A 140504-nucleotide genomic window follows, 5' to 3' on the forward strand; every position below is an offset into this window, starting at 1 on the left:
GGGGGCATTCTATTTCTGAGCTATACCCCCAACCCAACTTTCTTCTTCTTCTTCTTCTTCTTCTTATTATTATTATTATTATTATTTCTTTTGCGGGTCTGGGGGTGGAACCCAGAGGCATTTGACCTCCAAGCTACACCCCCTGCCCAAATTTTTATTCTTCATTTTGAAACAGGGTCTCACTGAGTTGCAAAGGGCCTCACTAAGTAGCTGAGGCTGTCTGCGAACCAGGATCCTCCTGTCTCAGCCTCCCAAATGCTGGGATGACAAGCGTGCGCCACCACGTCCGGCTTTTTATTCTTATTTTGAAACAGGGTCTCACTAGGTTGCTAAGTCTCACTGCCTGCTGAGGCCGTCCTTGAACCTGCGATCTTCTTGTTTTAGCCTCCCCGGTACCAGGATCACAAGCGGGCACCACCACGCCCAGCATGGCTAGAAAGTCTCCAAGAATCACAGCCTTGGGTCTTTCAGTCCCTAGCTGTCTGCCACCCCGTGGGAGGCGAGCTCTGTGTGCCCGGGGCGGCGAGGACTCAGCCCGACACACTGCTGCCGAGCCCCACATACTGTGACCCAAGGACTCGCCCGCACACCTGGGTAGATACTGTGACCCAAGGACTCGCCCGCACACCTGGGTAGCTCATTTTGCCTGTTTTCCCTTCAGGTCAACTGGCCACTGAGGAGTGAGGAGGCAGGATGCCCCCAGGGGTTGACTGCCCCATGGAATTCTGGACCAAGGAGGAGAATCAGAACGTGGTGGTCGACTTCCTGCTGCCCACAGGCGTCTACCTGAACTTCCCTGTGTCCCGCAATGCCAACCTCAGCACCATCAAGCAGGTATCTCCGAAGCCTGGTCCTCCGGCCTGGGGGCTCAGAAAGTCAGAAAGACAGAACGACACATTGTTTCTCAGACTTGAGATCCTCACATACAAATTTTAAAAGACCAGTGGCAGCCGGATATGGTGAAGCAGGCTTGTCATCCCAGCATTCGGGAGGCTGAGACAGGAAGATGGCGGTTCGCGGACAGCCTCAGCTACTTAGTGAAGCCCTGTGCAACTCAGTGAGACCCTGTTTCAAAATAAAGAATAAAAAATAGGACTGGGGGTGTAGCTTGGAGGTAGAATGCCCCTGGGTTCCATCCCCAGGATCACAAATATAAATAAATAAATACATAAATACAAAATACATAAAATAGACCTGGGGTTATGTATAGCTCAGAGGTAGAATGTTACTGCGTTCATTCCCCAGTGTAAAAAAAAAAAAGGATATAATCCCCTCGCTTGGGAGGCAGATATAGGAGGATCACGCAGGTTCGAAGCCAGCCGTGCGCGCTGGCTTAGGAGGCCCTGTTTCCAAATAAAAATGTAAAAATAGGTCTGGGAGTGTAGCCCGGAGATAGAAGGGCTTCCAGGAACCCCAGTACCACCAAAAAAAAAAAAAAAAAAAAAAAAGAATGTCCAAGAAATGTTTAAAACTTGCGGTTACACTCCACTTACTATCCTAAAGTGAGCTGCCGCGGTAGCAGGGTCTGTCTCTCCTCAAGATGGCGGCTGGAGTGGTTACCGATGGCCCCAGGGTGAGCTCTGAGCGGCTCCAGCGCTGGCCGCCATCGGACCTGTGACCACAGTGTCATTTTGGGGAGCCTTCCACAGCCACCGAAAAGCCATCTAGGTGCTCACCTTTACAGATGTTGCCACCAGAGTGAGCCTCAGCCTTGGAAAAGGTTTTGGTCTTTCTGCGAGTAAGTTTCAGAATGAATTACTGAGTCAAAGCCTTAAACATGCCGGGCGTGGTGGCGCATGCTTGTAATCCCTGAGCTTGGGAGGCGGAGGCAGGAGGATCCTGCAGGTTCGAAGCCAGCCTCTGCTACTTAGTGAGACCCTGTTTCCAAATAAATTATAAAATAGGGCTGGAGGTGTAGCCCAGAGGCAGAATGCCTCTGGGTTCCATCCCCAGTACCACAAAAAAAAAAAAAAAAAAAAAAAGTCTTAAACATCTGGATAGATAGTCTTTGGTAGATACTGTCTTGTGACTTTTGGAGGCTTTGAGCCACTTATGAAATCTAGAATCTAACGGTCATGCCTTGGGCTGCCAGAGGGTGAGACTGTATTGCAAAAAATTTAAAACTATAATTGGAGCCAGGCATACTGGCGCACGTTTGTCATCCCCGCGCTTGGGAGGCTGAGACAGGAGGATCGCGCAGGTTCGAAGCCAGCCTCAGCTGCTTAGTGAGGCTCTCGGCAACTTAGTGAGTTGCTGAGACCCTGTTTCAAAAAAAAAAAAAAAAAATACAAAATGGGTCTGGGAGTATAGCTCAGAGGTAGAAAGCCTCTGGGTGCCACCCCAGTACCACCAAAATAAATAAATAAATAAAACTATAATTGGGAACAGAAAAACAAAAATGATAGACCAGTGAACCAGCCTTGAGAGGTTTCTTTTCTTTTCTTTTCTTTTTTATGGTGGTGGTGCTGGGGATTGACCCAGGGACATTCTGTTACTGAGCTTCATCCGCAGCTCTTTTTTATTTTTATTTTTATTTATTTATTTATTTATTTTGGTGGTACTGGGGTTCCTGGAAACCCTTCTACCTCCGGGCTATGCTCCTAGACCTATTTTTATACTTTTTTAAAATTTGGAAACAGGGTCTCCTAAGCCAGCGCGCGCGGCTGGCTTCGAACCTGTGCGATCCTCCTGTCTCCGCGGGGATGACAGGCGTGGCCACCACGCCCGGCGTTCCCCAGCTCTTTTAATTATTTTTTGTTGTTGTTGTTGTTTTGGTCTTGCTAAATTGCTCGCTCCGATTGTACTTGCAATCCTCCTGCCTCAGCCTCCCAAGTACCAGGATTACAGGCGTGTGCCAACACAATCTGCTCTGGTCTGTATTAGTTATTATGTTTATTAGGGTTGTTTTTATGGAATGAGCTTGGCTTATATCTTCTGGCATTATGATTGTAAGCATGTGTAACTATGCCCAGTCCTGAGAGATTTCTTTAAAGATTAAATGTCAGCTAGGTGCATTTTTGTAATTCCAGTGCCACAAACATAAATAAATACATAGGGCGAGGGATGTGGCTCGGTGGTAGCATACCACTAGATTTGATCCTCAGTGCCCCCCCAAAAAAAAGAAAGAAAAGAAAGAGAAGAAAGATATTTAGGAAAAGAAAGAAAAAAATTACCAGCCACGTCATGGCCAGCCTCAGAAATTTAGTGAAGTCCTCCACAAATTAGTAAGACCCTGTTTCAAAAATAAAAAATAAAAAAGGGCTGGGGGTATAGCTCAGAGGTAACATGCCCCTAGGTTCAATCCCCAGTACCAAAAAAAAAATGTATTTTTCCCCTACTATAAAAGTAAATATGGACACATTAAAATTTATAAAAACAGCCAGAAGCCAGGCGTGGTGGCACACTCCTGTAATCCCAGCACTTGGGAGGCTGAGACAGGAGGATCGCGCAGGTTGGAAGCCAGCCTCAGCTACTTAGGCTCTCAGCAACTTAGTGAGACCCTGTTTCCAAATAAAGTATAAAATAGGTCTGGGAGTGTAACCTAGAGGTTTCAGAAAGCCCCTGGGTCCCCCCCCCCAATACTCCACACACACACACACACAAAAAAAAAAAAAAAAAAAAAAAAAAAAAAAAAAAACCAGCCAGGCTGAGTGACACATGCCTATAATCCCAGCAACTCAGGAGGCTGAAACAGAGGGATCGTTAGTTCAAGGCCAGCCCAGGCAATTTAGCAAGACTCTATTATCAAAATAAAAAATAAAAGGGCTGGGAGCTGGGCATGATGGCACACACATGGAATCCCAGTACTTGGTAGGCAGAGCAGGAGGATCACAGGTTTGAGGACAGCCTCAGCACGCAGTGAGATTGTCATTAACCTAGTGAGACGCTGTTTCAAAAATAAAAATTTAAAAAAAGGGCTGGGGTGTAGTTTGGTGGTAGAATGCCCCTGGCATTCAATCCTCAGTGCCACAAACATAAATAAATAGGGCTAAACATAAATAAATAGTGGCCGCTGGCCCCGGCATCGGCCTAACCCCTCGGCAGGCTCTGATCCAGGCCTCGGAGGCCTCAGTAGCAGCCTTGCCTCACGGAAGGCTCCGATGCCGGCTGCTGGTCCCAGCACCAGCCTAACCCCTTGGAAGACTCCAATCCTGGCCTCGGAGGCCCCGGCACCAGCCTTGCCTCGCAGCAGGCTCCAATGCAGGCCGGAACCCAGGGGCATTCTAACTCCGAGCTTCACCCCAGCCTATTTATATTTTATTCTTTTTTTTTTTTTTTTTTTTTTTTTTTTTGCGGGTCTGTGGATAGAACCCAGGAACATTCGACCTTCAAGCTACACCGCCTGCCCTATTTTTTATTCTTTATTTTGAGACAGGGTCTCACTAAGTTGCCGAGGGCCTCACTAAGTAGCTGAGGCTGCCTGCAAACCGCGATCCTCCAGTCTCAGCCTCCCGAATGCTGGGATTACAAGCGTGCGCCACCATGCCCGGCATATTTTATTCTGATTTGGGTCTCCCTACAGTGTAGAGGCTGGCCTTGGACCTGTGATCCTCCCGTCTCAGCCTCCTAAGTACTGGGATTACAGACCAGCACTACCATGCCCTGCTCCGGTCTGTATTCATTATTATGCTCGTTGCGGTTGTTTTTATGAATGGACTTGAATCTGTTGTCTTACAGCGTGAGGCCTGCCCCTCAGTCTCACACCTGGACTGAGCTCCCTGTTTAAAGCCGGATGCTAGACTCCACCAGGATACCTCACCCAGAGGGCGTGAGACATTGACAGCCCTCGCCCAGCACTGCCCATTTATTTATCCTTTCTGTACGGAGATTGAACGTAGAGAGGCTCTACCATTGAGGTACAGCCCCAGTGACAGTCTCACTAATAACCCAGGCTGGCCATGAACCTGTAATCCTCCTGCCTCAGACTCCTGAGGGGCTGGGATTACAGGCATTCACCACCACGCCTGGGGGGGGTGTAACTCAGAGGTAGAATGTCCAGGGTTCATTCCCTCGTCCCAAAAAATAAAATAATAAAAACCAGCTGGGCGTGGTGGCGCATGCCTGCAGTCCCAGTACTTGGGAGACTGACATGGGACTTTAGTGAGACTCTCAACAACCTAGGAAGACCCTGTTTAAAAAAAAAAAAAAAATTGCCAGGCATGGTGGCACACGCTTGTAATCCTAGTACTTGGGAGGCTGAGACAGGAGGATCGTGGTTTGTGGACAACCTCAGCTACTACTTAGTGAGGCTTTTTGTAACGCAGTGAGACCCTGTTTAAAAAAAAAAGACTAGAAAATACGGCTGGCGGTGTTGCTCAGAGGTGAATGCCCCTGGGTTCCATCCCCAGTGCTGCAAAAAATAAATTAATTAATAAAATAAAATAAAATATTTTTAAAGGGCTGGGGGTGGAGCTTAGAGGTAGAATGCCCCTGGGTTCAGTCTCCAGTACCATGCACACACAAAAAAACTCCAACAAGAGCCGGGCGCGGTGGCGCACACTTGTCATCCCCGCGCTTGGGAGGCCGAGACAGGAGGATCGCGCAGGTTCGAAGCCAGCCTCGCTGGCGTAAGAGACCCTGTTTCCAAATAAAATATAAAATAGGTCTGGGAGTGTAGCCCGGAGGTAGAAGGGTTCCATCCCCAGTACCACCAACGAAAAAAGAAAAAAGAAAAAAAGAAACCCAAGGTGGGTGATGATTGGCTGGCGCGCCTGAAGGTCATGTCCACCCGTCCCTCTGGGCAGCCTGGGCGGTCCACGGCCCGCGGGGGAGAGGAGGGACAGTGAGCCCGTGTGCCACATGGCCGGTCCCGGGGTCTGAGCGGCCGGCTCTTTGGGGCTCCTCCGCCTCCCGTGCAGGCCGTGCGGGGGTCCGCGGGCTGGCGGCCGCCCTGCACCTGCATCCCGGCAGCTGAGCGCCACTGTCCCCCAGGTGCTGTGGCACCGCGCGCAGTACGAGCCGCTCTTCCACATGCTCAGCGACCCCGAGGCCTACGTGTTCACCTGCGTCAACCAGACGGCGGAGCAGCAGGAGCTGGAGGACGAGCAGCGGCGGCTCTGCGACGTGCAGCCCTTCCTGCCCGTGCTGCGCCTGGTGGCCCGCGAGGGCGACCGTGTCAAGAAGCTCGTCAACTCGCAGATCAGCCTCCTCATCGGCAAAGGTACCTCTGCCGGGCGGCCGGGCCCGCACCTGGCCGCGCCCCGTGATGACCCCGCTCCTCCCGCCCGCCCGACCTCCAGGCCTGCACGAGTTTGACTCCCTGCGGGACCCCGAGGTGAACGACTTCCGAGCCAAGATGCGCCAGTTCTGCGAGGAGGCGGCCGCGCGCCGGCAGCAGCTGGGCTGGGAGGCCTGGCTGGAGTACAGCTTTCCCCTGCAGCTGGAGCCGGCCGCCAGGAGCCGGGGGGCCGGCGCGCTGCGGGTGCCCAGCAGGGCGCTGCTGGTCAACGTCAAGTTCGAGGGCAGCGAGGTGAGTCTGCGGTCGCAGGTCCACAAGGGACCTTCTACTGTCAAACGCGCCAGTCATCCGCGACCCCCAGGACCCCCCCTCAGTAGCACCCGATGAGATCTCAGTGCCTGGGAGACAGGCGGGGGAGCACTGCAGGTTTGAGGACGGTCTCAGCAATTTAGCGAGAGCCTCTGCAACTCAGTGAGACCTGTTTCACAATTTTAAAAAGGGCAGCCAGGTGTGGTACTACACGCTTGTAATCCCAGTTACTTGGGAGGCTGAGATAAGAGGATCACAGGTTTGTGCCAGCCTCAGCAATTTAGTGAGGCCCTCGGCAACTCAGTGAGACCCTGTTTCACAGTTTTAAAAGGGGCAGCCAGGCGTGGTGGCACATGGTTGTAATCCCAGTTACTTGGGAGGCTGAGATAAGAGGATCACAGGTTCGTGCCAGCCTCAGCAACTTAGTGAGGCCCTCGGCAACTCAGTGAGACCCTGTTTCAAAATAAAATAATAAAAGGGCTGGAGATATAGCTCAGAGGTAGAATGCCCCTGAGTTCTATCCCCAGTACCACAAAAAATGCATAAAAAAAAAAAAGAGCCAGGCGTGGTGGCGCACGCTTGTAACCCCAGCATTTGGGAGGCGGAGACTGAAGGATGAGGGTTCGCAAACAGCCTCATCTACTTAGTGAGGGTCCTTGCAACTCAGTGAGACCCTGTTTCAAAAATAAAGAAAAAAAATAGGATTGGGGGTGTTGCTCAGAGGTAGAATGCCCCTGGGTTCCGTCCCCAATACCACAACACACACACACACACACACACACACACACACACACACATACTTTAAAAAAGAAAGCTGAGTGTCGCAGCACATGCTTGGAGTCCCAGCATTTGGGAGGCTGAGACAGGAGGACCACTGTTTGCGGACAGTCTCAGTACTCAGTGAGGTCCTTTGCCACTCAGTGAGACCCTGTTTCAAAATAAAGAATAAAAAATAGGGCTGGAGGTGTCGTTTGGAGGTAAAAAGCCCCTGGGTTCCACCCCATAAAATAATAAATAAAAGAAGGCCTTTGGGTTCAGTCCCTGGTACCACCCCCCCACACGCACGCACGCACGCACGCACACACGCACGCACGCACACGGCTGGGTGGAGCTCAAGGTTCCATCTTCACTACAGAAAATAACTGAGTAGCATCTGGCACACGAGGGGCTTAGCTGAACTTCTCGCCACAAGATCAGCGAGACCGACGAGCCAGAGTGTGGATCCCCGGCCCACTCGTTCATTAAACAAGTTTTCCTCGTGTCAGGTGGATGTCTCCACCCATCACTTCCCTACACCCTGTCCCCACGGGGCTCCCATTCGGGGGCCAGAGCTACCTAAGAAAGGCACACGCAGCCACCCCTGCAGCCCGGAGCCCTTGGGCCTGCAGGGCAGCGCTGACCTCCCCTTCCCGCAGGAGAGCTTCACCTTCCAGGTGTCCACCAGGGACATGCCCCTGGCCCTGATGGCCTGCGCCCTGCGCAAGAAGGCCACAGTGTTCCGGCAGCCCCTGGTGGAGCAGCCCGAGGCCTACACGCTGCAGGTGAACGGGAGGCAGGAGTACCTGTACGGCAGCTACCCCCTCTGCCAGTTCCAGGTGAGGCCGCGGGCCCTCCACGCTCCAGCTGGGGGCGGGGTGGGGCTGGCGGGCTGGACATTGTCCTCTCAAGTCTGGTAGCCAGGCCTTGGGGGTCGCTGCGAGAGCACCCCCTGGCTGGGCTGGCTGGAGGGGCTCCCTCTTCAGCTCGCAGAAAGAATCGGCGGGAGGCCTGGCAGTGCCTGGGGAAGTCCCTGGGTAGCCATCTGCCCAGGGGTTGGGCGGGCCAGCTCAGCACCTCACCGTGCACCCCCACCCAGTACATCTGCAGCTGCCTGCACAGCGGACTCACGCCCCATCTGACCATGGTACACTGCTCCTCCATCCTCGCCATGCGGGACGAGCAGAGCAACCCCGCGCCCCAGGCCCAGAAGCCCCGCACCAAGCCGCCCCCCATTCCCGTGAAGAAGGTTAGGCGGCCCCCGTCCCCCACCACCTGTCCTCCAACCCTAGGCCAGCACCCTGGGGCCAGCTGCGGATCCAAGGGGACCTTGGTGGGTCTGGACCCTGGGGAGCCAGAATGGCCGACGCCTGGGCCCCAGTCCAAGCTGCTTGGGCCCCCCGGGGCCACGCCCCAGGGCCGCTGACTTCTCTCCTGCAGACCTCAGGAGTACTGGGACCCCTGGGTACCTGGGTGCTGGGTTTTCCAGCAAGGGATAGTGTTGGGGACGAGTGTCTGAGCCTCGCTGCACCCCGTGGCCCTCTGTCTAAGCGTCCCGATGTGGCCCAGCCCGGCCATCAGCAGTGAGCCTGCGCCCTCCTCCCCAGCCCTCCTCCGTGTCCCTCTGGTCCCTGGAGCAGCCGTTCTGCGTCCAGCTGATCCAGGGCAGCAAAGTGAACGCTGATGAGCGGATGAAGGTAGGCCCCCCACCAGGTGAGGGAGCGGAGTGTTTTTTGCACAAGCAAGGTGTCTGTGGCCTAAGGGGTGGCGGAGGAAGAGAGTGGGAGGTGTCACGCGAAAGCCACCTGACCACATTACCCGGCCTCCCTGCCCGGAGCGGCTGTGAGCCTCTTCAAAACAGGAAGAGGGGAGGGAGCCGGCCGGCCAGGGAGGCCGATTCGTGGAAGTCTGGGCCTGGCGGCTTCTGGGTACTGGGCTCTGGTGGAGGTGGGGGTGGTGGCCCAGGCTCCGAGGAAGCATAGTCAGGAGGTGTTGGGGGAGGAGGAGCTGGCCCGGAGTGCGTGCTCCCTGGGAGCACCTGGTGGTGCCCACAGCCAGGGAGGAGCGCTCGCTCGGGGCTCTTGCTGCCCTGTTTTTTTTGTTTTTTGTTTTTTGTTTGGTGGTACTGCAGGTGGAACCCAGGGGCTTTTCTACCTCTGGGCTATACTCCCAGACCTATTTTCTATTTTATTTGGAAACGGTCTCACTAAGTTGCCGAGAGGCCTCGCTAAGTAGCTGAGGCTGGCTTCGAACCTGTGTGATCCTCCTGTCTCAGCCTCCCAAGCGCGGGGATTACAAGTGTGCGCCACCACGTCCGGCATTGCTGCCCTGTTTTCTGCGAAGCACTTCACACCCCCGTCCCCTCCCTCCATCCCAGAACCACCTGCCAGGTAGAGGGTCAGTCTGTTGGCCCATTGCTGGGACGTGGCGTCTCGCTCCATAGTCTGGGTGTCCTGCTCACTTTCTCGTGGCTTCCTCATACATGTGAGCAGGGCTGGGTGCTGGGGGGACTGTGGAGGATGGGATGCGAGGGGCAGGTTGGCAGGGTGGACCTGGAGGAGCTAGGGCAGGGACCTGTTTGGTGACAGTGAAAACCCTTCCCCACCTGGGGGTCATTAGACCTCAGTAGCAAATTGAGCCAGAGCGGGTTAAAGCCAGGAAGGCTGCCGGGCATGGTGGCTCACACCTGTAATTTCAGTACTTGGGAGGCTGAGACAGGAGGCTCTCAACAATTTAGGGAGATCCTGTTTTAATTGTGTGTGTGTGTGTGTGTGTGTGTGTGTGTGTGTGTGTGTGTTACTGGGATGGAACCCAGAGGCATTCTACCTCCAAGTGACACCCCCAGCCCAATTTTTTTTTTTTTTTTTTGGTGGTACTGGGGTTCCTGGAAGCCCTTCTACCTCTGGGCTACACTCCCAGACCTATTTTATTTTTGGAAACAGGGTCTCTTAAGCCAGTGCGGCTGACTTCGAACCTGCGCGATCCTCCTGTCTCCGCCTCCCAAGCGCGGGGATTACAAGCGTGCGCCACCACGCCCGGCGCCCAATTTTTTTTATTCTTTATTTTGAAGCAGGGTCTCACTGAATTGCAAAGGGCCTAAGTAGCTGAGGCTGTCCCTGAACCGCAAACCTCCTGTCTCAGCCTCCTGAATGCTGAGATTACAAACGTGCACCACCTTGCCTGGCTCTTTTTCAAATTTTAAAATAGAAGTTGGGCGTGATGGCACATGCTTGTAATCCTAATACTTGGGAGGCTGAGACAGGAGGATTGGGGGTGACCAGCCTCAGCTACTTAGGCCCTCTGCAACTTAGACCTTGTTTTAAAATGAAGAATAAAAAAATTGGGCTGAGGGTGTTGCTCAGAGGTCGAATGGCCCTGGGTTCCATCCCCAGCACCTCAAGAAAGTGGCTTGAGACCCACAGGAGGATGCGTGCCTGGGGGACGGGCCCTCAGCCTGCGCCTGGTGCCCCCCTCCCAGCTGGTGGTGCAGGCCGGGCTCTTCCACGGCAACGAGATGCTGTGCAAGACGGTGTCCAGCGCCGAGGTGAGCGTGTGCTCGGAGCCGGTGTGGGAGCAGCTGCTGGAGTTCGACATCAGCGTGTGCGACCTCCCGCGCATGGCCCGGCTCTGCTTCGCTCTCTACGCTGTGGTCGAGAAGGCGAAGAAGGCGCGCTCCACCAAGAAGAAGTCGAAGAAGGCGGTGGGTGGGCCTCAGCTGGCCAGCGCAGCCCGAGGAGGGGGCTCGGGAGGCCTGGGGACATCAGCCCTGCCCTGCCTGGTTTGGTCCATCCGGCCCAAGCCTGTGGTCCTGCAGCTCCCTGGGCGGAAGGACAGAAAGAAAGGCCCGAGTCCATGGCCACCCAGGAAGGGTGTGGCTTGGCCCCAAGCCCCTAGGATGTGATGGGCCCTCCCTGCCAGCTCCTGCGGAGTGCGCTCCAGGCGTGGCTGTCCAGGGGCTGCTCTGGAAGCTGGGAGTCAGGGTGCAGGCAGCAGTGGAGGGGGTCTAGCCGGCTTCATCATGCGACCCCCCACAAGAAAGAGGCAGTGAGTGGGTCCACCCCATCAGGCAGGGTCTCCTGGGTGTAGTTGGGAGACCCCCAGTGGGGTGTGAGACCACCTCAGCAGGCCTGGAAACCGGGCCCCCCTTTCGTGAACAAGTGATATGTGTGTGTGCCCGCGTGTGAGTGTGTGCACACATCCCTGACCTGCTGCTGGCCCCCCCAGGACTGCCCCATTGCCTGGGCCAACCTCATGCTGTTCGACTACAAGGACCAGCTCAAGACCGGAGAGCGCTGCCTCTGCATGTGGCCCTCTGTCCCAGGTGGGCCCAGCTCAGGGGCGGGGAGGTCCCGGGGAGGGGTCCCGGAGCTGCGGTGGTGGTCCCGGCGCAACTATCTGTCCCCACCTGCAGATGAGAAAGGCGAGCTGCTGAACCCCACGGGCACCGTGCGCAGCAACCCCAATACGGAGAGCGCCGCCGCCCTGGTCATCTGCCTGCCCGAGGTGGCCCCCCACCCCGTGTACTACCCCGCCCTGGAGAAGGTCAGTGGGGGCTCCCGGGCTCCCGGGCCTCGCTCCCGGCTGGCGGCCGCTCACCCGGCCGGTTTGGGGCTTTCTCGAGCCATGTGGCCGGCCAGGGGACGCGGGTGATGGCTGATGGCATCTCCGTCGCACGGCTGGTGGGCGGGACGCTCGCGGCACGGGGCGGGTAGGAGCCAGACGCCGCTGTGCCCAGGTGCCGCGAACATGGTTGGCATAGCGGCGGGGCGCGCTCGCTGGCCGGGGAGCCCCCCAGGCTGGCCAGGCCGGGGCACTGAGGGCGGCCGCTCATTGCAGATCCTGGAGCTGGGCAGGCACGGGGAGCGCGAGCCCGCCACGGAGGAGGAGGTGAGCCGGGCGGGGGCGGGGCGTGTGGGCGGGGCGTGGTGGTGGGCGGGGCGCGTGGCGGCGGGCGGGGTTTTGTGGGCGGGGCGCGGGCGGCGGGCGGGGTTTTGTGGGCGGGGCGCGTGGCGGTGGGCGTGGTTTTGTGGGAGGGGCGTGTTCGGTGGGCGGGGCGCGTGGCGGTGGGCGGGGTTTTGTGGGCGGGGCGTGTTCGGTGGGCGGGGCGCGTGGCGGCGGGCGGGGCGTGTTTGGTGGGCGTGGCGGCGTGGCGGCGGGCGGGGTTTTGTGGGCGGGGCGTGTTCGGCGGGCGGGGTTTTGTGGGCGGGGCGTGTTCGGCGGGCGGGGCTGGAGCCCACGGCTGCCGGCGCCCCTCAGCTGCTGCAGCTGCGGGAGGTCCTGGAGCGGCGGGGCTCGGGGGAGCTGTACGAGCACGAGAAGGACCTGGTGTGGAAGATGCGGCACGAGGTGCAGGAGCGCTTCCCAGAGGCGCTGGCCCGCCTGCTGCTCGTCACCAAGTGGAACAAACACGAGGACGTGGCGCAGGTGGGTGGGAGGGCGCGGGCCGCCGGCCCCCTGCCTCCCGCCACCGCCTGACTCCCAGCACCCCCAGATGCTGTACCTGCTGTGCTCCTGGCCCGAGCTGCCCGTCCTGAGCGCCCTGGAGCTGCTGGACTTCAGCTTCCCCGACTGCCACGTGGGCTCCTTCGCCATCAGGTCCCTGCGGAAGCTGACGTGAGTCCCGGCTCCTCGCCGAGGCGGCGCTGCCTGAGCCCTGGGAGTGGGCACCGGCGGGGACGAGCCCGGCCCGCTCCGGCCTCGCCGGCCCCTCTCCTCCCCACCCCAGCCAGCCTCCCGCCCCTGCAGGGACGACGAGCTTTTCCAGTATCTGCTGCAGCTGGTGCAGGTCCTCAAGTATGAGTCCTACCTGGACTGCGAGCTGACCAAATTCTTGCTGGACCGGGCCCTGGCCAACCGCAAGATCGGCCACTTCCTCTTCTGGCACCTGCGGTAGTGGATGCCCCTGGCCGGCTCCCGGGAACCCTAGGCAGTCCATGGGGGGAGAAGGGCTCGGGTCGGGGGACCTCCTCTTCCCAGCAGGTCCCGGTGTCCTGGCTGCCCTGGGTCTCACCGGGGCTACGGAGGGCCCCTGCAGCCCTGCCCAGCAACGCCCAGCCCCATCTGCCCCTCCAGATCCGAGATGCACGTGCCGTCGGTGGCCCTGCGCTTCGGCCTCATCATGGAGGCCTACTGCAGAGGCAGCACCCACCACATGAAGGTGCTGATGAAGCAGGTGAGGCCAGGGCGCCCCAGCTCCAGCCTGGCTCTGCTTTCTGGGATCCTTTAGGATCGCCAGGCCCCGGGCTGCTGCCCTTCCGCTCTGTCCACCAGGGGGAGGCACTGAGCAAGCTGAAGGCGCTGAACGACTTCGTGAAGGTGAGCTCGCAGAAGACCACCAAGCCCCAGACCAAGGAGCTGATGCACCTGTGCATGCGCCAGGAGACCTACCTCGAGGCCCTCTCCCACCTGCAGTCGCCGCTCGACCCCAGCACTGTACTGGCGGAAGTCTGGTGAGCCCCAGCCCAGCCCCGCGCCCGCCCCTCCCCGATGGGCCCCCGGGAGCCCCGCCGACACCCTGCTGTCTGGCCGGCAGCGTGGAGCAGTGCACCTTTATGGACTCCAAGATGAAGCCCCTGTGGATCATGTACAGCAGCGAGGAGGCGGGCAGCGCCGGCAGCGTGGGCATCATCTTTAAGAACGGGGATGGTAAGCTGGGGCGGGGGGGCGCACGCCTGTGATCCCAGTCCTTGGGAGACTGAGACGGGAGGATGATGGGTTCAAAGACAGCCTCAACAACTTAGTAAGAGCCTGTTTCAAAAAAAAAAAAAAAAAAAGGACTAGGGATGTAGCTCAAAGGTAGAATGCCAGCCGGGCGTGGGGGCGCACGCTTGTCATCCCAGCATTCGGGAGGCTGAGACAGGAGGATTGAGGTTCACAGACAGCCTCAGCTACTTAGTGAGGCCCTGTGCAACTCAGACCCTGTTTCAAAATAAAGAGTAAAAAATAGGGCTGGGGGTGTCCCTTGGAGGTAGAATGCCCCTGGATTCCATCCCCAGTACTGAAAAAAAAGGGGGGGGGCTGGTGAGCCAGGCGGGCCAGAACCCGCCCTGCCCGCCGTGGGTGTCTGAGGAGCCCTGGAGGTGAGTGAACCACAAGACAGAATGCAGAGACTCAGGAGCGGTTCCTTCTGGCCTCTGCAGATCTCCGCCAGGACATGCTGACCCTGCAGATGATCCAGCTCATGGATGTCCTGTGGAAGCAGGAGGGCCTGGACCTACGGTAGGCCCCTGGTCACCTCTCCGGGTGACAGATGACGGAGGCGCGAGGGATGGAACCCAGGGGCATGCTTCCTCCGAGCTACACCTCCAGCCCTATTTTAGTTTTGTTTTGAGACAGGGTCTTGCTAGGTTGATGAGAGTCTCACTGCATGCTGAGGCTGTCCTCAAACCGCGGTCCTCCTGTCTCAGACTCCCAAGTACCAGCCGAGCATGGTGGCGCACGCTTGTAATCCCAGCACTTGGGAGGCTGAGACAGGAGGATTGCACAGGTTCGAAGCCAGCCTCGGCTACTTAGTGAGGCTCTCAGCAACTCAGTGAGACCCTGTTTCCAATAAAATATAAAATAGGTCTGGGAGTGTAGCCCGGAGGTAAAAAGCTTCTGGGTTCCACCCCCAGTAACACCAAAAAAAAAAAAAAAACCCAAAACAAAAGACTCCCGAGTACTGGGATGACAGGTGTGCGCCTGGCTGAGCCTGTGCCTTTCGGGGAGTCCTGGGGCAAAGCCATCACAGTGTGGCGCCTGGGAAAAGGGCCGATCTCAGAAGAGCAGGGAGGCCATGGGGCAGCTGGAGGAGGGTGGGGAAGGAGGTCCTGGCACTCAGGACAGGTGTCAGTCCTATCTGGAGAAGTAGCGACATCTTCCTAGCTAACACGAACTTGGCCAAGATGTGCTCATCAGGTGCCAATGTCTCAGGCACCTTCCCTCGGGCCCAGCATCTTCCCCTCCTCTCAGCATCAGCACCGGCAGCATCTCTGTGGCTCTTGGGGGCCCGGCAGCCCCAGAGCCCCCTTGATGGTGGCATTTGCTGTCCCTCCCCCTGCCCGCCTAGGATGACCCCCTACGGCTGCCTTCCCACCGGCGACCGCACGGGCCTCATCGAGGTGGTCCTCCACTCGGACACCATCGCCAACATCCAGCTGAACAAGAGCAATATGGCCGCCACGGCCGCCTTCAACAAGGACGCCCTGCTGAACTGGCTCAAGTCCAAGAACCCCGGGTAGGTCTCGGCCAGGCGGATGCCTGTGGAAAGAGGTGTTTAGCTGGGCGTGGTGGCGCACGCTCATAATCCTAGTACTTGGGAGGCTGAGACAGGAGGATCGCAGGTTGGAGAGCAGCCTCAGCAAATAGTGAGACTCATCAACCTAGCAAGACCCTGTTTCAAAATAATAAAAAATAGGGCTGGGGATGTAGCTCAGAGATAGGTGTAGCTGGGTTTAATCCCCAGGAAAGAAAAAAAGAAAAGAAAGAGCGGCCAGGTAGGCAGCGGCTGCCCTGCGGCCCACCAGCCCCGGCCCACGGCCCCTCCCTGCGCAGCGCCAGCTCCGTCTCCACCTTCCCTCTCCCAGCTGTTCCACATTGACTATGGTCACTTCCTAGTGGCACATATTTGTAATCCCAGCATCTGGGAGGCTAAGACAGGAGGGTCAAGGTTCGCGGACAGCCTCAGCTACTTAGGGAGGACCTTTGCAACTCAGTGAGACCCTGTTTTGAAATAAAGAATAAAAAATAGGGCTGGAGGTATACCTCAAAGCTAGAATGCCCCTGGATCTCATCCTCAGTACTGGAAAAAAAAAATCCCACAAAGAATAAAATAAAATAAAATAGGAGCCGGACGTGGTGGCGCACGCTTGTAATCCCAGCGCTTGGGAGGCTGACAGGAGGATCACACAGGTTCGAAGCCAGCCTCAGCTACTTAGTGAGGCTTTCAGCAACTTAGTGAGACCCTGGTTCCAAATAAAGTATAAAATAGGTCTAGGAGTGTAGCCTGGAGGTAGAAAAGCCCCTGGGTTCCATCACACACACAAAAAAAATAGGGCTGGGAGTGTATCTTGGAGGTAGAATACCCCTGGGTTCAGTCCCCAGTAGTGCAAGAAATAAAATAAAATAGGGTTAGAGGTACAGAGATAGAACACCTGGATTCAATTTCCAGCACCAAAAAAAAAAAAAAAAAGGAAAGGAAAAAGAAAGCATAAGGTCTTAAAAGAAGCACAAGCCAGGCGTGGTGGCGCACGCTTGTAATCCCCGCGCTTGGGAGGCTGAAACAGGAGGATCACACGGGTTCGAAGCCAGCCTCAGCTACTTAGTGAGGTTCTCAGCAACTTAGTGAGACCCTGTTTCCAAATAAAATATAAAATAGATCTGGAGTATAGCCCGGAGGTAGAAAGCCCCTGGGTTCCACTCCCAGTGCCACCCAAAAAAAAAAAAAAAAAAAAATTAAAAGCACCATTTGCCGGGTGTGGTGGCACACACTTGTAATCTGAGTACTTAGGAGGCTGAGACAGGAGGACTGCAGGTCCGTGGCCAACCTCTGCAACTAGTGAGGCCCTTTGCAACTTAGTGAGACTGTTTCAAAATAAAAAGAATAAAAAAATAGGGCTGGGGGGTGGAACTCAGAGGTAGAATGCCCCTGGCTTCGATCCCCAGTTCTTAAAAAAAAAAAAAAAAAAAAAAAACAAGCACCATTTACTCCGGGCCTGTGAACCGGCAGCTCGAGTGGGCTCTGTTGAGTTCTGCTGCGCTTGCCTGGAACCCCTTACGCACAGCTATCATCCGGGGCTTTGCCCAGCCAGGCAGGGGTAGGGGGCCTCAGGCGCGTGCGCGGGCCCTGGCCGCAGCTGTGCCTCTGCACGGGCGGCTCCTCTGCAGTGGACCCGCCTCAGCGTCCCTCCAGGGCGTGTGCTCGAGCCCTCCAAGTGTCCAGGGCCCGGGCCCTGGAAGAGTGGCCTCCGCCTTCTGTTGATGAAAGCGCGTCCCGTCCCAAGGCCGACTGGAGCGGAGGGGCAGCAGACGGCCTCCTGGCAGAAGGGGCCGACCAGGTGCAGCCTGGCTTCCATCTTCCCACCCAGGGAGGCCCTGGACCGAGCCATCGAGGAGTTCACCCTGTCCTGTGCCGGCTACTGCGTGGCCACCTACGTGCTGGGCATCGGCGACCGACACAGCGACAACATCATGGTCCGCGAGAGCGGCCAGGTAGGCAGCGCTGCCCCGCCCGCCCGCCCCGGCCCGCCCGCGCGCCAGCTCCCGCTCCACCTTCCCTCTCCCAGCTGTTCCACATCGACTTTGGTCACTTCCTGGGGAATTTCAAGACCAAGTTTGGAATTAACCGCGAGCGGGTCCCCTTCATCCTCACCTACGACTTCGTCCACGTCATCCAGCAAGGCAGGACGAACAACAGCGAGAAATTTGAAAGGTGAGGGGGCCAGGTCCGGCCTAGCCTCAGCCCGCGGCCTCCCTTCCTGACCCACCCTGGGATTGCCGCTGGGTTTGGGGCATGTCTCTGCCGTCTCGGCAGGAGCACCCCAATCCTGGATGCCGTTTGGGGGCAGTGTGGGAGAGGTGGGCTTGGGCCCGGGGATCAGCTGGAGGAATCGGCGGCCTTGTTCACAATCGCTACCCAGGCGAGGCAGACCCAGGGCTTGGGGGTGCCAGGACTTGGGAGCCCCGCCCCCACTGCCCTGCCTCGGCCTCGCAGGTTCCGGGGCTACTGTGAGCGGGCCTACACCATCCTGCGGCGCCACGGGCTCCTCTTCCTCCACCTCTTCGCCCTGATGAGGGCGGCAGGCCTGCCTGAGCTCAGCTGCTCCAAAGACATCCAGTACCTTAAGGTAGGGGTCAGTGCCACGCCAGGCAGGAGGCTGGGCCGCGGGCACCCCCTCCCGGGGCCTGTCCTGGCAGCACGGGGACGCTGCTGGCGTGGCCTTTGTGCAGTTCCGGGCTGCGCAGTGGGGGCAGGCGGGAAGTGGCCCCACAGCGGCAGGTGTGGTCAGTAGTGTCTTCAGTGTTTTCCGGGTGCACCAGGGCGGCATGGGATAGGGTTCCTTCTATGTGTTACAAGACGCCTTTCTTTTGAAGATGGTTCGTGGACGGTGAGGGCCGGGGCTGCAGGCCCTGTCGGGCATTTTCTAGAGCTGCTGCCCCCTCCTCTGGCCTCCCGCCAGCCCCCAGGGCTCCGGGGCCAAGACTCCTCTGGCATGTTGACCTGAGGGTGGACCAGGGCACCTGTCTGGGTTTGGGGTCACATGAGTTTTGCGGGGGGAGATGTGGGTGGCCCTCTAACTCTCTGAGTATACTTGGGATTGAACCTCGGGGCATTCTACCTCCAAGCTACACCCTCAGTCCTGGTTCCTATTCTTTCTTTTGAAACAGGGTCTCACTAAGTTGCAAAGGGGTTCACTAGGTAGCTGAGGCTGTCTGCGAACCCTGATCCTTCTAAGCCTCCCAAATGCCGGGATCACGAGCGTGCGCCACCACGCCGGCTCGTGCACTTCTTATTCAGGGTTTCGAGTACACGGAGGCGCAGGAATCCGGGGAAGCAGGGCGGCCGTGGACACGGCAGGGACGGGGCCCTTGTGTTGATGCCGCTGTGGGTGGTTCTCCGTCCCAGGACTCCCTGGCGCTGGGGAAGACGGAGGAAGAGGCGCTGAAGCACTTCCGCGTGAAATTCAACGAAGCCCTGCGGGAAAGCTGGAAGACCAAAGTGAACTGGCTGGCGCACAACGTGTCTAAGGACAACCGGCAGTAGCGGCCGCCGGCCTGCTCCCGGCCTCAGAGAAGCAGGCGCTGAGGAGCAGGCACCCTCCGTGTCCTAGCAAGGGCCTCGGGGCCTGCACTGCACCTCGTGGGGAAGAACCACACGATTGCCTTCTGTTTACACTGGTTATTTATTTGACTTGAAATGTTTAAGGAACGAAACAGCCATAAATGGAAAGGTGCCCTTGCGCGGGCGCCGAGTCCCCGACTGGATCCTGAGCGGCGGCACCTCGCGGCCGGGCCTCGCTCTCACCGTGGACGGTCACCCCTCGTCTTCCGTGGCGGGCCGGCCTGGCACAGGCTGCTCTCCTTCCCGGAGCCTCTCTCCCGGCTCCCACCGACTGCCCGGGTCTCAGTGCCCAGCGGTCCAGGCAGGACCCTCGGTCTCAGCTCACCTTCCGCCACCTCGGGAGGCCCACCCCGCGCGTCCTCCGCTGACCACGTCCGCGGCGGCTCCCAGGAAGCCGGGGTGCCCTCCAGACTCAGGGACACTTGCTCTCCACTGCTGAAGTGACTCGCGGGTACGGCACGTCCTCACCTCTTTTATTTGCGGGTAAGATAGTCACAGCTTAACTATTTCCTGAACCTCCGGCCGGGGAAGAGCCAGCCTCCACGTGTGACATATGCCGGGCCTCAGATGTGCTGAGAGCTTCATTCAGTGCGCCCTGGCCCCAGATCAAGGTCAGAGGGGTCAGAGTGGAGCCTCTGCGCAGTGATCTGTTAGAGGCCTTCAAAGCAGCTTTAATGAAGGGATGGGACTCCATCTCCCCCAGAGCTTCCATCTTTAAGAACCTGGGTGGAGCTGGGCGTGGTGGCACATGCCTATAATCTTAGTTAGTACTTGGGAGGCTGAGACAGGAGGATTGCAGGTTCAAGATCAGTCTCAGCAACTTAGCAGGACTCTCAGCAACGTAGTGAGACCCCCGTTTCAAAATTAAAATAATAATAATTAAAAAGGGCTGGGAGTATCGCCTGGCTAGAACGGCCCTGGGTTTAAAGAACCTGCTTGGAGTGGTAACAGACTGTGGGCGCGAGGAGCAGGTAGAGCTGTCTGCTCTGACAGCGCTTAGTTTGATGTGGTGCGGGCTTAGTCTTGGGCCTCCCAAATAAGAGCAGCTTCTAACAGTGCAGGTTCCTGGTGCCCCGGCAGCCTTCCGAAGCCCACTCTGGCTTTTAAAAGTGGGCAGGGACAGAGCTCAGCAGTAGAGTGCATGCTTAGCACGCATGATAGACTAGCAGCTGACGGGGACATGGGGCCCACCGTAGCCCTCTTGGGAGTCTCCTGCGACGCCGCAGGGCCAGCAGCCATGCCCCCTCCGCAGCCCAGGGCACGCTGACAAGGGAGAGTGGGTGGCAGCCTCTGCGGACTGGCAGGGGCAAGCAGCGCGGAGGCTGCCGCAGCGTGCTGCCTCGTCTGCGGGAGCCGGCAGCCACATTCTTCTTCCCAACCAAGTGCTGACACTCGCGGCCCCTCCCGCTCTGTGATTGGAAAAGCCACGTGTGCGTATGTGTGTCGTTATTTATCGCCGCAGAGGCCGCACGCCCTCGGCAGCCTCTGGTTTGGGCATCTGGTCTGTGGGCCTGGCGAGAATATTTTCTATTTTTTTAAGTCATTTCATGTTTGTGTACGGGGAAGGGCGAGTTCAGTATCACTGATGTGGGCTGAAACGGCAACCTTGACGGTAAAGGCAGGTGGAAAAAATAAAAGCCTCAGTGTGTTCTTATGTTCTCGGCTCCGAAACGCGGGGAGGAAGGGCTCGAGGAAGGACGGACAGAACACAGACCCCCTCCGGCTGGAGTTAGACCAGAGCTTTATTGTAGTGTATACACTTTCCGACCTAGCATCTATATACACATCTGAAAGGGGCGGCGACAGACGGTGAGGACGCGGCCCTCTGTGGCAGCAACTACCCGTCTACACAGCAGCTCGGGGTGGGGGGGGGTGGAGAGCGGCCACGAGACAGCCCCGCTGTGAAGTCCAGGGAGAAGCCGATGGAAGCCAAGTGCGGGCCGGTGCTGGTGGGACGTGGGGCACCCAGGGCTCCGGGGAGGCCAGAGGAGAGCGCAGCCATCTTGGGACACGGCACCCTGCCTCGGGGCCTCGGCACAGCCCTTCCCTCCCTCGAGCGCCACTCCGCAGGCGGCCGCTTCTGCTGCCAAGGGCTCCCGTGGCTTGCCCAGTCACTATCCCATGCGCCGTACAGACTTTACCAGCAGCAAACGCACATTGATCAAGCATAAACTACGAGGCTGAACAGGGAGCTGCGGGTCACGGGAAGCGTGTATAAAAGAGGCCAGGACCCCACGCCCACCCAACACCAACTAGAAACGGGTACAGTCCTGAAGAAGAGCTGGCTATTTCCAGAGGGCCCTGATCTGGTCCCCTGAGCAGCACCCCACGGGGCCCACCCTGGCTGCCCAGGGAGCCAGGGCCAGCTCCTGGGCCTCTCTCCTGACTTCGTGAGAGAGGGAGGTTGGGGGGGGCAGGCCCCGCACCCCGTGTTCTGAACTTGCTGTTCCAGTCTTGGTCTACACTAGCACAAATTACACAGAGAATCCCAATTTATTTACAAAATATTAAAAAGTCAGTTGATCATCTACATATTAACCCCCATTCTGCCATTTTATACATGCACTAATTTGGAAAAAAATAAAAACTTTAAAAACAAAGAGATTACGGGTTGGAGTGAGCGATTTTACCCTTCGTCGGAGTCCAGTCGCTGCGGCGTCTCTGGAGATGCCGGGCGGCCTGCCGGCGGGCGGCCCATGCTAGCGTGGCCAGGAGGAGGGGCGGCCACTGGCGCAGCTGGAGCGCGAGCCGGCGGGGACGGGAGCCTGGGGTCCTATCACCAAGCACGGAGGGCGAGGCGCGGGGAGGGCTGCAGACCTGCTGGCCGGAATGACTGACTGTACACGGCCCGGGCGGGCAGCAGTCCGGGGTGGGCGCTGAGGGCGGTCAGTAGCTGAGCGTGGAGTCGTCCCACTCTAGCTGCTGCTGCCGCGTGGCGTTCTGGCCGTCCCCGGGGCCGCCCTCCTCCTCCTCGCTGCTCTCGGACTCTGCGCTGGTGATGTCCTCCTCCTCCTCTCCGTCCTCACTCTCCTCCTCTTCCTCCTCCTCCTCCTCCCCCTCGCTGCTGTGCTGGTCCTCGTAGGTCTGGCAAAGGCAGGCAGCATGTATCCCTGGGGCCCATCACCAGTGTGCCCTCCCAGGAGCCCGGCCAGGTGGTGCGCACCCCCGAAGCAGACAAGGGTCTCCGGGGGTGAAGCAGGAGAGGGCTGAGCCCGTCTCTACGCTTACTGGCCGGTGCGACCTTCGGCCCGGCCTTGCGAGCCTCGTCAACCATGGGAAATCGAGGCCCGGAGCCCCATGGTTAGTGACAGGCGGGGACCCACCTCCATGGGGTTCACGGTGATGGTCAAGGCAGAGTCGTCCCAGTCCATCTCGTTCTCCTTCCCCGTGTCCTGGTCCCGCAGGCTCCGCTGGTGCGCGGCCCGGATCCGGAACACGCCCAGGACGATCATGAACACCAGGAAGCTGACGCACACCACGATGACCACGGTGGCAGTGCTGGGGACCACTGCGTGCGGAGGGGCGCGGGTCAGGGCTGGCGGGGCCCGAGGAGGGCGGGGCGCTCTGCTCCCACTGCGCTGAGCCGGCTCGAGCAGGGCGCCCCGGGCCTCAGCCCGTGCTCCCGCCCCTCCTACCTGCGAAGGGCTGAGGACTGGCCAGGTTGTGGCCCGACAGGTCCACGAAGGAGTGGTGCTCGGGGTGGACGAACTGTGGCTGGGCGGCCATGTGGTTAGCGTGCTCCACGGGGTCGGCTGTGTGGATCACGTTTACCTGTAACGGAAGACAGAGGAGCCAAGGGAAGAGAGAGGAAGAGGACCACCACTGGGAGGCCAAGGGTGTGTCCAAGGGTGGCAGGAGAAGGGCCGCTCCGGGAGATCTCTGGACAGTGCTGGACGCAAACAGTGCTACTAGCCGGGCGTGGGGCGCACGCCTGGCATCCCAGTGCTTGGGAGGCTGGGACAGGAGGATCGCGGGTTCGCGGCCAGCCTTGGCTACTTAGGCCTCCACAACTTAGTGAGACCCTGTTTCAAAATTAAGAATAAAAATTAGGGCTGGGAGCCAGGCGTGGTGGCGCACGCTTGTAATCCCCGTGCTTGGGAGGCTGAGACAAGAGGATCGCACAGGTTCGAAGCCAGCCTCAGCTACTTAGTGAGGCTCTCAGCAACTTAGTAAGACCCTGTTTCCAAATAAAATATAAAATGGGTCTGGGATTATAGCCCGGATGTAGAAAGCCTCTAGGTTCCACCCCCGTACCACCAAAAAAAAAAAAAAAAAAACAAAACCAGGGCTGGGGTAGGCTAGCTCAGAGGTAGAATGCCCCTGGGTTTTACCTCAACCCCTAGTACTAAAAACACAAAAAACAAACAAACAAAGAAAAAAAACAGTGCTACTGTCACAGCCAGAAAACAAAATCAGGAGTACATGCTTAAAAACTGCCAGGACAATGTTAACACCATCCAGTGTCCAAGAAACACAGTACTTTTCTAAACTTTACTGCTAGTGCATTTTGTGAAAAAAATCTGCTCACCACCAAGAGAACACAGACCACTAATCCTCTGCCCGGGTCCCCTGGGAAGCGCTTGGTGTCGGCCATTTTCCTCCTTTACCCAAAGCCCGGCCCTGGGGGAGGCAGCACAAATCATAAGCATCTACATCCCCTCTAACCAGCTGCTCTTTGCACAAATAAAATGCTCATGAGCAGTGTGAGCCGAGCCTCCCGCTGCCTGAGGTCACGGCGGACATGGCGACTGCTAAGAACCGCAGGGCCCTTTCCTCCAGCCCACGAGCCTAGGCCGCGGCTGCTCCAGCCTGAGAGTAAGCTCGGCAGCCGCGGCGTCGGCCTGCCGGTGCCGGGCCCTGCATCAGCCCAGGGCCAGCATCAACCAGAGCAGGGGCCTGGCACAGCTACAAGACACGCTGGATTCCCAGGGGCTGTTTCTTTCTCTCTTTTATTTTTGGTACTGGAGATTAAATCCAGGGGAGTTCCACCTCCGAGCTATACACCCAGCCCTTTTTATTTTGAAACAGGGTCTTGCTAAATTGCTGAGGGCCTCACTAAGTGGCTGAGGATGGCCTCGACCCTGCACTCCTCCTCTTTCAGCCTCCTGACAACTGGACAGAGGCGTGTGCCATACAACTGGCTCTGCACGCTGTTCTTTCTAGAGAGGTATCCTCATGTCTCTCTCACACGCTAAACCTCAAGGAATAACCCTGTTCCTCCCGCTGCGGCCTTCCCTGTCCCGTGCTCTCTGCCAGCTCCCTCCAAGGACCCTTAGGCTGCGACCTGGGCTTCCGAGCCGGCGAAAGAGGAGCAGCTGGTGCGCTCGGCCACCTCCAGCACAACTGGTCACTGCAAGCCTGCGGCAGAGCCAGGCTGGAAAGGCTGCCACCCCGGGATGAGCCTGGACGGGTGTCACCACGAGCAAGCGAAAAGCACTTAAGCTGGGCATGGCGGCGTGCGTCTGTAATCCCAGTCCTTGGGAGGCTGAGTCAGGAGGATCGCAGGTTCACAGCCAGCAACTTGGGTGGTCAGCAACTTAGTGAGACCCTATTTAAAAAAAAAAAGGAAGCTGGGCATGGCGGCGCACGCTTATTCGGGAGGCTGAGACCAGAGGATTGTGGTTCACGGACAGCCTCAGCTACTTAGGCCCTTTGCAAATCAGTGAGACCCTGTTTCAAAATAAAGAATAAAAAATAGAACAGGGGTGTAGCTTGGAGGTTGAATGCCCCTGGGTTCCATCCCCAGAACCACCAAAAAAGAAAGAAAAAAAACAAAGAACGAGAAAAGAAAGGAAAACTTGGCGCTTGCAAACGTTAGGGCCGAGAGTCACGGGCCAGGTCAGCACCACTGGGCCGCTGCGGTGGAAGCCGGTACTCACCTCCACCTTAAACTCGTTGCTGAGGTAGCGGCCATTGAGCTCGGAGCAGGTGAGCTTAAACCTCCGGTCAAGCAGGGACCTGGTGTGCCAGTTCCGATAGCGCAGGAGGTGCAAGGCCTCCTCATAGCTGGCCATGGTGTCCACACCTGCGGGTCAGAGGTGAGGCAGGCGTCAGGTGGCTCAGCCGAGGGCCTGCGGTGGGGCCAGAGCCAGGCACCCAGCCTGCGGAGCCAGCGGGCCCCACACCTGCGGCTTCCCCGCCAGGGTAAAAGGCAGGGCCCAGGGGCACCTCCCCCAGGGCTTGCGATGCTGCCGCGGCCCCGCCCCACCCTGTGCAAGCTATCACGGTGGCCTCCGTGCAGAGGGTCAGCCTGCAGCCACCCGCCAGCCCGAGTCCGCAGGAGGCAGGCCGCGGCTTCACCTGTGAGGACCACGCCCAGGTCGGAGCGGCTCACTTCGATGCCCTTCTGCTGCAGGCGGGCCTCGTCCACCTCCAGGCTCTCCTGCTCCGCGTTCAGCTCCTCACCCTCCACCGCGACCTCGCAGCTGTCTAGGTCATGCACGATCTCCTCGGACACCAGGGACTCTTGAACTGCAGAACAGCCCAGCCGTGTCAGAGGCCGTGGGGCCCAACCAGGGTGGGCACGGCCCCAGGCAGAGGCTCAGGCTCGAGGAGGAGCAGCGACGGAGGCAGGAAAGCCGCCCCCGAGCGCTGGCGTGGCTGGGCTCAGCGTGTGCCGGCCCTGGGTGCGCCCGGTGTGAACTCCATAACTAGGGCTGCTCTGCGTCCTGAGCGAGGACGGTGAGGATACTGTCCCCCCACCCGGGCTGACCCTCAAGCTCAACCTCAGAGCTGATGTCAGCCAGAGAAGGAGGAAATGACCCCCAAGCTGGTTTCCAAAGACCTCGAAGACCCCAGCTGCAAGTCAGGCTCCAGAAGCCGACCCACCCACAGTGCTAAAACAGGAAAACCTCCCAAAACCCCCAGAGAAAAGGAGCCCCGTGCTGAGGGGCCGCCGGCGAGCCGCCCTTACCTGTGGGGTCCTCGGCCCCGTCGCCCTCGGGCTCCACCTCTCTGGTGATGGTGCTGATGATGCGGAGCTCAGGGAAGAGGAAAACCCCTTCCGAGCTCTCAAACTCAGCTGCCGCCCGGGCGAAATGGTGGATGCCGCTCAGGCTGATCTTGGGCTCTTCTGGCTGCAAGACCATCACGCCGCCTTCGACGGGGGGGACCTCGATACAGGCGGCCTCGTTAAAACACCTGCCAGCAAGAAACGGGAGGCAGAGGCAGGGCTCGGAAAGCTGCCCTGGGACTCCCAGGATTCCACACAGCCTGGAGGGTCGGGAGACAGCGGGCCCCAGGAACCACCGCCCGCCGTGACCGGGACCTCGTCGAGTGTCTCGCGCCCACTGTGGGGAGCCAGCGATGGTGCACCGTGCTCACAGGAGGGAGGACGGCATGCCCTAGAAACCTAAATGCACACTGGGTGTGCATTTAGAAAGAAATTTAGGCCGGGCGTGGTGGGCACGCTTGTAATCCCCGTGCTTGGGAGGCGGAGACAGGAGGATCGCGCTGGTTCGATGCCAGCCGCGCTGGCTTAAGAGACCCTGTTTCCAAATAAAATAGGTCTGGGAGTGAAGCCCAGAGAAGGGTTTCCAGGAACCCCAGTACCACCAAAAAATAAAAAATAAGTAAATAATAGAAAGGAATTTAGAAACCTAAATTTCTTCTCACTGGGTCAGTGGGTGAAAGCGGGTTTGTTTTGGGGCAGTGCCAGGGAAGGACCCCTGGGCGGCACGCGTGCTAGGCAAGCACACTACCAATGAGCTACACCCCAGGCCCCACACAAGTGCACCGCTAAGAAAAATAAGGACCTACTTGACGGTGGTGGTGAGTTGGAGTCTGCGGATGCCAGGCGTGGGGAACTGGCGTGAGTTCAGGTAGGAGACGCGCTGCATGGCCTTGTCCAGCTCCCCGACATCATCTCCCTCCAAGGTCAGCACCGCCTGGCTGGGGCCTGCCCGGATCTGAAATCACACAGGGGGTGGGGGGCTCTGCTGTGAGAGCTGGAGCTGTGGGGGCTCCGCAGAGGACGTGGAAAAGGGAAGCTCGTGTGATTCCAGCCAATGGCCCTCCTTCACACGAAGGCAACATCTCGGGCGCAAACGTCATCCCCCTCTGGTGTCTGCTCTCCCCGATCTGTGCTCCAGGGCCCAGGAGCGCGCAGGCGGCCAGCCAGGTTACCTGCACGCCTCTGCCGCCGTCTTCCGGGGCCTGCGGGTCTAGCCCCTCCTTGCAGGTGTACAGACAGTCAATCGCCTTCTTATCTGTGAGTCTCCCAGAACGAACCGTTAGGCCAGCCAGGTTACCTCGGAAAAACTGGGCCATGTGCAGGTCGCCACCTTGGGGACAGGGGAGAAGCAGTCAGGCTGTGGCCCGACCTCCCGCTGACCTGTCAACGCGGGGTTACCGGAGTGGCAGCCAGATGGATGGATGGACATGCAGGTTAGTTCAGACCAAACCCTGTTAGCCTTGCGGTCTAAATGGAAGCGCCATGAAGAAATTAAACCATTTATGATCATGCATATGTGCTCGGAGGGAAGGAGCAGGGGTCCCTCACCCGCAGCCGGGAAGCCGAGCGGTCCCACCAGAGTCCCACACAGCCACCCGCTCCCGGGGCCTCGCCTCGCCGCGCAGTGACGCCCGCCCCCTCGGCCCCGCGTCCTGCCGGGGAGCACGCTGGGGGCTGCCTTCCCTAGCGCAGGGGACACACTCTTTTTGCTGTTGCTGTTACTACGGGTTGAGCCCAGGGGCATTCTCTCTCCAAACTTTACTCCTGGCCCTCTTTATTATTTATTTATTTATTTATTTATTTATTTATTTACGGGTCTGGGGATGGAACCCAGGGGCATTGACCTCTGAAGCTACAACCCCTGCCTATTTTCTTATTCTTATTTTGAAACAGGTTTCACTAAGTTGCAGAGGGCCTCACTAAGTAGCTGAGGCTGTCCGTGAACCGCGATCCTCCAGTCTCAGCCTCCCGCATGCTGGGATTACAAGCGTGCGCCACCACGCCCGGCTTTTATTTTTTATTTTGACACGGGGCCTTGCTAAGTTGCTAACTGTCGCGCCTGGAACTAGCGATCCTGCTGTCTCAGCCTCCCAAGTACTGGGCTTACGGTTGTGCGCCAGCGCACCCAGTGATGGAGACCGCTAAGACGAAGCCGCACGGCCATGGCACGAGCAGGGCGCTCCGGGCCGCCCGGCGCTGCGTCCCAGGGGCCTTTCTGGGTGACACTGCTTTGTTGAGCCCCTTCGTTCCTGTCTCCTACTCCTGAAGGACTGGGAAAGGGAGGTGGGTCGAGGAAAACGAAACCCCTCAGGCAGATGACCGGGGAGCCAGGCTAGACCTGCCTTAACCTGACAACGGAGGAGAGCTAGGCCGCCGGCCACGCGCCTCGCTCTGGGGAGGGCACTGCTGGGGTGGAGACTTCTACGAAACGCCTGCTTCAAGTTTACTCTCCATCAGGACAGAACACCTAGGGTGAGCCCCTCCCTGCCTGAAGCACCACGAGGCGCCCCCCGCCCGGGGAGCCGGGACCCCCAGCCTGGCTGCGGTGGGGGGAGTCACGATGCAGAGAAACCGGCCGGCCCAGAGGCGCCCCGTGCGCGTCATGCGACATGTGGAATGAGTCAATGTCTCAGCTTTAAAATGAAACAAAGTGAGCTGTAGGGAAAAGAGAGATCCAGCAACCTGCCGCGGCCACCGTCACGGGCTCGGTCTCATTGTCACCGTCCACGCCTGGATACTCTGCGGGAAGCAAGACGGAGACAACAGAGAGACCGGGAGGTTAGGGTGTGCGGCCGGCCCAGCGCGCCTCAGGCCGCCCGGTACAAAGCCCCAGAAGCCCCCGCGGCCCGGCCGGTGCGCGCTGGACCCCGCTTCCCAGGGGGCATCCGCCCTGGCGCCTTTCGTGTCTTCTTGGATTCCATCTTCTCATGTCCTCCTTGCCAGAAGACAAATCAGACCCAAAATAAGACGCATAGAGGCAGGTGTGCTGGACTCTGGCCCCTCGACCTGGGCCCCGGCCAGAGCTTTCCAAGGACGTCCCGCTCTGACCGCAGCCTGCGCCCAACACACACAAGCCGGGCCGGCAGCGCCCCTCTCCAGCGCGGATACGCTGGTTCAGAGGCAACGGGAGAGCACGCGCAGGTCCAGCGCCTGGCTCACGCACACACAAAAGCCTGTCTGTCTGGAAGTTCAGAACAAGTCTGCAGCTGCCTGGGCTTTAAAGCGACAGAGAAAAGAAGATACTTTTGTGTGTGTGTGTGGAATTGGGGATGGAGCCCAGGGGCGTTCTACCTCTGAGCTACACTCCAGCCCTATTTTTTGTTTGTTTGCAGTACTAGGGATTGAACCCAGGGCTATTCTACCTCTGAGCTATAACCCCAGCCCTATTTTATTTTTTTGCTTGAAACAGAGTCTCACTAAGTTGCTGAGGCTGTCTTTGACCCTGCCATCCTCCTATCTCAGCTTCCCCAGTACTGGGATTATAGGCATGAGCCACCACACCACACACACTCCCTTTTTTTTCTGCAGTACTAGGGATGGAACCCAGGGGCATTCTACCTCCAAGCGACACTTCCAGCCCTATTTTTTATTCTTTATTTTGAAACAAGGTCTCACTAACTTGCGTAGGACTTCATTAAGTAGCTGAGGCTGTCCCTGAACCTTCAATCCTCCTGTTTCAGGCTCCCAAGTATTGGGATTACAAGGGTGTGCCACCACACCCAGCTCTCTCTCGCGCGCTCTCTCTCTCTGTCTCTCTCTCTTTTTGTTATGTTGTTCAGAGTCTCAATAAATTGCTAAGGCTGGTCTTGAACCTGTGATCCTCCTGTCTCAGCCACCCAAGTACTAGGATTACAGGTGTGCACCACCATGCCTGGCTAAGAAGTTACTTTTTTTTTTTTGGTAGTACTGGGGTTCCTGGAAACCCTTCTACCTCTGGGCTACACTCCCAGACACCTAATTTTTATATTTTTATTTGGAAACAGGGTCTTTTACTTAAGCCAGCGACGCTGGCTTCGAACCTGCGTGATCCTCCTGTCTCCGCCTCCCAAGCGCAGGAATTACAATCACGCGCCGCCACGCCTGGCCTTTTTTTTCTTTTTTTGTGGTACCGGGGGTGAAACCCAGGGGCTTTTGTACCTCCGGGCTACACCCCTAGACCTATTTTTATACTTTATTCGGAAACAAGGCATCACTAAGTAGATGAGGCTGTCTTTGAACTTGTGTGACACTCCTGTCTCAGCCTCCCAAGTACTGGGATTACAAGTGTGCGCCACCACGCTCGGCTTTAAGAAGACATTTTTAAGTGCTTTCTCCGACCAGAAAAGGAGGCTACGAGGTGAAGTCACTCAGAGAAACATAATCCACAGTGGGTCCCGGGCCCTCACTGGCCACCGCCCTGTGGCCAAGTCCAGCATTGTCACGGTCTGGGCCTCGATGCATGGCAATGCCTCCCTCTTGTGGCCGCCCCGCAGCCCTGGTCGCGAGTCGGCCGAGAAGCCTGCAGCGGGGCTAGTGTGAGGCCTGGGCCTGCGCCAGGAAAGCTGGCCGCCGCGTCTGCAAACACACACTGCGCCACGGCGTTGCAGATGCCAGAGCACTGGCTCAAAGCCCGCTACTACTTTGAAATGACAGAGTTCAGCCGGGCGTGGTGGTGCACACTTGTAATCCCAGCATTCGGGAGGCTGAGACCGGAGGGCCGTGGTTCATGGACAGCCTTAGCTACTGAGGCCCTCCGCAACTTTTCAAAAAAAAAAAAAAAAAAATCACAGAGTTCACGGAGCCAGTGTGTAGCTCACAGAACGATTCTGCAGCGCAGCTCCCTGGCCACTACTCCAGTTTAACTGCCTCTCGGTTTCACAGGGAACCAGCGCGTCGAATGCTAGAGATGAAGGGGTGCACAGCTTCTCAAGGCCAGCAGGAGGCTCTGCGTCACGGGAGGCGAGCCTGGGGCTGGCGGTTCAGCCTGGCCCTGGAGCGCTGGCTTTCTGGGTTCTGATCTTGGCTCCAGGATTAGTCTCCCTGGTGATCTAGGCTCTCGACTTCTCTGAGTCTCCGTTTCGTGGCTATAATACAAGACCCTAAGGAGGAGCCTGCCACTTGGTAAGCACGAGGAGTCGTGCTGTGGCTAGGGGCGATGATCACAACCCCACTCTAGTCTGCTGGGAACTCACGCGGAACCCCCGCCAAACTGGCTGAGCCCTTGCCGAGGTCCCCCTGGCTCGCCGCGCACCCGGCGGGGTCCCACAGGTCTAGACACTTCCGGGCCCTGGGCCTCACTGCTGTCTGCTGCTTCCTCGTTCTCGTAAGTGTCAGGGAGCAGATGGATTTATTTATTTGTTTATTTATTTTTTTTGTGGGTCTGGAGATGGAATCCAGGGGCATTCGACCTGTGAGCTATACCCCTTGCCCTATTTTTTATTCTTCCTTCCTTCCTTTATTTTTGTGTGTGTGGTACTGAGGGTGGAACCCAGGGTCTTTGCTAGCTCTGGGCTATACTCCCAGACCTATTTTTATACTTTAAATGTTTTTTTTTTGTTTTGTTTTTGGTCCTAGGATTGAACCCAGCAGTGTTGTAACTCCAGGCTACACACCCCTAGACCTTCTTATTTTTTATATTGAAACAGGGTCTCACTAAGTTGCTGAGAGCCTCACTCAGTAGCTGAGGCTGGCTTCGAACCTGCGCGATCCTCCTGTCTCAGCCTCCCAAGAACTGGGATAACAAGCACGCACCACCATGCCCGGTTCTTTTATTTTTCATTTTGAAACAGGGTCTAAGTTGCGGAGGGCCTCACTAAGTAGCTGAGGCTGTCCGCGAACCGCGATCCTCCTGACTCAGCCTCTCAAATGCTGGGATTCCAAGCGTGCGCCCCCACGCCCGGCCTGGGCAGATGAATTTATAAGCGAGTTCCTCTATTACACTCTCCCTCCGCGCACGGCCCTGAGAGGTCACGGAGCGCTCTGGCCCCTAGCACCTGTACTGAGCACCCACAGATGGACCACACCGAGGAGGATCATCAACAATGGCCCCAAAAGGCTACGCACAGGAAAAGAGGGTGAAGGGAAAATAATGAGAAGAGCCTGTTTCCACCAGTACAGTACAGAGGCGTCATTTAGTTCCTGAGACGGCGGAGGGGCACAACGGCGGTTACCTTGCCAGCAAGCCCCGACCACGAGCTGGGTGTCTAGCTTGGATGGGTGCAGCGGGTAGTCCTCGGTCACCGAGAAGGGCTCGTGCGCGACGCCGTCCACGTAGAGGGTTACGCTGGGGAGCTCCACGTTGAGGACAAAGTGGTGCCACTCCTCATCGCAGACCTACCGAGGGCAAGCAAGCAGGAAACGTCAGCCTCCCATCCGGAGGCACGAGACGCAGCACCGCCGGACCCGAGCGCCGTCAGTCTAACAGGAAACAGCCGGGCGCGGTGGCGCACGCTGGTCATCCCAGCACTCGGGAGGCTGAGACAGGAGGATCGCGGTTCGCGGACAGCCTCGGCTACTTAGTGCGGCCCTCTGCAACTCAGTGAGACCCTGTTTCAAAATAAAGAATAAAAAACAGGGCTGGAGGTGTCCCTTGGAGGTAGAATGACGCTGGGTTCCATCCCCAGTACCACACACACAAAAAAAGGTAGCCGGGCGTGGTGGCGCACGCTTGTAATCCCAGCATTAGGGAGGCTGAAACAGGAGGATGGCGGTTCGCGGACAGCCTCAGCTACTTAGTGAGGCCCTCTGCAACTCAATGAGACCCTGTTTCAAAATAAAGAATAAAAAATAGGCAGGTGGTGTAGCTCAGAGGTCGAATGCCCCTGGGTTCCATCCCCAGACTCAAAAAAAAAAAAAAAAGTTAGTTGGTTTGTTTTGTTTTTGGTCCTGATATTGAACCCAGGGGTGTTTTAACTCCAGGCTACACACCCCTAGACCTTATTTTTTATATTGAAATAGGTCTCACTACATTGCTGAGGTTGTCTTTGAATCTGAGATCTTCCTGTCTCAGCCTTCCAAGTACTTGGATTGTAGGTGTGTAACACCAAGCTCTGCTTAAGGAAAGAGTTTTTTAAAATCTAGCAACAAGCCGGGCGTGGTGGCGCACGCTTGTAATCCCTGCGCTTGGGAGGCTGAGACAGGAGGATCGCGCAGGTTCGAAGCCAGCCTCAGCTACTTAATGAGGCTCTCAGCAACTTAGTGAGACCCTGTTTCCAAAAATAGGTCTGGGAGTATAGCCCAGAGGTAGAAAGCCTCTGGGTTCCACCCCCAGTACCACCAAAAAATAAAAAAATAAAAAAACAAAAATCTAGCAACAATGTATTTTGCAAACACACCTCACCAAAAGGAACAGGATGACCCAGTCACCTCTAGTGTCGGATGGGGTCTCACTGTCACTGTCTCCAATCCGGTGGCACGATTCCTACCCATCACAGCGCAGGGCCCCAAACCCGGAGCTGCTCAGGTCCCCTCAGCTGATGCCAACAGGCCTTTGCTTTTCTTTTTTTCTTTTCTTTTGGTGGCACTGGAGATGGACCCCATGGGCATTCACTTCTAAGCTACACCCCCAGCCCTATTTTTACACTTCTTCCTTTTCTTGCCACGAGGAGGCACCGACCACACACCGCAGGCTCGTGCCAGGCCCCTTGCCTAGCTGATTTCTCTTAGAAGACCGCGCCCGGGCCGCGTTCGCGGTGCTCACCTGATTCAGCTTCCAGTGGAATTCTGCAGGCTTGTATTTCTTTTCCTCTGAAGGATTCTGACGGAGGAGGAAGATGAGCCTGCACCCATGGACATACAGGGAGTAATGGTGGCGGTTCATATCTGAAAAGACAGCGTCTGGGGTAAATTGTCAGCTCGAGGCCCCAGGGAGAATAAGAGCTTTTCTTTATTGGATTTCGAAGACACAACTTTATCTGCGTAAATGAACCCTCAGCTGGGCCAAGGCAGACTCAGGAACAAATACGCTTGGGTTTGGCTGATGGTCATCTGGGCCCAGGACGACTGCTGGAATCCACTGAGCAGAGTGAAGACATTTCTGAGTGTTGATGCCGTCTCTCTGGGGGACAAAGAGCCCCCAGCACAAACCAGAGAACACTGCACACAGACCCGCTCGCTTCCCAGGAGGCTCTGCGGAAGGGGTGGGGGCCCGCATGGGGACACTGCCCCCCTGGCCACTGAGGAAATTCACTTACAGAACCATAACCGACCTGTTTTGTCTGAACTGCAAAGAATCGTCTCCTTCTTCCTGCCGAAAGGCCCGTGGCGCATCCACACGGAGATGGTGAAGGGCTCCTTGGGGTTGATGGAGACCACGCCCTCCGGGACCCGCACCGCCTGAGTGCCGTTGAACTCGAACACCTGGTCGCTGTCGTGGCCGTTGTCGGTGGGGAGGCCGGCCGTCCAGTTCAAGGAGCTGCTGGGGGAGGGGAGCAGCTCGGCCGTGCCGGCAGCCGCCCCTGAAACCAGAGCCAGGCGCATGTCAGTCCCGGGAAGACCCCGGGCCTCCACCTGAACCCACTCTGCCTGACCGTCCGCATTTCATAGCTAGATGACGAGCTGGCTGTACTTTACCTTTCCTCAAAAATAAGGGGTTTTAAAGGCAAAAATAGAGCCGGGCACGGAGGTGCATGCTGTGATGCCAGTACTTGAGACAGGAGGATCACTGGATCGAAGCCAGTCTCGGCAACCTAGGCTCCAAGTTTTCTTTTAAATTTGCTCCCTCAGCTGGGCGTGGTGGCGCACGCTTGTCATCCCCGCGCTTGGGAGGCTGAGACAGGAGGATCTCACAAGTTCGAAGCCAGCCTCAGCTACTTAGTGAGGCTCTTAGTGAGACCCTGTTTCCACATAAAATATAAAATAGGTCTGGGAGTATAGCCCGGAGGTAGAAAAGCCTCTGGGTTCCACCCCCAGGACCACAAAAAAAAAAAAAAAAATTTGCTCCCTGAGGCCGGGCGTGGTGGCGCACGCTTGTAATCCCTGCGCTTGGGAGGCGGAGACAGGAGTATCGCACAGGTTCGAAGCCAGCCGCGCTGGCTTAAGAGACCCTGCTTCCAAATTAAAAAAAAAAAAAAAATATATATATATATATATATATATATATATATATATATATAAAATAGGTCTGGGAGTGTAGCCTGGAGGTAGAAGGGCTTCCAGGAACCCCAGTACCACCAAAAATAAATAAATAAATAAATAAATAAATAAATTTGCTCCCTGAAAAAGATTTCCCAGCTCCCTCAGCTGCCTGGTCGTTGACTTCTTCAATCTTAGGAGCGCCATGACTCGGCTGGACCATCCTGCTCTTTTGAGTAACGTAAGACCTCAGTCTACGCCCGAGCTCTGCCGCTTCCTAACATACGTTGCCGGGCGAGCTGCTTAATCTCCTTCCGTTTCAAAGTAATGCGCTCCTCTATAAAACAGGGTCAATACCACCTGCACTCGGGCCTGCTGGGAAGGTTAAGTTGTAACACATGTGGAAGTAGCCGGCTAGAAGCAGATCACGGGCCAGAATTTAAATCCAACTCTGCGTGTTGCACCAATTCGCAGCGGCACCTACAATCCGAGCTACTGAGGAGGGCTAGGCAGGAGGACTGTAGGTTTACGGCTAGCCTGAGCAACTTAGCCAGGCCCTGCTTAAAAAAAAAAAAACTGGGCTTGGTGGCACACGTCTGCAATCCTCGTACTTGGGAGGCTGAGACGGGGGAGTACAGATGCAAAGACAGCTTCAACAAGTAGGGAGACTCTCAAGCAACCCAGTGAGACCCTGTTTACAATAAAAATAAAATAGGGTTTCAAGTATAGCGTGGAGGTTGAATGCCTCTGGGTTCAACACCCAGTACACAACAAAAAGGGGGGGGGATAGTTCAGTGGAGGGGCACCCCTAGGTTCCTCCCCCAGTGTGTGTGTGGGGGGCATGTTCCTAGCCTCTTCAAGCTACACATATATTTTATTTTTATTCAGAAACAGTGTTTTACTAAGTTGCTAAGGCTAAGGCTGACTGTGAATTTGAGATCCTCCTGTCTCAGCCTCCCAAGTATGGGATTACTGGTGTACACCACTAAACCTGGCTTCCTTTATTTTTACAGTTACATCTAGTTGACAAGTATTTTTTACTATTTTATTTTTGATACTAGAGATTGAAATCAGGGCATTTCACCTCTGAAGTACACCTGCAGCCTTTTCTTTTTTATAGTTATTAGTTATTGCAGGTCTGGGGATTGAACTGAGGGGCATTCTACCTCCAAGCTATACCCCTAGCCCTATTTTTTATTCTTTATTTTGAAACAGGGTCTCACTAATTTGCACAGGGTTTTACTAAGTAGCTGAGGCTGGCTGCAAACCTGCAATCCTGTCTCAGCCTTCCAGGTACTGGGATTACAAGCGTGCACCACCATGCCCAGCCCAGTTTAACAACTTTCAACCATTATATATAAAAAACAGAGCCGGGCATGGTGGCACATGCTCGTAATCTCAGCATTCGGGAGGCTGAGACAGGAGGATAGTAGTTTGTGGCCAGCCTCAGCTACTTAGTGAGGCCCTTTAAAACTCAGTGAGATCCTGTTTTCAAATAAAGAATGAAAAGTAGGGCTGAGGGTATAGATCGGAGGTAGGATGCCCCTGGGTTCCATCCCCAGCATCGCAAAAACAAAACAGTTGCCTGCCAGGTGTGAGGGGGTGTAGCTGTAATTTCAGTACTTGGAAGGCTGACACAGGAGGATTGGAGGTTCAAAGCCAGCCTCAGCAATTTAGCAATAACTTAGCAAGACCCAGTTTTATAATATAAAATAAAATAACGAGATCTAGGAGTGTAGCTTGGGTCTAGTTCCCCCCCAGCCCCCTGTTCCAATTCCCATTAGGAGAAGCAAAAGAAAGTCAGTTGGCTAATAGTGGTTTTCAGGCTGGTGGAAAGATAGATCCCTTTAGGAAAATGCTCCCTGCAAAGCTGTTTCCAAGAGCTTCTGAAACACAAAAGACATGAGCAGCTATGGAGAAGACAGCGAAGTCGGTGGGTTTTTATCAGTCGTCCCTCCCACCTCCTAGAGAAAGGCCTCACCTCCCCCTCAGTGAGCCAGCCCCCAGATATCCACAACTGGGGGCAGAAATGCAGACCCTGCCCTGGGGTTCACTCCCCAAAAGTCAGCTGGGACTCTAGGTTGGAGACGGGACACCACGCTTGGGCCCCATTTCCTGCTTCGTGTTAGCCAAAAGCTAATGTGTTGCCTGTAACTTTCCCATCGGTCCTTAAATAAACATCTCACTTCACATAAAACTCGCCCTACTTATTTTGTTGTTTTGGGAACGAGTCTCTCTGTGGCCCAGGCTGGCAGCGGATTCCTGGGCTCCAGGGACACGCCTGCCTCGTCAGCCTCCCAGGTAGCAGGGCCTCCAGGGAAACCATCGTCAGAACCCAGCTTCTGGTTTCTGTATCACCCTGGTTCTCAATGTATGTTGCTATCTTCAAATCAGTGGTTCTTCAAATGTGCACAAGCCGGGCGTGGTGGCGCACACTTGTAATCCCAGCACTAAGGAGGCTGAGACTGGAGGATCATGGTTCACAGCCAGCCTCAGCTACTTAGCGAGGCCCTCTGCAACTTAGACCCTGTTTCAAAATAAAGAATCAAAAATAGGGCAGGGAGTATAGCTTGGAGGTCGAATGCCCCTGGGTTTCATCTCCAGTACTGCAAAAAAAAAAAAAAAAAGTGTACACACACACACACACACACACTGTATTAGGGTTTTATGTGGACTTCAGGGCCTTTTATCCCTGAAGCTGCCCCAGGATGAAACTTAGCCACTAAGGCCGCCAAAGACACATGCGATGCGGGTCTGCTCCGCTAACCACCCGGCACCCAACACACAGGTTCCGGCAGGGGCCGGCAGAGCCTCCTTACCACAGAGCTGGTGCAGGGACTTCTCCGAGTAGGTGTCTCGGTCGCAGCCTTTGCCGATGTGGCTGGTCTCCAGCTCCACGGTGGCCTGCACGGAGGCCACCGGCGCGTCACACGTCTCCAGGCGGATGCTGGGGAAGACGGCCAAAGGCCCCGTGCCCGGCTCGTACTCGATCCGACTGCTCCAGCCTGGCGGGCCCGCGGGGAAGGAGAGAGCTCAGGAGTTAGACGCCTTGGCTCTAGGCGCGCACGGGGGGCAGAGGGCGCGGCCGCTCACCTTGCCACCCGGGCGTGCAGGCGGGCTCCACGCTGATCTTCACCAGCACGTCCTCCGCGGCCCTCTTATTCCCGCAGTCGTAGGCGGTGACGGTCAGCTTGTACTGGCGCTCCTTCGCAGAGTTCAGCTTCTCTGTGCTTTTTATGTAACCTGGCAGGGGAGGAAAAGCAGCAGTGAGAACCACCCTCACCTGCCGCCCCCACGGTGCAATAGAGCCGCGCTTGGAGGGATGGCTGGGGAGTGGGCTCGGGGCGGAGACCTGTCGGTGACCGTCCTCCCGAGCACGGACCGCAGGAGTCCACCCCGGACCCAGAAATGGGGGAAGCCGCGCGTGGTGGCGCACGCTTGTCATCCCGGCATCTGGGAGGCTGAGACGGGAGGATCGCGGTTCGAGGACAGCCTCAGCTACTTAGTGAGGCCCTCTGCAACTCCGTGAGACCCTGTTTCCAAAAATAAAAATAGGGCTGGGGGTGTAGCTCGGAGGTCGAATGCCCCCGGGTTCCACCCCCAGGCCTTCGGTTCACCTTGACATTCAGCAGTTTGTGTACAAGAGAATTGGAAAACAAAATACCTCAAATACATGGTCAAGCTACATTAAGTACTGCTGGCCAAAATGTTTACTTTAACCACCAAAGATAAAAGAGGGCCTGGCGCCAGAAGCGGTGGCGCACGCTTGTAATCCCCGCGCTGGGGAGGCGGAGACAGGAGGATGGCCGCGCGCTGGCTTAGGAGACCCTGTTTCCAAATAAAAATGTAAAAATAGGTCTGGGAGTGTAGCCCGGAGGTAGAAGGGCTTCCAGGAACCCCAGTACCACCAAAAAAAAAAAAAAAAAGAGGGCCTGGCAAAGGTAGCAAGATAGAAACCCTGTCTTCAGATAAGCAGAAGGACCCGGGGATATAGCCCAGCACTCACAAGGCCCTGGAAGACGGAGGAAGGAAGGAAGGGAGGGAGGGAGGTGAGAGGGGGGGGAGGGGGAGGGGGGAGGCGAGAGCCGGCAGCTGACGGCCAGGTCCCGGCCCACGCTCACCATCTTTGTCCACGGTGAAGGGCACGTCGGGGGTGACGATCTCGTAGCTGCAGATCTGGCTGAACTGGGGGGAGCAGTCGGCGTCCACGGCCTCCACCCGCAGGATGCGGTCGTGCTGCCTGCCCTCGGTGGCCGTGGCCTTGTAGGACTTCTCCCTGAACACCGGCGCGAACTCGTTCACGTCGTTCACCTGGATGTGCACAGCGGCTCTGGACAAAAGGAGGCGGACGGCTGCGCTGGGGCTGTGTTCTGTGTTCTGTGGCTTTTGTGTGTGTTTTTTGCAGTAGTGAGGTTGGAGCCCAGGGGCATTCCACCTCAGAGCTACACCCTCGGCCCTATTTTTTATTCTTTATTTTGAAACAGGGTCTCACTGAGTTGCAAGGGGCCTCACTGAGTAGCTGAGGCTGGCCATGAACCGCGATCCTCCCGTCTCAGCCTCCCAAACGCTGGGACTGCAAGCATGTGCCACCACGCCCAGCTCGCTCGCTAGCGCGCGCTCTCTCTCTCTCTCTCTCTCTCTCTCTCTCTCTCTCTCTCTCTCTCTCTCTCTCTCTCTCTCTTTTGGACGTACTAGGGATGGAACCCTTCAATCCCAGACCTATTTTATGTTTTATTTGGAAACAGGGTGTCTTAAGCCAGTGGGGCTGGCTTTGAACCTGCGCGATCCTGTCTCCGCTTCCCAAGCGCAGGGATTACAAGCATGCGCCACCATGCCCGGCCAGCTCTATATTTTTTGAGACAGGGTCTTGTTATGTTACCCAGGCTGGCCTCGAACTTGTGGTATTCCTGCCTCAGCCTTCTGGGTACCTCAGCACCAATTCTGCCCTACTTTTAAATATCCTTTTTGTGGTACCTTGATTCATAAAATTCATGATGAAGACAAAATAAACCACACTCTGTGTGTGTGTGTGTGCGTGCGCGCGTGTGTGTGTGCGTGTGCATGTGGTGCTGGGGATGGAACTCAGACCTATTTTATACTTTTTATTTGGAAACAGGGTCTCACTAAGTTGCAGACAGCCTCACTCAGTAGCTGAGGCTGGCTTTGAACCTACGCGATCCTCCAGTCTCAGCCTCCCAAGTCTGGGATTACAGGCGTGCGCCACCACACGTGACAACACACTTCATTATTTTTAAATTAGCATGGAGAAGACAGAAAGTTAAAATAGGGTTGAATCGATTCTCTCATGTCCTAAAAATAAGACAGCTGATTTAAAAAAAAAAATCAGTAATATAAAACAAGAGACTTGAGCCGGGCGTGGTGGCGCACACTTGTAATCCCAGTACTTGGGAGGCTGAGAGAGGAGGATCACATTTGCGGACAGCCTCAGCTACTTAGTGAGGCCCTCTGCAACTTAGTGAGACCCTGTTTCAAAATAAAAAACAAAAAATTTGGCTGGGGGTGTAGCTTGGAGGTAGAATGCCCCTAGGCTCAGTCCCCAGTACTGCAAATAATAATAATAATAATAATAATAATAATAATAAATTAAAAAATAAGAGACATGAGATTTTCATCAACGATCTGGGACAAGACATGAAGACAGGAGATACACCATATCAGACATCTGTTTGCTAATTATAAAGAAGGCATTTTAGCCGGGCACAGAAGTTAAATCCAAGTACTTCAGGCGGGGACAGGAGGATCCCAGGCGGGAGGCCAGCCTCAGCAACCCAGTAAGGTCCCTCAGCAACTCGGTGAGACCATGTTTTGAAATAAAAAATTAGCCGGGCGTGGTGGCGCACGCTTGTCATCCCCGCGCTCGGGAGGCGGAGACAGGAGGATCGCGCAGGTTCGAAGCCAGTCGTGCTGGCTTAAGAGACCCTGTTTCTAAATAAAAATATAAAATAGGTCTGGGAGTGTAGCCCGGAGGTAGAAGGGCTTCCAGGAACCCCAGTACCACCAAAAAAAATAATAATAAAAATAGAAATAAAAAATTAAAATAGGCCTGGAGGGGGCGGCTCGGAGGTAGAAGCCCCTGGGTTCAAGCTCTAGGACCAGCACAAAAAAAGAAAACTAAAACCCCCACGCACGCTTATGTCACTTGGGAGCCTTGGTTTCCTTATTTGGTGAGAGAAAGTCACTCATTCGCTTTTTGCCGAGCCTGCTATGAGCAGGGCTCTTGCCAGGAGCTGCCTACAAGAGTAGACACAGAGACCCTAGGCACCCAACTGCGGACCCTCGGGGACTCTTTGCCTTGGTCGTCTCAGCTCAGGGGGCAACAGCCACGTGTTTCACGCGCGCACACACCCCCCGGGGCAGGCTGTCCCACTCTGCCCGCCTGCTTACTTGTGAGACTTCTTGGCGCCGGCGCCGTCGGGGCCCTTGCCGCAGTCGTGGGCCTGGATGGTGAACGTGTAGTCTTTCTGCAGCTCGCAGTCCAGCTTCTCTTTTGAGCGAATCAGTCCCTCCCCGGTGGACTTGTCCACCACTACTGTGTCGAAGGGGACATTCTGTCCATGAATTTTAAAGCCACAAATCTCACCTGGGGAGTCAAGGCAGAACGGGTAAGAACTTCAGCCCCACGCTGTCCGCCCAGCGCTGCCCTCCCCCAGAGAGTCCCCTCAAGAACAGTCCGGCAGCCAGGGGGTCGCGGGGTCCGTGGACAAAGCGGGCACTGTGCTCGGACACGGGTGAGTTCTGGGGCTTTAGTAAAGAGAAGCAGAGTCTGGCTCTCCAAGCAGCTGGTTTACTTTGCATCCATTCATGCAGGAATACAAAAGAGAGAGGACACAGGCAGGCATTCCACAGGAGCACTTAGGGCGGCTCGAGGGTCAGGGCGTCTCGGGAGCAAACGGCCGGGCCGAGCGCCAGGCGGCCCGGCAGCTCTTTGGATTTGGACCAGAGAGAGGATAAAACGCACAGTTAAGTGTCGAGAGAGGAAGGAGCCTGAGATATAGGACCAGCACCATAATTACAGAAATTCTGTCAAGAAAAAAACCAAAATATCCCAAGAATCAAGTCTTCCTGTGTAATGAGCCTGGCTAAAATTAGGGAATCAACTGGCACATGAGAAAGGTAGAAATACCAACTTTTCAGGCATCCATTTCAACAGCGGTCATCCAGTTGCCACCGTGGGGAGGGGGCTGCTAGGACTCCCTTCACGTGAGCTTTAGCCTGTCGAGCCTAGAAAAAGACCCTCGCCCGGGGAACTTAACTACAGCTACGTGAAGAGTTTTAAAAATCCACGTTTCCATTCTTGCCCACAGGAGAACAAGCAGAAATGTTTTGATGCACGTAGGAAACTTCACAAAACATTATTTCACGTAAAAATAAGACTGAACTCTTGTACAATTCCAACGAATAGGAAATTGTTATGCAGTTCGATTCAACGAGCCAGCGACGACAACAAAAAAAATGTGTGGTTCTATCCATGGAGTTCAAATGGATGTCTGATTTCCAGATATTTCTAACCAAGGGTCTGGTTACATACAATTCCCATCCATTTTAAAACAGCAACATGGTAGGAGAATATATGGGCCAGAGGGCCTGACAGTTGCTTCTGTTTAAGGGCTGATTCCCAATTTTATAAACAGAGTTAGTGGGTTAATATTATAAGAGGGAGACAAAAGAGCCCCTGATCACCTTCTTTGGTGACGGTCACCTCAAAACTTTCTAAAGGGGAGAAAAGATAAACCCGTGTCAGTAATTCAGGACAGAGCGAAGACGGAATAAGGAAATATAGTCAAAGGTGCACAAAATACACAGAGAGCTAGACACACACTAACAATATGCTCAGTGGCCGGCTATCAGGAGAGCCGCGGGGAACCCCGTCCTCAGTAGCGAGATGCCACGCTGCACCCACTTACCAAGGGCCGCGGGCGCTGCCGACAGGGCACTGCCGCTCGTGGGGATGACACTGCCACGGGTCCCCTAGCGCCCCGCTGCCATCAGGAGGTGTCCTTCACCGCCTCGATGGCACCAATGAGTAAGCAAGCCTTGTGGTTTCTTTTTCAAGCTAAGTTCTCGTAGCTAGACCCTGGTGACATTCAACTCATCCTTAGAGTTAATCGAACAGAACTTTGGAGCAGAAGGTTTACACCTTTTGTTCTCACTGATAACACTGTTTTCTACCCCACCAGGGCCAGGAGCTTAAATGTGAACAGAAACAAGGTCAAAAGTAACTGCGGACCGCTACTTAATTAACTGTGGAGACCCGGCTACCAAGTCGACATAAAGCCAGCTGGCCGCCGTCCCCATGGACCACGGGCCCACCGCCGGGGACATGGCTTGAATCCTCTCTCTCTCTCTCTCTCTCTCTCTCTCTCTCTCCTTTCTGCAGTGCTAGGATTGAACCTGGGAGCATTCTATATCTGAGCTACATCCCCAGCCCAATTTTATTTTTTATTTGAAACAGTCTTGCTAGGTTGCCGAGATCTCGCTAAGCTGCCGAGGCTGGCTTTATTAAACCTGCCATTCTCCTGTCCCAGCCCCCAGGAGCTGCTGGCCGCCCAGCTGAATTCCCTTGCTTTGAAAGGACTTTACCATCTATCTCCCCTGAATGACACCGTTTTGTTTTGTTGTTTTTGTTTTACGTTTGTCTATTCGTGTGTGTGTGTGCGCATGCTGGGGACTAAATCCAGGGGCATTCAGCCTCTGACCTATACCCCATCCTTTGCATCTTTCTTTCTTCCTTCCTTTCTTTCCTTTGTTTTTGCAGTACTAGGGATGGAACCCAGGGGCACTCTACCTCCGACTACACCCCCAGCCCAGGGCTTTCAGACAGTGGGGCCAGCTGGTGCAAAGGCCCTGAGGCAGGATCCAGGGCCTGTGATGCTGCTGGCTGGGCTAAGGGAAAAACAAGAGAGGAGGTCTGACACCGAGGCTACACCGTGTTGGCCTCTGCGGCTCCTCTGAGATCGACTGCTTTTCCTCCAAGTGGAGAGAAAACACTGGAGGGCTTTGAGCAGAAAGAACTGGATGGCTATGTCTTCTATTCTGGAGGAAGCCACATGGCTGCTGTGCTGAACGGGAGCGGAGTCCCGGCAGAGAGGCTGAAGGCCAGACCAGCACAAGCGGGGTGGAGAGGTGCTCGGGTCCAGGAGGGTCTGAAGCAGGCAATCCTGCTGTGTTCTAAGCGAGAAACCTCCCCGTGGCCTGGGAAGCCCGGAGGACGAAGGGGGCGGGCTGGGAACCAGTGCCTCAGCTGTGGACGTGGATCTGTGTTACGCTGTGTTGGGAGGAGGCTTAGAATAGTGTCTCAAAGGTATAATTATCAAATAGAGGAATATAAATTGCTTGAAAGCACATTATGTATTTTCAGGCTGCTCTCCAAAAGACTGGATCCCATCCATTTATAATGAAACTGGCAAACTGTGGAACTATATCCTTTCCACATTTCCCCGCTGATTTTGACTCTAAGCTGGCTGTTTTCATGGTCTCCGCCAGCAGGATCCAGTGCTCAAATCCACTGGTGCTCGTTAAGCCGCTAGCCGGGCCGGCTCCCTCACCTCTGATGACTTAAGAATGGCGGGCAGCTGGCTGCTGGGGCGGGGGCGGCCTGGGCTCTGCCCTCGGGCAGACCCCGGGTTTGCATGGCTGACCGCACATCACCGCTGGGCTGCAGAGTCTGGCTCTGGTTTTAATGAGGGAGACAGAGCAGAGGGGAGAGAACTGGCTGGGCCTAGGTGGCGTTGCAGAGGCGGCCTGCAGAGGCGGCCGTCCAGGCCTGAACAGAGGCAGCTCCGCAGGAAGCCGAAGTGTCCCTGGGTGGGGCGTTTGGAAAAAGATTCGATCGATCGGAAGTCTGGGTCTGCCCGGCTTTGGGTTGATCAGTCATTTCTAGAAAACAGAGGCACGGAGAGAGGAAGGCGGGTGCCATGCTCCGGGCCGGCCATCTTTCCCCACCAACTGCTGGCTTGCTCGGAGTGTTTTAAAGCGGATCCCAGGCACCCTATGGCTTCGTCCAGAGACTTTAACGCAACCACAATAACACCATTGGGCCAAGCAAATGAACAGTCATCCCGTAGATGGTTTTGTAGTGAGAATCTCGCTGCTTCTGAACTTGCGGTCATTTAGGACCACCTTCTCCTTCTCCCCCAGCGGGGACCAACTTCTGTCAACCACACGCCACGCTCCCAGGAGCTCATTTACTTATTTATTTTATTGTATGTGGTACTGGGGGTGGAACCCAGGGGCTTTTCTACCTCCGGGCTACACTCCCAGACCTATTTTATATTTTATTTGGAAACAGGGTCTCACTGAGTTGCTGAGAGCCTCACTAAGTAGCTGAGGCCGGCTTCGAACCCGTGCGATCCTCCTGTCTCAGCCTCCCAAGCGCGGGGATTACAAGCGTGCGCCACCACGCCTGGCAATTTTCAACTTTAAAGTTGTCACTGACTCCTCCTCCTCTTGGCTTCCCAGTCATCAAAGTTATACCACACTAAGAGGTCCCACAGCACCTGGACGGACGAAATGGAACCACTACTTTTTTTTTTGGTGGGTCTGTGGATGACCTCCAAGCTACACCCCAGCCCTATTTTTTGTTCTTTATTTTTGAAACAGGGTCTCACTGGGTTGTAAAGAGCCTCACTAAATAGCTGAGGTTGTGCGCGAACCACGAGCCTCCTGTCTCAGCCTCCAGAATGCTGGGACTACAAGCGTGCGCCACCACGCCCGGCTTATGTTCGCTGCTCTGCTCAGGGCTCAGGCAGGAGGGAGGGAATGCGCAGATGCTGGGCTGTGCGCACACACCCAGGGGAGGGGACGCGCTGCGGACCGACTGCACCTGCAGGGAAGGGGCCGGGCTGCTGCCTTCCCTGACCCCCTTCACAGCTCTGCTTGGCCTTGGTGTCCACATTCACCAACGGGGGCCCAGGCTGCCCCTTAATTTGGGCGACTTTCAGCTTTCTTGCTTCAGCCCGTTTGGTTCTAATGGGGCTGTATGCCCAAGTTCCACAAATATACAGAAATAATGACCACACCCGAAGGTCACACTGTCCCAGCTAGACGCCAATGGCAGCAGCTCCTCAGACCTGAGTGTGCCGAGAATGGGAGCCCCGTCCCCAGATACTCAGCGGTTCAAGGGACAGAGTTCAGTAATACTTTTTTTTTTTTTTTTTTTTGGTGGTACTGGGGTTCCTGGAAGCCCTTCTACCTCCAAGCTACACTCCCAGACCTATTATTTACATTTTTATTTGGAAACAGGGTCTCCTAAGCTAGCGTGCATGGCTGGCTTCGAACCTGCGCGATCCTCCTGTCTCCGCCTCCCAAGCGCGGGGATTACAAGCGTGCGCCACCACGCCCGGCCAGTAATACTTTTAAAACAGGGTCCCACTAAGTTGCTAAGGCTGGCCTCAAACCTACGATGCACGGAGTCCTTAGAACAGCCTCCAGCACCCTGTGGTCCTGAGTGTGGGCTGCGCCGCCACCCCTGATAGCCACTCTCCTCCTCATGGACCCCGGCTGCGCTCAGTGTCACTAAAACCCACCGAAGCTCAAAGTGAAGCGGCAGATCTGGCCTCTGTCTAACACAAAAAGCATTTTATTTTTAGTTATTTGTTATTCTTTTTTTGTGTGTGGTACTGGGGGTGGAACCCAGGGGCTTTTCTACCTCTGGGCTACACTCCCAGACCTATTTTATATTTTATTTGGAAACAGGGTCTCACTAAGTTGCTGAGAGCCTCACTCAGTAGCTGAGGCTGGCTTGAACCTGCGCGATCCTCCTGTCTCAGCCTCCCAAGCGCTGGGATTACAAACTGCGCCACCACACCCAGCTCCACAAAAAGCATTTTATAAAACTAAGAAAATGTAATATTACTGGTCACAGTGGCACACACCTGCCATCCTAGCACTGGAGAGGCTGAGATGGGAGGACAGCAGGCTTGAGGCCAGTCCCAGCAACTCAGTAAGACGCTGTTGCAAAACTGAAAATAAAAGTGCTGGAGGTGTGGCTCAGAGGTAGAATGCTCTGGGTTCAATCCCCAGTAGCTGCCCCACCTCCAAAAAAAACTGAAAAAATAAGTGATTGGTTTTTTTCTCCTTCTTTCTTGGTGGTACTGGGATGGACCCAGGGGCTTTCTACCTCTGGGCTACACTCCCAGACCTATTTTTTTTTTACATTTTATTTAGAAACAGGGTCTCACTAAGTTCCTGAGAGCCTCACGAAGTAGCTGAGGTTGGCTTCGAACCTGTGCGATCCTCCTGTCTCAGCCTCCCAAATACTGGGATTACAGGTGTGCGCCACCACACGCACCCTCAGCATCCTCTCTTTAAAATGGGACTGGCAGCCGATGTGGTGGCGCACGCTTGTAATCCCCGCACTTGGGAGGCGGAGACAGGAGGATCGCGCAGGTTCGAAGCCAGCCGCGCTGGCTTAAGAGACCCTGTTTCTAAATTAAATATAAAATAGGTCTGGGAGTGTAGCCCGGAGGTAGAAGGGTTCCATCCCCAGCACCACCAAAAAAATTAATTAATTAAATTATATTAAATGGGACTGGCCAGAAGAAAAAGCGCTCAACTCATAAGGTTGTAGAGGATTCAATACAAGCTCTTATTTGTAAAGCTTTGGGACATGCCTGGAGCGCTGTTATCAGCGCTCTATGAGCCAAGGTATTATTAACAATGTGGCAGGACCGTGTTCCACAAACAAGGGGGCTGTATACAGCTGGCGCTTCATAAAGAAAGGGCTGAGGGGCAAATGCAGACACTTCAGTCACAATGAAAAGCAGATAAATCCCCTCAAAACCACATTCCGGACAGCCCCACGGAGGTCACCCACAAACGTCACCCTCCTGAGGAGGAGCTGTGTCTAGTGACCAAATGCAGTGTGCACGGGCGTGCAAGCACGTGTGTGTACCCACGGCACTCAGGATCCTGAGACCCACAGGCAGTGCTGCCAACCCCAAAAGACCACCTGAGCCGCCGGATGGGGCCTGCGCTCGCTCCCGCGCCCCCTCCCTCCCTCCCTCCCTCCGTCTCAACCAGTAAGCAGGTGCAGAAGTGAGAAGCGTCCCGCACCCACCAAGTCCTCAGGAGCTGCCCGGCAGGTGATAGTCCGGAAATGGGATGGAGCGCTGGACCACAATGACGTGCGCGCTTGTTTTATTTACTTGTTTACTTGTTTTGTGGTGCTGAGAACTGAACCCAGGGCATCTCTCTCTAGGCTATCATCCCTGCTTGCTTGCTCGCGCGCGCTCCCTCTCTCTCTTTCTCTCTCTCTCATTTATTTATTTATTCTATTTATTTATTATTGTGAAACAGGGTCTTGCTGAGTTCCTGAGGGCCTTGCTAAATTGCTGAGGCTGGCCTCAAACCTGCCATCCTCCTTTCTCAGACTACCTACCGCATACTGGGATTACAGGCATGTGTCACCACGTCCAGCTTACAATTTTACCCCCCATTTTTTTTCAGTACTGGGAATGGAACTCGGGGCGCTCTACCTCCGAGGCACATCCCCAGCCTAATTATTTTATTCTTTATTTTTTTATTTTTTATATAATTTTGGGTTTATTATGCTGAGCTTATTTTTTTAATTCTTATTTTTTTTGGTGGTGGTATTGGAGGTGGAACCCAGGAGCTTTCTACCTCCCAGCCATACTCCCAGAACTATTTTTTTTAATATATTTTATTTGGAAACAGGGTCTCACTGAGTTGCTGAGAGCCTCGCTAAGTTGCTGAAGCTGCCTTTGAACCTCGCAATCCTCCTGTCTCCGCCTTCCAAGTGCGGGGGGTGGGGGGGGTGGGGGGGTGGGATTACAAGCATGCGCCTCCACGCCCGGCTTTATTCTTTATTTTGAAACGGTCTAAGTTGCGGAGCACCTCACTAAGTAGCTGAGGCTGGCTGCGAACCTGCTCCACCTGTCTCAGCCTTAAAATACTGGGATTACAAGCGTGCGCCACCACGCCCGGCTACAATTTCATTGTTTAAACAGATTTTCAGAAACAACTCCATGCTTATTTCCCTCAATTAAATTTTAACCATGTTTTACTATGTCCCTCAATTTGAGGGACTATGTTTACTATGTCCCTCAATTTTACTATGGTAAAATTATTGTGCAACATGTTTTATACATGTTCATCCAATTGGTCTTTTTGTGTGTGGGGGGGTGCTGGGGATGGAACCCAGGGGCATTAGGCCTCTGAACTACATACACCCCCTGCCCTATTTTTTTTTTTTAATTCTTTATTTTGAAACAGGGTCTCGCTGAGTTGCAGAGGGCCTCACTGAGTAGTTGAGGCTGGCCGCGAACCGCGATCCTCTAGTCTCAGCCTCCCTCCCGAGTGCTGGGATTATTACAAGCGTGTGCCACCACGCCCGGCTTATTCTTTTATTTGGAACAGGGTCTCACTAAGTTGCTGAGGCTGGCTGCAAACCTGCGATCCTCCGTCTCGGCCGTCTAAGTCCTGGGATTACAAATGTGCACCACCGTGCCGGCTACAGGAGTTTGGATCTGGAAGAACTCATGTCAAAACTGATCTTTTTGTGTTTTTTTTCCAGCCCCTCCCAAAACTGACCTTTAAAATCTGTTCTGACTCGCCGGGCGTGGTGGCTCACGCTTGTAATCCCCGTGCTTGGGAGGCGGAGACAGGAGGATGGCGCGGGTTCGGAGCCAGCCACGCTGGCTTAAGAGACCCTGTTTCCAAATAAAAATATAAAATAGGTCTGGGAGTGTAGCCCGGAGGTAGAAGGGCTTCCAGGAACCCCAGTACCACCAAAAATAAAAAAATAAATAAATAAAATAAAATAAAATCTGTTCTGACTCTGCAGCCAGGAAAGGTGACGCAGCAGCCCACTCCGATGCGGACGCTCGCTCGCTGAGTAGCTGTGATCTGGAAGACGCCATTAAACCTCAGCAACGCAGAAAGCTAGCCCACGAGTCTCCAGAGCCACCCAGAGGTGGCTGCTATCAAGACGCGCGTTACCACCTCAGAAGTAACCCAGGCCAAGAATGTATTAGAAATTTATTGAGTGTGAATCTAGGGCTGGGTGTTTTGGCACGCCTGTAGCTCCAGGGCTTGGGAGGCTGAGCTAGGATCACAGCTTCAAAGCCAGCCTCAGCAATTTAGTAAGGCCCGCTGCAACTTAGTGAGACCCCGTTTCCACATTAAAAACTAGAATAGGGCTGAGGATGTAGCTCAGAAGTAGAATGCCCAGCACCACACAAAAAAAGTAAATCTAAACCAGGCATGGTGGTACAAACCCTCAAGCTTAGTACTTGGGAGGCTGAGACAGGAGGACCGCAGGTTTGAGGACGGACTCAGCAACCCAGGGAGAGTCTCAGTAACCTAGTGAGTCCTTGTTTCAAAACGAAAAGTAAAAAGTGCTGGGGCTGTAGCATGGAGGCAGGATGATCCTGGATCAATCCCTAACACCACACACACACACACACACAAAAGTGAATCGATGTCAAAAGCTTTTCTCCATAAACTGCTCAACTTTTCCCCAGGAGTCTTTACAAGTAGTGGAAATGTAAGATGCAAGAAGACTGTGGGGCAGGGCGCTCTGGGCCCGGGCGGCCCCGGGCGGGCGCGTGAACAGGACGGTGGGGCTCGGTGGGGCTCGGTGGGGCTCGGGCTGCTGGAGCCGCGCCCGGGAGGCTACAGCAAGACGAGGCCCTGGTGACAAAAACAGCATTTGCTTTTCAACTCCCAGAACAGGTTTTTATCGATTACCCTGACTCCTAAAAGCAAACTAGGCGGAGCCTAGGAGCCACAAGCCAGCTTCTGCCATGGCGCCGTCCCCGAGAGGCGCCGAGTGACCCAGAGGGGCGGGCGGCTCCCTGTCCGGTCCGAATTTCCCAAGAGGAAACGCTCCACGTGGTACCTGCGAAGCGCAGCGGCGCGTCCTTGTCCAGGGCGATCAGGGGAGGGTCGAGCAGCACCGTGTTGTCGTTCTCGGTGACGATCCCGTGGTAGGTGGGCTCAAGCCACGGCTTGTGCTTGTTGACTGCATTCGAAACAAAGGACGAAGGGAAGAGACGAGGTCACAATCACCGTCTACTGCCTTTGAAGGCATACATTTATTTTGGGCAGCACTGGGAAGGGGACCCAGGGCCTTGGGCATTCCCTAACACCTAACCCCGTCGGACCCCGTATCTATTGTCAAATAATAGAGCTCTTATTGGGTTAGAAGGCAATATTTGCATTGTTGTTCTGAGGATCGAAACCAGGGGAGTCCTATCTCTGGGCTACACCCCAGCCATTTTTTTAATTTTTATTTTTTAATTTTTTATTGGTGTATTATATTCATACATCATATCGGGGTAAGAAACTTGTGTGGACATGCATGTACACATCACTGATTTAATGCCCCTAGGTTCCACCCCCTAGTACCACAAAAACTAAAAATAAATAAAACCTGAAGATTATTCCAATTCTAAGTCCATTAATCTCTTGACTGAAACTAAATGAATTCGTTGCCTTTAGCCCGATGGGATTGTACAAACACTGGGCAGAGCGCACTGCAGAAGTCCGGGACGGGCGACGGCGCGGCATGAGCGGCCTGCTGCCTGCACGCAGAGCCTGCAGCTCCGAGTGGTCAGTGGTTGGGGTGGGGGCAACTTCATAGCTACAGTCCCCGCTCTTTTATTTTTCCTCCCCAGTATTCTAATTTTAAAATTCAGAATTTCTAAATTGCTTTTTTAAACTAGTAGAGGAATAGAGCGATCCGGCCAGTTCCAGAGACTGAACTTTTCAATATTTAATGGATGGCATTTTTAATATTTCATCACATTCAATTTGCATTATAAAACATTCATAAAACAAGTGACTGATATTTCTGTAACGCCCCCCCCCAGTCACCAAGGCACGAGACTGCCGGCCACAAGTGCAGACGTGTGGTCTGCCCGGCCTCAGCTCACCAGGTTCTAGATCATTAAAAACCATCGTGGCGCACGCTTGTCATCCCAGCATTCGGGAGGCTGAGACCTGGAGGATCGCGGTTCGCGGACAGCCTCAGCTACTTAGTGAGGCCTCTGTAACTCGGTGAGACCCGGTTTCAAAATAAAGAATAAAAAATAGGGCAGGAGGTATAGCTCAGAGGTTGAATGCCCCTGGGTTCCATCCTCAGACCCACACACACACACAAAAAAAAAAAAAAAAACACCAACTGCCCTGGACATGGTGGTGCACACCTGCAATCCAGGCTGGCAGCCCGAGACAGGAGGACTGCAGGCCCAAGGTCAGCCTCAGCAACTGAGCAAGATCTTGTGGGTTTTTTTTTTTTGTTGTTTTTGTTTTTTGGTACTAGGGATTGATCTACCTCCAAGTTATAACCCCAACCCGATTTTATTTCTTATTTGCAAACAGGGTCTCGCTAAGTCGTGGAGGGCCTCCCTAAGTTGCTACGGCTGGCTTTGAACCTACAATCCTCCTGTCTCAGCCTCCCAAGTACTGGGAGAACACATGTGCACCACCATGCCCAGCTAAGACCTTATTTAAAAATAAAAATAGGAGCCAGGTGTTGTGGCCCACCCCTATAATCCCAGAACTTGGGAGGCTGAGATAGGAGGATCGTAGGTTTGCGTGCTCAGCCTCCCAAGCAGGGATTATAGCGGTGTGCCACAACACCTGCCTAAGGTTAACTTTAAACATAAGTTATGCCTCCTGGGCCTGGGGGTGTGCTTTGGTGGTCAAGCACCTGCCTAGCATGCAAAATGCCCCGGGTTCCATCCTCAACACACACACACACACACACACACACACACGTCAAGAATCCTAGCATATCCCTCACCCCTGCTCTGTGGGCTAATGAGGCTGGTCCCCTTGCCCAAGTCACAAGCACGCAACCCCAGCGGCTGCTCCCAGTGCCGCATGCTAGCCACGACAGGCTTCGGCACCGATGCCACCCCTTTGAAGGTACTCGTTTCTCAGCAGAAATCCACCATCTCCAAATAAAAACTGGGTGGGTGCCTCTTCTTTCAGAACACCTAGATTGGTCCTAGGGTCCCTAAAGTAACGGCTGAGTGTTTCGAGAGAGTGTAGGCATTCTACCTGTGAATCCTAGACTGTTCTACTGAAGATCCTTTTAACCTTGAGCCATCGGAAGAGCCTGCAATTAAGGACTACAGCCACCAGGGGGCAGCAGGTGCCTTTGCCCGCACACCCCATCCGCGCTGACCAAAACAGCTAGCTACTTACTGAAGGCGTATTATCAGGCCCTCTCTTAAGAGGATATGCCCAGGAAGGTGGCTTAAACAGAGCGTTTAAAATCTCCAGCTGCTACTCAAAATACATTTGAAATAGATAGGATATTTACAAGAGTTACAAAATCAAAATAAAATTAGACATCATTCTCTCAGTACTGTTCCCACTCATACTTTTTCTTTTGTTCTTTATTTTTCTTTTCTTTTTTGCCACACTGGGGATGGAACCCAGGGGCATTCTACCTCCGAGCTCCACCACCCCGCCCCAGCCCTATTTTTCATTCTTTATTTTGAAACAGGGTCTCACTAAGTAGCTGAGGCTGTCCATGAGCCTGCGATCCTCCTGTCTCAGCCTCCCAAGTACTGGGCACACATGCGCCACCATACCTGGCTAATTTTTTTTTTTTTTTTTAATTTGGAGACAAGGTCTCACTAAGTTGCTAAGGCTGGTTTTGAACCTGAGATCCAGCAGGTCTCGCAGCTCAGTCTTCCATCCAGGACACCGCTGCTGCTCACAACCTGTGGGTCACACAGTCACAGGCCCCCCCCAAAAGCCGCGAGGGTGGGGAAGCGCGATTCCACCAGGTACGTGGGCAGCAGAGCCAGCAAGGCCCTGCACACACGCAGGACCGACCAGGGCTGGGACCGGCAAGATGTCCTCAGAGGGACCGCTGGGGTTCCTTGGGCGTGAGGAAACGTCTGAAACTGAACTATAGCACTTATAAGTTAAAGGTGAGAGCGTGAGCCCAGCTCTGGGCTGAGCAAGACCGAGACAAATGCCCAGCTCTAAGGGTGTGAGACCACTTAGCTACCCCATACCTAGGTAAGCACCGTGAGCCAGGGAGAGGCACCTGCCTCCTTCCAGGCCTTGAGAGGGCCCCTAGGCACCTGCCGGAGGCCCAGCAAGCATTTCATGGCAAGTTAATCACAAGCGAGAGCTAAGTTTTAGCAGTAACTGTGAAGGCCGACGGGCCAGGGCCGAGGGAACCTGCAGGGGCAGGGTCGTTCCGAGACCACCTCCCAGTCAGCGGCTCCTACGTACACGACTTCCACTGAAGTAACTTCCCAGCCTCCAACAGTTACAGGCCTTATTTTGGCTTTTTATTCAACAAAGGAAAAAAAGAGAAGCAGTATTCTACCACGATACTGTCAAGTATAAAGCAAACAAAACACCTGGCATTTTGGTTTAACCAAAAAGGAGACTTTTTTCTTTTTGGGCAGTACTGGGGATGGAAGATGGAACCCAGGGACATTCTACCTCCAAGCTGCACCCCCAGCCCTATTTTTTTCTTTATTTGGAAACAGGGTCTCACTGAGTCGTAAAGGGCCTAAGTGGCCGAGGCTGTCTGCAAACTGCTGTCTGCAAACCGTGGTCCTCCTGTCTCAGCCTCCCAAATGCTGGGATTACAAGTGTGCACCACCACGCCCAGCTAACCAAAAAGGAAACTTTAATCAACCAAAGTGGTGCCCTAGGCACATGCTATTTACATATAATTATTCCAGGTCATTCCCAGTAATAAGTTTGGCTAATACAGCATCGGTTTCTTCTGATTGCAAATATATTTTAAAATTATCCGATTTTGTTTCTAAAACTGAACCCTTCCAAAGGATCTCCAAATTCTGTTAAGCACAGGTTTAAGGGTTTCTATTCACAATCCTAAATAAACTGGTACTAGGAATGGAACCCAGGGGGTTTCTACCTCCAAGCCACACCCCACCCCCATTTTACTTTTTATTTTGAAACAGGGTCTTACAGCTGGGCATGGTGTCTCTGTACTTGGCAGGCTGAGACAGCAGGATCGCAGGTTTGCAGCCAGCCTCAGCTTAGTGAGGCCCTCTGCAACTTAGGGAGGCCCTGTTTCAAAATAAGGAATAAGCCGGGCATGGTGGTGCACACTTGTAATCCCAGCATTTGGGAGGCTGAGACTGGAGGATCGCAGTTTGCAGACAGCCTCAGCTACTTAGTGAGGCCCTCTGCAGCTCAGTGAGACCCGGTTTCAAAATAAGGAATAAAAAGCCAGGCGTGGTGGCGCACACTTGTAATCCCAGCATTCGGGAGGCTGAAACCAGGAGGATCGCTGTTCGCAGACAGCCTCAGCTACTTAGTGAGGCCCTCTGCAACTCAGTGAGACCTGGTTTCAAAATAAAGAAAAAATAGGGCAGGGGTTGTAGCTCAGAGGTCAAATGCCCGTGGGTTCCATCCCCAGACCCGCAAAAAAAAAAAAAACCTAAATAAAATAAAATAAAAAATAGGGCAGGGGATGTACCTCGGAGGTCAAATGTCCCTGGGTTCCATCCCAAACCCACACACACACACAAAAAAAAAGAAATAAAAAATAAGACTGGGAGTGTAGCTCGGAGGTAGAATGCCCCTGGGTTTAATCTCCAGTTCTGGGGGGGAAAAAATAGAAGCAGAATCTTGCTAAATTGTTGAGGCTGGCCTTGAACCGTGGTCCTCCTGTCTCAGCCTCCCAAGTACTGGGATTACAGGCAGATGCCATCAATCCTGGATTCAATTTTAAAGAGTTCTGTGTATCAGACACCGATTAGACCAGGGCTTTTCAGTCCCAGCACTACAGTACTCGGAGCCAGATCATTTCTGGCTGGGGCTCCTGGTGCCTTGTGGGGTATTTTGCAGCAACCTTGTCTCCAACCACGAGGTGCTGCCACACACACTCCCCGCCCCTCCCCGCCCACCCTTACCCCAACAACCTCAACTAGACATTGTCAGAAATACCCTGGGGCGCACCCTGCTCTCTGGAAACCACTGCCTTGTATCAACCTCATAAGGGAATCCAATTCTGCATCAGAATCACCCGTACACTTCTTGTGCACGGTACTGGGGATGGAGCGGAGCTACACTCCCAGGCCTCTCTTTTTATTTTTTATTTTTGTGGTACTGAGGAGGGAACCTCTGAGCTAAACCCCCGGCCTTATTTATTTTTAAGTTTGAAACAGGGTCCCACTAAGTTGCAGAGGGCCTCGTTAAGATGCTGAGGCTGGTTTGGAACCTGTGATCCTCCTGTCTCAGCCTCCCAAGTACTGAGATTACAGATGTGCAGCCCCACGCCTGGCCAACAAAGCAACTCACCGTTTTACTAGTAGGAGATGCCCTTCTCGTGTTTGTCAATTTGCCCGTGAAAGGCTAGCATGTGAAAGGCTAGGCAGAGGCAGAGGCAGAGTCGTTTTCTAAAGGTGACAACGGGTTCAAGGAAGGCAGGTGTGGACCCCGCCCTCTGGGGCTCCCGCGTGGAAACCATCGCCAAAATAAAGAATAAAAAATAGGGTGGGGGTGTAGCTCAGAGGTCAAATGCCCCTGGGTTCCATCCCCAGACCCCGCAAAATAAATACATAAATAAACAAATAAATAGGCTGGGGGATGTAGCTTGGAGATAGAATGTCCCTGGATCCAATCCCCAGCAACACACACACACACACACACACACACACACACCCTGCCCAGGGTGTGATTCTTTGTCACCTGGGTTCTGGAACACTAAGAGTGTTCCCACCACTCCCCCAGGCGGATAGAGGGGCGGGAAGAGCCTAGCCCCTACTCTGCAGCTGGGGAAGACTGCCTGCTGCCGGGGCGGGGCAGGAGCTCCAGGACAGGGCTCCCAGCTCCTAAGATGCTAACTTGAGTCCTGTGTTGCTGGTGATAGTGATGAAGGTATCCACCCCTGCACTGGCAAAGAACTTCAGCGATTTCACACAAAAGTAAAAGTCATGGCAGGAAAGGCAGGCACCGCCGGGCATGGTGGAGCACAGCTGTAATCCCAGGACTTGGGAGGCTGGGGAGGAGGATCGCAGGGTGGAGGCCAGGCTCAGCGGGTACCAAGACTCTCAGCAACCTAGCAAGACCTTGTTTCAGAATAAAAAATAAATCGGGCGTGGTGGTGCACGCTTGTCATCCCAGCATCTGGGAGGCTGAGACAGGAGGATCGCGGTTCGCAGACAGCCTCAGCTACTTAGCGAGGCCCTTTGCAACTCAGTGAGATCCTGTTTCAAATAAAGAATAAAAAATAGGGCTGGGGGTGTAGCTCGGAGGTCAAATGCTTCTGGGTTCCATGCCCAGACCCACAAAAAATAAAATAAAATAAAATAATAAAATAAAATAGGACTGGGGGGTGCAGCTCAGAGATGGAACTCCTCTGGGTTCAGTCCCCAGTAAAACACACACACACACACACACACACACACACACACACACACAAACACACACACACACACAGAAGCAATTACCCTGCAAAGTGGTGGAGAATAGTAATTGGAGAACACCCCTCCGTTCACATCTTACACGAGTCTGGTCACCTCCGCCGTAAGCCCAGCCACACAATCTCCAGGATGCCGTATGCGCGCGCACTTTTCTACAGAGCTAAATATGTAACGACAGGAACGACCACCACAGCCGACCACCATCTGAAAGCCTCAAGGGCTGGTATTCACGCGTTCACTATCAACGGGCTCTCCCAACGCCCATCAGAAACCGAGCCGTACCGCAAAGGGCCCCGGTTTGCCGAAGTTTCCCACTTTGCAATGTTATCGGAAAACGCAGGCCACACTTGCCCTTTTCTGTCTTCTCTGTCGTCATCACATTTGTCTTGAATTTAAATAGGACAGGGCACCGTCCTGAATCGAACAGAATAGCCGGTGGCCATTTCCAAGCCGGCGTTTTCAGTCCCCTGACCTTCACACACAATGGAAAACTTTCTTCACATACAGTTCAAAAGGAGCCACGAGTGTCCCAGCCCCGCTGACATTCATTATCAAGGCAACCGGTGCTGAAATGATTATCATAAATCCGTAAAAGCTGGTCACAATCAGGGTCTGTCCCTACTGCCCAGTTTTTTCCTCCTTTGTTATTTAAGTTCCTACAATAGGAAACATAGCAAGATGAATGCTTTCACATGGAGTCCTTACAAGTTCTTATCATTGTAACATTCTTAGATAAACGGGAAATGAAACCCCTCAGTCATATTTTGCCACTGAAATACTCAAGAAGCACTTTAATTTTTTTTGCAGCGAAGGGGAGGGAACCCAGGGGCATTCTACCTCTGAGCTATACCCCCAGCCCGAGTTTTTAAAATTTTTTTTCACGCTTGTAATCCCCGCGCTTGGGAAGCTGAGACGGGAGGATCGCACAGGTTCGAAGCCAGCCTCAGCTACTTAGTAAGGCTCTCGGCAACTTAGTGAGACGCTGTTTCCAAATAAAATATAAAATAGGTCTGAAAGTATAGTCCGGAGGTAGAAAGCCTCTGGGTTCCACCCCAGAACCACCACCAAAAAAAAAAAAAAAAAAAAAAAAAAAGATAAAAATAAATAAATAAAATTCTTTTTACATCTATTTTTTTTTTTTTTTTGGTGGTACTGGAGTTTCTGGAAACCCTTCTACCTCCGGGCTACACTCCCAGACCTATTTTATATTTTTATTTCGAAACAGGGTCTCTTAAACCAGGGAGTCTGGCTTTGAACCAGCGCGATCCTCCTGTCTCACCACGCCCGGCTCTTTTTAAGTGTTTTGAACCAGGGTCTCACTGAGTTGCAAAGGGCCTCGCTAAGTAGTTGAGGCTATCGGTGAACTGTAATCCTCCAGTCTCTACCTCCCAATTCCTGGGATTACAAAGGTGAGCCAGCACGCCCAGCTTTTCAAAAAGCACATGTACTGATGCACACTTCTAATCCAGTACTTGGGGGACTGAAATAGGAGTGAGGCTCTCTGCAACTTAGCAAGACCCTGTTTCAAAATAAAATAAAAAATAGGTCTGGAGGTGTAGCTTGGAGGTAGGTAGAGTGCCCCTAGATTTAATCTCTAGTTCTGCAAAAAACAGAAAGCTGAGCATAGTGGCACACACTTTTAATCCCAGCATTTGGGAGGCTGAAAAAGGAGGACCGCAGTTCGATGACAGCTTCAGCTAGTTAGTGAGGCCCTTCGCAACTCAGTGAGACCCTGTTTCAAAATAAAAAATAAGAATAGGGCTGGGGGTGTCGATCAGAGGTAGAGTGCCCCTGGGTTCCATCCCCTCCAGTATCGCAGAGAGAGAGAGAGAGAGAGAGAGAGAGAGAGAGAGAGAGAGAGAGAGAGAGACTGACTTGTACATTTGTAACCCCAAGACTTGGGAGGCTGAGACAGGAGGCTGACAGACTAGAGAACAGCATTAGCATTAGTAAGACTGTCAGCAACCTAGCAAGACCCTGTTTCCAAACAGAGTATTGTTTGTTACAAACAAACAACAAAAAAGGGCTATGGGTGTAGCTATGTAGCTAGAAGGTACAACACCCCTGAGTTCAATTCCCAGTAACCTCCCCCTACCCCCCTCCAAAAAAGGAGAAAAGAATGAAGAGTCCAAGATGGGGGAAATATCCTACATCCCAGGCCACTGAGAAAGCTTACAGACAGTGCCGCCAACCTCCGTGGAGGGTGTCTTACAGGAACGTGTAAGGTGTACAGACTTACGTAGCCAGCTGTAGTGGCGCACACTGGTTGCCCCAGAATCTGGGCGACTGAGACGGGGTACCACAGGTTCCGGGCCTGCCTCCAAAATTTAGTAAGACCCTCAGAAACTCAGTGAGATCATTCAAAACAAAAAAAGAGTTGGGTGGGGGTGTGGCTCAGACGGCCCTGGGTTAAATCCCCAGGACCAAAACAAAACAAACTTGGAATTGCAAAATGGGAAGAAGCCAACGAGGTCAGCCGTGGCTCTGAGGCGCTGAGGGACAAAATTGGAGGTTCATCTTTTTGTCTTTAGAGGATGGTGAAAAATTGTGAGAGCTGCTGACATCATTCACAAGAACAGATTATCTAAAATGTTTCTTTTTTTTTTTGTAGTAGTAGTGATGGAACTCAGAGACATTCTACCTCCCAGGTACATCCCCAACCCTTTTTATTTATTTTTTATCTTATTTTATTTTATTTTTATTTTTTGCGGTACTGGGGATAGAACCCAGGGGCATTCTACCTCTGAGCAACACCCCCAGCCTTATTTTTTAATTCTTTATTTTCAAACAGGGTTTCACTGAGTTGCAAAGGGCCTAAGTAGCTGAGGGGCTGGCTTCGAACCTACGCAATCATCCTGCTCAGCCTCCAAAATGCTGGGATAACAAGCATACACCACAATGCCCTGCTTATGTATGTATGTATGTATGTATGTATGTATGTATGTATTGCAGTGCTGGGGATGGAACCCAGGGGCATTCTACCTTTGAGCTACACTCCCAGCCCTATTTTATATTTTATTTGGAAACAGGGTCTAAGTTGCTGAAAGCATCACTAAGCAACTGAGGCTGGCTTCAAACCTGTGCAATCCTCCTGTCTCAGCCTCCCAACTGCTGGGATTACAAGCACGTGCCCACCATGCCCAGCTCCCTCTTAATTTTTTTTAATTTATTTTGTGTGTGTGTGGTACTAGGCATAGAACCCAGAGGCATTCTACCTCCAAGCTATATCCCAACTTTATTTTTTATTTGGAAACAGAGTCTCATTACGTTGCTAAGAGCCTAAACTGCTGAGGCTGACCTCAAATCTGGGCTCCTCCTGTCTCAACCTCCCAAGTGCTGGGATTACAGGCGTGCACCAACACGCCCAGCTCTCTGGTCACCTTTTGAAGGGTCTGTCCTTACCTGGCTCCCTACAATGTCAAATTCAAGGATGACATGAAACTAAAAAACATTTGAAATATGGAGTAAGGATTCAAAATTAACCAACAAAATGGAGCTGAAAGTCACATGGAATGTGCTGGTTGGCCTCGCATCTCCATGACCAAATAGCTAACAAAGCCGGCTTAGGGGAGCCAGGTTTCCTCGGCTCACACGTGTAGCGGCCCGATCCAGGGACGGCCGGCTCCAGGCCAGATCATCAGGGTGGACAGAAGCTGCTCACCTCAAGGCAGCCAAAATGAGGGGGAGGGAGGGGGGACCAGGGACAGCAGAGTCCCCAAGGCCACCCACACCTGCAGGAAGCCGTCCTCCAGCCTGACTCGGCTCAAGCCATCGGTGGGATTCTCCCACCGATGAAGTCAGAGCCCTCGAGAGCCGTGACTTCACCTGGGCTGCCGCCGCACTGCCAGCGTGGGAGCCCGCCGGGGACGGGCCACGTCTAAACCATCACACGCGGCGAGGCAGAAGGTGGTGCAGAAAATGCAAAGACTTGCACGAGAGCAAAACAGCAAGCTTAGAGAAGAGAAGAACCGTCGAACACTAACAGGGCGGGCGGCCCGGAGCGGCGGGGGCAATAAAGGCCCCGAGACAAGGCTGCTGAGAAGCTGCAACCCGGGGCGCCCCACAGCCTGCCCTGGTGTGGGGCTCTGCCCACCCCCGGCCCGGCCCAAAGTCCAACCCCACACCGGAGGCGCCCACGGAGCCAGGCCGCTGGCGGGCCGGGGAAACAAAGTCACGTGGAGACAGCTGGGGACAGGGGCGGCCTGGTTTAGAAATGCAGAAAGTGGTAGGGAGTGGAATTATGGAATTGCAAAATGTTTCTGCTGCTGGTTGGCGATTCCTCCATAACTACACCCAATGCCACGTGACCCAGTAACTCCACCCTAGTGTGCGTCCCAAAGAACTGAAAAGAGGTACTCAAATCAAAAATAGTCTTTGCTTTTCTTATTTTTGGTGCTGGGGGTTGAACTCAGGGACATTCTACCTCTCAGCCCTATTTTTTAGTCAAAATAAATAATAAAAAATATAAGCCAGGCGTGGCGGCGCGCGCTGGTAATCCCAGCATTCGAGAGGCTGAGACCTGAGGATCGCGGTTCGCGGACAGCTTCAGCTACTTGGTGAGGCCCTCTGCAACTCAGTGAGACCCGGTTTCAAAATAAAGAATAAAAACTAGGGCAGGGGGTGTAGCTCGGAGGTCAAACGCCCCTGGTTCCATCCCCAGACCCGGAAAAAAAAATAAAATAAAATATATAGCTTGGAAGTACAATGCCACTGAGTTCCATTCACAGTTCTGCGAAAGAAAGGAATAAAGAGAGAGAGAGAGAGAGAGAGAGACAGAGAGAGAGACAGAGAGAGAGAGGGGAAGCAAGCCAGTTTGCCAAGTTGCTGACAATCTCTAAATTGCTGGGGCTGAGCAGGGTGTGATGGCTCGTGATCTCAGCATTCGGGAGGCTGAGACAGGAGGATCCCGGTTCGCGGCCAGCCTCAGCTGCTTAGTGAGGCCCTTTGCAACTCAGTGAGCCCGGTTTCAAAATAAAGAATAAAAAGGGGGGGCTTGGGCTGTAGCTCAGAAGTAGAATGCCCCCTGGGTTCCATCCCCAGTACCACAAAAAATAAATAAATAAATTGCTGAAGCTGGGCTCAGAACCTTTGATCCTCCCACCTCGTACCTCCCGACTACTAGTATTACAGGTGTGAGCCGTCATACTCTGCTTCCATTCTGACCTAACTGTACATGAAAGCTAGCATTAACAAATCACTCCGATTCATGCTTTCTTTTTTTTATATTTTTTATTTTTGGTGGTACTGGGGTTCCTGGAAGCCCTTCTACCTCCGGGCCACACTCCCAGACCTATTTTTACATTTTTATTTGGAAACAGGGTCTCCTAAGCCAGCGCGCGCGGCTGGCTTCGAACCTGCGCGATCCTCCTGTCTCCGCCTCCCGAGCGTGGGGATGACAAGCGTGCGCCACCACGCCCGGCCCCGATTTATGCTTTCTTGAAAAAAAAAATATATATATACATGGTCTGAGGGTTTTATACGTGTGCTTCTTGTTTCTGATACTAGGTATTGAACCCAGGGCATTTTACCTCCAAGCTACATATTCAGTCCTTTGTTTTTTCTTTTTTTTAACTACCGTGATAAAAGAATCCCACACTGCCGTTTGCTCTGTCTTCCTGACGAGCCTCTTGGGGTTTCCTTGGAATCTGGCTTCCCTGGCAGTGCGGCTGGGGTGCGCCCGGCTGGGGCCGGGCGGATGGGTCGGGAGCTGTGGCTCGGGCACAGCTTGTTTGTTTCGGCATTATCTTCAGTATCTTTTGTTACTGGTGATTCCGTTTTTGCCCCTACTTTTCATAAATGTGGTTTCCTCTTCTGGTAGATAATCTAATCCTTTCTACTCTTTCATGTAAGAATCCTTTAACCTAGAGTGTCTTTAATTCTGTTTTTTGATAATAAAGACTATTCAGAAAGGAGCCAGGTGTGGTGGAACACACTTGTAACCCCAGTACTTGGGAGGCTGAGACAGGATGATTGCAGCTTACAGGCCAGCCTCAGCAATTTAGAACCCTCAGCAACTTAGCCAGAGACTGTTTCAAAATAAATAAAAATAAAAAGGGCTGAATGTATAGCTGGAGGCGTAGGATGGAGGTAGAAGGCCCCTGGGTTCCATCCCCAGTACCACACACACAGAAAAATGTATTTCTAAACCAGGCATGGTAGCATGACTGTAATCCCAATAGATGGGAGGCTGAGACAGGATAATTCAAAAATAAAAAATTAAAAGGCAAGCCGGGCGTGGTGGCGCACGCTTGTCATCCCCGCGCTCGGGAGGCGGAGACAGGAGGATCGTGCAGGTTGGAAGTCAGCCTCCCTGGCTTAAGAGACCCTGTTTCCAAATAAAAATGTTAAAATAGGTCTGGGAGTGTAGCCCGGAAGTAGAAGGGTTTCCAGGAACCCCAGTACCACCAATAAATAAATAAGTAAATCGGCTATAGTTTAGAGGTAGATGTCTATGGGCTCAATCCCTAGTACCAAAACAAAACAAAAAAGTACCTCTAAAAAATAAGTCAGTCTCTAGTCTACTAAGGAGGCTGAAGTAGGAGGACCACATGAGCCCAGGAGTTTGAGGCCAGCCTGGGCAACACTGGGAGACCCCATCACAGACAAGAAAGAAGGGGAAGAGCCGGCGTGATGGCGCACGCTTGTAATCCCAGCATTCGGGAGGCAGCGATGGGAGGATCGCGGTTTGTAGACAGCCTCTGCTACTTAGTGAGGCCCTGCGCAACTCAGTGAGACCCCGTTTCAAAATAAAGAGTAAAAAATAGGGCTGAGGGTGTAGCTTGGAGGTCGAATGCCCCTGGGTTCCATCCCCAGTACCACAAAAAAAAAAAAAAAAAAGGGAAGGAAAGAAAGAAAGGAGGGAGGGAGGGAGGGTCAGATGGTTGCTCTCAAGTGAGAACTTCTGCCCCAAATCCTCACCCCGAATCCTCACCTGGCCTCCCACCCCACTGAGCTGAGTTCCCAGAGAAGACAGAAACCGAGGGCGCCTCTGTGCTCCCCCCAGGCCTGCTCAGCCGTCCCGGTTTCCTTTCGGCCGCCCTGGCTTCCTCAGCCCACCATGGTGAGAACCCCTTAAGCCGAGGCAGCGGGGACCCAAGCAGAGGGCGCACTGGCCCACGCTCACGGTGCCCCGGCTGCCTCCTGGCACCTTCCCTGAGAAGGCTCAGGAAGTGACCCAGGCCACAGGGCGTGCCCACCCAGCCCGCTGCCATTCTGGGCGGGGCGGGCACCAGAATCCTGCACTGGCGGGTGTTCCGCCACGCTCCCGGGGAGGTCACTGGGACCTCTGAGTCACCCGCTGCCGAGTGCCCTGCAGTGAAACCCAGACTGCAGACCACATGCGGCAGGGACGTTCATCCCACGCGCGTCCTTGACCGTCCTCCGGTCACCTCTCTGGCTCCTGCGACCCTGATGACAACCTAAGGCACGCCTCAGGTGACAGAAAAACACCGAGATCATTTGCCCAGAACCACCTGCCACAGGTGTTACTTTTCTAAAGGGATAAAAAGTTCAAGCTTGCTGGGCATGGTGGCACAGGCCTGTAATCCCAGTATTTGAGAGGCTGAGACAGGAGGATCGAAGGTTTGAGGCCAACTTCAGCAAATTAGGGAGGCTCTCCACAAATTTGTGACAACCTGTTTCAAAATAAAAGTAATCTGGGGGCCGGGCGTGGTGGCACAAGCTTGTAATTGGGGAGGCAGAGACCGGAGGATCGTGGTTTGCGGACAGCATCAGCTACTTAGTGAGGCCCTTCGCAACTCTGTGAGACGCTGTTTCAAAAAAAAAAAAAAAAAAAAAAGACTAAAAAATAGGGCTGGGGGTGTATCTTGGAGGTACAATGCCCCTGCACTCCATCCCCAGTTCCACAAAAAAAAAAAAAAAAAAAAAAAAAAGCTGGGAATGGTGGCTACACTGTAATACCAGCACTTGGGAGACTGAGACAGGAGGATCACAGGTTTGAAATCGGCCTCAGAAACTCAGTGAGGCCCTCTGCAACTCAGCGAAACCCTGTTTCCAAACAAAAACTAGGAAGCCGGGCGTGGCGGTGCAAGCGTATAATCCTAGAACTTGGGAGGCTGAGACAGAAAGATGGCAGCTTCGAAGCCAGCCTCAGCAGCTTGGCGAGGCTGTTGGCATCTTAGCGAGACCCTGTTTCCAAATAAAGAATAGGGCTGGGGGTGTAGCTTAGAGGTAGAATGGCCCCGAGTTCAATCCCCAGCACCACGGGGAAGGGAAAAAAAAAAAAAAGGCTCAAGCTTTTTAAGAAAGGTCAGAACAACTGAAGAAAAACTGGGTCAACAAATTCAACCAGCTGAATAAGCAAGTATCTATTAATCGGTGGCATGAATAATCTCTAACATTTCATTCAAACTAATATTAATGCTGTCGTTATTACTAAAGTTGCCAGCCAGGCGTGATAGCATATGCTTGTAATCGCAATAATTGGGAGGCTGAGACAGGAGGATCGCAGGTTCGAAGCCAGCCTCAGCTACTTAGTGAGGCCCCCCCCTGCAACTTAGTGAGACCCTGTTTCTAAATAAAAATAAAACCGGACTGGGGGTTGTGTAGCTCAGAGGTAGAACGCCCCTGGGTTCAATCCCTAGTGCCAAGAGAGGGAGAGAGGGAGGAAGGAGGAAGGAGGAGGGCCAGGCAGTCACCAGGAGGGCCAGGGAGGTCACGCTGTGAAATCATCCAGGGGCGAGGGCGTCGCTCAGGGGTAGAGCGCTTGCCTAGCATGGTGAAGCCTTCAGTTCAATCCCCAGCACCCTACAAAAAATAAAGACAGCCCAGTAGTACATGTTTTAGCTTACAGGAGATTTAAACATGGCAGATTTCATATAAAAAATAATTCAGGAGGTGCTGGAGACCGACCCCAAAGTAGCAGGTACTCTACCACTCAGCCCCAGCCCCCACAGAGTGCGTGTGGGATTGGGGACTGAATCCAGGGGTACTCTATCCCCAAGCTACACCCCCAGCCCCAGTTTGTGTGTGGAAGGGTACTGGGATTGGATCCAGGGGCACTCTACCCCTGAGCTACACCCCCAGCCCTTTTTCTAATTTCTTTGTTTTGAAACAGGGTCTGGCTAAGTTACGACATCCTGGCCCTACGTGCCGAGCTTCCGGGCGTGCACCATCATGCCTGTCTCCCAGTACTTATTTTATCTCCGAGGCTTTGAACGTTTATGACGTGCTCAGCTAAGTGGAAGCAGGCTCTCACACACTCGGGCATGGCCTTTTGAATACCCTTGCCAAATGAAAATTCTTTGTCCTAGAACCCTGAGCAGGTATTAACGGATATTCGCAAAAAGCTCGGAAGCAAGATTTGCCCTTGCCACGTGAGGCTTGATGGTGCGGCCTGAGGACCCCAGAGGACCCCGCCGCTGGCCGGGCGCCGCGCCCACCTGACCCCCACGCCAGCCTCCGCCAGCCTCCTTCGGCAGCGATTTGAGCCCAGCGGCGCCCAGGAGGGAAGTGAACTCAAGCCGGTGCTTTCTGCTACTTCCTATTTGAAAATGTTTGAAATGCATGGCAGGAAAAAAAGATTAGGGATTATCCAAGAATTTTAATTACCTCTCCCTTATCCTTGTTACTAATTCCATATGTAATAGGAAACTGACATGAATTAGTCAAGGTATTTTAAAAGTAAACAAAATCTGTTTGACACAAGGGCTTTAATCCCCCAAATCATAAGCAACCCTATTTCTCGGCCTCTACCTCCCCGTTCGTTCTCATGGTCTCTCGGCAAGTTACTATAACCTGTCCCTTGCAACATGGGGGAGAGAGGGGCGACACGCCGAGGCTACTGCCAAAGAAATGGCTCCCGGGGCCGGGAGGAGCTCAGTGCAGACCTCATCCTCAGCACGCGAGGCCCTGGGTTCAAGCCCCAGCACTGCAGAAAAGGAGGAGGGGCCAGAGAGAGAGAGGGGGAAGAAACGTTCTCTAAAAGGAGAGGCTGGCCGGGCGTGGTGGTGCACACTTGTAATCCCCGCGCTTGGGAGGCTGAGACAGGAGGATCGCGCAGGTTCGATGCCAGCCTCCGCTACTTAGTGAGGCTCTCGGCAACTTAGTGAGACCCTGTTTCCAAATAAAATATAGAATGGGTCTGGGAGTATAGCCCGGAGGTAGAAAGCCTCTGGGTTCCACCCCCAGTACCACCAAAAAATAAAAAAAAATAAAATAAAAGGAGAGGCTGTGCATATTAGGAAGAGCTCAGCATGTCTTTGTTACATTTTATACACCAAACAAAGGTGCGTTCATCTCTCTGAGTTTTAAAATATATTTTGAGTCTAAAGACATATTGCTAAGTGTTTTATACTGTGATTGAAAACTGGATAAATAAGTAGTTAGTTAAAGAATAAAATCAAAGATCCAGACAAAATAATTTGCTTTTTCACAAACCATACTTATCAGTGAATTAGCATAACAAAAAATGTAATGAATGAAGAAATGTCATTTTTTAAACAAGTTGCAGTTCAGGAATTCTGGTGTTTTTCCCAGCTCTGTGGAGTTTGAGCTGTTCCTGGCGGCGTCCTGGGATCAGGGCAGGATTTCAGGGCCTGGGGGGTCTGGGCCACAAACACTCCAGGCCTCTCCCAGGGAGAGGTGGCAAAATCAGAGGCGTAGGGCGGGTGCCACCCAGAGGGCAGAGGGCTAAACCCAGCCCTGGGGAGCGCAGCCAGACATCTAAGCACTTTTTAAGGACCTCGTCTCTTCGTCAGCCAGCACTGAGCCATCCGCAGGAACGCGTTTTCCCGGGAAGGCTACAAAAGTAGGGAGGACCTCTCGAAGTCCCCTCCAACTTAGTCCAAAGTCCTGGGTAGTGAGGACTTGGGCGAGAACAAGGGAGGGACAGTGGACGGGATGCCACTTGGCCCCAGAGTGCGAAAAAACCAGCAACTTAAAACTCTAAAGAAACTCTCAAGATGCGGCTCTGTAGGTGGGAGTCTGAGAGAGGAGGGTCATCACAGGTTCGAGGACAGCCTCAGCAAGCAATGGAACTTGCATCTAGAGACCCTGTTTCCAAATAAGAAATAAAACACAGTGAAGGGTGTAGCTCAGAGGTAGAATGGCACTGGGTTCAATCCCAGAGGCACAAAAGAAAAAAGAAAAGAAAGAAAACCCTAAAACAAAGGCTGGGACGTGGCTCAGTGGTAGACTGCTTGTCTAGCATGCCGAGGTCCTGGTTCAGATGCCCGCACCCTCCAAAAAAAAGAAAGAGAAGAGGGAAAGGAGGGAAAGAGGACGCTCTTACACAACTGGGCAAAGGCTCCTGGGAGCGGTCACAGAGGTTACGAGATGTGGGTTGGCTTAGCCACTCTGGGGGCGGTCTGAAGTTAGACACAAGAATTTCCCTACCGCCCACTAATTCTAGGCATCTGCTCCTAGTGTCGTCCTTACTTTTTATTCTGAGACAGGGTCCTGCGAAGTTGCCAAAGCTGGCCTCACACCTGCGATCCTCCTGCCTCAGCCTCCCGTGGGTCTTGGGTTACAGGCGTGCACCAACACGCCCGGCAAGTTCCGATCCGCGCTCTGACATGAATGAGCCTTGAAAACATCGCAGTTAAGTGGAAGTAGAGTGGCGAAAGGTCACGTGTCATGTGATCACACTGGCATGAAATGTCCAGAATAAGAAATCTAGAAAGAAACACACTTTGCGGTTGCCAGAGACTAGGAGAGGGCAGTGGCTGTCAGCAGCGTAGGATTTTTTTTTCTGGGGTGACGAAAATATTCTGAAATTATCGACAGTGATCATGATGGTCGCACAACTTTGTGACTACACCAACATCATGAATTGTACAATTGTGTGTGTGTGTGTGTGGACACGCACGCGCGTGATACTGGGGACTGAACCCGGGGGCATTCTACCTCTCTGTGCCGTATCCCCAGCCCTATTTTTATGTTTTATTTTGAAGCAGGGTCTGAGTTATAGTGGGTGTAAGTTGCTGAGGCTGGCCACCACCACAAGATCCTCCTGTCTCAGCCTCCCAAGTACTGAGATTACAGGCGTGTGCCACCATGCCCAGCTCTGCCCTTTTATTTTGAGGGCCTCATTAAGCCGCTGAGGCTGGCCTGGAAGCTGGGATCCTCCCATCTCGGCCTCCCAAGTACTGAGATCACAGGTGTACATCACCACGCCCAGCGCTAACATACTCTTCTCCCTGGGGTTCTGGAATGGAAGGAAATTAACCTTCAGATATATGTTACAGGTTTTAAAGATGTTCTCAATTCAGTTCCTTTGAAGTAATTGACTCTCTGCCGAGAACCTTTAAAAATAAAATAAAAAACTTAGCAACAGATCTTGTGAAAGTTTTTAATCTAATAATATCCTAAAGCTAAATGAGAAAGTGGGCAAAAATATGTCTAAAACATAGGGGAGAAATCCTAAGAAATCCAGGACGACTGACTGCGGCAGTCTAGTTCTGAGATGGCGGCCGCTCTGCAAGGGACGCGCAAGCAGGAGACCGCCTCTGCTCCTGTCAAAACTTCTACCTCCGAGCCACACCCCCGGCCCTATTTCTTTTTTTTTTTTTTTTGGTGGTACTGGGGTTCCTGGAAGCCCTTCTACCTCCGGGCTACACTCCCAGACCTATTTTTACATTTTTATTTGGAAACAGGGTCTCCTAAGCCAGCGCGCGTGGCTGGCTTCGAACCTGCGCGATCCTCCTGTCTCCGCCTCCCAAGCGCGGGGATGACAAGCGTGCGCCACCACGCCCGACATTATGACCGTATTCTTAATGCACTATTTAAATCTGTATTTTGTAGCAAATCAACATTTTACATTTTCATTTATAAAGACAAGTTGGCCGGGCGTGGTGGCCACGCTTGTCATCCCCGCGCTTGGGAGGCGGAGACAGGAGGATCGCGATGATTTAGAGCCAGCCTCGCTGGCTTAAGAGACCCTGTTTCCAAATAAAAAGATATATATATAAAATAGGTCTGGGAGTGTAGCCTGGATGTAGAAGGGCTTCCAGGAACCCCAGTACCACCAAAAAAAAAAAAAAAAAGAGAAGTTGGAGGCCAGGCATGGTGGCACACGCTTATAATCCCAATACTTGGGAGGCTGAGACAGGAGAATTGCAGGTTCACTGCCAACCTAAGCAGGCTCTCTGCAACTTAGTGAGACTCTATTTCAAAATAAAGAATAACACTCTTGGGAGGCTGAGACAGGAGGATCGCACGGGTTCGAGGCCAGCCTCAGCTACTTAGTGAGGCTTAGTGAGTACCACCAAAAAACACACAAAAAAAAAAGAAAGAAAGAAAGAATAAAAAATAGGTCTGGGGGTGTAGTTCAGAGCTAGAATGCCCCTGGGTTCAATCTTCAGTATCACAAAAAAAAAGAAAAAAAGAAAAGTGGATTTTTATTTTGTTTTGAAGCAACTCTGCCCCTGCCAAATCAAAGCCACAGAAGCAGCAAGTTGTAATGGTCGGAAACCTCAACCAGAAGGCAAGAGTAACAGACTCTTGGTGGATTTCAGGATAATTTGATGTTCTATGTTTGTTCAACTCTTATGAATGAAAACTTCGTCTAAAAAATTATATTTTCCTATCCTAGAAAGCAATAATAACAGTGATCCAGTCTTTCTGTGTATGGCCTAAAGTATTTTGTGTTCCTGGGGATTGAGCCCAAAGGCATTCCTCCTCTCAGCTACAGCCCAGCCCTATTTTATGTTTTATTTTGAAAGAGAGTATAATCCCAGTACTTGGGAGGCAGAGGCAGGAAGATCCGAATTCACACACAGCCTCAGCTACTTAGTGAGGCTCTCAGCAACTTAGTGAGACCCTGTTTCCAAATAAAAAGTATAAAATAGGTCTGGGAGTATAGCCTAAGAAAGAAAGAAAGAAAGAAAGAAAGAAAGAGAGAAAGAGAGAAAGAAAGAAAGAAAGAAAGAGGGCTGGGGGTGTAGCTCAGAGGTAGAATGCCCCTGGGTTCCATTCCCAGTACCAAAAAAATATATATATATATAAATATATATATATATGTATGTATGTGTATATATATATATATATATATATATATATATATATATATATATAGTGGGAGTGCAGCCCAGAGGTACACTCTCAGTGCCACACCAAAAAAAACCAAAACACCAGACTCAACATGGCAGCTATAGCTCTCAAGATTTAGCCAAATTTTTTATGGTCTGATAAACCCAACGAGGCAATCGGCAGACCGGCAGACCGGGCCCTTGAAATATTGTCTAGCGAATCCCACGTCCACGCTGCGGGACTGAAGTCTGCTTTAACTCTGCTGATTACCTGTGATGTTTTTCAGTAAACAACGATGATCTGTCAAGTGAAAATCAAGAAGTAGAACGCTCTGCTATCTGAACAACTCTAGTTACCCCCCCACTCACCCCATCACAGTAAATGCCCCTGCTGACCGGTACTGGGATGGATGCCGCGGAGCCACGCTTCTACCTCTGCACGTATGTTCTACTGACAGGAAGCAGACAACACACGCGTAAATAAGTAAGTACCCAAGGGAGCCAGAAAGGGCTAGATGCCGCAAAAACAAAAGGTGAAGTAGGAAAAAGAGGTTTCAGGAGTTTACTTATTTATTTATTGTGGTACTGGGAGTGGAACCCAGAGGCTTTCTGCCTCCGGGCTATCCTCCCAGACCTATTTTTTATACTTTATTTGGAAACAGGGTCTCACTAAGTTGCTGAGGCTGGCTTCGAACCTGTGCCATCCTCCTGTCTCAGCCTCCCAAGCGCTGGGATTACAAGCGTGCGCCACCACGCCAGGCCTAGTTTCAGGGGTTTAGAAAGAGAAAATTTCAAATAGGATAGTGAGAAGTCTGTGTGTAAACTGGATAATAATAACAGTGGATATTAATAATTTGGCTTTGAAATAAACTACATGATTACATTTATCTTAAAATATTCACATAGGCCAGGCAGGGTAGCACTGGCCTGTGATCCAAGTAATTAGGAGGCTGACAGGAGGATCAGAGGTTCAAGGCCAGCCTCAACAACTTAAGGTGAGGCTCTCAGCAACTTAATGAGACCCTGTTTCCAAGTAAAAAATAAAACAGGACGCCGGGCGTGGTGGCGCACGCTTGGGAGGCAGAGACAGGAGGATCGCGCAGGTTCGAAGCCAGCCGCGGGCCCTGGCTTAGGAGACCCTGTTTCCAAATAAAAATGTAAAAATAGGTCTGGGAGTGTAGCCTGGAGGTAGAAAGGCTTCCGGGAACCCCAGTACCACCAAAAAATAAAAAAAATAAAAATAAAAATAAAAAATAAAACAGGACTGGGGGTGTTGCTTGGAGGTAGAGCACCCCTGGGTTCAATACCCAGCACTACGGGGGAAAAAATATCACATAGCTTTCTCTTTTCTCTATCTCGATTTCTACTTCCTAGCCCGGCATGACAGTGCACACCCCCAATTCCAATACTTGGGAAGCTGAGACAGGAGAATCACAGGTTCAAGGCCAGCCTCAGGAAGCAGTGACACCCTCATCAAACTAGCAAGAGCAGTCAGGCGTGGTGGCAAGCTTGTCATCCCAGCATTTGGGAGGCTGAGAAAGGAGGATCAAGGCCAGCCTCAGCTACTTAGTGAGGCCCTCTGCAACTGAATGAGACCCTGTTTAAAGATAAAGAATTAAAAAAAAAAATAGGGCTGGGGGTATAGCTCGGAGGTAGAATGTCCCTGGGTTCAATCCCCAATAGTGCAAAAAATGAAAAAAAAAAGACTAACAAGACCCAGTTTAAAAAAAAAAAAAAAAAAAAAAAGGCCTAGGGGTAGCTGGAAAATAGAATGTCCCAGGGTTCAATCCCCAGTACCACAAAAAAAAAAACAAAAAAAAAAAACCACAATCTCCTTATCTCCTTGACTATAGAGAGGGCAGACTGCCTGCACACCTGTAGATACTCTGGCAGGCATGACAAGGACATCTCCTTAACATTGTGATTTGCGAAGATACCTACAAGCAAAGTGAAATTTGGGGGTTCTACACAAAGCAACTAGTTAGTAGTCAATTGCAATTTATGAGAACACTGATCATTCCAGGAGTTTGTATGTGATCTTTATCCCATTCATAATTATTCAAGGCAGCTGGAATACACACAGCTGCTCGCTTATGATTCGGCCTTAAAATTTAAAAAACCCAGAGCATGGGGCTGAGGGTCGAACACAACGGTAGGGTTCCAGCCCCAGCACTACAAGGAAGAAACCTCAGACATTCGTGGAAATGACGATCTTCTCAACCGAGCCCCGCAGAAAGTGCCTCCAATATTCATTTGCAATATTTCAAACAAAATCGTTTCATTAGTATTTCGTGCAATATTCATAAGGCATTTTCTAACATACACGCTGAAAACTGACAAATGCAACAGAACAAATGATGTTTTTCTCTTTTTTTTTGTAGACATGAATCCCAAAGTACCACAACCGCATCAAGAAAAGCTCAGAGAGAACGAGCAGATCACGAATGACTCCGGTAGTCAACACGCTTTTCCCGTAGGATTCCCGTCAGTCCGCCATAATGCAGGGATTCCAGGGCTGCAAGTTACGCCGTGTAGCCAAGGCAGTTAAGTAATGGAGGGCAAACGTCGGTGCGTGGACAGACTTTAAAGCCGTGGATTTTTAACAAGAAATGTTATCTCTGGCTGAACTGTCCTAAAATACCCATTCCAAGCACATATATATTTTTTAATGTGTGAGATTTTTCTCAAGACTTTCTTTTTACCCAGGCGTGGTGGCGCACTCTTGTCATCCCAGCATTCGGGAGGCTGAGACAGGAGGATCGCGGTTCGCGGACAGCCTCAGCTACTAAGTGAGGCCCTCTGCAACTCAGTGAGACCCTGTTTCACAATAGAGAATAAAAAATAGGGCTGGGGGTGCAGCTCAGGTAGAATGCCCCTGGGTTCCATCCCCAGTACTGCATAAAACAACAAAAAAAACCAACAACAACACTTTTTTTCTCCCCTTGGCCATTCATTTCACATCTGGAACAAACATTTTAAACCTAGCTTGATGTAACTTTTAAATCAAATCAAGGGCATTTCGATTCTTCATGACTAAGCTCTGGACTCAGCAGAGTGGGCAGAATGTTAGAAATGAAATAAAAGAAGTATTCAAAGTTTATCATCCTCACACGAAGATGTCAGAACAAAAGAACACTTCCTCCCGTGCCCTTTAATCAGTAAACACCAGACTCCTCTCCGTGTGTCGTGTGGAGGAGAGAGGTGGTTGCAAAGCTCCAGGAACTGGAACAGGACGATTTCATCTCAACTTCTAACAACCTCCCTCCCTCCCTCCCTAAAATTTCTTTTGATTTAAAAATATATCCGAAGAACAGGTTCCAGTACTCAATAGAAGACACCTAAGATTACTTTGCTCCGAGGCCAAGGGAAATGTTTACCATTTCTGGAGCCTGTATCTGCAATGCGTAAGCTTTTCGTTGGCAAGACCAGGCAGAATGAGAAAGCATAGAAGGCTGGAAAGGTTAAGAGGATGAAGGTTAAAAAGGCAGCAAATACTATCTGCCTCCCAGCCATGAAGTCATCTCGGTCCTACAATCCTAGTCGAGGCCAAACAAGCAAGCCTCGCAAGACCAGAAGCCCCGCGGATGCGCGACCCGCCGCCGGGTCACAGCTCTCATCGGGCTCTCTCCTTGGGGAAGAAAGTGGGAGGGAAACGAGAAGTCGGGGCGCTGAGCGAGGAGGCGGAAAGGGGCGCAGTCGTGGTGTCCGCGGTGCAGCCGCAGAAGCCGGATCTCGGGAGAGGTGCGGAGGAGTGGGCTCTTATGTAAGCACGCGCCAAAAACTGCCTGCACCCCCGCTGGATGCGACGCGCACACCGCACACGTACACAGCCCCCCACCCGGGCCGACCCTCGGCTGGCCCACAGGCTTCCCTTCAAGTCCCCCCAAACCAGCCCTCCAGGGGGAAGTGGGACTGACCCTCGGCCGGTGCACAGGTCCCCTCTACATCGGCCTGCAACGGAGAAGGAGGGCTGACCCTCGGCCTGTCCACACGTCCCCCAAATAAGCCTGCGATGAGCGGGCTGACCCTCGGCCAGGGCAAACATTGCCCCCCAAATCAGCCTGCAATGGAGAAGGCGGGCTGACCCTCGGCCTGTCCACACGTCCCCCAAATAAGCCTGCCATGAGGCGGGCTGACCCTCGGCCAGGGCAAACATTGCCCCCCAAATCAGCCTGCAATGGAGAAGGCGGGCTGACCCTCGGCCTGTCCACACGTCCCCCAAATAAGCCTGCCATGAGGCGGGCTGACCCTCGGCCAGGGCAAACATTGCCCCCCAAATCAGCCTGCAATGGAGAAGGCGTGCTGACCCTCGGCCTGTCCACACGTCCCCCAAATAAGCCTGCAATGGAGAAGGCGGGCTGACCCTCGGGGGGCTGCAAATATCTCCCCCCAAATAAGCCTGCAATGGAGAAGGCGGGCTGAGCTCTTGGCCGGTGCACACGTCCCCCCTCTATCAGCCTGCAATGGAGAAGGCGGCTGACCCTCGGCCGGCCCACACGTCCCCCCAAATCAACCTGCAATGGAGAAGGCGGCTGACCCTCGGCCGGCCCACACGTCCCCCCAAATCAACCTGCAATGGAGAAGGCGGCTGACCCTCGGCCTGTCCACACGTCCCCCAAATAAGCCTGCAATGGAGAAGGCGGGCTGACCCTCGGCCGGCCCACACGTCCCCCCAAGTCAACCTGCAATGGAGAAGGCAGGCTGAGCTCTCGGCCGGCCCCCAGGCACCCCAAAATCATCCCGCTCTGGGGAAGAAGGACTGAGCTCCCGGTCCCTAGGTCCCCCAGCCTCCCGCGCCGGGGGGGGGAGGACTGCGCTCCCGGCCCCCCGTCGCCCGCTCTGGGGCAGGGCTGAGCTCCCGGCCCCCCGTCTCCGCGCAGCCCAGGGGCGCAGCCCCGCGGCTCACCTCGCGCGGCCCGGCCCCCGCCCAGCAGCAGCGCGGCCAGCAGCAGCCGGGCGGCCGGGGCGGGCGCGGCGCGGCCTCGCGGCATCGCGGCTCGGGCGGCCCGGGCGGCAGCGGTGGCGGAGCAGCCGGCCGCGGGCGCTCCCTCCTCCGACCGCGCGGGCTGGAGGCGGCGGCGGCAGCTAAGATGGCGGCGCGCGCTCCGGCCGCGAGGGGACCCGGCCGGGCGGGCGGGGACGCGGGCGCGCGCACGCGGGCGGGGGCGCGCGCGGGCGGGCGGGGGGAGGCGGGGGCGCGCGCGGGCGGGCGGGGGGAGGCGGGGGCGCGCGCGGCCGGGGCGGGGACGCGCGGGGGGGCGCGCGCGGCCGGGACCGCCGAGCCCAAAGAGCGACCCCCGCGCGGCCCGCCCAGCCCGCGGCCCCCGGGACCCCGGGGTCCTTTCTACCCCATGGAGGGGGTGGCTGGGGTCGCGAGAGGTGAGGTGGGACGCCCCTCGGTTCAATCCCCAGTGGAGAAAGAGAGAAAGAGCGAAAGAAAGAAAGAGCGAAAGAAAGAAAGAAAGAAAGAAAGAAAGAAAGAAGAAAGAAGAAAGAAAGAAAGAAAGAAAGAAAAGCAGAGGTCCAAATGGTTAAAGAAGGACCCCGGTGGGGTGTATTCATTTCGAGTCACACCCCCCACCATGCCAGTCTGGTATGGAGCTGTATTTCTATTTTCTATATTTCTATCTTTCTAATAAACTTCTTTAAATCTTTTTTTTCTTTTTTCTTTTTTTTTATTTTTTATTTTTATTTTTTTTTTTTTTTGCGGGTCTGGAGATGGAACCCAGGGGCATTTGACCTCCAAGCTACACCCGCTGCCCTATTTTTTATTCTTTATTTTGAAACCGGGTCTCACTGAGTTGCAGAGGGCCTCACTAAGTAGCTGAGGCTGTCCGCGAACCGCGATCCTCCAGGCCCGGCAAACTTCTTTAAATCTTAAAAAAAAAAAAAAAAGAAGGACCCGCGGGGCTCCCTTCAGGGCTCTGGGGGCCCTCCCCTTTCTTAGAGCTGCCCTGCTCGTCCCAGCTGGACCCCTGGGGCAGCCCCACACTGGAGAAAGGCGCAGGAACCCACAGGATGGCCCCTGAGCCAGGAACTGTGTCCTAGGAGTCCTCTCGGCTCCATTTGCCAGTGAGGAAAATTAAGTCCAAAAGATGAAATGACCCCCCAGTCTAACTCGTGAGGTAGCGGGGTTTGCCGTGGCGGGCGGGCTGGCCACCGAGTGAGAGGCCTAGGTGTCAGCTGCGGTAAACCTTTGGGGCTGCTGGGACAGCGCCAGCTGGTGCCAGAGCCATGTTCGGGGAGGGCCCTGCTGCTGCTGGGCTTGGGGGAGCCAGCGGGGGCTGGGGTGCAGGACAGGGGCTGGGGTGGAGCGCGCTGGGAGAGTTTGGGTGAGGAGCCCAAAAGGTAGGTTGAGGCCAGGTTGAGAGGTGCCTAAGGATAAGAGATTCCGACTCGCTCCTGCAGGCCAACGGGAAGCCCTGGAGCAGGCGTGAGCAGAGGCTGGTGGCTGAGGGGAGTTTCCGAGCGGCTTCTGGCCAGTGTTCCCCTCCGGCACCCTCCACCAAAGCCTAAAGACTCCATCTTGGTTTGGTTTGTTTGGGCACCAAGGAATGAACCCAGCGCTACACCCAGCCTTATTTTTTATTTTATTTTGAAACAGGATCTCACTAAGTTACTGAGGACCTTACTAAGTAGCTGAGGCTGGCTGTGAACCTGTGACCCTCCTGTCTCAGCCTCCCAAGTACTGGGATTACAAGTGTGGGGCACCACACCCAGCTGTGTGTGTGTGTGTGGGTAACCCAGGGGCATTTGACCTCCAAGCCACATCCCCTGCCCTATTTTTTTTATCCTTTATTTTGAAACAGGGTCTCACTGAGTTGCAAAGGGCCTCACTAAGTAGCTGAGGCTGTCCGCGAACCCAGTCCTCCCATCTCAGCCTCCCGAATGCTGGGATTACAAGTGTGCACCACCATGCCCGGCTGCTCCGGCCCTATTTTGAAATGTTTTATTTGAAAGCATTCGATTTGCTGATGCTGGCCTTGAACCTGCCATCCTCCTGTCTCAGCCTCCAAAGTCCTGAGAATACAGGTTTCCACCACCTCGCCCAGCCCAGCGCTGTTCCCTTAGTCAGTCCTTCCCCTGCCAGCCCTTCCCAGGAGTTACGGAAGACTCGACCCCCTCAGCCGGACCCCTCCCCAGACACAGGCCTAGCTGTACCCACCAGGCCCTCCAGCCAAGGCCAGCATCCGCTCTCCTATCTGGTCGGCCCCTAGAAGCTTGCTGTAGATCCTGTCTATACCCCCACCCCAAACTCTGGGCCAGTAGCATCCTACCATTTCCTCCACAGGTCTAGACAGCTCCAGCCCTAGGCCCAGGCCCGCCCAGCTGACGTCTGGGCACCTTGTCTGCTGCCAGCTGTCTTTGCTCTGGTTCATTCCTGCCCGAGGCCAACATCACCCCCCCACCCCACCCCATCCCCCGTGGCCCTGTCCTGAGTCCCCTGGCTGCTTCTCAGGAAGTCCTCCTGGCGGGCCCGCCCTGCCCAGCCCCACCTGCTCCACTGTGCAGGCGGTTTCTAATCAGCTTTCCCCCCACTGTATCTGAGAGGGAAGGACCCAGACCGTAAGGCCAGAGGGGACTAGGCTGGGATTCTAGCCCCCACTGCTTCTCCTGGCCTTGGACAAGGACGGAGCTTCCTGAGTCTTTTTCCTCACCTGTGAGATGGAATCACCGTTCCCCCTTCCAGGAGATGGGAGCGGGCCTAGTCTCCACTGCTAGATAGAGGGCAGTTCCTCTTTTGCCCTTGGGCAGGAGCCTTCTACGCTCCCAGCATCCTGCGGAACGCAGAGCAGGCACTCAGTTGACCTGGTGATGAGCTAAGTGAACGGCCACGTGGGTTTTATGATGAAGAAGCGCGCGCCTGGGAAGGTTAAAGATGCGCTGCACCTTCCCAGGGGCCGCCGAGGTTTCAGAATGCGAAATCAGAGAGGTCTACCCTCAAGCCGGCTGCAGTGACTCACGCTGGTTATCCAGGGACTTGGGAGACTGAGACAAGAGAATCAGCAACTTAGCAAGACCTTGTTCCAAAATAAAAAAACAAGCCGGGCGTGGTGGTGCACACTTGTAGTCCCCGCGCTTGGGAGGCGGAGACAGGAGGATTGCACGGGTTCAAAGCCAGCCGTGCTGGCTTAAGACCCTGTTTAAAAAAAAAAAAAAAAAAAAATATATATATATATATATATAATAAAATAGGTATAATGTGTGTGTGTGTGTATATATATATATATATATATATATTAGGTATTAGGTCTGGGAGTGTAGCCCGGAGGTAGAAGGGTTTCCAGGAGCCCCAGTAGCACAAATAAATAAATATAAATACATAAATAAATAAATAGGACAGGGTGTGGTGGCACACGCTTGTAATCCCAGTACTTGGGAGGCTGAGACAGGAGATTCACAGCCAGCCTCATCTACTTAGTTAGACCTCTGCAACTTAACGAGACCCTGTTTCAAAATAAAGAAAAAATAGGAGTCAGATGTGGTGGCGCACACTTGTAATCCCAGTACTTGGGAAGCTGAGACAAGAGGATCGCAGTTCAAGGACAGCCTCAGCTACTTAGGGAGGCCCTTTGCAAATCAGTGGGACCCTGTTTCAAGATAAAGAATAAAAAATAGGGCAGAGGGTGTAGGTCAGAGGTAGATGCCTCTGGGTTCAATCCCTGCTAGCCCCCCCCCCCCCCACACACACACACACGGAAAATGGAGGGTGGGGAGAAAGTTCTAACCTCAGAACTATGTTTGGGATCAACAGGCTGATGCCAGCAGAAAATTTAATGTATTCAACTCTATTAAAAACCCAAACAAAAGCTCCTCGGGGTCTGGAATCCTGATCCTTTATCTTCTGGCCCTCACTGTCCCTTAGAGAAACAAAGGAGTCTGATGAAAAGGCCCCACAGCTGGTGGGGCGGACAGAGGGTGGGGAGCTCCTTGGACCAGCCCAAGCTGAGCTCTCTCTCACGGGAGACTTCTTCCAGCTGCAGAGCTCTGCTGGAAAGTCTCGAAAGCCAGGAAGACCAGTAAACTCAGTGTCTGGCCCGCCTGAGAATAGCCTCGGCCATATTGGCACTTTCCCCGGTGATGGATTATTAGTCTTCAAAAGGGCCCTAAGACAGGGATCGATCTGGCAGAGAAAGGGGCCTTGTCTGAGCTGAGCCAGCGGCTGACAGCTGCAGCATCCGGGCTGGTCCTTGAAGGATGGAGGCACGGGGCTTGGGGTTAAGGAGGTGGCTTGCTGAGCTGCTCCAAGCAGGCTGGGCTTCCAAACAGGGCAGCGAGTGGAGAGGACGCTGCAGGTTTCCCAAGCTGCCGCAGCCTGGAAGATTACTCTTGCTAATAACAACAGTCTTTGCGCTAAGCTCTTTACCTGCCGATGACAGATGCTTTATGCCTCCAGCAACCTTTTCCAGAAGGCACTTTATTGTTCCTGTTTCACAGAGGAGGAAAATGTCAGATATGCTCAAGAGAGAAGGCTAGAAAGGAGGACTCCAGGGGTCCGATTTCAGATCAGACCGAGCCGCAAACAGTGTCTCAGCCCATGTGAGAAATTGTCTCACTGGTACCCAAAAAGGACGGGGCAGGACCCCAGAGCTGGAACCAGCACGCAGCGCCAGAGGCCCCTCGGGTTCTGGCTCTCCACCCTCCAGCTGCAGGAGGGCCAGAGAGGCTGAACTGCTGGCCGAGCTGCGGGGCTGGAAGGCTGGTGCGTGCGTGTGGGGAAGCTCCGGGCGCTGCCGGCGCTGGCTTGGGTCCTGCGTTATTAGGGTTCTGCGGGTGTGCAGCTGTGTGTGGAACCGGGGCTCAGGCAGGTAAGGGGTTATTACAGGCGCGCTCCTAGTGATGTGCTTGGCAATGAACACGGTTGGGAGCTGCAGCCTGGAGAGTTAGGAGAATCTCAGTGGAAACAGCTGACTACAGCTCCTGAGGTACTAAAGTACCTCCCCACCCCCAGCCAGCAGCGGGGTCCCCGAGCCCCAAAGTGGGAGGTCTGCCTGCTGGTGGCCTAGCCAGGTTACTCTTCAAAGGGATTGTGGTTTATTTTATTGCCTTTTTTTTTCTTTTGCTTTGGTTTTGCTAATTTTGGTGGTGCATGCCTGTAATCCCAGTATTTGGGAAGCTGAGACAGGAGGATTGCAGGTTCACAGCCAGCCACAACATCTTAGGCCCTAGGCAGCTTAGTGAGACCCTTGTTTTATTTATTTATTTATTTGTTTATTTATTTTTGGTGGTACTGGGGTTCCTGGAAGCCCTTCTACCTCCGGACTACACTCCCAGACCTATTTTATATATATATATATTTTTTTAATTTGGAAACAGGGTCTTTTTTTTTTTTTTTTTTGATGGTACTGGGGTTCCTGGAAGCCCTTCTACCTCCGGGCCACATTCCCAGACCTATTTTTACATTTTTATTTGGAAACAGGGTCTCCTAAGCCAGCGCGCGCGGCTGGCTTTGAACCTGTGCGATCCTCCTGTCTCCGCCTCCCACACGTGGGGATTACAAGCGTGCCCACCACGCCCGGCCTGAATCTTCCTTCTTCATTTAACAAAATATTCTCAGGCTAGAGCTGTAACTCAGTGGTAGAGCACTTGCCTAGCATGTATGAGGCCCTGGGCTCCTGCTCTAACAGCCAAAAGAAAAGAAAACATCCTAGAGATGACTCCAACACAGTACACAGACATCACCATTCCTTTTTCATATCTGTATGATCCCTTGTGTGGACATACCAAAGCTTACTTAATCCAGTCCTTATTGAAAAGTAGTTCTGCAGGGCGTGGTGGCGCACGCTTGTCATCCCCGCGCTCGGGAGGCTGAGACCGGAGGATCGCACGGGTTCGAAGCCAGCCTCAGCTACTTAGTGAGACTCTCGGCAACTTAGTGAGACCCTGTTTCCAAATAAAATATACAAAAGGTCTGGGAGTATAGCCCGGAAGTAGAAAGCCTCTGGGTTCCACCCCCAGTACCACCCAAAAAAAAAAAAAGAAAAGAAAAGTAGTTCTCTCCTGAGACTAGATTGTTTCCAGCCCTTTGCTTTTACAACGAGTGCTACACTTCACCTCTAGTGGCTTGCTTAGTTTGCTTTTTTCCTTGTGTGCAGCTTGCCACCTCTGACCTCAGGGGAGTCCCTACCCTCTCCAGTGTCAGTACCCCCATCTGTAAAATGAAGAGGAGTCAGCTCCCCCTCACCGGGCGGTTTTCGCGACCAAGCCCGAAGCCTAGGGCCTAAGGCAAGCGCTGAAGGGCATCCGCTCCCTGACTCTGGGAAGGGCATTGTGGTGGCCTCTGGAATATCAGGTTGGCACCTGTGAGCTTGTTTCACACTCTTTCTAGAACTTGTGTGGATGAAGGGTACAGGGAATTGAGCCCATGTGCATTCTGCCTCTGAGTTATACTCCCCAGCCCCATTTTTGTTATTATTATTTGTGTGTGTGTGTGTATGTGGGTCTGAGGATAGAACCCAGGGGCATTCGACCTCCAAGCTACACCCCCTGCCCTATTTTTTATTCTTTATTTGGAAACAGTCTCATTGAGTCGCAAAGGGCCTTTTACTAAGTAGCTGAGGCTGTCCGCGAACGGCAATCCTCCTGTCTCAGCCTCCTGAATGCTGGGATTACAAGCGTGAGCCACCATGCCTGGCTATTTATTATTATTATTATTATTATTATTATTAATTTTTATTATTAATAATTATTATTTTGCAGTACTGGGGATAGAACCCAAGGGCATTCTACCTCCGAACTACACCCCCAGCTCTATTTTTTACTCTTTAATTTGAAACCGGGTCTCACTGAGTTGCAAAGGGCCTCGCTAAGTAGCTGAGGCTGTCCACGAACTGCGATCTGGTCCCAGCCTTCCGAGTGCTGGGATTACAAGTGCGCGCCACCACGCCCGGCTTTTATTTATTTATTTATTTATTTTATTTATTTATTTTTTTTTTTTCAGTACTAGGGATGGAACCCAGGGACATTCTACCTCCAAGGTACATCCCCCCAGCCCTAGTTTTTCTTCTTCTTTTTTTTTTTTTTTTTTTTTTTTTTTTTGGTGGTGCTAGGGGTGGAACCCAGAGGCTTTCTACCTCCGGGCTATACTACCAGACCTTTTCATATTTCATTTGGAAACAGGGTCTCGCTAAGTTGCTGAGAGCCTCACTAAGTAGCTGAGGCTGGCTTTGAAACTGCGCCATCCTCCTGTCTCCGCCTCCCAAGCGCGGGGATGACAAGCGTGCGCCACCACGCCCAGCTTTATTCTTTATTTTGAAACAGGGTCTCACCGAGTTGCAAAAGGCGTCACTAAGTAGCTGAGGCTGTCTGCGAACCGTGATCCCCCATCTCAGTCTCCAAGTACTAGGATTACAGGCGTGCGCCACCACGCCCAGTTATTTTTTATTTTGAAACAGCCTCTCGCTAAGTTGCTGAGGCTGGCCTCAAAACTGTGACTCTCCCGTCTCAGCCTCCCACGTGCCGAGTCTTTCTAGCACTTTCTATGGCTCTCTGTATGCAAAGGGACTTAGAACTCCCAAGCCTGAACCATCATCTCTCATTGGCTAGTGAATATTTCCAAGGAAGGAAAACAAGCCCTTCGCACAGAGGCCGGGGCGCTCACTGCTGTACCCCAAAGGCAGGCCGAGGATTCGGGTCTCCTGACTGTGCTCACTCCTTCCTTCTCACTAAACACTAAAGGCAAACACGGCGCACTGCCTCTCCTCTTTGGATGGGCAGCTGGGGAAGAGACAAGGTGTGCGGTGGAAGGTTGGGGGCAGCGCTTTTATTCTTTATAGAATATTTAATTGTATATATTATATTCTTTTTTGGTACTAGGGATGAAACCCAGGGACATTCTATCGCCGAGCTATGCCCCCAGCAATATATATTTTTTTCTTTTTTTTTTTTTTCGCTGTACTGGGGATGAACCCCAGGGGCTTTCTACCTCTGAGCTACACTCCCAGCCCTATTTTTTATTCTTTATTTAGAAACAGGGTCTCACTAAGCTGCTGAGAGCCTCACTAAGTAGCTGAGGCTGGCTTCGAACCTGTGTGATCCTCCTGTCTCAGCCTCCCAAGTGCGGGGATTACAAGCGTGCGCCACCACACCCGGCTCTAAAAATAACTTAAAAATTTTTGTTTTGTATTGGGGGGGAGGGGAACCCAGGGGCTTTCTACATCCACGCTACACTCCCAGACCTTTTTTATATTTTATTTGGAAACAGGGTCTCACTAAGCTGCTGAGAGCCTCACTAAGTAGCTGAGGCTGGCTTCGAACCCGTGCGATCCTCCTGTCTCAGCCTCCCAAGCGCTGGAAGACAAGCGTGCGCCACCGTGCCCAGCTGGAGGGATGTTTGTTTGTTTGTTTGTTTGTTTGTTTGTTTGTTTGTTTTTTGGTACTGGGGATTGACCCCAGGGGTATCCTACCTCTAAGCTATACCCCCATCCCAATTTTATTTCTTGTTTGGAAACAGAGTCTCACTGGGTTGCCAAGAGCCTCACCAAATTGCCATTCCTGGCTTTAAATTTACAATCATTTCAGCCTCCCGAGGCCTGGGATTCCAGGCGTGCGGCACCACCCCCGGCTACAGGATTTTATTCCTTCTCATTTAACTGATGGCTACTTCCAAGTAACCGCTTGGAAGTAGCAGAGGCCAGGCTCAGGAGAGGCTTCTCTGGCCCTTTCTTCCCCCTGCTGCCTTTTCTTGGCTGTCAAACCCCTGGGCCCACAGACTCCAATAAAAATCAAGAGCCGTCAATCCCCAGCGCCAGAGATAAATAAATACGAATCAAGAGCCGGGCTCTGGCTCTCTCAGGCCTCCCCTCGCTGTGCTGCCTGGGGACGCCTCGTTTCCCCTCCTTCCTCATCTGTGTAGCAGGGATTAATAACCCTCTGGAGATCAAGAAATAACAAGCCCAGCTCCCACCCCGTTTGCTGCGGCCAGCCCCAGACGGAGCGCCGCCTGCGCGGTCTGCGCGCTCGCTGGCAGCCATCTCACGCGATGAGGATCATTAGTGCCCGCACGTGTGCGTGTGTGTGCGCGTGTGTGTGTGTGTGTGTGTGTGTGTGTGTGTGTGTGTAGCTGGGGGTGGAACCCAGGAGCATTCTACCTCTGAGCTATAACCCCAGCCCTAGTTTTTTTATTCTTCTGTTTGTGTGTGTGTTTTTTGGGGGTTGGAACCCAGGAGGATTTGACCTCCAAGCTACACGCCCTGTCCTATTTTTCTTTCTTTCTCTCTCTCTCTCTTTCTCTCTCTTTCTCTTTCTCTTTCTTTCCAAGTCTGGGGATGGGACCCAGGGGCATTCAACCTCTGAGCTACATGCCCTGTCCTGTTTTTTATCCTTTATTTTGAAACAGGGTCTCACTGAGTTGCGAATAGCCTCACTAAAGCTGAGGCTGTCCGGGAACCGTGATCCTCTATTCTCAGCCTCCCAAATGCTGGGATTACAAGCGTGCACCGCCATGCCTGGCTATTCTTTTATTTTGAAACAAAATCTTGCTAAGTTGCCAAGATACTCTCCATGTTGCTGAGGCTGGCCTCAAACCTGCGACCCTCCTCCCTCAGCCTCCCGGGTTCTGGGATTACAGGCAGGGGCCACTGCGCCAGGCTCTTACCCTTCTTTTGCAGAGAAGGGCACTGCAACTCACTGAAGTCACATGGTCTGCCCTGAGCCACAGAGCTAAGTGGTAAAGCTGAGATTCAAACCTTAGATGTGCCCTAGAGCCGAGTTTCTTACCTGTGACATCACCGCTCTAGGGGCGTGAGTTCCTGCAGGCCCAGGAGAGGTGGAGCCGGCCTGGCTCATCTGAATTGTCTTGACCCCCTTGCCAGTTCCAGAGCTCCTGTTATGATGGCGGGATGGAGCCAAGACCCTGGGGCGGCCCAGCCGGAGAAGGGGTGCCAGGCCAAGGGCTGGCGGGAGCTCTCCTGTGCGTAAAGACAGCACCTGTCCTGACACACACACATGCACACACACACGCACGCACACGCAGACGCAGAGGCCCGGCCCGCTGGCACGGGGCACATTCCAGGCTCCCCAGCCCTTCCCGGCGGGGGAGCGGCCGCGTGACGCATGGCAAGCGCGCTGCACCGTCTGGCCCGTGGTGAGCAGTCACTGGCGGCTGTCATTCCAGTGGGGACTCAGCTCATCCCTCTACCCCAGGGTGTGGATGGGGTGGGGTGACCGACACCTCCCTCTCTACCTGGCCAAATCCTGCTGCTATTTTTCTTCTCTCTCTCTCTTTCCTTTTTTCCTATTAATTTGTGGTCCTAGGAATTGAACCCAGGGGCATTCTACCTCCAGCTATACCTCCAGCCCTTGTTATTGTTTTATTTGGAAACAGGGTCTTGCTTCGTTCCTGAAGCTGGTCTTGAACCTGCGATCCTCCTCCTCATCTCCCAAGCCCTGGGATTACAAGTGTTAACTACTATGCTGGGTGCATTGCTCATTCTTTACAAGCACTGAGAATGGCTCAGGTCTGTGCTAGGGAGGCCCGCCTAGGTGCTCCTCCTCTGAGACCCTCCAGACCCCATGGCCCTGACACCTGGCGCTGGGGCCAAAGCCACGGGGCATCCTGGAAGGCCTCAGCCTCGTAGACAGGGCTTGGCACAAGTGGCCGGGAGGGGACAGAAGGGGCACCATAGAGGAGTGTGTATACCCCCATGTGCTATATTTTTCTGCTGGGGGAAAAGCTGGGCGTGGTGGCGCACACTTGTAATCCCAGCATTCGGGAGGCTGAGACAGGAGGATCACGGTTCCCGGACAGCCTCAGCCACTACTTACTGAGGCCCTTTGCAACTCAGTGAGACCCTGTTTCAAAATAAAGAATAAAAAATAAGGCAGGGGGTGTAGCTCAAAGGTCGAATGCCCCTGGGTTCCATCCCCAGACCCACGGAAAAAAATAAATAAATAAAAATAGGGCTGAAGGTGTAGCTCAGAGGTAAAAGGCCCTGGGTTCCATCCCCAGTACCACAAAAAAATAAATAAAGAAAGAAAGAAAGAAAGAAAGGAATAAATAAAAGAAAGGAAGGAAGGAAGAAAGAAAAGCTGGAGGAAGGGAGCACTTCCCTGGGGAGGACTCTGCTCCTGCTGCTCTGGGCCCACTCCAGCTCTAGCTCCACCTCCATCGCGCCTGCCAAGGGCGTCCCTTGGGCTCAGAGAGCAGCAGGAAGGAAGGATGGCTCCTCTCTCCTCTCCTCGCCCTTTTGCTAAGAAGCTGGCCTCATTGAAGTTGCAGTGTGGGGCTTTGATGGCAGAGTGCACTGATTTAGGGGATGCACATGAGAGGCGCCTGTGTGGTCCGCAGAGCGCTGTTTTCTCTGACCGCCCTCAGAGCTGACCCTAGGGCTTGGAGAATTCTCAGTGAGCCCGTAGCGGGAGCCAGAGGAGGCCCAGTAAGACCTGGAAAAGGCAAGGAGGCCCTGGAGCAGGACGGGCGCCCCCTCGCCCTGCACCCGGGCCAGGGAGGCAGGGCGTGGTCCAGACTAGTGGTCCAGAGGGAAGAGAAGGGGCGGCGGAGGAGACGAATCCCAGCACAGAACACCTGAGCCGCAGGCTGGAGGCTCTGCGTGTCCCTGGTCTGCTGCGGGGCAGCCAGGAGATCTGGAGGAAGCAGATGGTTTGGCCAAGGGCAAGGAGCCCCGGACGCTGGGATGCGGGAGGCGCTGTGCGGAGCGTGCTGCTGCGTGTCCGGCTGGGCGCGCGTGCCAGCCCCGGGCCTGAGCAGGGCACCTTCTGCGGAGCAGGGCGGGCAAGCGTGGGCAGCACAGACCCAGACAGCCTGCGCCTGGGGCTACGGAGACTTAGCAGCCAGGCGGGTGTGCGCCAGGGCAGAGGGAGGAGGGTGGGAGCCCTGGGCAGACCAGATGGGCTTGGCGGCCACTCAGTGATGGGGCTTCAAGTCTCTAAAGGTGACCCAACCTTGCCGCAGGGCCCCAGTGGTGTCCACCTGGCTACGAGACACACCACGCTGCCTGCCAAGGACACAGGCTCTGTGTCCCCGAGCTCTGCCTCCCTGTGACGGGTTTACCGAGGCCCCAGTCCATTGCTGGGGCTTGTGAGGGCGCATGGAAAGTTCTGGATACGTCACCCCTGCAGCTGAAAGCTGAAAGGGCCTTCAACGCCCTCGGGGATGTGTGTGTGTGTGTGTGTGTGTGTGTGTGTTGGTGCTGAGGATTGAACCCAGAGAATTGTACCTTTGAGCCACACCTCCATCCCTATTTCATTTATTTATTTATTTTTTGGCAGTGCTAGGGATGGAACTTAGGGGCATTCTACCTTTGAGCTATACCACCAGCCCTATTTTTTCTTCTTTATTTTGAAACAGGGTCTCACTGAGTTGCAGAGGGCCTCACTAAGAAGCTGAGTCTAGCCGTGAACACGATCCTCCTGTCTCAGCCTCCCAAGTACTGGGATTACAAGCGTGCACCACCACGCCTGGCTTCCTATTTTCTTTCTTTCTTTTTTTTTTTTTTTTTTTTTGGTGGCACTGGGGTTCCTGGAAGCCCTTCTACCTCTGAGCTATACTCCCAGACCTATTTTTTAATATATTTTTTAAATTGGAAACAGGATCTCTTATGCCAGCGCGGGTGGCTTCGAACCTGCGCGATCCTCCTATCTCCGCCTCCCAAGCGCGGGGATTACAAGCGTACGCCACCACGTCCGGCCTGGCTTCCTATTTTATTTTATTTTATTTATTTATTTTTTGGTGGTACTGGGGGTGGAACCCAGAGGCTTTCTACCTCCGGGCTATACTCCCAGAACTTTTTAAAAAATATTTTATTTGGGAACAGGGTCTCACTAAGTTGCTGAGAGCCTCACCAAGTAGCTGAGGCTGGCTTTGAACCTGTGCGATCCTCCTGTCTCAGCCTCCCAAGTGCAGGGATTACAAGCGTGCGCCACCACGCCCGGCTTTTTTTTTTTTTTTTTTTTGAAACAGGGTCTCACTGGGCTGCCAAGGGCCTTGCCGTGTTGCTGAGGCCAGCCTGGAAACTGTGGTCCTCGTGTCTTGGCCCCAGCCAATACCCTCATCCTACCATGGCCCCAAAGGCCAGCTGGGTGCCTAGCTCTGAAAGGGACCCATCCAGGGTGCTGACTAGCTACACCCATCCCAAGGTGCCCCACAGCTCCCCTCTGCGCCAGGAGAAGGGAAAAGGATGTTAATCTTGGCTAATTTGAAAAGGAGCATAAACAGCCGAGCTGAGTTGCACAGTTGTGCCGAGGGTGTAGTTGAAGTCCAATTACGTGCTATTAGTGTGTTCGCGCTTTGTTCCCCTGGCATATTAATTGCAGAGCTGGTATTGTGGCAATTAACACAATTACGGGCTCTCTTTCTCTTCCTGCAGGCCACAGGCCCCGTGCTTTTGGCCAAGGAGTTGCGCTGGTGATATGGAGGTAGAGACGCATCAAGGAGAATATTATGGGTTAAACTGTGCCCCCCCCAATGCCTATGTTGAAGTCCTAACCCCCAGGCCCTCAGAATGTGGTTGTTGTTTTGTTTTGTTTTGTTTTGTTTTGAGGTACTGGGGATGGAACCTAGGGGCATTCTACCTCCGAGCTAATCCCCCAGCCCTATTTTTTATTCTTTATTTTGAAACAGGGTCTCACTGAGTTGCAAAGGGCCTCACTGAGTAGTAGCTGAGGCTGTCCTCGAACCGCGATCCTCCTGTCTCAGCCTCCCAATGCTGGGGTCACAAGTGTGTGCCAGCACGCCCAGCTCAGAATGTGGCTTTATTTGGAGACAGAGTTTAGTTTTTTTTCTTTTGTTTTCTTTTTTCTTTTTTTCTCTTTTGCGGGTCTGGGGATGGAACCCAGGGGCATTCTAACTCCAAGTGACACCCCCTGCCCTATTTTTTTTATTCTTTATTTTGAAACAGGGTCTCACTAAGTTGCGGAGGGAGGCTGAGACTGGAGGATCGCGGTTCACGGACAGCCTCAGCTACTTAGTGAGGCCCTCTGCAACTCAGTGAGACCTGGTTTCAAAATAAAGAATAAAAAATAGGGTGGGGGTGTAGCTCAGAGGTCAAATGCCCCTGGGTTCCATCCCCAGACCCCGCAAAATAAATACATAAATAAACAAATAAATAGGCTGGGGGATGTAGCTTGGAGATAGAATGTCCCTGGATTCGATCCCCAGCAACACACACACACACACACACACGCCCTGCCCAGGGTGTGATTCTTTGTCACCTGGGTTCTGGAACACTAAGAGTGTTCCCACCTCTCCCCCAGGCGGACTCTGCAGATAGATTTTCCAGTAATTTGGGAGACAGGCCCCGGAGCGAGGACTGGTTTGGGAGTAAAGGTTGAGGGGCTTTAGTGCCAGGTTCTTATACCAAATTTATATTCTACGTCGTTCCTATCTGTCTCCTGTTTCTTCTATCCTATATCAGTTCACTCTTTTTGTTTTGGGTTTTTTTTTTTTTTTTTTTTTTTGTGGTACTGGGGATAGAACCCAGGGGCCTTCTACCTGTGGGCTACCCTCCCCACACCTATTTTATATTTTATTTGGAAACAGAGTCCCACTAAGTGCCTGGTATTTTATTTTGAAACAGGGTCTCACTGACTTTCAGAGGGCCTCACTAAGTAGCTAAGGCTACTTAGTGCCAAGTCCACGATCCTCCTGTCCCAACCTCCGTAATGCTGGGATTACCAGTATTTGGGAGGCTGAGACCAGGGGATCGCAGTTCCCGGACAGCCTCAGCTACTTAGGCCCTTTGCAACTCAGTGAGACCCTGTTTCAAAATAAAGAATAAAAAAAATAGGAAAGCCGGGCGTGGTGGCGCACGCTTGTGATCCCCGCGCTTGGGAGGCTGAGACAGGAGGATCGCGCAGGTTCGAAGCCAGCCTCAGCTACTTAGTGAGGCTCTCAGCAACTCAGTGAGACCCTGTTTCCTAATAAAATATAAAATAGGTCTGGTAGTATAGCCCGGAGGTAGAAAGCCTCTGGGTTCCACCCCCAGTACCACCACCAAAAAAAAAAAAAAAAAAAATAGGGCAGGGGGTGTAGCTCGGAGGTCAAATGTCCCTGGGTTCCATCCCCAGACCCGCAAAAATAAATAAATAAATAAATAAAAATAAATAAATAAATAAATAAATATAAAAAGATTTTCAAATAGAGCTGGTGGTTTAACTCGGTGGAGCAATGCCTCTGGGTTCCATCCCTGGTACTGAAAAGAAAAAAAAATAGGGCTGGTGGTGTATCTCTAAGGTAAATTCCCCTGGGTTCAATTCCCAGTACCACAATTAAATAAATAAATAAATAAATAAGTAAATAAATAAATAAATGCCAGGTACAGGTAGGCTTAGTGAGGCCCTTTGCAACTCAGTGAGACCCTGTTTCCAAATAAACAATAAAAAATAGGGATGGAGCCGGGCGTGGTGGCACACAGTTTGTAATCTCTGAGTTTGGGAGGCTGAGACAGAAGGATCACGCAGGTTTTAAGCCAGCCTCAGCTGGTTTAAGAGACCCTGTTTCCAAATAAAATAAAAAATAGGTCTGGGAGTATAGCCCAGAGGTAGAATGCCCCTGGGTTCCACCCCCAGTACCAATTCAGAGCCGGGCATGATGGCACACGCTTGTAATCCCAGAGTTTGGGAGGCTGAGACAGGAGGATCGCACAGGTTCAAAGCCATCCTCAGCTACTTGGTGAGGCTCTCAGCAACTTAGTGAGACCCTGTTTCCAAATAAAGTATAAAAAATAGGTCTGGGAGTATAGCCGGGAGGTAGAAAAGCCCCTGGGTTCCACCCTCAGCCCCACACACACACACACACACACAAATGCCAGGTCCATCCTTAGGAAATTCCGGATTAAACCTGGAAATTCCTGATTAAACCTGACCTTTACCTTTTGTCAAAGTTCCCAGACCTCCAGGAAGCACAGAAGCCCTGGCTAAGGGGACAGGGTACCACCAGAGCTGACATTCACTAAGAAAGGGTCAGCCATGCAGGAAGAGCAACGCAGGCGGAGGGCCGAGAGAGTGTGAGAGCCTCGAGGCGGGAGCGCATGCACAGTCTAGGAACGCGGAGTCTTCACATGGCTGTAGGGGTGAGCAGGGATTATGAGGAGCTGAGGCCAGAGGTCAACAGGAGCTACATCCCGAGGAGGGGAGATGGAGTCCTTTTGCCATGGCGGTTCCCTGTGGGGACCTGGGCATCCTTCCTAGTGCTGCCTCAGTTGCTAGGAAAAGCAAGTGGCTCTCGGACCTTCCAGGGAATCCGTTGGATTGAGAGCTGAATAGATGACTTGGCACAGAAAGAGTCATCCAGCCCCCTGACTTCCGTGGCTCGAGTGGTCTCAGATGCAACCGGAGTGGTCAGGAGAGGCTGGATTATGCTGCAGAAACAAACAAGCCCAAGGTCCTGGTGCATGAAACAACACTGGTCCCTCTTCATTGTGGAGCGTGGAGTGGCCAGGCTGATGGGCAGCCACCTCTGGAGTGCCTCCTCTCTTCTGCTCATGTTTTTTCTGTGTGTGTGTGTGTGTGTGTGTGTGTGTGTGTGTGTGTGTGTGTAAATGGAGTTGAACCCAAGGGCTAACCATAAACTAGCTGCAGCTCACCTGTTTCAGCAAAAGCATGGATCTGAAAGAGCAGCTGGGTCTCGGGTCTCTTGAGGCTTTCTGGTTTCTGGGCTCTGGACTAGTGGTGCTCAGCTTCCTGACGGGTCATGAGTACCAACTAGAACGGGGCTGCAGACAGGATTACCAGGGGCACCACTGGTGTTTAGGTAGGATAGCTTTCTACTGGACATTTAGCATCCCTGGCCCTGCCTGCTAATTGCCATAATGCTCCCCAGAACTCAAACACCCCTGCTATTCCATTTCCTGGCACACCTGTAGGGGCCAGGCTGCTTCCCTGTTGAGAACCGAGCCTGGTCATTTCAGCTCTTTTATTTTCTATCCAAAAGAAAGAATTTTCACAGCTGTACTTAAGTTGTGCTTGGATTGAATGTTAGAATCTTCACTCAGGTAGTTTATAAACCGTTCTGGTCCTTTCCCCAGGGTCAGTCTACTGGCCCTTCAAATTTCCAGGTACCCCAATTGGAGCCAGAAACATTTAGTGTAGCTTCTAAGACTCTGGCCGTCTCCTCCCGCCACAAATAAACATAGTATTTTTTTCTCTTCCAAGCTATACCCCAACCCTATTTGTTTTAATATATTTTTTATTTTGAAACAGGGTCTCATTAAGTTGTGGGTGGCCTCACTCAGTAGCTGAGGCTGGCCACGAACCTGCGATCTTCCTATCTCAGCCTCCCAAGTACTAGGATTACAAGAGTGCACCACCACGCCCGGCTTCTGCTCACGTTTTATTGACCCAAATAAGGGCTACACTTAAGGGGATGGGGAAATACCATCCAACCAGATGCCTGGACTGTAGAGAGCTGAGAATATTTGGCAAACAGCACTAAACAGGACGTGATAGCCCATATCTGTAATCCAGTCCTTGGGAGGCTGAGACAGGAGCACTGCAGGTTCACAGCCAGCCTCAGCAACTTAGTGAGACCCTGTTTCAAAATAAAGACTAAAATATAGGGCTAGGGGTGTAGTTTGGAGGTTGAATACCCCTGGGTTCAATACCCAGCACCTAAAAACAACAACAAAACCCCAGCACTGGGAGGCTCATGGAGTGGAGTTACCCAAGGTGAACTGCATAGTGAGCTGCAGACCCAGCACTGGGCTCCCTGCACAGTGCTCTCCACTCGCCCCACCCGCCCTGCATGCCCTGTGTCCTCAGTGACCTCTAAGAACTTAATCTGCTAAGCCTCGCTGCCCCTCCTCACATGAGTGTCAGCTCATCCTGGCAGCACCTGGGTGTGTGAAAGGCATTTCTTGCCACCAAAGAACTGGGGCACCCTTCTCCCCCTTCCCCGCCCCTGAGACAAATACTTGGAGCTACCAGGCATACACGCCAGCAATCCCAGTACTTGGGAGGCTGAAACATGAGGATTGCAGGTTTGAGGCCAGCTTCAGCCACTTAGTGAGACCCTGTTTCCAAGTAAAAAATAAAATAGGGCTGGGGGTATAAGTTGAGCTTGGAAGTAGACTGTCCCTTGGGTTCAATTCCCAGTACCCCCAAATGCTAGGGCTCTGAGAAGGCCACACCAGAGGCCTGGGGACGGTTGAAAGAGCAAGTCTGAACTGGCGCCAGCAGCCGCGCCCCAGCAGCCCAACAGGAATTCCTCCAGGGCTGGGTGGGTGATTGTGCCGAGCTAGCTCCCTGGTAACTGCCAGGCTCCATGGTCTCTAGGCTTGTCCCGACAGAGCGCCCTCCGCCGTTTTCACTCCTGGAGCACCTTCCCGGCGTCCTCCAGTAGAAGCTGGAGCCCGGTGGCAGCCAGCAAACCCCAGGCCTCCCCGGTGAGCCCGCACCAGGCAGAGAGGTGGCCCCAGGGCAGGTTCAGGAGCCCACGGACAGTTGCCCGCCCTGAGGCCCTGCTGGGCAGCTCAGGGTGCCTGCAGACCCAGCAACGGAAGGAGGGTTGGAGCCTCCATCTCTGCCTTCCCAGCCTGAGCAGCAGGTCCTGACAGGCTCACGCCTGGCTGGAGCCCAGCTGGCATGGGCCGGGTTAACCCTCCAGGAGTCTGGAGGAGTCCTGCGAGCCAGCCTGAAGGCTCGGGCTCACTCTATGGGCAGCTGCAGGGGCTGGGAGGCGTAGGGAAAGTGCTAAGGGAAGGTTCCAGATTGAGGCCCAGGGACAGAGTCCAGGCTGCCCCGCCCGGGGTACCACCTCTCTGAAGCCTCGGCTCTTCTGATGGGGCGTGGGGCGACTCAGCCAGAGAACAGTCCATGACCACTGCGGCCACAGTCGCTGTCCTGGGTGGGGGCACCGTCCCTGGAGACAAACTCTCAAAGGACAAGCTGGCAGGAGCGGTCCAGGCTGATTGTGTGTGTGTGTGTGTGTGTGTGTGTGTGTGTGTACTTGATATTGAACCCAGGGACTTTTGATTTCTGAGCTACACCCCTAGCTCTTTTTACTTATTTGTTTGGTGGTGGTATTGGGAATTGAATCCAGGGGCATTCTACCGCTGAGATCCATCCCCAGTCCTATTTTATTATTACTAAATAGCTGAGGCTAGCCGTGAACCTCAATCCTCCTGTCTTAGCCTCTCAAATGCTGGGATTACAGGTGTGCACCACCACGCCCGGCTACTTATTTGTTATTTTGAAATAGCATCTCACAAAATTGCTGAGGTTCTGGCTAAAGCTGAGGCTGACCTGGAACTGGTCATCCTCCTGTCTCAGCCGCTTAAGCACTGGGATTACAGGTGTGCGCCACCGTGCCCGTCTGCAGGGGAATCTTCCTCAGGAAGCACAGGCGGCAACAGCCATGCAGGATCCTGGCCAGCGAGGTGACCTGGGGTCCTGCAGGGGTGGATGGACCTGCCCCTGTCCAGCCGGGCTGTCCCCACTGACGTTAACTCCTTCCACAGACCCGTCCAGCCCTTTGCACAAGGACACACCCGGATGTGAGGCCCACAGTAAACAAAGGGCTATTTTTACAGGGCCATTGTCCCCTTGCTCAGCTTCCCAGCTCCTCCGCCAAGGTCCACCCCGGTCCTCCCTCCGCTCTCAAACCTCTGGGCATTGGGCCTCTGCCCTGCCAGGTGCCAGCAGCCACCACTGCCCTGGGGCAGGCAGGGCCCCGGTTGGGAAGATCTGTCTCCCCACCCTGGTCCTGTCCAAAGGCCTGGGAAGGATCACAGAGGTACTGGGACTGGGCATCGCCTATGACCACAGGGCAGGGGCGCCTCGGCCCTGTATCTCTGCCTCCCACACCCAGCCGTGCCCAGCCCCAGCCCACCTGGACCCACGGCGCATGCGCAGGAGACTCCTGCGCAGAGGAGCAGCCAGGCTTCCTGACTACACGAGGCCAAAGGTTGGGGGTGGCTTCCCTTAGCCCCAGGTGTTGAGCAGCGCCTGCATGGAATATAGTACATACATACATACATGCATACATACAATACACGAATACATACCATACATGCATATGTACAATAGACCAGATCTTCAGAAAGCCTTTTTTTTTTTTTTTTTTTGGTAATGAAGATTGAGCCCAGGGCATTCTACCTTTGAGCTATGGCTCCAGCACTGTTTTATTTTTAAGTTTAAAACAGGGACGGTTAGGCCGGGCGTGGTGGCGCACGCTTGTAATCCCCGCGCTTGGGAGGCTGAGACAGGAGGATCGCACGGGTTCGAAGCCAGCCTCAGCTACTTAGTGAGGCTCTCAGCAACTTAGTGAGTCCCTGTTTCCAAATAAAATATAAAATAGGTCTTGGAGTGTAGCCTCTGGGTTCTACCCCCAGTACCACAAAAATAAATAAATAAATAAAATAAAACAGGGAGGGTTGCGGGGCGTGGTGGTGCAGGCTTGTAATCCCCGTGCTTGGAAGGCGGAGACAGGAGCTCCTGTTCCTGCAGGTTCGCTGGCTTAAGAGACCCTGTTTCCAAATTTTAAAAAAAGTATAAAAAATAGGTCTGGGAGTGTAGTCCGGAAGTAGAAGGGTTTCCAGGAACCCCAGTACCACCAAAAAAAACAAAAACAAAAACAAACAAAAAAACAGGGAGGGTCAAAGTTGCTGAGGCTGGCCATGAACATGTGATCAGCCTCCCAAGTACTGGGATTACAAGCGTGTGCCACCACCACACCTGGCTTTTTTTTTTTTTTTTTTGCGATACTGGGAATGGAACCCAGGGGTATTCTACCTCTGAGCTACACATCCAGCCCTATTTTTTTTATTCTTTATTTTGAAACAGGGTCTCACTAAGTTGCAGAAGGCCTGAGTAGCTGAGGCTGTCCACGAACCTGGATCCTCCTGTCTCAACCTCCTGAATGCTGGGATTACAAGTGTGAGCCATCACGCCTGGCCTTTTTTTTTTTTTTTTTTTTTTTTTTTAGTATTGGGGTTTGAACCCTGAAGCATTCGGCTTCAATCTACACCCCCAGCCCTATTTTTTTTATTCTTTACTTTTAATTTTAATTTTTTGGTGTTACCGGGAATGGAACCCAGGGGCATTCTACCCCTGCCACACCCCCAGAGCTATTTTATTATTTTTATTTGGAAACAGGGTCTCATTACATTGCAGAGGGCCTCTCTAAACCGCTAGATTGGGATTACAAGCGTGCGCCACCACGCCCGGCTTTATTAACTTTATTTTGGAACAAGGACTCACTAGGTTGATGAAGTCTCAATACTTGCTGAGGCTGTCCTCGAACCTGCTGTCCTGTCTCAGCCTCCCAAGTACTGGGATTACAAATGGATACCACCAGATCCAGCCTCAGGGTGAATTCTAAACCCATGGGGGGGGTGCGGGATCCGGAGCACTGGCGGCTGTGTTTGGAGGCCAAGCAGATGGAGGCTGCTGAACACTTGAGGTCTCCTCCTCCTCCTCCTCCTTGTCTTCCTCCTCCTCCTCCTCCTCCTCCTCCTCCTCCTCCTCCTCCTCCTCCTCCTCCTCCTCCTCCTCCTCCTAGTCCTCTGAAGCAGAGCAGGCTGCAGTGGGAAGGAGCCTCTGGCTGTGATGTTTTTTTTTAACCACTTGATCATGATCAAGGATTTAATTTTATCCCTTTCCCGGCTAGCTGTGATTCTATTTGGGGTTTAAAACTAGGCGAGGAGCAGGAGGGTTCCTGAAGTCGGGACTCTGCCCGGCGCCCTCCCTCCCTGTCTAGCCGGGGCAAATCCATCTGGGGGCCTCCTCTCAGCTCTGAGGCTCTGGGAAGCCGAGGGACCGTCCCATTAAGGCCCTCCCCACCCCCAAAGCCAAAGCTGCTTAGCAAGCCGAGGCAGAGGCCCCCTGGGGGTGGGGAGCTTGGGCTTGGCTTTTGCCAAGGGATCCTCTTAGCTTTCATCCTCTGCACAAGCGTTTAATAAGCACCTAATTGGGCCTGGAGCTGGGCTCCGCCCCATGCGAGGGCTGCAGACCAGTCCCTGGCTGAGTGCTGGACAGGGGCGAGAGACCTAGCGATGGCCCCGCCCCGGCCCCCCACTGCACACAGGTCCCTCTGCTGAGCTTGGCACATGTGTATTATCTCCTTATCTTTCAACAACAGCATCACGGGATGTATGATCTTATTTTTTCCTCTTTTTCAATGAGTTCCATCATCCGCCCCATCTCACAGCTTGCCAAGTGGTAGGTCCAGGTTTCCAAACCCCTGGCTGGCCTCTGGGACTCTCACTCAACACCAGACAGAATGCCTCCCGGCCCCGGCTCTGTGGACATAAAGATTTATCCTGTGGAGCAGACAGTATCAATCTGGAAGAACTAAAGTGGTGAGAGAAAATTCAAGAAAACCCAGCTTAGGTTGGCGGCCAACTGCCAGGTCTGTAGCACAGGCTCCCAGTACTGTGAAGGTGGAACCGCAGTCAGGATGGACCCTGGCTGTCACTAGGGACAGCCCAGGACGCGCTGGCCTTGCCCGTTCTGAGGATGGCTCCGCGTTCTGGGGCCGTGATGCCCAACAGCAGGTGCCAGGACATGGTGAGGGACCCTGGCTGCATTACAGCATGGTGGAGGTGGAGGGCATCTCGCGGTGAGGAGAAGCAAGCATGCATCCTAGCACAGGGTGTGTGTGTGTGTGTGTGTGTGTGTGTGTGTGTGTGTGTGTGTGTGTTACTGGGGATTGAACCCAGGGGCACTCTACCTTTAGGCTACACTCCAGCCCAATTTTATTTTTATTTACTTTTTTTGCGGGTCTGTGGATGGAATCCAGGGGTATTTGGTCTCCGAGCTACACCCCCTGCCCTATTTTTATTCTTTATTTTGAAACAGGGTCTCACTAAGTTGCGGAGGGCCTCACTAAGTAGCTGAGGCTGTCCGCGAACCGCGATCCTCCGGTTTCAGCCTCCCGAATGCTGGGATTACAAGCATGTGCCACCACGCCAGGCTTTTATTTTATTTTATTTATTTCTTTATTCTTGTGGTACTAGGGATGGAATACAGGGGCATTCTGGCTCTGAGCTGCACTCCCAGTGCAGCTTTATTTTGAAACATGGTCTCATTGAGTTCCAAAGGGCCTCAGAGAGAGAGAGAGAGGCTGTCCTCTAATCTCCATCTTCCTGCTTCAGCCTCCCAAATGCTGGGATTACAAGTATGTGCCACCAGGCCCTGCTTTGATTTTATTTCTTATTTGGAAACAGGGCCTCACTAGGTTGCTGAAGGTCTTGCTAAACTGCCAAGGCTGAGCTGGGCGTGGTGGTGCATGCTTGTAATCCCAGCATTCGGGAAGCTAAAACCGGATGATCGCAGTTCATGGACAGCCTCAGCTACTTTGTAAGGCTCTCCGCAATTTAGTGAGACCCTGGTTCAAAATAGGGCAGGGGGTGTAGCTCAGAGGTCGAATGCCCCTGGGTTCCATCCCCAGACCCACAAAATAAATAAATAAATAAATAAATAAATAAATAAATAAATAAAATTGCCAAGGCTGCCTTCCAACCTGTGATCCTCCAGTTTCAGCTTCCCAAGTACTGGGCTTAGAGGCATGCGCCACCATGCCCAGCTATTATATTTTGAAACAGGGTTTCACTAAGTTGTGGAGGGCCTCACTAAGTAGCTGAGGCTGGCTGCAAACCGTCAATCCTCCTGTCTTAGCCTCCCAAGCACTGGGATTACAAGCGTGCGCCACCACACCCGGCTTACAGGTTTCTCCATGAAGTCACTAATGCCATCATGTGCACCCAGCCTCATGACCTCATTTGTGACCCTAATGACCTCCCAAAGGCCCCCCTTAAATTCCCAACACCTGAACTTTGGAGGGGACACCACAGCACCTGCATAAAGATGTTTGTGAAGCCGGGCGTGGTGGCGCACACTTGTAATCCCAGCATTCGGGAGGCTGAAACCTGGAGGATCGCGGTTCGCGGACAGCCTCAGTACTCAGTGAGGCCCTCTGCAACTCAGTGAGACCCAGTTTCAAAATAAAGAATAAAAACTAGGGCAGGGGGTGTAGCTCGGAGGTCGAATGCCCCTGGGTTCTATCCCCAGACCCGCAAAAAAAAAAAAAAAAAAAGAAAAAAAAAAGATGTTTGTGAAAAGTCACCAGAAGTAGCAGGGGCCAGGCCAAGGGCCAGGAAGTGGACAGTTTAAGAGGCTCTGGTCTCAGTCACCTCCTGGGGCTGCACAGGGCGTGGCACGGCTCGCAGGTGTGCAAACTTGCGCGCGTGGCCACCTGTTTCTGAGCAGCGCTCCTCCTCCCTGGGGCCGGGGCGGGGCTTGGCGGTCAGAGCCAGCCCTCCTGACTTTCCTGCCCAGCGGGACCGGGACGCATTGCATTGCACTGCACTGCGGCCTTCTGGGCAGCACCAGGAGGAGGGGCTGGCTCCAGCACCCAGGAGGAAGGCTAGGCCAGGCAGTGGCTGACATTCAAAAGGCATTGCTTTCACCGTCCTCGTCCTCTGAGGAAGTCTTTCTTTAAATCAGGACTTGCTGCCCCTCCCGCCCGCCTCCTCAATGCTCAGCTGTCTCCCTGCAGACAGAGCTTTCAATGGATGGACCGGCGCCGCCCCGGGGCCTCCTGCACCCAGGGTAGGGTGGGGGGGAAGGGCTGGGCCACCAGCAACCCAGAAAGAGAGGACTGGCCCCCACAGGAGGTCCCTGGGGCCCACAGAGCTGCCCTCTCAGGAAGCTGGCTCCTGCCCCCACCGGCTGGCCCAGGTGCCTGGAGAGGATCCGTTTCCCTGAGACAAAGGCTCCTGTTCAAAGCTGGGAGCAGCCTGGATGCTCACCGCTGGGACTCACCTGTGGAACACAGGAAGCGCTCCATCCAGGCCTGGGAAGCGCCAACAAAGGCCAGGATGCCCCGCCTCCTCCCCAGACTCAGCCTGGCCACCCTCTGCCCCCAGCCCTGCTCAGCAGTCCCAGTCCTGTCCCGTGGGGTCATTTCCAGACACATACCCAGGAAGGCAGACCCAGAAGGGCGACTGCTGTGTGCGTCACGGGACCCTGACAGACCCAGCACTGGCCCCAAAGTTTTTCCTTAGTCTGCAGAAGTCTTTTCCGTGCCCTCCTTCATGCTAGACCCCATGGGTTAGACAGCCCGGAAGGACGCCTCCCTCCCTGCTCCTGTCCATGCTGTGCTGGGGGGGCTGAACCCCATTTCGTCTCTGAGCCCCTTAACTACAAGCTTGGCAGGGCTGCTCAGAACACTGGGGAGGGCGTGTAGCATATGCATAAATTACCTAGCACGGCCCGCAAATATGCATCTCTATGTAGTTTTTGGAAATCTTAATAGCTACCTTTATCTTTACTTATTTATTTTTGCGTTTACTGGGGATGGAACCCAGGGACATTCGACCTCCAAGCTACACCCCCTGCCCTATTTTTTAGTCTTTATTTTGAAACTGGATCTCACTGAGTTACAGAGGGCATCACTAAGGAGCTGAGGCTGTCCGCGAACCGTGATCCTCCGAGTCTCAGCCTCCCGAATGCTGGGATTACAAGCGTGCGCCACCACGCCCGGCTACCTTTATTTGTGTTCCTTGCAATGGCTATAAACGTCTTTCTGGATGAGGAAGTTTCTGGAAGAGAGAAGTAACTCAATGTAAAGACGAGTGAAGATCGAATGGGCTCCCCTGGAAGGTAGTAGGTTCCCAGGCAGAGGGGATTTTCAAGCAAAGGCTGGACACACCCTTCTGAGATGTTTCAGAGGGGAGTCATGTGTCTGGGCATCCTCCTCCTGCTTCAGCCTCCTGAGTGGCTGGGACTCCACCGGCCCAGCTCAACTCCAGCGCTTACCAATGTGATCGTGCCACCCATACCCATATTCTGAGAACCTCACAGCATCTAGGACCCAGGGACATTTACTGAAAAGGAAATAGAAGCAGCAAGTCTGTGTAGACATGGGGGTGGGGGAGAAAAGGCCTAAAACAGGAATGTGAAGGGTGGAAATGAAAATTTCTAGAAAATGCTTCCAAAGCAAAAATTCCTGAAGCAGAAATGATTTCAGCTTCCAAACTTGAATGCACAGCTGCATGTCAACACATTTGGAATGATGCAAGGAATATTCTTTTTTTTTTTTTTTTTTTTTTGGTGGTACTAGAGATTGAACCCAGGGGGATTCTACCTCTGAGCTAAAACCTGTGATCTTCCTGTCTCAGCTGCCCAAATACTGGGATTACAGAAGTGAGCCACCATGCCCAGCAGGGACAGAGATTGTTTGGACTTCTGTAGCAGGGCTTCGGAAGGCCAGGCTCATCGTGTAAGGATGCTGGGGTCCAGGTTGGCAGGCCCCACACCCGAAGGGCAGGCTTGATGTCTGTTCACAAGCGTGAAGTGGCCAGGTGCCCCAGATCAGTGACCTCGGTCTGACAGGATGATATTCAGAATCTCCAAGGTCAAAAGGGGCTCCCCCTTCCTGAGGGCCGTGAGCTGGGCAGAGCCCGAGCTCCGATCCAGGTCACAGACTGTTATCAGATTTGGTGTTGTGTCTCTTCCCTGCACCCCTCTGGGGAAGGGGCCCAGTGAGACCCAACAGAGTACCAGCCCGAGGGAGAAACCAGCTCAGCTTACCTGACAAACTTAATTTTTTTCCCTATGTCTGAAATACACTTAGACTTTCCTTCTTCAGATGAGCCAGGCCAGGGCTGTCACTGCTGCAAGGACATGACAAGGGGCGGGGGACAGGGACAAAGAGAGGGGGCAGCTGGCAATACCTGGTTCCAGATGTTATGACAACCCCACCTTCCCAGGGGCTCAGCTGGAGGCCCAGCCGCTGAGCTGGGAGTGTGTGCACGAATGTGCATGCTCACACCTGCGTGGCTCCTCTGGGGGCTGATGCTCCCCCCCCTCGTCCTTGTCCCCTAAGGATCAATGGCTTCGCCAGGTTATTGTCCCCTACAGGCCAGGCCAGTGTGTGGTGGAGAACATGGGTCCGATCGGGGAATCTCCAAGGCGTTCAGAAGGCTGGTGGTGGCCACCGACCCCAGCAGCCCAGCGGCCCAGGGCTCAGTCCCAGGACAGGCTGGCATTGTGCTCCTGCAGCTCCAGCCCCAGAGGAAGAAAGATGCTCCGACATTGTCCTCCTGACTCCAGGCACCTCAGCCATCTGCTGCCTCTCTAACCCCCTAGGGACAGAGCCAGAGTGGGGAACTTGGGGTTCCTGCACCAACACTCAACACAGGCCTCAGCCCTCCAGGAGCATTGGGCCGAGCTGTGACTCTGGAGCTGGGCTCTGAGGGCCAGCCTGGAGGCCCTTCCCAGTGAAGGCCGGCCAGCCATGCTGGTGGGCCCTTTGCGTGTGTGTGGTACTGGGGACTGAACCCAGGGCCATTCTCCTTCTGACCCTCATTCCCAGTCCTATTTTATTTTATGTGTGTGTGTGTGTGTGTGTGTGTGTGTGTGTGTGTGTTTGAAGCAAGGTCTCATTAGGTTGCTGAGGCTGGTCTCAAACCTATGATACTCCTGTCTCTGCCTCCCAAGTACTGGGATTGCGGGCATGGGCCACTACACCCAGCTGTGGTGGGCACTTTTTTTTCTTTGGCAGTACCATGGATGGAACCCAGGCGCATTCTACCTCCGAGCTACACCTCCAGCCCTATTTTTTTATTGTTTATTTTGAAATAAGGTCTCACTGGGTTGCAAAGGGCCTCACTAAGTGTGAGGCTGGCAGCAAACCTGCGATCCTCCTGCCTCAGCCTCCCAAATGCTGGCATTACAAGTGTGCACCACCACGCCCAGCTCGGTGGGCACTTCTTAAAGAAACGCTGCTGTCTCTTCCGGGCATGTGTATGGCTGGGGGTGGGAAGAGGCTCTGTGCGAGCACTCATCGCTGGCCGGGAGGACACTGAGGGCCCGGCCAGTAGGCCTGGCTGGTGTTTGGAGCCAAGCAGGGGCTTTCGTGTCAGCTCTAGGCTCTCGGGCAGAGACCCCTGCTGGACAACCTCCAGGGTCTTAGGGAATTCAAAGCTGGGAACAGCTCCTTTCCTTTCCCAGAGGAGCCCAAGATAAAGCCTCAGGAGTGGGACACAGAGGATGGCCGGCCTGAGTGACCCCATCCCCAAGGGAACTTGTCTGGCTCCCAACGCTTGGAAGCGATGCACATAAATCCTGCCTATGACCACCTCTAAGCTCCCTGAGGGCCTGTTTCCCAGCTGTGGGCCCTGCTCGGGGTGCCCTTGTAGGTAGAAGCAGGTGCGGTCTCCAGGTGGCCCTGGCCGTGAGTCCACAGCAGAGTGGACACGATCCTACGGGACTCAAACACACATACCAAATGCCGATGGGACGCAAACACAGACCAGCATGCGCGGCTGCAGCAGCTCTCTGTGTAATAAATACTGCAGAGTGCACTCGGTTTCTTTTTCTGTTTTGTTTTGCTTTTTCTTCAAGTCAAATATAACAACCAAGGTCCCCAACCCTGTTTCTGCATTCAGAATGGAGAAGCTGGTGAAATCAGCAGCACACCTGCAGCCAATCAAATAAAAGACCACGTCCCACTAGCCAGCCAATTGCAAGCCTTTTTCAGTTTAAGCAGCCAATTGGGCCTCTTCACATTCCTAAAAATGACCTAAATAAAGCACCAGAGCTCGGGGAGCTTCCTGGGAAGCCAAGATACCGAGGCGCATGTTAAAAAAAAAAAAAAAAAAAAAAAAAAAAGAGTCAGAAATAAAAATAAAAGGTTTCGTTGGTCAGGTCAAGGTTTTAAAATAAAAAGGTTTCTTCCTGCAGCCAATCACGAGTCCATCCCTTTAAGCCAATTGTAAACGCACCACTGACGGCTCTTTGGTGCCAGCCCCGCTGAGTGGCCTGGGGGGGCAGGGGCGGGGGCAGGCAGGCGGTCTGCTGCCACTCAGCTGGCCAAGGAGCCACGCAGGTCTCTTGGCCCCTGACAGCTGCCAGGGTGCTCCATCCAAGGGGCTTGCAGCTACTGCCTCCGGTCCTCCGTCTCCGACCTGGAAAACGCCATCACCACGTCCTCCGCACCTGCAGGCCAGAGGACAAGAATGGCTGGGGCCCCTGCTGCTGCATGGGACAAGGCGGGAAGGCTGCAGCCCGACTGGAGCACCAGCTCCCCCCCCCCACCACGTACACAAAGCGTTCCCACCGCCCAAGTACTCCCAGGAAGCCCATCTCCCCTCTGGACTGCCCTGCACCTGCAGCCTGGCGAAGGGCGGGTGCCAGCAGCCCTGCTACAGAGGCCAGGCTGGCCAGGGTCAGGGCTGCAGGCCGAGGGGAGCCAGGGTTCCTCCCCTTGCTCCAAGTTCACCACAGCCCAGGGCCCTGGAGCCCCCTTCCTCCTTTCAAGACTCAGGTCTTGATCCTCTGGAGGATCTGGCCCATTCTGGTTTTAACAGCTTATCCTCTGCCCAAACCCAGCACCTGCTCAAAGGCGCCTGGCCAGGCCCTTGCCAGCTGCTGGCCTGGCTCGACAAGGCAGATAATGCCCCCGACCCGTATTATTTCCCTGAATTGGAGACTCTGGTCCAGGCACTCATGAAATCACTTCCTTTGTCTTGTTTTCCATAAGACAGGCTCTGACATGGAGCCAGCAGAGGCCGGGGGGGGGGGGGGGGGCTTAAATGCTGACCTGCTCCCCCTCCCTGCCAGGGGCGGGCAAAGAGCTGCTCTGGAGGTGCCAGGTGAGCAGCGGGCCCCAGCTGCCCCGTCCCCAGGTCCTGTGGCTCTCGGCCTTTTTTTTTGGTGGTACTGGGGTTCCCGGAAGCCCTTCTACCTTCGGGCTACACTCCCAGACCTATTTTTACATTTTTATTTGGAAACAGGGTCTCCTAAGCCAGCGCGCGCGGCTGGCTTCGAACCTGCGCGATCCTCCTGTCTCTGCCTCCCAAGCGCGGGGATTACAAGCATGCGCCACCACGCCCGGCAGCTCTCGGCCTTTCTAAAGCTGTCCCGGCCTTTCCGACTTGCTTCTCCTCTGTGAAGAATTCTCCCCCGGGAGGCAGCAGATTGGAAAGGCAGGGACAGGCAGGGCCACCCAAGGGTGAGCGGCTATGGACGGTGCTCGGCAGGGCCTCTGGCCAGTGGACAGGCTGACGGCGCGGCCACCTGGTCCGTCCACAGGGGAATCCCCTCTGAGGCCAGGCCACAGCAGGAGAGACACCCAACCTTGGGGGTGCGCAGGAGGGATGTGCCCGGCCGTGCCCAGGTGCTGCTGAGGGAGATGACCTGCCAGCCCACCTGGCTCTGGCTTCATGGGCCTCTGCCCGTTGCCACACATCTATTCCTGAAAAGAAAAATGAGCTTCTAGAAAGGAGCTTCCTAGGATGAAGCTCCTTTGGAGAGACCTACAAACGCTTCCTTGTCTTCTCGGGAACATTCTGTTCTCGCCCGAGTCCTGGACCACGCAATAGCACTGCAGGCGGAATTGTCCTAGCAACCACAGACTCCGAGATGACATCACACCCCGATGGCTGCTGAGCTGTTACCTAACAGATGCTGGCTTCTCTGAGGGGGCCTCCCCAGCCAGGCAGGGGCTGGAGCAAGCCTGCAACAGAGTGGGGGTGGCGGCAGAAGACGCCTGGCCTGCTGGCTTCCTGCTCCTGGGCTTTCTCGCAGGGACCTTGGGCCTCTGCAGTGAGCTGCAGGCACAAAAATAGCACTGGTTGCCCCAGGAGGGAACGGTGAGTCTGCAGAGGGAACAGGCCACTGGTGGAGACCAGCCTCGGGGCTGGGCTCTGGGCTCCAGCCTGCCCAGCAGGGTCTGTGCCCTGTACCCCAAGAAGTAACCTTCTCAAGGTCACACGGGGACTCAAGGAAGCGAAAGCTTTTAGGAGCCCCACTTCCCACACTGCCAGATGGTGGCCCCTCCTGCGCTTGGACTCAGAGCCTCATTAGCCAGCCTCCCTGCTGAGCATGCTGGGAATCCCAGCTACTTGGGCAGCTGAGGCAGGACTGCAAGTACAAGGCTTAGGGAGATCCTGTCTCAAAAGAAAAGAAGGAGCTGGGCATGGTGGCACACTTGTAATCCCAGCATTTGGGAGGCTGAGACAGCAGAATCAGGGTTCGGGGTTCGCAGTCAGCCTTTGCTACTTAGTGAGGCCCTCTGCAACTCAGTGAGACCCTGTTTCAAAATAAAGAACAAGGGGCCGGGATGTAGCTCAGTGGCGAAGCGCCTGCTCTGCAGGTGTGGCGCTCTGGGTTCGATCCCTGGTTCCAAAAAAAGACCAAAAAAAAAAAAAAAGAACCCCTTAAAAAAAAATAAGCTAAGATCAAAATAAAGAATAAAAAACAGGGCTGGGGTGTAGCTCAGAGGTAGAATGCCCCTGGGTTCAATCCCCAGCACTACCAAAAAATAAATAAATAAAAAGTGGGGGGAGCTGGGTGTAGCTGGCAGTAGAGTGCTTGCTCAGCAGAGGGGAGGCCCTGGGTTCCAACCCCAGCACTGAAGGAAGAAAAGCTGAGGCTGGGGCTGCTGCCCACCCCTCCACCCTGCCCATCCTCTTTCTAAAGCTCTTGCTGTTTCCTGCTGCTCTTTGGGGCTGAGGAGGGGATGGATTCCTCCAGAGCATTCTCTGGCCTGTCTTCTTCACTGGTTGTCCAGGGGCTTGTCTTGCAACGAGGGTCTGGTCATACACTGGAGGCCTCTGGCCCAGGCGCTGACTTCCCCAGGCCTGGCGCAGCATGCTGGGATGCTGGTGCTTGGGAGGATCACGGGCCTGAGGCCAGCCTCAGCGCCTTCGTGAGCACTTCAGCAATGTATGGAGACTATTTCAAAACATGAAATAAAGCCGGTGTGGTGGTGCACGCTTATGATCCCAGTACTTGGGATGCTGAGACAGGAGGATCACAGGTTCCCGGCCAGCCTCAGCAACCTGTGAGGCCTTCCGCAATTTAGTGAGACCCTGTTTCATCTTTTTCTTTCTTTCTTTCTTTCTTTCTTTCTTTCTTTCTTTCTTTCTTTCTTTCTTTCTTTCTTTTTTGGTGGTACTGGGGGTGGAACCCAGGGGCTTTCTACCTCCAGACCTATATCATATTTTATTTGGAAACAGGGTCTCACTCAGTAGCTGAGGCTGACTTTGAACCTGTGCAATCCTCCTGTCTCAGCCTCCCAAGCGCGGGGATTACAAGAGTGTGCCACCACGCCCGCTTTGACCCTGTTTCAAGATAAGGAATAAAATAGGGATAGAGGTGTATCTCTGAGAATGCCCCTGGGTTCAATCCTCAATACCCCTCCCCACAAATGAATGAATGAATGAATGAATGAATGAATGAATGAATAAAGCAGGGCGTGGTGGCGTACGCTTGTAATCCCAGCATTTGGGAGGCTGAGACAGGAGGATCACGGTTTGCGGACAGCCTGAGCTACTTAGAGAGGCCCTCTGCAACTCAGTGAGACCCTGTTTCAAAATAAAGAATAAAATATAGGGCAGGGGGTGTAGCTCGGAGGTAGAATACCCCTGGGTTCCATCCTCAGTACCGCAAAAAAGGGGGTGTTGGGGATGTAGCCCAGAGCTGGAGTGCCCCTCAGAGGAGCGCTCAATTCCAGTGCCCCCCCCCCAAAAAAATTGGCCCCGTCACCAAAAAGGGAAAATAAGTTGCTCAACTAGGCAGTCCACGTTTCTGACCAGGAAGGAACCAGAGGCATCCCTGGGACTCTCCTGGGGAAACCGTCCCCTCCGCACTCTCCATCCTACAGACCAGGCCTGCTCCTCCCAGGGCACCTCTGCTGACACTCAACTTCTTTTTGTGGTACCAAGGATTGAACTCAGAGGCATTCTACCTCTGAGCTCTACCCCTAGCCTTATTTTTTATGTTTTTTATTTTGAAACAGGGACTCACTAAGTTGCAGAGGGCCTCACAAGGTTGCCAAGGTTGGCTGAGAACCTGCCATCTTCCTGTCGTCTCAGCCTCCCAAGTACTGAGATGACAAGCGTGGACCACCACACCCAGCTTTTTAAAATTTATTTTTTGGTGATACTGAAAATTTAACTCAGGGACATACTAACTACAAGTTACAACCCCATCCTGATTTCTTTCTTTTTTTATTTTTTGCAGGTCTGGGGATGGAACCCAGGGGCATTCTACCTCCAAGCTACACCCCCAGCCCTATTTTTTATTCTTTATTTTGAAACCGGGTCTCACTGAGTTGCAGAGGGCCTCACTAAGTAGCTGAGGCTGTCCGCGAACCGCGATCCTCCTGTCTCAGCCTCCTGAATGCTGGGATTACAAGTGTGCCCACCACACCCGGCTAAGGCCGGTCCTGAACTTGCAATCCTCCTGCCTGGGCCTTCTGAGTCCGTGGGGGTACAGGTGTGCCCCTCTGCACCCAGCCTAAATTCTTGTTTTATAGAAGAGGCAGCTTGGTGAGGGAGGACCCAGGCCCAGACCCTCGAACCCCACATTGGCCACTACAAGGCACTTGGCCATTTTTTCCTAGAAGAACTAACTGCTTTGCCCCAGTTCCCAGAGCCGGTCAGCCTCCTGTCAGAGGCTGGATCCACCTTTCTACCACCATGAAAATGGAACCAAGACCCATAGTAAAAAAGAAGGCAACGGGGAGGGGGGCAGGGGGCTTGTAGAAGACTGGACCCGGAACCAAGACAGCTGTGCCGAGAGGGCCTGCCACCTGCCCCACCTTCCCGCCGTCCACCCAGGCTCACCATCTGGGAAGCAGGGCCAGGCGCTGGCCAGGAGGAAGGCACCCAGCTGGCCCCCACTGCGTGCCCAGAGCCAGCATGGCCTCTTTAATGGAGCCAGTCAAGTGACTGGGGAGAGAAAAATGACAAATATGCGGAGCTTAGAAAAGGGTTAGTTGGCCCTGGGCCTGGGCGGGAGCCAGACAATGGGGTCACTGGCCTGTTTGCAGCTCGGGATGAATTCACATCATGGTGCTGGAGGCCGAGCTCCAACCAGCACTCACTCCACTTGGCCAGTGTGCTTTGGAAAGAGGCCCCAGAGTTGGCAGAGACCCCTAGCCATTTGAGCTGGAAGTTAAAGTCTTTCAAGACTTTTCATGAATAATCCTGGCGGCTTGATGCACTTCCGGAGCCGTGAGAACGTGGTCCTATTGGCCAGGCGGCTGTGAGAGCTGTATCAGTGTGTTGGGGGTGTGTGTGTAAAAAAGAGCAGGAAAAAGGGGCTGGGAGCTACTGAAGCCTGGGGCGAGGCTACTGCACTCCCGCCTGGCCTGGGAAGCCCAGGGAGCTCCAGGCACTTTCCCAGGAAATTCCAGCTGAGCTCAAGCTATGCAAGTCCCTAATTTGCATCCCAGAGAACAGGCCAGCCCAGGCCACAGGGGTGAAAAGTGCAGGCCTCCTCCTCCATCTTTAGCCCTGCCCACCTCCAGAGTGCCCCAGACTCCGCCGCAGGCCTGTCTTCCTGGGGGAGGGGGGCGTCCTCGTGTGGACTGGACCTTCTGAGTGTTTGCTGCCTTCTTTCTGCCACAGCGCCGCCGTGCAGGACAGCTGACTCCCGGCCAGGGCTTCTCCAACTTGGCAATCTGCAAAGTCCAGCTCAGAACAGGGTTCAGAGGTGGCCAGGGAGGGAGAAACAGCCCTGGGGGCAAACCCTACCTCAGAAAAAGAGAAGGGGAGTTGGGTGCAGTGGCACACACTTATAAGCCCAGTACTTGGGAAGCGGAAACAAGAAGATCACAGGTTCGTGGACAGCCACAGCTACTTAGTGAAGCCCTTTGCAACTCAGTGAGACCCTGCTTCAAAATAAAGAATAAGCCAGGTGTGGTGGTGCACACTTGTAATCCCTGTGCTTGGGAGGCTGAGACAGGAGGATCGCACAGGTTCGAAGCCAGCCTCAGCTACTTAGTGAGGCTCTCAGCAACTTAGTGAGACCCTGTTTCAAAATAAAGAATAAAAAATAGGGCTGGGGGTATAGTTCAGAGGTAGAATGCCCATGGGTTTCATCTCCAGTACCTCAAATAAATAAATAAATAAATAAATAAATATTAAAATTTATTTAAATTATTAAACATTTATTTAAAATTATTTAGTTGGGTGTGGTGGCCCACCCCCTAAGAACCAGTACTTGGGCTGCTAAGACAGGAGGATCACAGGTTCAAGACCAGCCTCAGCAACTTCATGAGACCCTGTTTCAAAATATAAAATAAGCCGGGCGTGGTGGCGTATGCTTGTACTCCCAGCATTCAGGAGGCTGAGACAGGAAGATCGTAGTTCACTGTCATCCTCAGCTACTTAGTGAGGCCCTTTGCAACTCGATGAAACCCTGTTTCAAAATAAAGAATAAAAAATAGGATTGGGAGTGTAGCTTGGAGGTAGAACGGCCCTGGGTTCTATCCCCAGTACAACACCAACAAAAAAGATGTAAAATATAAAATAAAAAGGACTGGGGGTAGAGCTTGATGGTCATGGGTTCAATCTCCAGTACAAAAAAAGAGAAGGGTACAAAAAGCCTCACTTAGCTCCCAAAGTTTGCAAGACCCTGGGTGCCCAGAGCCCTATAGAGGTATTACTGAAGGAAAGCTGGGACCACGCCATGACGACCATGCTTCCTGGGGATAGGGAGCCATCCCAAAGAACCAGTGTAGCTCTGGTCTCTGTTGGCTGAGGCCTCCTGGGGCAGTTTCTGTGTTGGCCGATCTGGGGCCAGGTACTGGGCAACTCCGGCACTCTAAGGGGCCTCACACCTAAGGGGGGGGGGGGTCCCTGCAAGGCACCTGAGAAGCTCAGAAGCCCAACCCTGAGGCCTGAGTCTCCAGACTCCTATGGCTGATGGCAGAGCCCCTCTGTGCCGGTCAACAGCCAGGGAGTCAACTTGGCTGAGCACTTCCAAATCCTCTGGCAAACGCAGCTGGAAGCCCGGGCCATCCTGGTCACACGTAGAAACCCCTGCATGCTCCAAGCTGTCCAGGGCTGGTCCCACCCTGGACGCCCTGGTCCCTTCTCTGACCACGTGACTCTTGGCTGCGGCCTCCAGCCCCATGAGCTCGCTACCTTGCTTGAATGCCAACAGGTGCCTGTTTCCTTGCGCCAACACTGTGATGGCTCTGCTAAGCTCTGAGGAGGTGCTGCCTGGAAAAGCAGGCCCCAGGGGGTCCTCCAAAGGGAAGAGGGGTTGGGGCTGGGGTGCCACCAGGACTGGGTCTCCCCTGAGTGAACCAGCACCACTGGCAGTGTGAGCTATTTTTAGCAGCCTAGGCCTGCAAGATGTTCCATACATCTCAGCTCTGTGCTGGAGTCCCCAGGGGATGGTGTTACCCAGAGGCAGCAAGACACTTGGGTTGCTATGGGAACAGTGGCCTCGGACTCACCAAGGTGTCAGCAGCCAGAGTGGCACCAGGCTCTGGCGCCCACGGGGCCCCAGGCTGACAACGCTGCGGCACAGGAGGCCGTGCGGCAGCCAGCGCTCTCACTTGTTGGCAAAAACCCCTTGTCTCCGCCTCCTGGACCAGCCGATGAGGGCTCGGGGGCAGCTCAGTGCACCCAATACCAAGACCCAGCAGCTGGGACCTGGCCTGGGCTGGCCTCTGACCACCTGCAGGTCCCATGGAAGTCCCTGAACACCCAGCCTCAGTTTACTCTCTGCAAAATGTGATGGACATTTTGTCTCCACAGCACCCAGTTTGTTTTTCAATTTAATTTTTTTATTTTTTCGTGATACCGGGGTTCCTGGAAACCCTTCTACCTCCGGGCTACACTCCCAGTACCTATTTTTATACTTTTTTATGTGGAAACAGGGTCTCTTAAGCCAGCACGGCTGGCTTCGAACCTGCGCGATCCTCCTGTCTCCGCCTCCCAAGCGCGGGGATTACAAGCGTGCGCCACCACGCCCGGCTACCTCCACCTCTTCACCCCTGCCATACAGTCAGCCCTAAATGTCCCTCCCCTGAAATGTGTCCACATCACCTGGGCATCTCTAACCCGCCCTGCCCAGGACCCCCCCCCATCCCACCTGGCCAGCCTCCCCTTAAGGCAGGCGGTGACCCCGGTGATCCCTACAGGCTTCAGAACAAATCCAATCCACAGCTAATGGCCTTTCCAGCCACTCACCGTCCCCCTGAAACTGTCCGCCAGACTCTTGGAGGTGTGGAAAACTCAGCAGGAACCAGGCTGGGCGGGGCTCCCGGGCTCCTGGCCCTGCAATGCCTCCCAGGCGGCCACAGGATGGGCCCGTGGGCCCTCAAGGTCCAGCACAGGCAGGCAGCACTGCCACTGTGGGTTCTTGGGTGGCCCGCTCCTCTCCCCAGAGTGCTTATGCATCTGCTCATGCATGGCTGTCCTGCAGGGCTGGCATGTGACGCCATGCGGGGTTCCTGGCAACAACAGGCTAACTGCCAGACTGAGCGGCCTTGGTGCTCCCTGCAGTGAGAGCCTCTCATCAGGGGTGCTAAGAATTGTATGAGGGCTTGTTTTTTGGTTTTGACCCTGAGGATTGAACCTGGGGTCGGGTCTACCTCTGAGCCACACCCCCAGCCTGATTTTGAAGTGGCCTCACTAGTTGCTGAGGCTGGCCTTGAACTTGCTATCCTCCTGTCCCAGCATCCCAAGTACTGGGATTACAGGCGTGTGCAACCACGCCTGGTTCCATCCTCACACCTGCACAACACAAGCATCACACTGGTGAGGAACAGTCAGCGCAGCCGTGCACAGAACCAGACCCCGAGCTGGGGCCACCCTGCCTCTCTGCACAGCCGCCTGCATTCTTGGGTTTTGTCTCTTTCGGTGACACAAGTTATACATCAAGTCCTGGTTGATGCCTGTTTGAGTCAATGTATATGTGACTTCAGACTCAATTCTGTTATTAGGTTACAGGTAATTCGCATGTAAGTCTTGATTAAACTTAAAAAGATTAGCTTCCGTCCCCCATCCCACATACTGGAATTCTCCTGGGCCTGACTCTAATTTCAGTGCAGAGCTTGTTCCTGCCGGGGCCCCTGGGAGAAGCCTGGAAGCCACACACAGGGAAAGAGTAGACCCAGAACCCCAGTGACTGGTGTGCGGGGCCAGCGCCAAAGCCCAGCTGCCCATGGGGAGCACAGTCCCGGCCCACGGGGCTGGATCTGCGGGTTAACGTAACAAACACCTGCTCTGAGCCAGAAGCACTCGGAGCTGAGCTGAGCCTGAACACAGGGCGGCTGGGGCCTGGGGGTGCCCAGCACAGTGTGTCAAGAGCTCCACCAAAGGAAAGATGAGCCTGGGGCTCCAGGAGCGAGGGCGGAGGCACGGGAGACACTGGGCGGGGTGGGAAATGCTCTGTGATGGACTCAAACAACAGAGGCTGGCTGGCAGTGGGGGCGGGTTCCAGAGAACTTTCCACACTGGCTGGAAAGCAGAGATCAGCAGGCCACCCCCACTGCAGGCGGGAGGGCCAGCAGGCAGAGCAGGGCTAAGTGGGGAGGCAGGAGGGGGCCGTCCTCAGAGACCTGGCTCCTGCTGGCTCTGTGACCAGTTACCCTAACAAGGCTCCCTGTGTTAATCCCAAGGCCAAGGGCCCTATTTCGGGCTCTCTGGCAGCAGACCCGGAACCAGGAAAAGTTGCAGGACACAGAGAGAGCCTACTGCCCACAGTGGGCTGTTCCCTGAGGTCTCCAGGAGAAAGTGATCCCTGAGGAGGAGGCGGCCGCGATAGGCTCAGGCGCCTGTGCCAGCACAGGGCAAGAAGAGGGGAGAGGCCGACCAAGGCAGGTCCTCAGGAAGCCCCCAGGCAGAGAGGACGGGAGCTTCCGGGACAAAACCAGCCCATCTGAGAGAGCCCTGGGATGCGGAACAAGGGCTTACGTGGGCACAAGGATAACAATTCTGCAGGCAACTGCTACCAGGTGCTACACACCCAGGGACCTGGCGCTGGCACTACTAGGTGCCCTGGCCCAGTGCAAAGCAGATACAGCAAGAGCCTGCAGGTCGAGCGCTGCAATTCAAAGGCCTAGGCAGGGGCCCAGGGAGCGGCAGCGGAAAGCTCTCGGCGGCCTATCCTGCCCCCTTCTGAAATGCCGTGTCCTCCTGCATCACGCCTGCCCCTCCGTGACACACTGCCACCCGTGAGCCACTCCCAAGCCTATCTAAAATAAGTGGGGATATATACGCACAATGGAAGTGCCTGCCGCGCTGGGCCCACGCTGGCTGCTTGCCCTCTCTGAGCTGGTTTACTTATCGTGAAAGTAGAGCGTGGAGCTGGGTGTGGTGGCACAAGCCAGCAATCCAGGTTTTGGGAGTCTGAGCAGGAAGAATGCAAGTTTGAAGACAGCCTCAGCAAGGTAGCAAGACTCAGTAACCTAACAAGATCCTTCTCAAAATAAAAAATAAGCCGGGCGTGCCTGCGCACGCTTGTAATCCTACACCTGGGAGGCTAAGACAGGAAGATTGTAGGTTTGCGCCCATCCTCAGCAAGTTGTGAGACCTTTTCAAAATAAAACTGAGCCGGGTGTGGTGGCGCACACTTGTAATCCCAGCATTCGGGAGGCTGAAGACGGGAAGATCACGATTTGCGGACAGCCTCAGCTACTTAGCGAGGCCCTCTGCAACTCAGTGAGATCTGGTTTCAAAATAAAGAATAAAAGCCGGGCGTGGTGGTGCACGCTTGTAATCCCTGCACCTCGGAGGCTGAGACAGGAGGATCGCACAGGTTCGAAGCCAGCCTCAGCTACTTAGTGAGGCGCTCAGCAATTTATTGAGACCCTGTTTCCAAATAAAATATAAAATGGGTCTGGGAGTATATCCCGGAGGTAGAAAGCCTCTGGGTTCCACCCCCAGTACCAAAAAAAAAAAAATAAATAAAATAAAATAAAGAATAAAATATAGGGCAGGGGGTGTAGCTCGGAGGTCAAATGCCCCTGGGTTCAATCCCCAGTATCAAAAACAAAACAAAAAATAAAAGGAATGGGGTATAGCTTGGAGGAGGAAGAATGTCCTTGGGGTCAATCATTAGTACCAAAACAAAAAACAAAACAAAAAAAACCCCCTCAAAAACAAACAAAAAAACAAAAACAGAAAAGAAAGTGGAGCTCAAATCGCACCTCTGGCACGGGCTGCGGTAAGGACTCACTGGGACACCACTGTGTGCTACTTGGCAAGGAACCTGGCACATAGAGCTTAGTGAATATCTGCTGAAATTATGATCAAAATAGAAATGAGAACCAAAGATCCAACAAGAAGGAACTGGCCAAAAAATGCTGGCCCAGCCACATGACTGCGTACGACATAATCTCTAAGATGTTTCCTTGGAAGCTGTTTAGGAGCAGAGATGCGTAGTAAATGTTTATACTGAGCCAAGCATGGTGGCGCACACCTGTAATCCTAGTACTTTGGGAGGCTGAGACCAAAGATTTCTAGTAGGTTCAAAGCTTCAAAGCCGGCCTCAGCAACTCAGTGAGGCTCTTAGCAACCTCGTGAGACCCTATTTCAAAATAAAAATAAAGCCAGGCGTGGTGGCGCATGCTAGTAATTGCAGCATTCGGGAGGCTGAGACAAGAGGATCACGGTTCGCGGACAGCCTCAGCTACTTAGTGAGGCCCTCCGCAACTCAGTGACACCCTGTTTCAAAATAAAGAATGAAAAATTGGGCAGGGGGTGCAGCTCTGAGGTCGATGCCCCTGGGTTCCATCCCTAGGACTGGAAAAAAAAAAAAAAAGTTGTGCTTAGGAGCCAGGTCTCTGGTTAAACAGACACTTGGGATCAGAATCCTTTCTTCCTTTCTTTCTTTCTTTTTTGTGTGTGTTTCTGGGGATGAAACCCAGGGGCATTCTACCTCAGAACTACACTCCCCTGCACTGTTTTTGATTCTTTATTTTGAAACAGGGTCTCACTAAGTTATGGAGTTCCCCACTAAGTAGCCGAGGCTGTCCACGAACCCTAATCCTCCAGTCTCAGCCTCCCAAATACTGGGATTACACGTGTGCCCACCACGCCCGGCTTCAGAATCATTTCTATGTACTTACTTCATTTTTGTAAACTCTCAGTCTAATTCTGTTTTCTTTCTTCTTTCTTTCTTTCTTTCTTTCTTTCTTTCTTTCTTTCTTTCTTTCTGTGTGTGGTACTGGGGATGGAACCCAGGGGTTTTTCTACCTCTGGGTTATACTCCCAGACCTATTTTATATTTTATTTGGAAACAGGGTCTCACTAAGTTGCCGAGAGCCTCACTAAGTAGCGGAGGCTGGCTTCGAACCTGTGCGATCCTCCTGTCTCAGCCTCCCAAGTACTAGGATTACAGGCATGCACCACCACATCCAGCTTGACACACATATTTTTAAAAGAAGCCAGGCACGGTTGCACATGTCTGCAATCCCAGGACTGGGAGGCAGAGGCAGGAAGATTGCAAATTGGAAGTCAGCACGAGCAATTTAGCAAGGCCCTGCCTCAAAATAAAATATAAAAAGGCTAGGGCGTAGCTCAGAGGTAGAATTACTCCTGAGTTCAGTCCCCAGTACCACAAGAAAAAAGGAAGGAAGAGAGGGAAGGAAGAAGGGAAAGAGAAAAAGAAGGAAGGAAGAAGGATGGACAGACAGACAGCTGGGAAGCTGAAGAAAGATGAGCAGTGGTTCTCTCTAGGGAGCAGGAGTCAGTCCTTTAAACCCTTCTGCTATTTCTACCTCTCCCCAGTTTCCCATAATGAACACACATTATGTCATGGCAGGAAAAACAGCAGATGTGCGTCCGAGCCGTGCCCTGGTGAGGAGAGGACAGGCTCAGCACTCTGCAGCAGCTCCCCGCGCTGCCACCCCCTGCGGCTGGCCTGCAGCAAGGCAGCCCTCCCAGAGTGCTGATTCCCTTCGGTTCAAATCCGAGCCCTGCCTGGCTGTCAGGTGGGCTTGGCCACCCTCAGGGACAGGAGACAGGATCGCTGCCTTACTGACAGACCTGATTCCTGGACCCAGAACTTGGTCCATCCGAGTCCAAGCACCGAAGGTCTCCTGGAACCCACACAGCCCTAGGCAGGGGCTTAGGGCTGGGACCCTCGGCCAGCAAACACAGGGGCAGAAAGGGGCAGGTGCACACCAGCTCAGGAGAGGACCAAGGCCTTTTTATTTTGCACTGCGGATTGAACCCAGGAGCACTCTACCTCTAAGCTACACTTCCAGCCCTTTATCTTATTTTATTTTATTTCAGTTACTGGGGATTGAACTCAGGGACCTTCTACCTCCGAACTATACCCCCAAAGCTTTTTATTTATTTATTTATTTATTTTTGAAACAGGGTCTCATTAGATTGCTGAAAGTCTTGCAAAGTTGCTGAGGCTGGCCGCAAACCTGTGATCCAGCCTCAGTCTCCCAAGTACTGGGACTACAAGTGTGTTCCACTATGCCCATGCCCAGCTTTATTTAAATTTTGAAACAGGGGAGCCGGGTGTGGTGGCGCACGCTTGTAATCCCAGCATTTGGGAGGTTGAGAACGGAGGATCGTGGTTCGCAGACAGCCTCAGCTACTTAGTGAGGCCCTTTGCAACTCAGTGAGACCCGGTTTCAAAATAAAGAATAAAAAATAGGGCAGGGGGTGTAGCTCGAAGGTCAAATGACCCTGGGTTCTACCCCCAGACCCGCAAAAAAAAAAAAAAAAAAAAAAAAAAAAATTGAAACAGGAGCTTGCCAAGTGGCTGAGGATGGAGGGATGTTCAAATACCAGACTCCTCCATCCAAAGCAGGCAAGTGTGTGTTCCTCAAGGTCATGGCCAGATCCCCAGGGGCAATGCAGACTGCCTAGGGTGGGTGGGCCAGCCCCAGGCCATCTGCCCAGAGGGGCCCTAGGGGAGCTACAGAAGCCTTCACAGTCTCTGGGATACTCAGGGTGGAGCTGCCTGTCTTCTGCTGGGAGACAGCGCTCCCTAGTGGGCAGGAGGCATCACTCCAGGCCCCTAACCAGATGCTTCAGCATGCTGGGTACCGTCCCACCTGGGCAGGGCCTGAGTATGTAGGCTCTGCTGACACAGAAGGTGGCAGAGTAGAATTTTCCTTTCTCTTTTTGTGGTATTAGGAATCGAACCCACAGGCATTCTACTTCAGCATTATTTATCTATTTATTTATTTACATAAACCCTCCTGTTTCAGCCTCTCAAGTACTAAGATTACATGAGTGCACCACCACGCCCAGCTACTATTTAAATTTTTATTTTGAAATAAAAATTTCAAATTGCTAAATTGCGGAGGCTGGACTCTAATGCTGAGGCTGAGAACGTGCAATCCTCCTGTCTCAGCCTCCCACAGACTGGGATTACACAGTAACCTAGGTGAGCCACATCCCCAGCTCTTATGTGGTTTTTATTATGAAACAGCATCTCACCAGGTTGTGCAGGTGGCCTTGATCTTATATCTTTCTGCCTCAGCCGCCAAGTCCCGGGATTTCGAGCATACACCACCACGGCCGGCCACTAGAGGCATCCTTACCACTGCACCCGGGGCAGCGTGAGGAGGAGGGTGAGTCCTCCAGGGACTCAGGAGCCTGGGGTTTTCTGGTAGACCTGCCTTGTAAAGCAGGTGAGGCCCGAAGCTGGTAACCCAGTGGAACCTGGAGGACAGAGGCTTCTCCCCAAGACACCTGGTGAGGGTGAGGCAGGCGCGGCTCAGCACGCAGCCACGCCCAGGCAAGCTGTGGGTGGCGAGTGGTGTCCCAGGGAACTGCTAAGCCACCGGAGCACCCAGGAAGGATTCTGCTGAGCCAGGCGCACAGGCTGGGTCACACCCAGCGTCAGTGCCAGGGTAGAGTCTGAGATGCCCAGAAGCCTGGCACGCCGGCCTTGCCGTCTTGCTGCAGCCTGGTGGCACAGCAAATGCGCCCATCAGCACTCTGCTCCTGGGAGCTGCTCACGTCTGGACATGCCATAGGTTGCAATACTTTATGGCCAAGAATCCCAATGAAGCTTAAACTGGTCAGAATACCTGGCCACCGGATATGCCTTCTGGAGACGGGCAGCCTCACTTATGAGCCAAGGGCACGGAGCTGCCCAGTGGGCTGGTGGGTCAGAGGGGAGGGGACAGCAGTGAAGAGCGGCTGGAGAGTCCAGCTGCGGGTCTGCATCCTGGGGCCCGCCAGGATCTGGCTGTGTGACCAAGGGCAACGACATTGCTTCCAAGCCTTTTCCTTGTCTGTCAACTCTGCGGAGTATGGGAAGGAGAGCTGTCTACAGTACACCAACTGCAGGCACGGCGCCTGCCGCACGGTAGACACTTGGCGCTAGTTAAGATCACAAGGCTCACGGGGGTCACCCAGGAAGACAGGCTCATGAGGACGTCCAAGGCCCTGGGGCACCTGTGAGGCCCACCAGCCACAGCGGCCTCCTCCCCTAACGGCGACGGCTGTGCTGGCAGGGTCGGGCTGAAGGTTAAGGGAAGGCAGCCCCAGACCCTCCGCAGTTACAGGACTCCAACAGCTCTGCTTCTCGTCCTCTCCAGGCCTACAAAGGGATCCCACCATCTGCCTTCTTCTTGGCTCCCACCTGTAGGAGCTAGGCGCAGGCAGGAGACCTGGGGTGGAAGGGAGCTGAGGCCTCTCCCTGCGGCCCCAAGTCCACGGGTCATCCATCCAGCTCCTGCCCGGTGCTGGCCGCTGGCCTCCACTCACCCTGGTCGATAGAGTGCTGTGGTAGCTGGCTGAGCTGGCTGCTGACCACGCCCGCGTAGGTGCGCAGGAACTCCTCCTCGCTGGCTGTCAGCTGTGGAGAGAGGGCGCGGTGGTGAGAGGCAGCCAGCCTCTTCCAGCTCTCTGGAAGGGCCCTGCCAGGCGGCCTGAGCCCATGGGGCTCCTCTGCTCCCTGGAACTCTGGTCCCAAGATCTGACCCCTTCAGTTCCAGAGGGAATGAGACCCCTCCCATCCTGAACACTTGGCTCTTGGGGCCCACTGGCTTTGAGACCAGAGTCTAGTCTGACTCAGGGCCAGTGTGAAGACACAGGCCTGTCCAGAGAGCTGATGGGCAGTCCCGGATCCTTCTCTCCTTTTTTTTTGGGTGGTACTGGGGATGGAACCCTTCTACCTCCGGGCTACACTCCCAGACCTATTTTATACTTTTATTTGGAAACAGGGTCTCTTAAGCCAGTGCGGCTGGCTTTGAACCTGCACAACCCTCCTGTCTCCGCCTCCCAAGCGCGGGGATTACAAGTGTGTGCCACCACGCCCGGCCCGAATCCTTCTCTTCTGAAAGACACCCCTGTACCTGGATGCCTGCCGTCCCCTAGGTCCCCATCCCGCCCAGCTGACCTCACATGCCCCCTGGGTAGAAGCCTCTTGGGGGCTGGCAGGGGGAGGAAAGGAAGGTCAGGGCCTTCAGACCGTCACCTTCCTGGCCGAAACAGAGAATGGAATGGAAGACTGTCCCCAGAACTAGACATGCTGGGCTCTGCACTTGGGGGACCTAAACTGGCCCCAGAGGCAAACCCAGAGAACGGTGAGCCAGGAGGTGCCCGCAGTCCCCCTGCCCACCCTCAGGGCACTCACGTTCGATCCCATTTTCCTCAGCATGAGCAGCACTCGGACCTTCTGCTGAATGTACATCTCCTCCGGACTCTTCCCGGGCGCGCCCTCGCGGTTCATCCCCCTGGCCCAGCTCGGGGGTCTCCTGTGGGGAGGAGGGGAGACATGCTCAGATAGAGAGCTGTGGGCGGCCCACACCTCTCCTGGTAGCCCCCCCGGGGTCTTTCCTGGCAGTGCTGGTGCCTGATGAGTTGCCCGCTTTCCCCCTTGCTTTGCTGCTGAGCCAACCCCACTGAGAGCTTTAGTCCAGAGTGGGTACGGCGTGGGGCCGACCCGTGGCCACCACTTTTTTTATTTTTACTTTTTGGTGTAGAAGGATGGAACACAGGAGCATTCTATCTCTGAACTGCACCCCTAGCCCTATTCTTATTTTGAAACAGTCTTGCTAGGTTGCTGAGGCTGGCTTCAAACCTGCAATCCTCCTGTCTCAGCCTCCCAAGTACTGGGGCTACCGGCGTGCTGTCAGAATTCAGAGCAGCTCTACCTTGCAGTCCAGTCCCCACCCCGCAATGAGGTTCCTGCCACAAGCACAGGACACCTATGGGTCCAAGCTTTTTAAAGCAAGCAACTTGCACGAGGAGCAGAGGGCGCAATCAGAGGTGGCTGGCAGGGCTGTGGCTTGAGAAACCGTGAGATGAGTACCCAGCCCCCAGCGGAGGCAGCTCCTGTGCACAGGCCCTGCTGAGCGCAAGGTGCAGCCCTGGGGCTGGGCCCCATTGAGTCCCTAGACGGGCAGAGGCTGCCTTAGACTGCAGAACCCACCCTGCCTGCCGGAGCAAGGCCCCTGCAGGCAGCTACAGAGGCCAGCAGCTGTGTCCAGGTGTGTCCAGGTGTGACCGGTCCTGCGACAAGCCCCCAGAAGAGAGGAGCCGGAGGAGAGTAAGCTGGTGTGGAGGGGCTTGGGTTACACACTTATAACTCCTGGAGGAGTCAAATAACAGGGCAGCTGGTGGGGTGGAGCCTTGTCAGCCCCAGGGCCAAGGAGCTGGAGAACAGGGGACTGAACAAGGACTCTTCGCTGCCCACCCTCAGATCCCTGTGAGCCTGGGGCCCGGCTCTCCCAGGCAGCGTGCTCCCTGGCTCGCTGGAGTGCGTGGAGCTAGGGGCAGTGGCACCCGTAGGTGCTTGTCAACTGCTCATTTCCCCAAAGCTAATGGGGTCCTCACCCTACAGGCCCACAGAATAGGCTAAGAACCCAAGCCGGCGAGGCTGACATCACAGCTGTGCCCTCAATGAGGTGCAGGCCTCCGTCCAGAGCCTTTCTTTCCACCTCTAGAGCCCGAGTCCAGACTCCCTCCGCTGCCCTCTCCCTTCCAACTCCTCTTGGGTTCAGAAAAGGGCATAGGTGAGCTAGGCGTGGTGGCACATGCTTGTAATCCCAGTATTCAGGAGGCTGAGACCAGAGGATCACAGGTTCACGGACAGCCTCAGCTACTTAGTGAGGCCCTGTGCAAATTAGTGAGACCCTATTTCAAAATAAAGGATAAAAAATAGGGCTGGGGGTATAGCTCGGAGGTTGAATGACTCTGAGTTCCATCCACAGACCCACAAAGTAATAAAAAACAAGCCGGGCATGGTGGCACACACTTGTAATCCCCGCGCTTGGGAGGCTGAGACAGGAGGATCGCGCAGGTTCAAAGCCAGCCTCAGCTGGTTTAAGAGACCCTGTTTCCAAATAAAATATAAATAGGTCTGGGAGTGTAGCCTGGAGGTAGAATGCCTCTGGGTTCCATCCCCAGTACCACCAAAATAATAATACATAAATAAATAAAATAAAAAATAAAAAAATAAAACAGGGTCTCTCTTGGTTGCTGAGAGTATCACAACATTGCTGAGACTGCACTCAAACCTGAAATCCTCCTGTCTCAGCCTCCCAAGCGCTGGATCACAGAAGCGCGCCCCCAGGCCTGGCTTGGCTTTTCTGCCTTTGTCTCCTCTCCTCTGGAGGGCCGGGGCTGTGTCCGCTCCTCTCCTGTCCTCCCGGAGCCTCCATAAACGCTGCCCGGTTGGAGTGGTGGAACCGGGTGACAGTGTCCAAGCTTCCTCCGTGCTCCACCATCCACACCAATTTAGGGCCAATGTCGCTGTGTTAAGACAGACCGGAGCTACTAAACCAGACTCCCACAACCAAAGGACTCCCACGTCCAAAGCGCTCAGTGTGCCCTGGGCTAGTGTGTGCCCAGAGGACGTCTAAAACGCTTCACAAAGCCTTCCAACTGGAGGTCAGGGCTCCCAGGAGTAAAAACCTTCTGAGCTGCCCTGTGCTCAAAGGCTAGTTTTCAGTTTGTCTTTTCCTGGTGAGATACAATGGACCGCAAGGGGCCGGCCACTAGGTGTCGCCACACACATAGCTCCAGAGATGCGGCCCTCTGCAGGGCAGGCCCCAGAGGGTGGCCGTTCAAGCGGGCCAGGCCACAGCCAACATGGGACGGGGCTCGCGCCCGCCTGGCTCCCCTCACTCTAAAGCACTCCTGGGCGGCCACCAGGGTCTGCAGGGCCAGGTCATTTGCACTTCGACATACTTTCCTGACCGAGGGCCCCCTCCCCGGCCTGGCGATGGCACCCATGCTAGGCGAGCAGCTGGTCTACACCACCACGCCTGCCTCCCTGCCTCTCTTTTTCCCTTTTAATGGGAACTGAACCCAGTAAAATATTACCTGTGATCACGCCCAATCTCTTATCTTTATTTTAAAACAGAATATCCCTAAGTTGCTGAGGCTGGTTTTTAGCCTGTGATCCTCCTGTCTCAACTTCCAGGGGCGACCATGTCTGCCTTAGAGGCAGCTTCTTTTTTTTTTTGGTGGAACTGGGGGTGGAACTCAGAGGCTTTCTACCTCTGGGCTAAACTCCCAGACCTTTCTTATATTTTATTTGAAAACAGGGTCTCACTAAGTTGCTGAGAGCCTCAGTAAGTAGCTGAGGCTGGCTTCGAACCCATGCGATCCTCCTGTCTCAGCCTCCCAAGCGCGGGGATTACAAGCGTGTGCCACCACGCCCGGCTTGACAGCTTCTTTTTTAAAAATTTTTTTTCGTGGCAGTGGGGATTGAATCCAGGGCCATTCAACCTCCATGTTATACTCCCAGCCCTTTTTATTTTTTAGTTTTGAAACAGGGTCTCACTAGGTTGCTGAGGTTGGCTTTGAACCTGTGATCCTCCTACCTCAGCCTCCCAAGTACAGGCATGTGCCACATGCCTGCCATGAGGCAGTTTCTTAAACTGACTGTTCTTGCTTCAGGAAGACGCCTGACTTGTCATTTCTAAAAATTCTGGTTATCTAATATATTTCAAGCTCTGTTTTGAGCTGGCCGAGATCTGGGGCGGAACATGGCCCAGAGCACACGGCCCTGCCCTTCACACGCCAGCCCAAGTGACATGACTTGGTTGACACGATCCTGTCCTGATCTGCAGTAAGGGTGTCAGTGTGAAGAGAGATTAATAATTGAAGAGAATAAATCATAATTAACCTAAGCGCCGGGCGTGGTGGCGCACGCCTGTAATCCCAGTACCTGGGAGGCTAACACTGGAGGATCCGGGTTCACAGCCAGCCTGAGCTACTTAGTGAGGGCTTCTGCAACTTAGTGAGATCCTGTTTCAAAATAAAAAGTAAAAAATCGGGCAAGGGGTGTAGCTCAGAGGTATATTGCCCCTGGGTTCAATCACGGGCACACACACACACACACACACACACACACACACACTAACCTAAGCCACACAGACATTGCAGCCACCAGTGCGTTTGCTACAAGCACGCTATGATGTGTTTGGGTTTGTAACCTTGCTCGCTAAGCAAACCTGCTACTGAATTTTCATCACAATTCAGACCAGCACTGGATTAACTTCACTTGAGAATTCTTATTTTCCCCTGTAGCGATCAAGAATTAAAATGGGATCACAGCCTGGAGCCGGATGTGATGGTGCGCGCCTGTGACCCCAGGACTCGGGGAGGTTGAGACAAGAAAATCACAGGGTCGAGGCCAGCCTCGGCAATGTAGCAAGACTCTCGGCAACCTAGCAAGACCCTGTTTCAAAACAAATAGTAAAAAGGGCTCAGAGGTAGAATGCTCCTGGGTTCCATCTCCAGACGCCCCCCACGCATGCTTAGATTATATAAACTCTAACCGGAGCTGATTTAGACGCATCTTGCGTCCTGTCCTCCACCAAAGTAATGATGCTTTCAGTTGCGGTGTCAGCTACCCTCATGAGCATCCCACCACCCCAAACAGGGCAGTGTTTCCCTTCCAAATCTCAAGAAAACTCCTCAGTGTTAGCCACCCAAATCAGAGATGAGCCCCCCCCCCAAAAAAAAAGGAGAATGGAAAAAAAAAGGCAACTGTCAGTAAGGCGTGGTGCCGGCGCACGCGCACGCGGGTCCTCCCAGGCCTTGGAGGCTGACGCAGAGGATTGCAGGTGCGTGGTCAACTCTGCAAATGAGTGGGGAGGAGAGAGGCCTGGAGTTACAAGTTATGGGCAGTCAACCACGGTCTGCGAAAAGTGGGTGTCGTCCCAGAAAGGATCGCGATGGGGCAGGCGCAAATGCAAACGCGCAGTCACGGTGCGCGGCAACACCTGTGCACGCGCATGCGCACAGGCACACGACGGGAGTCCTTCAACCTCTTGGCTGAGGGAAGCTTGGTGTTTAGAAAAGGACCGTGAGCGACGGGGCCCACGAGATTATGGGGTGGCGCACACCTGTAATCCCAATACGTGGGAGGCCGAGACGGGAGGATCGCACGCTCAAAGCTAACCTCAGCAACCCAGAGAGACGCTGTTTCAAAATAAAAAGGGTGGGTGGGGGTGGCTCAGAAGTAGAATGGCCCCGCGTTGAATCCCCAGTAACACACACACACGCGCGTGCACACACACGCGCGCACAGGGCAGTGAGGAGGTGGCTCCAGCCACAGGGAAGGCTGTGCACAGGCAGCGCTGTGGCTCACTGGCCTGAGGGCCACACCACAGTCTCTGGAGACACCTTGGGACACCATATGCACTCCCACTCACCCTCTGCAGGGACCTGTGTGGACCTATGTGATCTTCAGCTGTGAAGCTGCTGACCTCATTCTACAAGAATCAGGAGGTACAAGGGGCAGCCAGAGACCCAGATAAGAACATGACACGAAGCAGCCGGCGGCGGGGAGGCCCGGGCTGCCCTTGTGGGTCTCTGTCTGGGAAATGCAACTGATTCTGACAGAGCTTGGAAAGCTGGCCTCTCTCTGCCAGGCACCACTGGTACTGAATACAAACACGGCCACCTGCACTCATTTTTATTTATACACCAGAAGTTAATGCTGTTTGAACGTTCACAGTTATATAAATTAGAATATCTATTTATACCCAGGGGGGTCTTGCACCTGCTACAAAAATACCAAGTAAATGCATGCTGAGCCAGACCACAGTGCACAAGGCGCCTCTGACCTCCGGGTCGTAGCATTTTTCTATTTTAAAACCCAGCATGATATAATCCCAGTACTTGGAAGAGCGGAGTCAGGAAGATCATAGGTTCAAGGCCAACCTCGGCAACTTAGCAAGACTGTTGGAAAATAAAAAATAACCAGTACTTGCCGGGCGTGGTGGCGCACGCTTGTAATCCCCGCGCTTGGGAGGCGGAGACAGGAGGATCAGGATCGCACAGGTTCGAAGCTCTCTGGCTTAAGAGACCCTGTTTCCAAATAAAATATAAAATAGGTCTGGGAGTGTAACCTGGAGGTAGAAGTGTTCCATGCCCAGTACCAACAACAACAACAAAAAAGTACTTGGGAGGCTGAGACAGGAGGATAACAGGTTCAAGACCAGCCTCAGCAACTTTCAAAACAAAAACTAAGAGAGGGCTGGGAGTAAATCCCACATGTAGAATGTCTCTCGGTTCAATCTACAGAATAAACAATAACAATAATAATAGTTGCCAAATATGGTGGTGCACACTTGTCATCCCAGCATTCGGAAGGCCGAGACCGGAGGATCGCGGTTTGAGGCCAGCCTCAGCTATTTAGTGAGGTCCTTTGCAACACAGTGAGACCCTGTTTCAAAATAAAGAATAAAAGCCAGGCGTGGTGGCGCACGCTTGTCATCCCAGCATTCGGGAGGCTGAGACCGGAGGATCGCGGTTTGTGGACAGCCTCGGCTACTTAGTGAGGCCCTCTGCAACTCAGTGAGACCCGGTTTCAAAATAAAAGACTAAAAAATAGGGCAGGGGGTGTAGCTCGGAGGTTGAATGCCCCTGGGTTCTATCCCCAGACCCGCAAAAAAAATAAAATAAAAATAAAAATAAATAAATAAAAATAAATAAAATAAAAAAATAAAGAATAAAAACAGGGCTGGGTTGTAGCTCAGGGGTGGAATGCTCCATCACAGTATTTGAGAGGATGAGATGGGAGGTTCAAGGCCAGCCTTAGTAGCACAGCAAGCTCTCAGCAACTTAGTGAGATTCTGTCTCAAAACAAATAATCAAAAGGGCTGGGATATAGCTTAAAGGTAGAATGCCCCTGAGTTCAATCCCTAGTAACACAAAAACACAAAACAAAATTCATACACACCCATGATAAATTTTAAATGCTTATGTTAAAAAATGTATATATACATAAGCCAGACATGGTGGTGCAGGCTTGTAACCCCAGTAACTGAGAGGCTGAGACAGGACGGTAAGTTCAAGCACAGCCTTAGCAATTAGTAAGACTCTCATCAACCTAGCTAGACCTTGTTTCAAAATAAAAAAATAAAATAAAATTGGGTTGGAGGTGTAGCTTGGAGGTAGAATGCCCTTGAGTGCAATCCTAACACACACACACACACAGAAATGTATGCACATGGTCATAAAGTTTATATCATATAAGAACACGATGTCATTTAGTTGTGATTTGTAGTTTACTTCTTTATTTTTTGTGGTACTGGGGACTGAGCCCAGAGGCCGTTCTATCTCTAAGTTACACTCCCAGCAATATTTTATCTCATTTAATAATTTTTAATTTTTTTATTATTTTTATTTATTTATTTATTTATTTATTTATTTATTTATTTGCTGTACTGGAGGATGGAACCCAGGGGCATTCTACCTCCGAGCTACACCCCATCCCTATTTTTTTTTTTCTTTTGTGGTACTGGGGATGGAACCCAGGCGCATTTTACCTCTGAGCTACACCCTCAGCCCTATTTTTTAATTCTTTATTTTGAAATGGAGTCTTGCTGAGTTGCAAAGGGCCTCACTAAGTAGCTGAGGCTGTCCTCGAACCACGATCCTCCTGTCTCAGCCTCCCAAGTGCTGGAATTACAAGCGTGCGCCACCACTCCCAGCCCCTCAATCCTATTTTTTATTCTTTTTTTTTTAAAACAGGGTCTCACTAATTTACTGCGCTCTGTTCTCAGTATCCTAGAATTACAAGCGTGCACCACTACACCCTGCAATTCATAGAGTTTGTATAAAATATTAATTTAGAGTCTGCACAAGAAACCGCCTGGAAGAAATCGGCAGTGCACGAAGCCCTGGCTTCCATCCCCAGCACCAAAACCAAGAGACCCCACCTGAAGAACGACCACCCGGAGGATGCGGAGAGTGGGAGATCTCTCCCTGTTGTCAGCCACGCGGGCTTGGTCCCCCCCACCCCCAGCACCGCCCATGGCGCTCCACCTCGGGTCCTTACCTGCTTCTGGAAATGAACTTCAGGTAAACAGATGCTCAACTGCTAGGGCAGCGCTGCGGCAGGGGAGAAATAGGAAGGTGCGGCCCTGTGGAGACACGGAACACGGGTCACGGGAGGAGCCAGCAGGGCCCCAGCACACACCCCACACCAAGGGAACAGGACCGCTGGCTGGTGGAGCTCGCTGCCACAGGCTCCGAAGTCCAGAAATACCTGTGTGTCAGGCAGGCCCAGGGACCGGCTCCCACACCCCTGGGACTGAGTGCGATGCGGCGGGGCAGGCCTGTCATTTCCGGCCAGAGCAGGTCAGCCAGCTCCAGACAGCAGCCCTCCCTGGGTTAGTCACCAGGTCTAGAGACATCGTGGACGGAATGAATCACTCGGCGACGGCTGGTGTGCCAGTCTTGCCCCTGCCCCTCACGAGGGGACGTCCCACCCTGCAGACAGCACCAGCAGCGAGGCGCATCCCTCGGGCTCGGTGAGCACCTGGAGCTGCCTGCGTCAGCCTCAGACACTGGACACATCACATGCACGCGAAGCTCGGCCGGGACCTGTGTGTGCACCGGCTAGTGTGGCCACACACCTACCTGCCCAGCACCCCTCAGCGGGGAATCTGTTCTGCTCCCACGCGTAACCTTACCGCTTGGGTGGCACGGGTGGTACCCGGCGGCGGCACCAGAAGCATGGCCCCTGCTCCAGGGCGCACACACCCGATCTGCCCCCGCCACTTAGCACAACACTGAAGACGGGCCCTGAAGGAAGCACAGGACCCGGGGGCCTGGCAAGTCCACCCCGAGGTCTTCAGCAGCTTCTGCGCAGAAAGCTGCCCAGGTACCCGGGGGCTGAGGAAGACATGTTTTCCTGAGAAATTGGGACTTCAAAAGCCTTCCCTAGAGCCCAGCATCGCTCTGGGCTTAAGTCTCGGCTGTGTGCCTCCAACCAGCGACGGCCCTGCTACGGAGAGCCATCACCCACGCTGCCACCCCTCTGCCACAGGAACAGGCCATTTATAGCAATTAATTGCTCTTTGATTTCTCCGGATATCAAAGCACTGAAATACCAAGGAACCCTGGGGAACTCTCCATCCAAGCTCCCACATTCCTTCAAAGACCTGAAAAGAGCGCCTTCTCCCCTCCCGAGGGCCTCGATTCTCCAGTTATAAAGGTAGCCTCTCCTGTCTGCGGGGTCAGGCCCTTCCAGGAGCAGAGAGCAGCTGTGCCTTAGAGCAGCAGGGGAGCCGGGAGCGGCTGCAGTCCCAGCACTTGGAAGGCTGAGCCTAGAAAATCACAGGATTGAAGACAGCCTCAGCGAGCAGGAAACGCATCAACTTAGTGAGACCCTGCTTCAGATAAAAATGAAATAGGGCGGGCAGTACTTGGGAGGCTGAGACAGGAGGATTCCAGGTTCAAGGACAACCTCAGCTGCTTGGTGAGGTCCTCCACAAGTTAGGGAGACCCTCTTTCAAAATAAAGAATAAAAGGCCAGGCGTGGTGGCGCACACTTGAAATCTCAGCATTTGGGAGGCTGAGACAGGAGAATCACGGTCTGAAGATAGCCTTAGCTACTTAGGGAGGCCCTCTGCAACTCAGTGAGACCCTGCTTCAAAATAAAAAAATGGGGACAAGGGTACTGTTCAGAGGTAAAAAGCCCCTGGGTTACATCCCCTATACTGTAAAAAAAAAAAAAAGAAAGAAAGAAAGAAAGAAAGAGAAATAGGGCTGGGAGCCAGGTATGGTGGCACATGCTTGTAATCCCAGCATTCAGGAAGCTGAGATCATGGTTCACAGGCAGCCTCGGCTACTTAGTGAGGCCCTCCACAACTTAGTGAGACCCTGTTTCAAAATAAAGAGCAAAAAATAGGGCATAGGGTGTAGCTCAGAGGTCAAGTGCCCCTGGGTTCTATCCCCAGACCCGCAAAAAAAAAAAAAAAAAAGGGCTGGGAGTATATCTCAGAGGTAGAATGCCCATAGGTTCAATCCCCAATACCACAAAAATAAAAAATAAAAAAAATAAAAAATAAAAATAAATAAATAAATAAATAAAATAGGGCTGGGCATGTATCTCAAAGGTAAAACACCCCTGGGTTCAATTCCCAGTACAAAAAAAAAAAAAAATCAAAACAACAAAATAGAAAATAAAAAAAAAGACTGAGGGCACAGCTCAGTGTAAAGCACCCCTGAGTTCAAACCCCAGTCTCTCTCACACACACGCACGCACGCACGCACGCACCCGGAGCTGGTCGTCTCAGCTGTGGCCTCCCTAGGGAGCCATGAGGTGAGGCCATCCTCGTGGACACGAGGCCCAGGCAGCGACGCGGAGCCCAACACCGCGTCGACCGCCCCATTGCTACCATTTTGACATTCTTTGTGTGTGTCCACTGGGGATTGAACCCAGGGGCGTTCTACCACCCCCAGCCCTAATTTCTTTTTATTTTGAAGCATAGTCTCACTAGGTTCATGAGAGTCTTGCTACTTGCTAAAAAAGAGGTCAGGGTGCCCCCCAAACTTCCCAGGGCCCCACAACCACAGCAGAGGCTGCCTGGACTCCGGAGGCCGCCAAACCACTGTACGTGCCACGGCCCTGTACCAGGCGGGGAGCAGAGAATACTCAGGAGGCAGAGGCAGGAGGATCACAAGTTCCAGGCCAGCCTAGTGGGATCCTGACTCGAAAACAGAAAAGGAAAAGGGCTGGAGAGGCAGCTCACTGGTAAAGCACCAAGGGCTCAGGCTCCAGGACCACAGAAAACCCTCAACAACGAGTCAAAAGAAGATACATCAGGTTAAGGCAAACCGCAGGGTAAAACCACATACTACAGATGATGCTGTGCTCTACCCCCGAGGCGCGCAGGGGCAGGAGGAGAAACACCCGGGCCTGAGCCCAGGTTAGAAAGCGGCAGTGCAGGGGGTGACAAAGTTCTGTGAGAATAGTAGGAAGGCACCACTGCTGGGGGCTCTCTGGAGGAGTCATCGGAGCTGGGTCTTGACGGATGAGTAGGAGTTTGTTAGTAGAGGGAAAGAGGTGACACAGGCAGATATTATCCAGTGACAAGTACTGAGTACTGGCCGGCAGGTACTGAGAATACATAGGAAAGGGCAGGCAGAGTTCCGTCACCCCAGGACCAGGCAGCTCAACTCAGTGACAAGGTGGGAGGTCCAGGGCGCGGGACGCGCTGCTGAAGCCAATCGCAGGAGAACCCGCACACGCAGCTGCCCAGCCAGGGCTGCGAAGCCCACGGGCGCTCAGGAGCAGAGGGACCATGCGAGGGGACTTGGCCTTCAGGGGAGTGGGCACTGTGGTGAGCCGAGAGTCATGGGGCCAGGTCGAAACAAGCCAACAGCCAGGTCTGGAGAACACAGGCTTCCTGGATGGTCCTGGCTGGGAGTGTGGGGCCCGGGGAGGCTGGCCAGGGCACTGCGCGGCCAGGGCTGCGGCCATGGGCATGCAGAGGGCAGGGCTGCCTCCGAGCCTCCTGCTGTGGACAGTCCACCTGCCACAGGGTACCAGGCCTGGCCGGGAGGCGACTGAGCAGAGCAGTTTTCTGAGAAAGCAGGGTCTGGGTGAAGGGACCCCAGGGAGCTGTCCTAGAGGGGAGAAGGGCAGCTGGACATGGGGCAGGGGGGCTTTCTCCACTGCGTGTGCTCCCCCACTTTGGTCAGCCAGCACTGTCAGGCCTGTCCCTGTCCCAGCACTTATTAACCTTGTGGTCGGGTGGCCAAGGCACCTGGCAGGCAGCGGGCCACCTGGCAGGTCCTTCTCCCTCTGCAGGAGGCCCCTCCTTCTTCCTCAGCTCTATTTCCCCTCTCAGTGCCCTCCCAAACCCCGCGCTGGCACTGCCTGCCACCTCTGTGTCCCCACAGGGCCCAGCCCTGCCAGCCCCGCAGCCCCACAACGGCTTTGTCCTGAGATGGTAAGGGCCTCGGCGCTGCGCAGAGGCTCCAGAGGCCACTCCTGGCTTCGCCTCCTCCAGGGGGTTCAGCTGACAGGGACGGAGGGGCTGCTCCAGGTCCCGGCCCAGAAGTGCCACAGAGAGCAAAAGCGGAAGGCTGATGGGTGAAGAATCACACCTGAAGGACGGGAGGGCCTGGGGGGGAGGCCGAGCAGGAAGACCCTGCGACGGCAGGGTGGGCCAGGAGCAGGTGCAGCTGAACTGCTGGCCGACCTGGGCCTGGCTGCTCTCCCCACACACCTGGCTGCAGGGGCAGAGCGCAGGACCACCTAGGATTGAGCAAAACCTTCTAAGAACTGCTCCAGGCAAGTGCCTCAGTCTGGAAGGGGCTGGGAGGGGCACACACAGCCCAGCTCCCCGGCAAAGGCCAGAGGAGGGAGGAGTGCAGGCAGAGGCTGCTGTCTGCCCCTCTGCAGCCCAGCCTGCAGCCAGAAATCAGGAACTAAAGAAGATTGTTTCCTCTTTAAGAGTCAGGGTCACACTAAATTGCTGCAGCTGGCCTGGAGCCTGCGCCCCTCCTGTCTCAGCAGCCCACTGGTTGTAGGGAAGGGCTGCTAACGTACCCGCCCAAGGGCAGGCTGTGAAAAGTGGGTAAGGTAAAACAGAAGCCCCTGGCCAGTGCCTGGCACCCAGCAGCCTTAGTGCATACTAATATTATCAGGACTCAGTAAATAATGGGTCCTGGACCAACAATGAGAAGACAGCAGGACGTGCAAATCAGCAATGGAGGATGGCTGGGCGCAGTGCCGTGGTGAGGCCTTTCCCACATGTGCCAGGGCCTGGTCCCACCCTAGCTCCAGGGAGAAAAAGTTCAAGGATTTAAAATCCTCATGAGCTCTTTCCTCCCCTCAGTACCCTCCATCTAGCTCAAAGGACTAAGGAGAGCTGGGCATGGTGACACACATCTGTAATCCCTGTACCCGGGAGGCCGAGGCAGGAGGACCACAGGTTCGAGGCCAGCCTCAGCAACGCAGTGAGGCCCTACTTCAAAACTTAAAAAGGAGCTGGGTGTGGTGGTGCACACTTGTAATCCCAGCATTTGGGAGGCTGAGACAGGAGGATCGCACAGGTTCATGGGCAGCATCAGCTACTTAGTGAGGCCCCCACAACTCAGTGAGACCCTTTTTCAAAATGAAGAATAATTAAAAAAAAAAACAAAACATAGGGCTGAGGGTGTAGCTCAGAAGTAGATTGCCTCTGGGTTCAATCCCCAGTACCACCAAAAAAAAAAAAAAAAAAAAAAAAAAAATTCAGAAGGGAACAGGCTGAGCGGATAGCTCCAAGACAGAATGCACCTGGTTCAACTGTCAGTATCACCAAAACAGTAAGACCCGGGTGAGGAGCTGGGGGCGCCTCACCTCCAGGTGTACATACTGCCCACACTGCGGCTGCTCCACGGGAGGGCTCCTCGGCCTCAGCACCACGGACATTTTATTCTATATATTTATTTTGGTGCCGTGGATTGAACCCAGGAGCACTCTTCCTCTGAACTACACCCCCAGCCCTTTTTATGTTTTGAACAAGGTCTCGCTGAGTTCCCGAGGGTCTCACTAAATTGCCGAGGCTGGCTTCCAACCTGTGATCTTCCTGTTTCAGCTCCCCAGGTCCCGGATTACAGGCATGCCTCACCACGCCTCGCTTAATTTATTCTGGTCTTACCAAGGGTTGAACCCAGCCAGGGGCTCTCTACCGCTGAGCCACACTCCCAGCCCTCCTGGTTTCTGATTTTCAGACAGGGTCTCACCGAGTTGCAGGGGCTGGCTTTGAAAGTGTGATCCTCCTGCCTCAGCCTCCCCAGCTCTGGGGTGATGGCTTGTGCCGTCATGCGTGGCTGCCACAGATACATTAATCATTCCGTGTGGAGCTGCCCTGCACACGGTAGGACGGTTACCAGCATCCTTCAGGATGCCAGGGGCGCCGCCCTCCAGCTGTGATAATCAAAATCTTGCTACATGTCCCGTGTGGGAGGCAAAATGCCCGCGGGCTGAGAAGGCCGCCGCGGGGACAGCGCGCACAGACTTGGGCTTGCTATCTGCGGCGCACTGCTCCCAACCCTTCGGGTAAACGAACCTTTCAGTCTTTACCACCAGCATCCCCGCCAGGCTTTACGATGAGGGCGCAGGCGCGTCCTGACCCCTGTGATGACCCAGTTTATCCAGATGGAGAGGATTTGAACCCAGTCGTGAAGATCCTTAACCACTCTGGTCTGTTACTCTCTGGTAGGTAAGTAGGTAAAAATACACTTGTGATCCTCCGGTCTCAGCCTCCCAAGTATTGGGATTACAAGTATGCATTACCACATTTGGCTGAGACCCCGTTTCAAAATAAAAATTAAAATAGGGCTGTGGGTGTAACTCGAAGGTTGAATGAATATCTCTGAAGAAAGGGATGGCGGGAGGGCAGAATGGGAAGAGGCAGAAAGAGAAGGGAGAGGAGAAAGAGAGAGGGAGGGGGAGGGGGAGAGAGAGAGTGAAAGAAGAAGAAAGAAAGAAAGAAAGAAAGAAAGAAAGAAAGAAAGAAAGAGGCACCAGCGAGAATTTCCGCCCATTCCATTCTCAGTAATTAAACTGCAGCAACCTCCCAGGCTCTGGCCCCAGGAGCAGTGGCCTTAATTAAGAGCCCACACCCAGCGGCAGCCTCCCACGGGGCTCCGCTGGCAGAGCGTGAGCAAAGCAGGCCTCTGATGACCGTCCGGCTAGCAGGGAGTCTGTGGGCTGAGTTTGGGATTACCAATTTGTCCTGAGGTCGCCAACCCAAATTCCAGCCTGATTCAAACAAATCTCCTTCCTGCTGCGTGAAGCCCGCCACATATTGGGAAACAGCAGTAATTACTATTGTTAGCTCAGCATTTTCCAAGTGCCAGGCGCGGAGCCAGCCACACTTGGTAACTTGTCTCGTTTTGGTCCTCGCAAGGTAGGAATTATTTCCATTTTTTTTTTTTTTTGTGGTACTGGGGTTCCTGGAAGCCCTTCTACCTCCGGGCTACACTCCCAGACCTATTTTATATTTTTATTTGGAAACAGGGTCTCATAAGACAGCACGCGCGGCTGGCTTCGAACCTGCGCGATCCTCCTGTCTCTGCCTCCCAAGCGCGGGGATTACAAGCGTGCGCCACCACGCCCGGCTGAATTATTTCCATTTTATAGTTGAGACGATGAGGCTCAGGCAGGGAGGTAGGGCCCAGGGCCCCGAGTAACAGGTGGCGGGCCTGGACCTGAGTCTGTGCTTTGCCTCCGTCCATCAGCCCCTTCTGGCTCACAAGGCCAGAGAAGCGTCCACTGTAACAAATTCAAATGAAACACCTTCCAGGGAAAGAAGGAAAGTCAGAGTCCAACTCACTGTCAACCTGAGATCATTCAGAAAGCACGCGGCAGCACAGCCACTGCCTACTGCAACAGCCCCCGACGGTGTCCCAGGCGGCCAGGAGGCGCCAGCGGGCAGCGGGGGTGTCTGAGAACCACCGAGCCGAGCACACGTCAGCGTCACGCGTCAAGTGTGGCGATTCCGCCCTACTTTTCAACCTCCGAGCTATACTCCCGGCCCTATTTTATTCTTTATTTTGAAACAGGGTCTCACTAAATTGCTCAAGTCCTCACTAGGTTGTTGAGGCTGGCCTCACACCTGCGATCCTTTTGTCTCAGCCTCTCAAGTACTGAGATTACAGGCATATGCTTCCACACCCAGCTATTAAATCTTGGTTCTTAAGAGGTGCAGGCTGAGTCAGGTGCACTGGTGCATGCCTGGAATCCCAGTATTTGGGAGGCTGAGACAGGAGAATCTCAGGTTTGAGGCCAGCCTGGCTAACTTAGGGAGAGCTTGTTTTTTTTTTTGGTGTTACTGGGGTTCCCAGAAGCCCTTCTACGTCCGGGCTACACTCCCAGTACCTATTTATACTTTTTTTTTTTTTTTTTTTTTTGGAAACAAGGACTCTTAAGCCAGCATGGCTGGCTTCGAACCTGTGTGATCCTCCTGTCTCTGCCTCCCAAGTGTGGGGATTACAAGCGTGCACCACCACGCTAGTAATCCCAGCATTCAGGAAGCTGAGACCAGAGGATCATGGTTCGCGGACAGCCTCAGCTACTTAGTGAGGCCCTCTGCAACTCAGACCTGGTTTCAAAATAAAGAATAAAGAATAGGACGGGGGGTGTAGCTCGGAGGTCGAATGCCCTGGGTTCCATCCCCAGACCCGCAAAATAATAATAATAATAATAATAATAATAATAATAATAAAATAAATAAAAACTAAGCCAGGCCTGGTGGTGCACATCGACGAGAAGCTCACAGGTTTGAGGAAAGTCTCAGCAACAGAGTAAAACTCTCAGAAACCCAGCGAGACCCTGTTACAAAGCGAAAAAATATATAAAGTGTTGGGAGTGTAGACTGGAGACAGAAAGTTCCTGGGTTCAATCCTCAGTACCACATAAAAAAAAAAAATTAAAAGTTAAAAAATAAATAAAAGGGGCTGGGGGTAGAGCTCCACATTAGAGCAACTGAGGTTCAATCCCTAGCACTACACAAAAAATTAAATTAAAAATAAAGAGAGCCAGGTGTGGTATGCATGCATGCATGTAATTCCAGTATCTGGGAGGCGGAGACAGGAGGATCTCAGGCACGCAGGCAGCCTCAGCACCCTCCACAACTTCGTGACTGATTCTGTTTCAAAATAAAAAATTTAAAAACAGGGCTGAGGGCATAGCTCAGAGGTAGAAGGTCCCAGAGTTCAATCCCCAGTACCCATAAATTAGCTAGCTAGCTAAATGAGAGAGATACAGGCTAAAGTATCGAAAGAAAAATGTCTCCTCCATACTTGCAACTTAATCTCAAATGGTTCAGAAAAAGGTATGCGTGTGTACATGTGTGTAGAGGCAGAGACTGCACACACGAGCAAATACAGGAAAATGTTAACTTTGGTGAATCTAGAAAAGGGAATGTGCGCGTCTGCTGTTCTATTACAGCTTTTCTTCTCCTTTTTTTTTTTTTTGGTGGTGGTGCTAGGGTTGGAACCCAGGGCCATTCTACCTCCGAGCTACACCCCCCGCCTGATTTTCTTTTTAATTTAGAAACAGTCTCACTCGATTGCTGACAGCCTCAGTAAGGCTGAGGCTGGCCACAAACCTCCGCTCCTCCCCTCTCAGCCTCCCAAGTACTGGGATTACTGTACGCACCACCACGCCTGGCTGCAACTTTTCGGTAGCCTTGTAAGCAAAATTCAAAGTTGGAAAAATATAAAACAGAAATGGTAACTATGCCAGACAGTGGAAAGTGGGGCCTAGGAAGGGGGCCTGTGGACGCACTTGGGGCCTCATGCACCCTCCTTCTGCGCAAACCTGCCCAGAGACACCTTCCCTAGGCTGCGCAAGTGACGCGGTCTCCTGCCACTCCGCCACGCTGGGCAGGCGGCCAGATCAAGCTCAGCATGGCCGCGGCTCTTGCTGGGGGTAAGTTCACCCCCCGGGGGACATTTGGCAAGCTCTAAAAACACATTTTTCTCTTTTTTTTCTTCTTTTTTTGGTGGTCCTGGGGTTCCTGGAAACCCTTCTACTTCTGGGCTACACTCCCAGACCTATTTATTTATATTTTTATTTGGAAACAGGGTCTCTTAAGCCAGCGAGGCTGGCTTCGAACCTGCGTGATCCTCCTGTCTCCGCCTCCCAAGCGCGGGGATTACAAGCATGCGCCACCACGCCTGGCTCAAAACCTATTTTTCTTGAGGTGCTGGGGATAGAACCCAGGGCCTCAGGCCCTGTTCAGTTCTTCTGTTTTGGGCCCTTCATCCTTGTGAGGATGGCCCAATAGGTAGAAGTCTCCAGAACTCCTGTCTTTTCCAGTCCTTTCTAGCTAGGCAGGAGCACCTGGAAGCCTGTCCGACAGCTCCTTGCATTTGCCAGTGAGCGGGACAGGAAGGGCCTGAACCCGAGGGCTTCCGGGCTGCACTGCGCAGGCAGGATCCTGGGCTGCGTCCTTAGCCCTCCACTCGGACGGAGAGCCATGCTTGTTTGGTCTGTGCACAGGAGGGAACGGGACAGAAGGAGAGAGAGGCATTGGCCGGCCTAAAGAGATTCTTTTTTCTTCCAGAGAACAGCTGGAGCTCTGAGTCGGGGCCAAGTCAGGGGCTGAGACCTGAAGTCAGGAACCGGCACGCCTGCGGAATCCGGCCACTGCGGCTCTTCCTCTAATTCAGTCTGACTCGGGACCTCTGGCAGGCTCCAGGGGGGAGGTGGGTGATGCAGAGTCCAGAGGCCTGGTCTATTTAAGACGATGTGGTGGCGCACACCTGCAACCCCAGTACTTGGGAGGCTGAGACAGGAGGATTGCAGGTTCGAGGCCAGCCTCAGCAATTTAGCAAGACCCTGTTTCAAAATTTAAAAAAAATGAAAGGGATGAGGGTATTGCTCTAAGGTAGGAGGCCCTGGGCTCAATCCTCAGGACCGAGAGAGAGAGACAGAGAGAGAGACAGAGAGAGAGAGAGAGAGAGAGAGAGAGAATGATGTAAGGGCCGCGGTGAGCGCAAGCAACCCTCAGTTCTGTTCTGCACAGGAGAGCTCCCATCAGACGGACCTCTCCAGGCTGTGCCCCGGCAGGAAGCTTCCTGAGCAGGCGTGGAAGGCCATGCTGCACGCTAGACCACGCCAGCGCTGCCGCCAGCGCGCCGTGCTGCTGAAGCCCTCGAGGGAGAAGCTTGCGATAATCCCAGGCGCGGAGCCAGAATGGACAGCCCGGCCTGTGGGGCTCCAGCAAGCCCGCTGTCTGCAGCCGGCCCACTCCTCAGAAGTCTGATTCCACTGGAAGTTTAAAAGGTTTTTTAGTTTTGGTGATACTTGGAATGGAACCTGGGGCCATTCTACCACTGAGCTACGCTATACCCCAGCTCTATTATATTTTAGTTTTGGGGATACTAGGGATTTAACCCAGGGGCATTCTACTGGTGTGTGTGTGTGTGTGTGTGACTAGAGGTTGAACTCAGAGACATTCTACCTCTCAGCTACGTCCCCAGCCCTATTTTTATTTTTATTTTTTATTTTTATGGTTTTGGAGATGGAACCCAGGGGCATTCTAACTCAGAGCTACAGTCCCAGCCCTATTTTTTTTTTTTTTTTTTGAAACAGGGTCTCATTGAGTTGCAAAGGGTCTAAGGAGCTGAGGCTGACTGCAAACCGCAATCCT

At 53.6% G+C, this 140504-nt stretch overlaps 3 protein-coding genes across 7 annotated transcripts; 1 reads left to right on the plus strand and 2 right to left on the minus strand.

Annotated features, from left to right (window-relative positions):
- Positions 1-693: 693 nt before the first annotated feature.
- PIK3CD (phosphatidylinositol-4,5-bisphosphate 3-kinase catalytic subunit delta) lies at positions 694-18983 on the plus strand (the record flags this gene model as incomplete). Of its 5 annotated transcripts, none has more annotated exons than XM_080690400.1 (22): positions 694-834; positions 5932-6160; positions 6240-6469; positions 7903-8082; positions 8343-8492; positions 8851-8940; positions 10722-10943; positions 11468-11564; positions 11655-11785; positions 12080-12130; positions 12500-12667; positions 12726-12856; positions 12989-13132; positions 13316-13415; positions 13514-13692; positions 13776-13888; positions 14383-14461; positions 15291-15458; positions 17308-17431; positions 17506-17651; positions 17934-18066; positions 18846-18983. In XM_080690400.1, the coding sequence occupies 22 exons, from the start codon at positions 694-696 to the stop codon at positions 18981-18983; spliced, it is 3144 nt and encodes a 1047-aa protein (XP_080546526.1). The 5 variants fall into 5 exon arrangements, with proteins under 5 accessions (XP_080546526.1, XP_080546528.1, XP_080546527.1 ...); XM_080690402.1 differs by having other exon boundaries at positions 12735-12856; XM_080690401.1 differs by having other exon boundaries at positions 12503-12667.
- A 2964-nt stretch (positions 18984-21947) lies between these two features.
- On the minus strand, positions 21948-76458 carry CLSTN1 (calsyntenin 1; the record flags this gene model as incomplete). Its single annotated transcript, XM_080691275.1, has 19 exons — positions 21948-22145; positions 22385-22569; positions 22697-22832; positions 24941-25086; positions 25362-25532; positions 25975-26201; positions 26820-26968; positions 27186-27343; positions 28696-28752; positions 32163-32325; positions 33692-33813; positions 34200-34448; positions 37884-38069; positions 38158-38307; positions 39186-39394; positions 41470-41665; positions 42766-42795; positions 50945-51067; positions 76374-76458. 19 exons carry the CDS (start codon positions 76456-76458, stop codon positions 21948-21950), a joined length of 2940 nt encoding a protein of 979 aa, XP_080547401.1.
- A 28847-nt stretch (positions 76459-105305) lies between these two features.
- Positions 105306-121825, minus strand: CTNNBIP1 (catenin beta interacting protein 1; the record flags this gene model as incomplete). The annotated part of the gene is made up of 3 exons (XM_080693240.1): positions 105306-105364; positions 120859-120949; positions 121730-121825. The coding sequence occupies 3 exons, from the start codon at positions 121823-121825 to the stop codon at positions 105306-105308; spliced, it is 246 nt and encodes an 81-aa protein (XP_080549366.1).
- Between the last annotated feature and the right edge of the window lie 18679 nt (positions 121826-140504).

Source organism: Muscardinus avellanarius (assembly GCF_963383645.1).
Source record: "Muscardinus avellanarius genome assembly, chromosome: 3".
NCBI classification, from domain to species: Eukaryota; Metazoa; Chordata; class Mammalia; order Rodentia; family Gliridae; genus Muscardinus; species Muscardinus avellanarius.